Raw genomic sequence first — 107,462 nt, 5'->3', positions numbered from 1 at the left:
TTGCGGAAAAAGATTATGTTTCCGTAACCGCGGGATAATAGGAGATTATTGACCGCGATCGCGGTCGAGACTATGATATTGCCTACACGGCCACAGGAGATGTCCTTGATTTGGTTGCATTCACGGTGATGGATGATGATAATGCTTTCGTGACTGTTGGAAGTATATATTCACGTTTCTTTAGGGGTTTAAGCTAAGCGGTCACGGAATACACGGTGATACCATTTCCGTGACCTATGCAGATATTCAGGATTTTTGATCATGGAAGACGATGATGACACCTCGGTGCCTCGGAAGGTGCAAAGCCCAAGTGCAAGCTTATGTGGAAATGCCTGTGATAATGGTTTGGTTTTTACAGATTATTTGAGAGGGGGCCGGTGAACAAACTTGCGATGGATGGGTTCTTATCGCAAGCCATTGGAGCTCAGCTAGCGTATCACTTTCACCCCCCTCCTTGAATCCGAAACTTACATAGATGCAAATATTAAACACCCTATATCCCCACTACATGATTTCCTTGACCTAAAATAAAAAAAATCAATGCTCAAATCAACATCAACAGTTTAAAACCTGATTTACTGTTACTATCTTGTCATCTGTTTTACGGATTTATGGAATGGTACGGTCATATGATCACTTTTCTAAGACACATGACAGGATGATGATACACAACACAAACAACATTTTACAATTTCAACAACACAATATAATGCAAAACTATTATTCAAACCTTGATATCTGTATTATTATTTAACTTTTATTATTTATGTGTTACAGTAAGTGAGAAATAATTATGTGATTCACCTTACAAGTTCAGTTGCCTTTAGTGAAATACTTAGTCCTACATTTAACTTATCTTTATTCAGTAAGGCCTAGTAATAATTTAAATAGTGTTATTTTTAAAACCTACTAGGCCTAGGCCTATTAAATCAAAGTGTGAATGTTAAAAGGAAGTTTTTAGCTAGAAATTACGTTAGGCTATGTTAGCTTAAGAGATTGTGCTTTTTGCCTAGCCTAGGTCATATAACTTACATCGCTAACCTTTGCTTATTAATAATGAACAGGTTAATTCAAATTGAAAGTGTTAATCCAGAGGAAGATCATCCAATGACTGAAAATAATGTCAATTTTCTTCCTTTAGAGGTAGGTCTTATTCCAACTAAGCCTATTAACTTAAGTACCGGTACCTAACTTAATTTGAATAAGTTAAATCACCCGTACAATTTTTAAAATTATTAGCCTAAGTTAAGTTAGACTTGATCACACCATTAATTTAAATACTAGGCCCAACTGTAATTTATTTAGGCCCTATATACTTTATGCCTTTATACCATGTTATCCATCGTTGACCAGTACCTAGTAACTGGATTGATTTCGTCAAAAGAAAAAAAAAATAAATTTTAATACTTTAGATATTTAAGCGGTTAACATGGCTGTAGTTACGAGGTCCATTCACCATTTTCCTCTGTGAAATATTCCTTCGGCCTACAGGGCCTTGAGTAGCTCCTCTAAGTTAAAGTCCTTAAGAGGGAGCGACTTTATGTCCTGGTGCCGGTGGTTATAGAGTTTGACGCCAAGGACCGGATAACCACTATTTTTGTTTACTCAGCCTGCAGAAAGGAACGTTTTGATTTTCTCCTTTTCTCAAATTAACTTATAACTAAGTTATGTAGGTGGTGTCTGCAGTTGAGGTTATCTATATTTTCCTTGACCTGCACCAGACAGTTGTAGATGAATTGGCTGTTAATAGTCATTACTCCTAAGGCACGGAAAAGTGGCCTAGAGTGTTTGTCTCTTTCGCTGGAGGTTATGGCTCTTATGGCAGCCTTTTGAACTATCAGAATGTTTTGTTGGTCTCTGAAGCATGTCCCCAGACAATGATAGCTCAACGGGCTGTGGAAGAGGCCATAATAGGCCAGCTTTAGGTAGGTGTCTGTGACCAAGTTTTTTAATTTCCTTAACACGCTACACTGCAATAGCACAAAATTATAAAAAATACAAAAAAAACAAGAATAAATTATTTACAAACACGATTGTAGCGTATTACGATGTAAATGATCATTGTTTTATAAGGTTTTCGCCTGTGGTCTGTGTGTACTGTAAACCAAGTGACAGCCGGTCTATGTGTAAAATTCAAATGTATACCTCGGTCTGTGACAATGACCGCGGCGTCGCATATGCGACGCTCAGTAGCGAACGTGTTAAAAGGAAAACAGTTCTGGAAAGTCTGCTTTCCAACACGTTTATATGTTTGCCTTTATTTAATTATATTATACCTTATTTAATTATATGGGTAGACTTCCGTATCTGTTGGCACAAACATCCAAATGAAAATATTGATTGTCCGATGTTTCATTCGATACCTATATTGTTTGGTTAACCTTACCTACCTAACCAAACGATATATCGATCGATATTTTCATTCGGTTGTTTGTGCCAACAGATACAGAAGTCTACTCTAAATGGCTGCATTTTATTTTACGTCCTACATTTACTCACATTACTGCACTGCAGTTTGGTTAAGGTTACTGAGTGGTCTATGAGTTAAGTGCTGACTTGTAACCAGAAGGTCGCTGCTGGAAGTTATATCAATCTACCCATTGCATTAATCATAGGCTAGATGGCTGGATCCAATTTGAACCATTAAAAAAGCTAAGGTACCTAGTTAAATTTTTGGTACCGTACTATACTTATTTATGACCGAAACCTCAGCTAAATCGTTCTAAAATTAGTTTAGCCTATAAACTATTCTATGGCATCAATAATACATTTTTCCCACCTCTTCCATAAGTTAACTCCAGCTAAAGTAGGTAGTTTGTTTATTTTATCATGTACAGTAGACTCACTCTTCACCAGACTCCTCGGGACAGAGGCCCGTCCGGATAACGGTTTTTCCGGTTAAACCGACATTCCCAAAATTCGTTAGCCTAAAAGGACCATTTAAATACATACCGGTACTGTATACATATTTCCCACGAGAATAGTACCGCCCACTTCCTGCCGATGTAGTCCGGTTAAAGAAATGTCATTTCCGCCGAGTGTAGTCCGATTAAACCAATGTCCGGTTAAAAGTTAAACTCAAACTCAAATATCTTTATATTTTTACAGTCGTTATAAACTGCATAATAGCATTGTAATGAGAGTAAGAATGAATGAAAATAACTTGTATTACCTTTAGAAAGGTTTTTAATAACTTGAACAATACTACATTGAATTATAATGGACTTGTTTACAAACACAACAAAACAATAATAAAGAATTGAAGACACATGTTTTTTTACTACATTCTTCCTCCCTAATGTTAATGAACGTAGTCATTTAAATAATTAGGAGGTCTTCTGCTTCTAAAACTTCTTCTCGGATATGTGTTATGGTTCTCTCCTCTAGAAGCTTCTTGTCTAGGTTGTAAATTCTCGGCAGTAGTATTCATTTCATCTTCTTGGTTCTGTGTTGATGATGGACTAGGAAAGTATTCAGGTTCAGGTTGAGAAGTGGGTAATAGAATATTTTCATCACTCTCAAAATCGGTTTGCTCTATGTCAGTTTGGTACTCACCAACCGGAGCAAGATGACGTGTAGACACGGTAGTTTCTCTTCCGTCAGGCAACTTAACATGAGCATACTCGGCATTCCCGTGAAGAAGTTGGACCTCTTCAACAAGTGGCTCATACTTGGACGTACGATTGAATCTCTTTAAGTAGACAGGGCCGGAATTGAGAAGCCATGAAGGAGCTGAAACACCATTGTTCCCAGATCTACGTGGATGTAAGAAGTACGTGCTCGTGAGGAGTTTGATTTGTGGCTGTGCAAAGTAATGATCTCAAAAGTGACTACAAGAAATAAACCTTTGATTCTTGATCCGTTTCTCAATTTTTTTAAAGGCAATTTAAATTCTTCCCTAGATTGAAGGTTTTTTGTTTGTTTATCATTTGTTTATAAATGATTGCAGTTTTAGTTAACTTATTGTTTGTTTTTTAATGTTCATAATATATTTTACTTTTGGTAAAATAGCCTATTGTAGTTTAATCTAAATATCAATGAAAACGTAAAAGATAATAAATGCAAATCGATGTTTTCTTTAGTTTATTAAAAATCAATAAAAATGTAAACAGATCATAACTTAACTCTATGTTTATATTGGAATAATAATAGTTTCAAATCGATGATTTATCAAACCAAATCTAAATTGATTTAATATATATATCCTATAATATATCGCAGGTTCTCTGCAGAAAAATATTATGGAATAATCCAACAATTGTATAAAGCACAGATTGAACAATGGATCTTATTTAGGCAAGTGGAAAAGCAGGTTAGGGCTTAAGAAGGTAAAGTGTAGGTAATAGTTAGGTTAACCGTGTCATTTATGTTACACCCATATTGCTTTTTATCTTTTGTAATAGCTCATTAGACAACGAGGAAACAATTTCAATATTGAAACTGCCTTGTTGTTTAACTGATATTGTTGGCGTATCAATTAGTTTTTCAGGTTTTTTAACTGGAAGCAGTTCTCAGCTAGTGAAAGTTTGTGAAACTTTGGAATCTCGTAATGCGGGCTACCTACTTGGCATTATAGCCTATGTAGAATGTTTCAACAAAATGCTTTTGCCTTATTTTTTCATTTGTGGTTTTTTCAGGTTATAATTCACATAATGGGATTTCTTCAATACCCAGACCGAGTTGTAGCCAGTCAAGTTTGCAAGATTTGGTACGAGGCCTCTCTCCATCCAAAATTTATCAATCAAGAAAAGGTGGTTATCAAAAAATCACCAGAAGCATTTTCAATCTTCAAAAACTCATCAAAGTCATATTTTCACCTTATTTTGATAGAACTTGAAATAAACCATAAATTGAAAGGTTTTTGGGAAAAAATGTTACCGAGTTTGAAATCTCTTTGTTTTGTAAACTGTGATATGTACGACAAGACATTCATTGAAATCTTACTAGGCTGTGTGAATTTGGAATCATTAGTATTGGATAATTGCCGTGAACTATTCATGGCTGGGCGACTGCTAGAAAGCGCTGCAGATGTAAGGGCTGTTTGTACAGTTCTCTGTCAGTTGAAAGAATTAAATCTTAACGCTAACCGTTATTTATCCGATGCACTACTCAACCGACTTATGGCAGTCATACCCAAATTGGAATCAATCTCTCTTGAAGGATGTCAGATGTCATACCACGCAGGGCTATATAAGAAATATTATCCGGACAGATTGACTGTTGATAATAGCGAATACGCTTCAGAAACAGTGCTAACATTTTGGAACTTCTTCAACTTTATTAGTAAAAGAGTGAATGTAATTAAAAAGGTAAATTTAAGCAGAACGTTAATTGATAGTAACGCAATATCGTTACTATCAGAGCTTGACCAACTTGAGCTGGATGAACTGTACGTTACGTCGTGTGAACAGCTGACAAACGCAGCAATTCATGCAGTATCCCAACATCAAAAACACATTACAGTGTTGGACGTCAGTTACTGTTCAAGAATCACAGACCAATCGCTGTTGTACATCTGCAATGATTTGACAAATCTGAAAAAGCTCGCTGTAAGAAACTGTCGAGCGATCACAGACATCGGTATCACTCAGTTGAAAAAACTAAAACATCTCGAAGAACTTGACATTTCCCAGTGCGAGCAAGTAACAAACGAAGGTATCAAAGAAGGGTTGTGTTCTGAAATCAACTTGAAGGTCAGGAAACTATACATGGAGGGGTTGAATACTGTAACAAGCCCTGTTATAATCCTGATGGCTAAGAACTTACCAGAACTGACTCATTTGAATTTGAGCTACTGCTTCAACGCAGTCACCGACGACTCAGTACAAGCCATTTTCCAGCATCAGTTGAAGCTTCGGTCGTTGAGGTTGGCTAGTTGTGACTCTGTGACTGATGCTGGGTTGACGGGGATGGGTGTCAGTGCTTCTGCAGACGACGCTGATGTTGCTGCCGTACAAGAAACAATGAGTGACGTAGTGATATCTCAGCCCAGGCCGTACATATCCCTACGCAGCAAAGCCGAGGAAGAGATAATCAAAGACGCCAACAGGAAGAAAGCAGTTCAAAAGATGTGTGAAGCTCAACTCGTCCATAGCTCGAATATTGGATATTCCTTAGTTCGGCTAAAAGGTCAGTGGTACATTATTTTATGACAATTTTTATGGCAGTTCTTTCAAACAGCTCATTCATAATGAAGTCTGTTGTTTTGTAATGATGTTTGCAATTAATATTCTTATAGCAATAATCATACAACTACCATACAATTGTTCACTTACAGTACCTACTTATTATAGGGGTGTGCGATGCATCGAAAATGCATCGAAATTTCGATTCGATTCGATTCGATGCATCGAATCGCGATTCGATTCAGTGGTGGTCAAAAAACGATTCGATTCACGAGGGAGTCAGTATCCATATACGAAAAACGCCTGCAGAAAGTCAATGCAATACCCGCAATACAGGAGCGCGTTGCTGTTGCGTTTCCTTTACGAAGGCGTTCTTATTTAATACATTCTTTGCATTAAATATAGCTTTAATTGTTTTATATTTTTTTTTTTTGACATTGCAAATGATTAGAGGTTTTGTTTTTTGTCTTGATGTAAGCAGTGTGTGAAATATTTTACTACTGTGAACCTAGCCAAAACAAGGTAGGTTACTCCAAAATCATTTTAAAAATAAGTCTGAAAAATTGTTACTTAACACTTAACTAGTAAGATCAATGTTATAGACTGATACATTTGGTATTTTTGTTAGGTGTCTGTCGGTCCCCGTCCCCGAATTTTTGTTGGGGCAAAAGAAAAAAAAAGAATAATTTATTTCCAAAGAAACACTCTTATATTATTATATCTATTACAGAGGAATTAAAATGTTCAAATGAGAATTAAAAATTAAGTTGGCTCACGACCTTTAAGAATAAAGACACAACAGAGCAATTGCCGCACTGCCACTAGCCAGAGCCAGGTCTAGTCGTCTACTGATAAGAGTAACAAGACAAAAGCCGTGACGCAACACTAACAGTGCAAAGAAAACAAAGTCAAAAGAATAGAAAGACTATTTATCCAGACATACTAGTATAATCATTTATTGTTCATTCAATACCTAATTAAAAATATATTTTAGTATTTTACATAATAAATTATAAACAAAAGAAATATCTGATATAGTGAACAGATCTGTATCTTGGTTAAATAGGGTTAAAAAAATATATTTCTAAGATCCAATACAATATTTACAATTCACAAATTACATTGAATTAATTTCTTTGAAAATAATCTCTAACAGTTTTGTGTTTTTGAATAAAGAAATATATTTCTTTGTCTCTACTTCCTTGTTTCATCACTTGCATTTTGTCAGCAATTGAAGCAACTGGGTAGCAACCGGGTGGTGTAAGAGGGGAGGGGGAGGGTCTATGACCTTGAATGCACACATCGTTGCCCGGGCCTGGCTGGTGAGACTGATTCATTGTTTTTGTTGACATACTACTACCCTTCCTTAAGAGAAAAAGGCCCTGCTGTTCCAAAAACATTGAGGGTAGTTTAAAAACATTGACCTGTGTTGCCAAGGGCACTAGAAGATAGCATTTAACTTTCTTGTCTCTTGATTTAATGTTATTTTAATCTTCTATATATTATTTAAGAGTTACTTTTCGGGTACCTAATTAGTTGTGATATTGTTTAGCTTCATTTTATGGATTTTTAATTCTTTTCATTCATTAGCTATCAAAATCAGTTGTTTTAGGATTTTAATCTCTTGCAGTACCGGTAGGTCTATACTACTGTATGACATGATATGCATTTTTTAGTCCTTATTAATTATACCACAAACAATGTTTGTATGTTATTTACTGTTTTTGAGTTTTATAGGAAATTAGTTTATACAATATCTTTTCTTCAATGAGTTCTCCACTTGACATGTTGCTTCTAGCCTATTACTATTTTAGGCCCTATAAAAATAATGCCTATGTAAAGCTGTAGGCCTACTGATGCCAATAATAATTCTTTATTTATGATGATGTAACAAATAATGTAAGTGTGAGGTTATTATACTAAGGAGGTTAGGAGGCAGGGAATGAATGATACATGTTGCATGGTGGAAACATATTATTTTTATTTTCTTCTTGCTTGCAGTCCTGAAGCCGGTCCACAGGCCCTAAACTTGTGATATGTAAATTTATTTCTTAATGGTCTTTTTATATTAAGTTCCATTCAAATTTGTTGTAATTTAGCTACCGGTACCTATTTAGTTATTTAAACAGTTATTAAAATGAGAATGAATGTCTTGATAAAAAAAATATTTTCTTCTTTCTTGCAGTTGAGCCAATTCCAAGTAAAAATTATGAAATAGGCAAGTAAAGCAGCTCACTGGTATTTCCAGCAGTTATTCTAATACATATGATTGAAAATAAATATTTTTTCACCTAAAATTCATATGTAAGTATGAATAGGCCTAATACCACATCAACAAAAATTTGTATTACACAAATGTGATAAATTTTAATTATTGTTAATCCACTCAATTGACAATTATGAATAGAAAAATACCGTATTGCTTCGAATCGAGTTGCATCGAATCGAATCGAAAATCTTTTGAATCGAATCGTTGCTTCGAATTGAAAATTTTTTGCTGCTTCGCACACCCCTACTACTTAAATATCTGGATAGATTTCAACCTTGAAGTTTAAACCTTCAAGGTAATGGGTTAAAGGGTAGTATTAACCTTGATTTTAGAACTATTTTGTAGGTTAGAAAAAATTGACTTGGATGACCTTTCCTTTTCTAAGGATTTCTTTTTCTTTACTGAGAGAGTGTGCTGATTTAAATTACCGGACTTAATGCAGACCTTTAACATGACATAACCCTTAACCTAGGCCTTAATGTAGTCACTAATCTGTATAAAGCCCAGTCAGTTTTCACCTCATGCCTTTTCTTTTATAAAACCGATTTATAAAATCTTACAACAAGTTTTAAATCCCAAAATAAATTTTGCTGTCTCCTTATTTTTCATTTTGAATTCTTTCATAACTTTCTTGTCTTGACTTTAGGGTTTCTTTTGGATGTTTATGAAAGTTATCAAAAGCTAGCAAATCCTCCATGAAGACTGCTACGATTGATATTCATCCCATTTTAGCGAATTTCCCTATAGGGAAGTAGCTATTACCGTAGGTGGCACGGTAAGACCTAGACCCAGGGCCGATTTACTTTTTCATTTTGATGTCCCCAGAGGCCAAAAACACTATTCGTTCAAATTTTTATATATGTATATATATATAGACTTATATATATATACATACGTCCGTGAACGCGATAACTTGAGTAATTTTTGTCCGATTTTGATGAAATTTGGTTTAAAGGTGTAAAGCGGAATAAACTTGAATGAGTTCGCGAACCAGCACGATCGGACCATGGGAACGGGGCTTTACGGGGGGTTTTATGGGGTAAAAATTGGTTTTTCTCACTTTTGACCCTCAAAAAACAAAATTTCCCAATTTCTCTTTAGACCTTTTTAAAGAGCTTAAAAAAACAAATAATTTAGTATATAAAAGTATTTTTGTTCGATTATTAGTAACGGAGAAAATTAAAAAAATTGTAAATTTAAAATTCCCATGTTATTCTTATGGAGAATATTGTCAAATGTTGTAGTTTGCTTGTTTATGAATATATTTTGATCAAACTTGGCAAATTTATTTATTTTGTACTAAGCTATCAATATTTTACTCAAAAACACACTTTATTAGTTTCCTGTAGCAGCAAACCTAGGTACTCGTTAAACCTAATGTTATTAAAATATATTTAACTGAAAATCAATTCAGACAAATGGAAATTCGCTTAGTCGGCAGGTTTGCTGCGGCGGGGGTATTTCATCATGTGATAAACACATGAATCAAAGATTGACTGAGCTAGTCCTATTTTCGTCAAACATGAGTGAAGTTTCTGATTCCACTCATTACTTGCTTGTTTTAGACCATATTTACTTTTAGGCCCAGCCTAATCGACAAACTTTGTTTGGTTCATGATGAGATTCTTCAGGTTGATTCATGTATACTCCTTTGGTGGAGATCTCCTTGAGTAAATGCAGTGACAGAATCCATTTGGTCTATTTCAAAGTCGTTTTCAGCGGCTAATTCTATTAAATAGCGTACAGAGCTGTAACCCATAACAGGAGCAACTTCATCATAATCTATGCCTTTGTGTTGAACACAACCTTGTACGGGACTTGCTTTGGGGCAAATGAGGTTCCATACGCAGCTCTCTTGGTGTATTATAATTCAAAGCTTTCTTCTATTATTTTCTATTTGCGATGAAAGTTCCTCATTCATAACTTGTATCGACAATTCCCTATCAGGGTTTCCTATCGCTTCCTTCAGGGTTAATGGGTCATTGCTGATTTCATCATTCTCAGCATAAAATGTTAGGTAGGCTATATTATTCTTCAAGATATATGGGTGGTTTAAGTATCTCTGAGGCCGATCACTAAATTTCCCTGGTATATAAATGAGGATCAATTAAACATAACACAATTTAATTGCGAAGAAGATAGAACCAACAAGCTGAATGTAAACAGATCAAGTCAAACTCACAACAATTTAAAATTGTATCAACTATATAGTATAAGCAAATTAGGCAGGCAAGGTGAATATGTAAGTTAGACTAAAGTTAGTATATTTATATAAGTTCTACAATTTATATATTTCAGGTCTTCAGGATCTTGACTTGCGATGCTGTAATAAAATCACGGATGTCAGCCTCAAATACTCGTTCCGCTTTTTAGAGCTGCAACATTTAAATCTTAGTCAATGCCAGCAGGTAATTTATTAGCTAATCATTTTTTGTTAAATATTTTTTAATTTTTTGTGGTGACATTTGCACTAGAAAGTGGTATTGAGATTGTGACCTTAAAATGACAGCTAAAATTAAACTTGTGTAATATGCATATGGTGTCCCAATTTTAGGCTACTCGAGGTAGCTTGTCTAATATAAAAAGTCTGTAACTTACTAGATAATGTATGTGTTGTCATAATGTAGGACAAAACATTCACAAAGAAAAAAAAACTCTCACCAATTTGTATTTATTATTGAGAATAATTGTTTTTTTTCCAAAATTATCTTTTAAATTTATGAGTATCATTTTGACACAGTCAGTTTTTTGGACGCAAGTCTTATTTTGTACTGAAAATATTTTCCTAAAATTAAAGTTTTGATATTTCAAAGTTGTTTTAATAAGTTCACTTTTGGGAGTTACCAACCCAGCCAAAAATGTTTTAGGGATTAAAACAGTTCCACAAAAATCTTGAAAATTTATTAATTTATACTACTTTTAGATCACAGACATTGGGCTAGCTTCAGTTGGGGAAAACAACCCGAGCATTGACACTCTCAACCTGAGTCATTGCTACAACATAGCTGATGGAGGAGTGGTCGCTATCACGAGGGGATTGCGACGTTTGAAGTACCTCGATATCAAAGTGAGTGAGTCACTTGTCAAACCTATCTATAGCGAAACTCTATCTTATACTCTAACTAATGTAGGTTCTTCTAAAATTTTATCACTTTTTGTTATTTATGAAGTTTTTTTAGCTTTAATATATTTTTGAAACTTTTACCTAACAAACTTCCAGAATGGTTTTGGGCTGCTCTTTGAAATCAAGCTGTGCAAATAAAAAAATCTAGTAAAATCAAATTCATACGATACTATCAACTTTCCTAATAAAGGCATCTTTTTAACAAAACATAAGCAACAAAATTTAAATTTTACAAACAATTTCTTGGTTATTTGATGGCTTTTAGTCAACGATCAATTAAAACATACGCACTAACTATTGTTTTTGCACTAATGTCCTTATTAAGGTCGAATATATAGTTATTTGTGCAACTAGTGAGAAAAGTGAGCAATTGACTCACTCGAGAGAAATCCTTACTCACGAGCCGTAGGCGAGTGAGGAATGGTTTCTCGAGTGAGGCAATTGTACTTTGAACTCGAGTTGCACATTATACTTTTCCTACAGTTACCATAAAACAAATAAATTTGTGAAGAAACATAACCTATTTTTACACAGAAGTGAACTTTTAATATAACATTTAATGTGAAGTGATAAATACAACAGTACAACAGCTGACCAGCTGATTTTCAGCCAGTGCTGCCAACGTATTTCGCGTGCATGCGACGTTGCCTGCATGTTACGCGCTCACTATTTCGATTTCGTGCCTTCACGTTGCAAATCTGGAGTGAGACAATGTTAACATTGTCTCACTGATGAGCGAATTGGCTACTTTGCTTTCTCAAATCAGTGAGAGAACATGTACATTGTTAGGTAACTGTAGGAAAAAATATTTTAAGCTACTAAAAATTCTAATTTGTTATTTTTTTGCTACCACTGTTATATTATACTTAGTTTTGACATGTTTGTGTTTGTGTTTTTGAAATTTATTCCTCTACATTTCTACGTTCTTATCAGGGTTGCAATCAACTGACTGATGCCTCAGTTTCTGCCATTGTCGACCACTGTCGTCAACTGCGCTACTTGGACATATCACAGTGTACAAAGATGTCTGAGAAAGGAGTGGAGATGCTCAATAAATTTCATCTGCAGGTAGGCTATGTTTTTACTCCCCCCCCCCCCTATTGTGGAGAAGTTATTGTTTTTGTCAAGATTTACAGTTTGAGTTTCAGGTGGAAATATCTGATTTGGGTTTCTCTGAACCACAAAAAAGTCATTTTTGCAGTTATTAGCGGGTGTGTGTGTGTTAGGATGTGTGTTGCAAAAGAATTTTTATAATTTGAAATTTGGATTTTTAGTGATGGTTTTCACATAAAAAAAAAACTATAAATTAACAGACAATTTGATTTTAAAAACAGCTTGAACAATTTAGATTGAAATTTACTCAATAGACATGAATTGCCCCTGAGCTGAATTGATGAATATAATATGATATAAATACCTCGTCACAGCTCTGAGGTTTCCGTATATTACGGCCGTTTATTTATATTATGAAATTTAATACCTATGTTTATGGTTCTTTTAACCAACTCTCAACGCTGTACAAAATTACGGTTCAAAAGTTACTGCAATTTTCGGGACTTCCCCCAAGTCCCCCTCTGATCCACCCGGTATAATTATTTTAAAAGTTTTTGCTCATAATAGTAGTAGTATGTTCAATTTCAATGTCAAGCTAATGGGAGAAAGTATGTGCCAGTTTGCTGACTCTGTTTATCTTGGTTTTTGATTGTTCTTTGATTCACTGAGTCCTTGATTCTTAACCACAGAGAAGTAAGGTTCAGAGGAAACTTACTTATGGGACGACCGTGCACATTCAGCTCTGGTATGTTGTGCTGGATATTTGGGACGAGTAAGAAAGAGCCTGAATGGCAAGCACTGTGAGGAAATTTCTATCGCACAGAGCCTCCTTCACCGTGAGTGTTGTAGTAGATCAGGACGAGGGGGGCGATGTTCAACTTTGTCCTAGATACCACTTAAATGTACCATTATATTTTAAATTCATCGTTATGCCCCTGAACTGGAGATAATCATTGTAAGACCTACTACCTATGTTATTAGCTTAAAATATTTAATGGTCAATCTCAGTACATGGTTGGACACTTCTGTGTCATCTTCAGCCGAGCACTAATGAAGAGGTGAAAAGTTTTCCACCTAATGGCTCCGTCATAGTTAATTTAATACAAAAATACGTACACGAACACGTTGACATTTAAACAAAATTTGTATGTTATTAAACACACCTGGAATGAGCATGCAGTCACGCCACAGGTCGGGGACAGACCGCTACCGCACAGTCTGTCCTCGAAGGCCTGCATCGTTTGTCTATAAAATAAACTAAAAAAATAACATACCAATTTTGATTAAATTACTACAAGTTTGAGTCGTGAGCATGTTTTTGTGTTAAATTAACTAAGACAGAGCCATTTGATGGAAAACTCTTCACTAGTGTTCTGAGATTCACCATAAAATATTTTGAGCTATTGACGTAGTAAGTCTTACAATAACCATTACGTTTCCTCTATACCTTACTTCTCTGTGTTCTTAACTTATCTTGTTTCTTCAGACCCTGTACAGTGGGAGGGACATGAGCGGGGCGTCCGCACCCTCGGCTCCCCCCCTCCCTCGCTTCTGACACTGGAATTCTCGGATACCCGTCTACTTGTCCATCTATCTAGTCATCGTAACCATCAAGATAATCTTGTATCACGCCGACAGTCTGTCGTACCAAGACAAAAATGTTCACAGGCTTTAATATTCTTTGGGATTTTACGGTTGGAACTGAACATTCCATAACCAAGTTATAGTTGTGGACAGAATGGAATTGAACGCAGACAAATTGAGTAAAAAATATACAGACACTTTTTAAACAAGTCAACTTGGAGGGAAAACTTATCGTAAACTATACGCCAAGCTTCTGTGATGACACAACTACAGTAGGCTTGTATAAAAGATTAGAGAAAAATTGTATTTTGACTTTGGCACATTCTGAGAGTGGCTTATTTAACTATTTTCCACTTTTAAGAACAAAATGACTATAGTTTCTCCATATAGATGATGTCTACCTCATTGTCCAAAAGTTAATGGTTATATCAAGAAAAAAAAAATCTTGTGTTACTTGATTTGGATTCTGTCATTATTTTGAAATTTGGCACAATGTTTTATTTTTTAAGAGATTAATCGCATTTCAACCATAGTCTACATAACATCATGTAAATGTCAATTGAACATTTATATGAAAAAATTTATATTTTACTAACAAGCAAACAAATTAATGTACAAAACTCTATCAAAAAGATGGAGACCAGTAAAATAATATTTGTATCAATTTTGTGTAAGATCTTAATACTTTTTATACTCTTCATTTAAATGGTGACCATACAAAGTAGGTATTCATATTGCAAATATGACTAAAAGTGCTAAACTTACTTCAGTACGTTTTGATTGGCTTTTAGGTTTTCCTTGTAAACATTATATTATTATATAGTATGTATGTAATCATAAGGTACATAATTGATTTGTTATTTATTTAACATACCCTTATATTTAAACCAGTTTCAATCCCTTGTTACCAACTTATTTATTTTGGGTGATAACTATATTTTGTTAGACTCTTATTATATTGTATGTATATCAACATAAAGCACACATTTATTTGTTATTGTTTTATAAATATATCTAATGATAAGTTTAAATACATTCATAAAACATACCCTTATTTATAGCCTACCAGTTTCAATCACTTGTTACCAACTAACGCTTTATTTATTTTGGGTGATAACTATATTTTGATTTTGTTAGACTATTATTACATTGTATGTATATAAACATAATAAAGTACATAATTGATTTGTTATTGTTTTATAAATATATATCTACTGTTATGCTTAAATACTTTCATAAAACATATGTTTATTTACACCAGTATTTCGTAGTTTATTTTAAAATTGAGTTATAGCTTTTAATCACTTGTTACCAACTGAAGCCTTATTTATTTTGGGTGATAAATATATTTTGTTAGACAATGAATGTACAAATATGGTGGAGGCCATTGTGATATAACTGTTCTGTGAGAGTATGTTGAATAAATGTTCAAGCATTAAGAACAGTGTGCTTATTCAATTCCTTTGGGTTTTATTAATTTATAAAAGTAATCTTAGCGTGATTTAAAAATATAGTCAATATAATCATTTTTTAACGAATACATCACTGCAGTGGTCTTTGTGAAAGTAATTTAAAGAATCCTAAAGCTTAAAAGGTCATTCACAGGTGCTTGCACTATGGTTATTTTGTAATATTTTCAGGACTGTTACCAATAAACTCATTGACTCACACGTCCAAGCAAAAAATGTGTAAGACTTGCTTTTCTTCATTATGGCTAGTTTGGTTTTACTATGGTTAACTTCAATATAAACTTTTTGGAAATCTAAAGCTGTGCAGAGCTGCAAGAACGCCCTCAAGGCCTTGGGCGAACACAACATAGTCTAACTTGCATAGATCCCAGGTCACGCTGGGCACGAAGGCAACATAAGGGCTGACGTTCTGGCAGGTGAGGGAGCAAAGTGCAAACTTGTCAGGCCTGAACCATGCTGCGGAGTCCCAGTGAGCAAAGGCCGATCAAAAATCCTAGCCTGGGCAACAAGACAACAAGTAAAGGATAGGGAAAATACCCCAGGCCTAAGACAATCGAAGATGCTCATTAATCCACTTCGTAAGGAATGAGAAACATCTTCGACCTCCAAAAAGGGGAAATAAGCCTCTTGATAGGGGCTACTTACGGGGCTATGTGAGGAAGTACCTCAAGATAGGGGTTAGACAGACGGACAAGTGCAGATTCTGCCTTTACGAAACAGGATCCGCTGAGCAAATATAGCTGGAATGTCCGACGATAGCCCAGAAGATGGTGAAACACCTAGGCTACCTATAATCTTTAAAAGATAAACAGAAACTTTTACATATTGTTAACACAGATGCAACAACTTCCTGGCCACCCTTAGGTCTAAAGACAACTTTATCTCCAACTTATAACTTCCTTATTTGAAAATGCTGTCAGAGAACATTAAATATTCAAAAGTTTTGTGTAAAGTTGGTGTTTCTTGTGCCAGATTGGACTTTTTTCTATTCAGGTAAGTCTGCTGACTTCACAAAAGTCCTAAAAATTTATCAAAGGTAAGAGAGTTTTATGGGCAATAAAGAAAAGCAACTGAACTTTGATCAGGATTGATATAATTCTTTCAATATTTAGTTCTACCATAATATTGCTTGTGTCCAACCAATAAATCTACTTGTATCACTTCATCTTCAGCATCTTCTACATCTTCCAGCTACATCAAACTCTCTAGTAGCTGTAGTCTGGGTCAAACGACCTTTCAGCTTCATCAAAGTCTCTAGTCTCAAAGTCTGGGTCAAACGATCGATACATTCCTGTTGGGTCTGTATCAAACGCTCTTGTGCTGTAGTCTGGGTCAAACGATCGAAACAGTCCTGTTGGGTCTGTATCAAACCCTCTAGTGCTGTAGTCTGGGTCAAACGATCTTGCAGCTCCTCCGTGTCTACTGTCAATGCTTTTTTCAGGCGAAAGATTGAAAAGAACCACCGCACTGTTTTCTGGTAAAGTTCTAAGTTTTTCTGGTAACAGGTCTAAATCTCTTCTTGATCTTGTAGGTTGAGGAAAATCTCTTGGCTCTGGTGGCGGAGAAAACCCGAAATCTCTTGGCTCAATAGGGGGTGGAGTCGGTGGCGGAGAAAACCTTGGCGCATAATCTTGTGGAACAAAATATGGTGGATGTATTGGCGGAGAAAACCCAAAATCTCTTGGCTCAATTGGGGGTGTAGTCGGTGGCGGAGCAAACCTTGGCGCAAAAGGTGGTGGGTTTGGTATAGGTTTCCTTATATTTTTACGGTTCCATTTGGATGCAGAAGGAACTCCAGCTGGCGGTGAGACTTGAGGTGAAATAACACCAAAGAAGAATGAATGTGGTGATTGGCAGTTTGTTAGCTAAAACAAAGACAAAAAATCAACAACTTACTTCTAAGAACCTTTGCTGTTGATGCAATAATATAAATTCACTAACTAATATACCTCGGCTATGAGCTTGGAAACATCCAGGTTTTGCTTTGAAATATTTCAGAGGAATCGCATCAAGAAACAATTCAGGGTCTGATTAAGGGGTCTAAAGTGGCATTTAGATATAAAAATAATAATTGTTGGTTGTCAACTTGAATGTGTTTGTAATGGGTACGAAACCTATTGATCTCTCAGGATTACCTCTACAATAAAAATATATCAAGTTGTTATTTAAGGAAAATAAAATGTTTATTACTGTTGTCACAATACTCAATACTATATTTCATCACTAGGGCATAAAGTAACTCTTTTCGTCCCGAATTCAAGATTGACGACCACGACCGAGGTGAAGCCTAGGGCGAAAACTGAGTGGCGGTTAAAATTTCACTTTTTGCATGTGTGATTTTTGCAATATTTCATCATTCTGTGTGATTGTGGTAGTGGACGTTATTACTAAACCATTGTATTGACATGAATGCAACAATAAGCTACAAGTGATTTTAAAAACTGACACATTTTTTTATACACACAATTACTCACAATCAAAGTTTAAAACTTAGTTAACAACAGCTGACTTTTATTCCTAGGGACTAAATAAGCTTTATACTTCCTAGGGAGAAAAATAACTACTTTAGACACAGATAGCATGTAACTTATTAAAAACAGCTGTTTTTGCCACAGTCAAAATTTACAAAATTATATTGTTAAAAACATTATCAAATAAGTTTTGTAACACTCCTAGTTATCTCCAGTAGTTTACATAGTATGAATAAATATACATTAGGTATATTTATATGTATATCATTAGGTATCATTAAAATAGTTTTAGATCACTTATTTTATCATCTCCATAATAGTGGAACCAATCATGCAATTTAATTTAGTAATCATAAACATTTTGAGAATCCAACATAAACTGTTATTTAATTAAACAACAAGAGCCTCTTACCGCCGCAACACTCAAAACCACAGCAATTAGTAGCATATTCATCTGTAACATAACATAGGTAAATAAATTAAAAACTATAAATGAACCTTGGTTTTAAAACCTAAATTTTTTTAAGAATATTTTATTACTTTTCGAATCAGAATGCTCTAAAAATATGCTATTTATCATAAACTGAATGTGGCATTTGCCACTTAAGTTTTACAATTCTTCATTTTTTGTCTCTGGAAAAATAGTCTTCACTAACTGAATACTCTACAAATTACATTAAAAAAATAATAAACTTTGGTCTGTGAATAACGAAACTATATGTAATAACAAAAATATTTGTATCACCAAAAATAGCTTGAAAATTTGCGTAATTGATTATTTTTGACTTGAAAACAGTGAAATGTTTTTTGAGAGTAAAGAATTGAAAGTAGACAAAAAGAATTATTATTTTGATTTAATTTAATTTTGAGTGTCTTATATTTTGTTAAAGAGTTTTAAAAGTAAGTCTTGATATGGGTTCAAAAAGGTATATGGTACACATCTCAATTAATAAACTGTGAAAATTTAAAACTTTGCAAAATTATTTCCGAATGAATAAATAATTGTGTGGTATAAAAATGTATTTTTACAGCATCTATATAATTAATAGGCAGGTATGTTTCTTTAAAACCTTTTTTCTCAACTTGTGTGCACGTAGGAATAATCTACGCATACTGTTAGAAAGATATACCTGTAGGTCTGCAGAATCCATTTATAAATTAAAATAGGCTCAAAAATAAGCACAAAAAATTAATTTAAAATTAAAATACATTAGTTATTTTTGGTCGAGTTTAAAATTAAAATTACACTCACCTTTATTACTAGAGCACTTCCTCCTTGAATGTTAGATTACAATTCATGAAATCCTATTTAAATACACCTGTACCATCATTAAATTTTTATCTAAGTTAATTAAATATTGTTAAAAAAAGTTGTCATATTAAATAGAAATTTGATTACTGGACACTTAACAGTTGTTTTATGTTCCGTAATAAATCAATCTTTCTTTCGTGTATTGTACTCTTGCAAAATCCATTACACATTGAAATGATTTATTATCAGTATTAATTAATTAAGCAGCTGCTAATTTGTAAATGCAACCATGCAATAAATTATTACCATGCATCTAACAAAAATAGTTACTGTAAGACAACTTGTTTTTTTTTATAATTATAATTTCCTGAATTATAAAATAAAGTATCTCTTTTACACAAGCGTAAGTTAAGGTGAGGATAAACTATTCTTGGCTAATGATGAACTGTATCTTTTGCCTGACTGCACAATACGGATAGCCGATTCACAAAAGGAAAATTAAGTACTGTACAGTTTTAACTTAGTTTGTTAAATAGTGTTGCAATGGGACAAAAGATAGTTCATCTCATGGGCAAAAAGTGTCTTTTCAACCCTCACTTATTTTCCGACATTTTAAAAAGGCAATCGTGAATAGATGCATAGTCGATCAATAAGCTATAAAAAATTAAACTAAAAAATTACAACAAAATAATAACAAGAACAGTGCAATTGAGAGAAAGTTGCCAATTCAAAAAAAGTTAGCAAACAAATGTAAATGAAGATCTTGCCGCAATGTCCGAGACAAAATAATTAAAAACAATCTGACTCATATTTCATATAAACTAATCATCAATTAATGTCATAATCATTTAAGAAATCTGCCAGGGAGTAATATGATTTCTCCACCAGGAGTAATATGATTTCTCCACCAATAATGCTTTAGTCCAAATTTCAAATTGTTGTGCTTGTCAAGATAGTAAAAAAGTGTCACTTAATGCCCCTGTGATGAAATATACTATTTTGTTTCAGTATTGTTCAAAAATCAGAATCATAAATTCAAATAAATAACACTTCTTTTCTTTAATTATTGGTAACAGTAATAATGGTTTTGAATTTTGTGTTGCAAGTGAAGATACTATAGCATTATTTATGATTGAATATTGGCAATTCAAGGCAAGTTTTATTTTTACAATTTTTATTATAATCCCAAAATAGTTTTGAACCTAAAGCTAAGAAGATAAATTGCCCTTGTCGTAGTTCCTTTCTAAAAGGCAACTTTCTATTTTTATACCTAATGTAAAAAATACCTCAGCTGTACTTATTTGTATATGTCATATTCTTTCAATTTATTACAATACCTTATTAAAATCAGGTGTGATTATTTGTTTGTATTACTGTATTCTGTTTTGTATATTTCAGCTTAACCAATCAATAGTTTTATTAATACTTTTTTTTTACAGCATCATTTATTTCTGGTTCAATGTAGACATTATACACAGAAGTTTTAACAAAATTAATAAGAAATTAACTATAATAACATCGTGGGTTCGCCCAAACCTGAGTTACCCTGTAACATAATTAATGTAGAGAATAATTTAATCTTCTTTAGGCTTCATTCCTCCAATAGATCTTGAGGGAGCCTTCGACGTAGCCTCCTGTTCTCAGTTGCTTCACCAAGATGAAAAGTTAATGCACCAGGAACATCGTTTAAAGATTTTAGAAATTTTGAGGTGGTTTTTTCAATAAAGGCCGAGATAGACTCCACTCCTAGTTCTTCATGTATATGCCTGTTTCTAACAAACCAGGGAGCATTCACCGCTATTCTTAGAATTTTGTTTTGAATCACTTGAATTTTGAAGAGTTTGTTTTTTGATATAGCTAATCCCCAAATAGGAGATGCATATGTAATCAAGGGCCGAATTATTGATTTATAGATTAGAACTGTACAAGCTGGCTTCAGAGTAGATTTCCTATTGATTAAAGGGAAAAGCTTTGCAAGGCGTGCATAACCTTGGGACAGTTTTTAATTAACGTGGTAGTTCCAATTAAGTTTTTTGTCCAGCCATACTCCAAGATATTTTATGGCCTGGTCATCAGGGTTCCAAGGTAGAAAGTTACCATATATTTGAATTTCATGTGGCAATGTATGTTTTTTCAAGGAGAATATTTTGGTTTCACATTTTGTTGAATTTAGGCAAAATTTCCACTTGTAGAACCAATCAATAAGAAGATCCAACAGTGAAGCCCGTGGGTAACAGCTAGGTAAATGTAGTCATACAAGTGCTGCCTCAACCAAAAACCTTTTACATCAGCTTTTTTGTAATGTGTTTGTGTTGTTCAATTTATGCTTGCGTAACTTTTAATGCTGATGATGAGTACATTGTTGGAATCATAATAAGTTAACAAAAATGAGGTATGGGCGTTTAAGAAACTTAGATACAATAAAGTAAATAGTGTATTGTTTAATAGTTCTACAAAGACACCAGCACAACACCATACGTGTTCATACTTGCAGTGAATATCATTTAATGAAGAGTGTTCGATTATATATGTTAATTTAACTCTTTGTTCTTCTTATTCAGCTTGCTGGGAAATAGCATGCCACCTCTGACCTGATACCTGTAATATAAAATAAATATTTAAATCTAACAATTATACAATCGTGCATCCAAATTAATGCTACATAATAATTTCTTACTAACTCTTGATCAATCACCTCTGCCCTAACAAAAATAGAGATAGGACTATCAAGCTTAAATTTAAACTGATTTGTTTTAAGGCTACGGCCACACGGGCGTTTTTTCACGCAAGAACGCTGCGTGAAATAAACGCAAGAAATATGAGCAGCATTAAATTAAATGAGGTATGCCACACGCAGTGTGTTTTCCCGCAGTAGCGGGCGCCTATTTGTTTCAATGCTACTCTAATTTTTCGCGTGTTTTCACGCTGCGTTTGTGCGTGAAAAAAACGCCCGTGTGGCCGTAGCCTTAATGACCTTTCCTACAAATTTAGAGATCCTGGTCCTATTTTTATCAAAGTAATAAATCAAATTGTTTCCGCAAATCTAGTTTTGTTATGGCCCAAATCGTATTTAGCCTGTCAGTTGGTACAACCTTTGACTGTTAATAAAACTAGACATTCCATCCCTATGTTATAGTTGTCCCCAGTTTTAAAATCAAAAATCGTCGTAGTTGATTTGACCTACCCAATGGTTGTGCTGATCTAAATTAGGTACTGATATCTTTCAAATACAAAAACTTTTTTACCAAATCAAACTGTTCGTCAGCAACAATAAACAAGGTAGAAAATATAATTATAGACACTAGCACATTCTGTGAATGGCTCACACATCCATGTTCTTTTTTAAGAAAAATAATTTATAAATAAAAACTTTTTGAAACAAAACGTTTTTAAACGCACTAAAAAGTAGATAAATATGTGGAGAGTATAAATACTTGTAAGATTTAAAACGAAAAACGTGGGGCGCATGCAAAAGATAATTTACAATTACCTTCACCTATTGAACTAATGTACTATTATCAATTGCATGCACCCCACGTTTTTCGTTTTAAATCTTACAAGTATTTATACTCTCCACATATTTATCTACTTTTTAGTGCGTTTAAAAACGTTTTGTTTTAAAAAGTTTTTTATTTATAAATTATTTTCTACTTTTTAGTTTTTAGTGTGTGTTGATGTTAATTGTTAAATATATTTCAAGCATCTATATTAGATTAACACAGAGGCATGTGGGAAATCTAAGGTTTATTTGAGTTTCTTTTCATTTAATTATGTATTAGATTGAATGTATGGCCTGCCTACTAACTATAAATATATCAATCAATTTAATTTATTGTTTACTGTATAGAATACTAAATATAACAATTGACATTATTAACAAACACCTTTATATCTGCTAGCAGATTGTTTATCTTTATTTTGAAATGTTTGTTTGTATCAAGAACAAAATCTCTTTGGAGCATAACCTGTACCTCTTAACATCTGCTCTTTGAACTGTCAAATTTAATGTTTACAGCTGACTTAAATTAATTGATATATTTACATTCTTTCAAAATGTAAACATGGAAAATTTGTAAGCCCATGGGGCGTAGCCCAAGGGAGTTATGAAAATTAAATTATATAATATTGTATTGTCATCCATTTGTGAGCTATGTTTCAAATTTCAAGTCTCTAGCTCATCGGGAACTTCGTTTAAAATTTATATCAAAATTTGTAGGAACGTGAGCTAATTAAAACAAGCCCATGGGGCGTAGCCCAAGGGAAATATGAAAATTAAATGATATAATATTGCATGGTCATCCATTTGTGAGCTATGTTTCAAGTTTCAAGTCTCTAGCTCATCGGGAAGTATCAAAATTTGTAAGAAAGCGACTTAACAAAAACAAGCCAATGGGGTGTAGCCCAAGGGAAATATGAAAATTAAATTATAAAATATTGCATTGTCTTCCATTTGTGAGCTATGCTTCAAGTTTCAAGTCTCTAGCTCATCGGGAAGTTAGTATAAAATTGATTGCAAAATTTGTACCGGACAAGAAAGCGAGCTAATAAAAACGTTTTAAAAAACGTTTTAATAAAAAATGGTAACAGCTGGATTGATGGGATGTCTACTTCAGTATCCAACCTAGATCAAGACCCCACTAAAAAAACAGGCCATGCTGCAGCACGGGCAGCGCAACACTATGTCACAGTGGTAGAGTTGTAATAAAATGTTACCGTTAAAATCTGACAAACAACGAGCTTATTTACCTAAAACATATGGGAAATGACAGTGAATCTATCCACAACTGTGATGTCATAGATCCTGCGGCATGGCCTGTTTTTCTAGTTTGACCTTGTCTCGATGCTGTATGTTGTGGAGATGGGGTAATAATGGCATAGTGATATCATACAGCTAACAGCTGACAGAGAGAATAGTGTCTTTAAAAATGAGTCACCGGTTGTATGCAGTAGTGTGATTCATCTCATTATCAATCAACGTGGATTTTAGTTCTCAACGTTTGAGTAGTAAAAGTACTATAGCCTATGATTGTTTCTGTTTTTAGCCGATTGCTCATTAATGAATTGCACAGAAACTAGCAAGTGCATACCAGCTAATACATAAGTTTGCTCATTGCAAGGGTATCCATTTCTTGAGATTGACGCAACAGATAAGGGATACCAGAATGGACCATAAGGAACAATGACCATAACCATAGTTTAATTTCGTTATTCCCCTGTCTGTGGTGACGCTTACAACACTTGTTCGTGTTTTCGTCCCTTATGCAGACGTTTGATCTAACCATAATTATTGTGTTCTATGGTGCACACAACACATTATGTTTGTTTTGTAACTATTGTGAGTTAGCACGAATATAACTTGAAAATTAAAAACTAAAATGTATACTTTATACTCTAAAATTTTCAATAGGAATAATGTTTATGAATCAAGTACTGGGAACATTAAAATATTCTATTAGTTTGCTGTCGATAAAAGTTTTGGTAGTTAAACATACAAGGTGTCTTGTAAGTAGATACAAAAACTTTAGGAATAGATTTTATGGGTGAGAGGAAAAAACAAAAATTAAGAATAGGCCTACAATCCTTTTAACATCCCATTAGTGAAATACCCACATTTTTCGTAATTCAAATTATTATCTTAAAAACTATTAAAGATATCATTCCTGATTTTTGATAACTTTCTAGTGTGTGTAATTAGTCTGGTATATTATTTTAACAACTATAGACCTCTTTGTGGGACACCAAAATAAAATACCATTATAACAAATGACATTATGAACAATAATTATCTGTAAAGGAACAACAACGGAACTGAAGCAAACCAACATGATTTATCTCTCCGTTTTAAGGGAGATTTATTGTTAATCAAAGTTAAGCTAAGCAAGCTTATATAGGCCTAATATCATTACTTACATGGACAAACGGTTGGTCACCACAAAACATCACTCAGCAAGTCATAAAGCTGAAGATTATAGGGGCTAGGGAGAGGCTAAAGCAAACAATTCACAGAAAAAAAAACAATACTGACAGAACTGAGGGTTTCAGCATTATGTCAGCATACAAAATTTGCCTTCTTTTTATATATAGCCACCGTTGTCAAACTCCTTTCATAAAGATCGTAACTTAGATATATTCAAGATAAAATAGGATTGGATGAAATTTAAATTCAGATAAAACCGTTAAAAATTCATGCAGTTTATATTAAGGGAAAATTCATCGATGATAAAAGCTGTGGATCAGAATAACCCAGAGGCACGAGACCACTCGGCAGGCCGAGACCGCGGTGGAGTCAGGTGAAGGATATGGCTGTCTGCTGTCTTGTGCACTACACCTGAGGCAGCCGAGAATAGAGAAGAGTAAAGAGACAATGTTGGCGAGGCCAAAAACCTTCTAAGGTTTCAATGACCAAGGAGGTAAGGTAAACATGTCCATGTTCTGGATAGCTTGACAACCCCCAAACTCGACACCTCTGGGTCCACAAATGATCGAGTTAGTGAGGTTTTATTTGTTTTACAAATCGTCTGGTCTTTAAACGTGTAAGAATAAAGATATGAACAACTTTAGCAACCGCTAACTTTATGAAACTTTAGCGACAACAGCCTTTAGTTGAAGACACCCAAGTCCAAATATACTACTTTTACACTAATTATATCCTTAAGTTTGTTTATCTTTTAGTAATTATATTTGATTATCAAAATATGGGTTAAGGAAACAATGAGAAACCACGGTGTCGAGTAAAAAAGATAATATAAAATTTAATAAATCTAGTAAGTGGGCAAGAAATTTACAGATTATAACTGAAAAATAAACCACAACCAAACAAGGATAAAATAAACAAAAGTTAGTAGAGGTGATGACAAACACAAGAAACACCTTCTAATCTACAGGCTAACTTGTTAACTAAAATTTAGACAAAGCACAGAATATTAACTTACGCTATCAAGTACATTTGGAGAAACCCTGTTGGTTAACTACAATAATAGCCTAAGCAATAAGAACTTCTGAAAAATTCATAATTTTAAATAGTAAAAAAGGTGTTCCTCAATTAGATTTTTCTTGAGCATCAGTTAAAAATGCCCGAGTACAATACTTTTGATAAGTACAAGATTTAACAGAACCTTCTCAGCAAAACAATAAAATGGCAATATCCATATTACAAAAATATTTGATCTTCTATTTGATACAACTTGAATTGTTTTCTTCGAATAGAAAAAAAGCTGCCATTGTTTTGTTGAATTACCGAGTTATTGACCCGTAAGAAAATAGGAAACACCTTAATTTTAATAGTTGTCTAGGAAGATTGGATTCAATATCCTTAATTAAAACTATTATTGGTCTACTTATTATTATTATACCTAAAAATATGTGCAGATTTTATAGCTCTCTAAATATAGTTTCGTTATTAGTAGATGATGTTGGATAATATTAATACTAAATCAAGTACAAAATCTATACTGATAACATAACAAAAAGCATTAAATATCAATAAATAAAACAACATACCTCTAAAAATATTCAATATTCTGAGTAATAAAAATAAAACAAGAATTATAATAAATAAGAAACAAACTTTAAAAATACCACTACTAAGGGAAACTACTCTGTCTTAAAAATAAATTGAACATGTTTACAATATTTTTCTTAATTATAACCTACATTATACACATGGTAACAAACCATTCCATAAAGCATTTGAAAATAATAGGTTCTAATTTATTTTTGTTTGAAATTCAGAAACAAACGATTTGTTTAGGATTTTCATAAGTCCCAGTACCATTAAATGTCTATTTTGGTTTATGATAGAGCTAAAAAACTCAGTACTCTTTTTTATGAAAAATAAAACATTTTGAGCATAGTAGTAACTTGGCCAAAACAAAATGGGATAGTTTAAGATTGGCTCTAAAATTTGATATTCAAACCGTCAATAAGTGACACTCCTTTTTATGGTTATCCTCATAATAGGAAGAACACGAAGTTGATATCTTTACCTACAACTGTTTTTATAAAGTAGCCGTTTCAGTTCAGTTCTTAGAATTGAAAAGTTTCACATAACAGCTTGTTTACTTACATAACAGCATAGTTTTACTTAACAACACGGGTAACAAACCATAGAGGTTCTAGGATTGAGAGTAAAGAAGTAAAAATGTAATGCTTCAACTAATCAGCTGTTTAGACCACTTTAATTGTTGAGTGGTGCAATTATTGTTTGGTACAATGATTGTTGCATGACTGTCAGTGGCAATGAGAGGTTATGAACGAGAAGTTATGAGTAGTGATTTTTAGTAATTAAAACACTGTCCTAGGTAAAGTAGTGTACACAACTCGCGTTAATAGTCTTTACAAATTGTTGTGTAAACCAATAGAAAATGACAGTGATTCAAAACTTACATGCACCTTGCTTGCTTTACTGTTATCCTTTTTGTTAAAAAACGAGAGCCACTCAATGAGGGTACAAATTTGAAAATTCAGAACCAATCCCGCCATTTTTGGGGGTTTAGGCATGGTTGATATTGCATAGTTCAATATTATCATGAAAAAACTAACTGAGTTTGTGCTTTGCTCTAAAAAAGATAAAAATTTACCAAGACTTTTTGAACACCCTGTATACTATAGGAGAAACACCTACATAAACATTCTACAATTACTTTTAGAACATTTTGTTCTCATTTACATTATTTATAAAATCAGTACTCAAACAAATACACATTTATTTCTTAATTATTTTCAGTAATTAATTGAATTTAAAAGCTAGAGCGCTTTTATTTTGTTCATCTAATGAATTATGTTTTCAATATTTGGTACTCCTTTATATTCTAATCAATTTGATCTCAAAGAATTTATTCATATAGTTACGATGATTTAATAGGCTAATCTAAGCAGTGCTCCCTAGTCTAATAAAAAAGTAAGCACCACATACGTTATTACCTATTTAGTAAATTACTATTTCAAAGTTTTATCACTATATAGCAAGATATTTGAACACAACTATTAGTTAACTTCTTAAAGATTATTCCAGCTTGTTTCTTCAATTACAATAAGTGGTATTTTTACTGATCCGTTTAAGAGCGCAATCATCTCATCAACAAACAAATGTGATACTAAGCTTAAGTGTTTGACACCTTTTGAGCCACTGGTCTAAGTTAAACTCTTAACATTTTTGATTGTCATAAAAATGTAAATATCTGATAGATTCACACTATTAAGAAACACACCCCAAAACACTCTCTCAAATGGCATAAGTGATGTATTAGTTAGTGTGAAGATCACAGCCCAGAACGAATGATTACAAGGCCAGATAATAATGGTCGTTTAGTATTTCTGAGGCAAAACGTTGAAAACAAATGTACGGCAGACTCTTGATAATCCTACACTTCCAAACTAAAATATTTTATAAATAAAAATCATTTTAATATCAAAATTAAACTAGTTAACCTTAAAATTAAAATGGGAGATCCCTGAAAACATTACTAGTAGCGGCTAGTCCCTGCCCACCAAATCTGTTCGGGAGCGAAACTTCTACCCTCCCTCCAGTTGAATTTTTATTCCAATTAGTTTTGCCAACAGTGTCATTTGGAGGCTTCTGATTGACTATAATGAAGGTTTACTAATTGAAAAATTAGTTTTGTTAAAAAAATAAAATTATAAATGCCTCAAATTCAATTTTTTAATTATAAAATTAAACTGTAATAACCTAACCAAACTAACCAGACTTGCTGATAATGAAAAATCAAATTAAGGTTTAATTGAAAAAATGGTTCTGTTCATAAAATAAAACTATAAATGGTTGAAATTAAATTTTATAATGTTTTAATTATAAAATTAAACTGTCATAACCTAACCAAACCAACCAAACTTGCTGATAATGAAAAAATCCGAGACAAAAAAATTGTGCCGCGGGTGAGATTTGAACCCGGCTCTTTCAGTTCATCAGCCCGACACTCTATCCGAACAGATTAGATGGGCAGGGACTAGCCGCTAGTGAAAACATTGGGTATGTGAAAATAATACTAATAACCTATAAACTATGAAAGGTGGACTTAAGAAGACTGATTATGCACTCCTTGACTACTAAGCGCTTAAATCAACCATTATATCGATTCTACCACACAACTAAATCATTTAGGCCTGAATAACAAAGGTAGAACTACATTTTAAATTCAATTAGGTCTACCTGTATGAGCTTGGATGCCAAAAAAGTTAAGGTTTGTGTTAAATTGACAAATAACCTAACAAAGCACAGGCATGTAATAATTTCACCCATTATCACTTTAATTCACTGGAAATTCTACAAAATCAATAAAACTAACCTATCCAATCCAAATTAAATTATGGATGAAGTGAACTATAAAACGGTGAGTGATTTTTTTCTTTATTATAAAGTGTGATCAGTGCTTGCTGCAACTTTCCATTTTTGTTCATATACAATAACAAATGGATAATTTTCATGTAAATTAAATCCATTGTAAAAAAATGCGGTCTACTTTCACATATAAAAAAATCTGTCTACTTTTACATATAAAAAAAATGGTGTCTACTTTTACATATAACAAAAACTTATTCTCATTAATGACTATTAGAGCCTGTGATTCAAAAACAAAAACTTAATCAAGATTCCAAGACACTTTTAAATTTAAGTATCGTACAGATATTGGTCGATTCAAGGTATGTCGGATTATCAAGAATCAACTGTCTTAAAAATTTACACTTGTACGCTTCCTTCTTAAAATTAAGTCAGAATGTAAAAAAAAAAAACTGTTAACAGCCTTTAAAAAAATAAAATAAAAGTTCATGAGCTCTAATTATTTGAGTTGAAGAATATATAACGTCTCCACACAGTTTAACCTACACATTATTATCAGAAATACTATATTCAAATAGGTTTGTAAATAGTATTGAGGGGCTGGAATTGGAGTTAAAGATTTAAGAAAGCTCGTTTAAGATAAGGATTACGGTTTGGCCGTTACAGTAAGGTTGACGCCGTGGTTCTGTGCGTCGTCCGACGATGTAGCCGCTGGCTTGTAGATTTTGACGTCATCTAGACGAAGGTTCGAGACAAACTTTACCTGGAAAAACAATAAAATTAAAAACATATGAAATGTGGACCGGAAGGTGACTAAATTGGGAAATGCCAGGTTATCAGGAAAATGGGCAAAACAATCATATGATATTCGTTTTCTGTAAATAAAGGTCTCCAAGCTCCCCTCATAGCCAAACAAGCTAGTTAAAATATGAGACCAACAACATGTTTATACTTACTTAATCCACTATTATTCTATCCGATCCCAACCTCTGTGAGACAATTAGTCTCGTCATAATATTCCACAATGTTGTGTAAGAAAATTTACGCTCCCGACAAGTATCAATGTTTTGTAGGATGGAAACAATTCCTGTTGATTACGATTGCCATTTGACGAGTGTGTATGTAGAAAAGTGTTCGACGAAGAAAAATGGATTAGTGAGTTTGCAGTTCATTTGCACAATGCGACTGGCAGTGGACGTTTATCAGTTTATATTGAGATAGGGATGATTGAATTGAGGGGAACTTTGATTGTTTATCGGCATGTTTCTGACTTTCAGCACTGACCGCAGTTCTTGATAGTCGCAGAAACGTCACCTATAAGCTTGATAATCCCTCTCGAGTCACACCGCAGTCGGCATGCAAAGTTTTACTAATTTTGGTCCCTGAATCAAACGGGACTGATGAACAACTGCAGTCTACCTATACAATGAACAACATCGTGCTAAGGGTTAAGATCAACATCAAACTCCTTCAACCAAGGCACATTTTCTGTGCCGAATTACTTTACTTTATTCCGTCAACTGGCGAAGTACTTCAATAGCGGTTGACAACTAAGAATGAAGCGATCAAATCAGAGAACACAATTTATACTTGGGTGGAGCTTCTATTTTCCTTCACGTTTCATTACGATGAGACTTAATTGTGCTATAGGGAATTAGCTAGAATGGTAGTGGGGTAGTGGATGAAGAAAGGGCACGCCTTTGGTCTCTGGTTTGATCTAGCTGGAAATCAAGTATCTACTACTCACAAACGTTAATTACAAAGTTTGAGTAGCACACGGTGTTCCTTAAGGATCTAAAGTTGGACCTCTTATTTTTATCGTTGCAGCAACAGATATACAATCTGACTTATTTCATAAAATCAATAATCAATGAACCGTCAAATATAAGAATAAATAAACATGTCACATGATTTTAGACAATATTATATGCCTATTTATAAGTCAGCTGTGGAATTGTGAATTAATGTGGTTTGACAGTTCAGCTTGTTTACATTTGGGTGACATAGCAAATTGCAAACATCATTGTATTTGTTCTCATGACAGCCATGGAGACCAATCAATATTTACTTTTAAAATCCTCACCTCAGAACCTTTACTTTAAAGCCAAAGGGGCAAAGCCTACGGTCAGTGTCGAATTGTGAATAGTCCTATAATGGTCCTTGGTATGGTAGCTATATTTTTGTAAAATTTAAGCCCAGTTGCTTCAGTAGTTTTTGCGCCTATTAGTAATACACATACAGACAGACACCATTAGATTTTTATACAATAGTATATAGATAGATTAATTAATATTTTATATCTATATTTTAACTCTCTTTTCAGAACCTATTCAACTTCCAGATTAAACAACTGTGCTATAAGTAGACAGTATTAAAACAATCAAATGAGATCTTTGTAATGATGACAGATTGCAGTAAGCTGATAACTGTTTGTGCTTAAACATCGCACAAAAGCATTTACAATACTTCCCAACAACCTCAAATTTTGATTTAAAACATCCACCATACTTAATATATTATTTGCTTGGTTGACTACTGATTATTAACAAACAAAAATAAATCTTATCACAGATTATTATGCTCTTACATTTGGGCTGACTTTATAAATTTTGTGGAAACAACCTAACAAACCAATTATTAACAAATTACTTTTGGTTAGAATTCAGAATTTACATTTTATTTATACAAGTCAACCACATGTTACACTCCATCTAAAAACTAAATGTTGAATAATTAATGTACAAGAAATGGTCACAAAAAGTCCAAAGAAAAATCAAAAAGTTTGATCGAATTCAATTATTTTATTATTGGCATAAACCAGTTTACAAAATGATTACATAATTTTGTAAATGCATTTTTTTCAATTAATAAGATGACAATTAAATTGCAAGCTACAAACAGGTATAAAACTACAACAACTTGATTATTGACAGCTAATTACAGTATTTAACACTGAAAAACATGTATGATCGACAATTTAAAAGAAGTACTATAAAGGGCAACAAAAAGAGGAGAATAAAAACATTCAAAAGCCCGACAAAGAGCCTTATAGAGACAAAAAAATAACAATGAAACAAAAAAAGTGTTCACGTTTTTTTTAAACAAGCAATGTGAAAACCATTGGCAACAGTAAAAACAACAGTGATATCTAAAATCTGAAAGTTATAATTAACAAAAGAGAAAAAAATCTCTGAAGAACTATAACAGATACTTAAATAGTAAACGAAAACGACATTAGAGAGTGCAAAAAATTAACATACATAACAGGAGTAAATCTAAAACAACTTTTTGAAACTAAATATTTTGGTCCTAAAGGAAATAATCAAACCATAAGTCATAACCTAAAAAATAATATATTTCAAATAGCTTCAGGTAGACTTACAAATACAATGAACATTTACTTTATAAGATATTAACAAATAATGGACAGTGTGAGGTGTTTTTCTTTTCCTATTTTGCACATACATAGCCAATAGGCGATTCAATTTACTTATAAAAACAGTAAATACTGTAGCACATAAATCTGTCGGTGGCTCACATCAACTACGATCATTTCAATTTAAACCTGGTGACAACCTTAACATAGGGATGGAATGTCTAGTTGTATTAATTTTAAAAGCAAATACTAAAGCCCTACAATATATACACTACTACTTAAATAAACACAATTTGACTATCACAGCTTTCACGGTCTTCACTCAATCAGTCTATATATACTTGATTCGATGTTCCGTTGACAATGAAGGATCGAGAAGTCTTGTCAACGATTCGGTAGGCGATTGCGCGTAGTTCCGAGCAATGAACACCGTCTGTGGAAGACAACATCATTTGTAGTCGAGGAAAATCTATTGATTCAGGAATATTTAAAGTGATTTGTTTCTGATACTAGTAGGCAAGTAATGATTGAATTTGTAAAGAAAATGATTACTCGTATTAAGCTAGAATGCTACACTCTCAATGTGTATTACAAAAGCTCACATTAAATTTGCCTGTGTAAAAAAATTGGAAAACATTAAATGTTTGAAATACAAAACAGCATAGCCGGCAATTTTTAAAATTTTAGAGAAGGCCTGCATCACTTAATTTAATAGAATATCACAACCGATTCAAGCTATGCATAACAAATTTCAAGTACACTATTTTTTGTGGAATTTCTGTGTAGTTAAACTAATTCAGGAACAGAAAAAATTAACTTACTAAGTGTCTTTAAAATTGAAACACAAAAAATTTAGAGAACACATTAAAAACCCCAAACTATTTAATATTTTTTTTAAATTAGGCAATGCATGAATAAAAGATTGGTTGATTTTCAAGCCGTACAAAAATCCCGTTATGCTGGATGCACACCATGGAAGCAAATGGTACCAATCATAAGATCAATGTTCTTTATCAGCACACTATTCCCGCATGCATTCATATAGTAAAAAATCTACCCAATTTATCAGCTTATAAAATTTAGTCCTATTTCTTTCTATATGTAAATCAGTAAATGTACAATAGGGTGGTTAAATTATAAATAAGAAGTGTTTGGTAATGTTGGGCACGCTACACAACAAACCTACAGAAGACTGAGTCTTTAAATAGGCTAGAGTAATTGATTTGGGATCAGTTTATAAAATTAGTTAGTTGTTAATCTGCGATATCCACACAATTGGTATTTTATTTTATTTTTTTAGGGGAAAGGTTCTAAGCATGGTTTTAGTAATGACTACTTTTTGTTAGATAAAGTATTTAATTTATTTCCCTTAACATAACGCATCTGGGTCTAGAAATTATCTCCCTAGAAATAGATTGTTAAAACGTTTAAAAGACAGGTTCTCCTTTGGGGTTTTGGAGTCCAAATCCTGAGGCGTTGAGTTCAGGTACAGTAATGTTTAACTCTAAATTGGGGTTTAAAGTAATTTTCCAAATTAAGGTTTCAATTGGATAATTTAGTAACAGTTTACCTTTGGGATTCATCATTATTTTATGTTTTTTTCTGTATAAATGTTGGGTTAAGAATTAAGTTTGTGAGGGAGCCTTGAGTTGTTGGGTTATGCCTTCAAAGTAATCTCCGAGGTTTTGTGAAGCTCAAGGATATAAAATTTTTCTCACAATACGTTACACCAGCAACGTATTTTACTTTAAAACATGAATAGGTTTTTTTTGTTAAATTTGATCCTACCACACTTTTTAGACTAAAAGCACAATTTGGGAACACCATGTATTGTCAGTGTTAAGCAAAATAAAAACATGAGTTGGTATAGTCCCTCCCTTTTACTATTGTGAAACAGGTACACAACTTATGTGAACTACACTTTTACCAGTGTAAATTTTACAACATGCATAACACAAGTAGCATTTTGATTAACTTTGCTGTTTTGTTCTAGTTTAGACAATTCAAAACTAACCTTGCAGACATAAAAATGTGTATTAGCTTCAGGCAGAAGCTCAACCAAAGAGTTACAAAAGTGACGTTTCCTCGACTATCAATGATCACATCATAATGTTAAACTACAATCTAATAGTTAAGGTGTTAAAACATAAAATAAATTTAAAAGTATGTAACATTTAGAGCCTTATTTATAAACTAGTTTGTAAAAAGACAAGCTTAAACATTATCATTAACAACTAACATTTTACATTAATTAAAGCTTAATAACTTTTACAAATGATTAAACACTTTATATGAAAAACATGGTTTGGTTTTTGTGGAAGGACATCTATTGAAGACTTAGACACTTATTGCCTGAAAGACTTGTTTCTTACTTCCTGAAACTTCATTATGGATTCTGACAAATCGGAGCATAGTCACTTAACAAAAATAATGGTCATTGACGGGATTGGACCCATGACTCAAGGATAGAAGTCCTGCTTTGTAATCAAAGATCAGCTGTGTACCTACCACTATTGATTATTTATAGGCACTAAGAAAATAGTAATTTAAATTAATCGTCAAGTCATGTAAAACACACAAAAAACAATAATAAAAATTGAACCCAAAATCTAGTCAGAGCTAAAAAATAGCTAATCGATCCTCAAGCAGCTTGAGAAACTTTTCAAACAAAAATAATTTACTAAAACTATGATTGTGAGAAGAACTAAAATGAAAACACTGTCTGAAGCATTAACATTGTTTTAATATGCTTTTACAGTCAAATTTGGCTACCACCCATTGTCAGATCTTGATTTATAGCTCGTGTAATATCTATAATCAATGACACAGTAAACACAATAAGCAATTTTTTCTGGCATTCCCTTTAAACAGAACATGCAACACAAAGCTATATTTCCCACATTTCAATCAATATTTGGATCTATGGACACAACATTCCAGTTAAAACAAGATTCTAGTCGGATTTTATGGAATGTTTCTTAAAAATATTACTAGGAGCCATCAAACTACATACATGGTCTTATTAAAATGTGCACATACAGAGTGTTCCATAAGTAAACAGCCAAACTCCGGTAAATGTTTCTAAGGGTCAAAATTAAGAGAAAATTAAGAATGACATTTTTTCCCAAAAACACTTTGTTAACCCTTTCCACTTGTATTTTGCGGTGGTCACAGATAAGTTGGAAAAATTCAAAGATTTAAAAAAAGTTGTGGATATCTGGCTTGACGATGTGTTTTTGGGAAAAATTCCATGCTTGATTTTCTATTTTTACCCATATAACCATGTCCCGGAGTTTGGCTGTTTACTTACAGGGCACCCTGTATAGCCTGCTAAATATAGCTTCTCTTCTTCTAGCTTATCTAAATAATATTTATTTGAACTGATTTAGATTATTTTTGTTTGTATTGCAATACAGAATAACTCCCCATATTAAAACGTTTTTATTAGCTCGCTTTCTTTTACCTTAGGATTACTGAATTTTAGAAATATCCAAAAGCTCCTATCTTTTAATTATTGTTCTACTCTCCCCAACACAAGTAATTTGGGCTTTTGTGTTTCTATTAAAAAATCATACCTCCATTTATCTTGGGGGAGTTTTTAAAAGTAAATACTGTGTTAACCACATTCTATTAACATTTATTGCTTTTCTTACCCTTATTTTTGAACCTTAAGCAATTTGTTTGCCACTCTGACCATCTCAACTGATGAAGAGTTCTACTGATGGTGCAATAATGGTTTAAGCATACTTCAGTCTACGTTACCTTAACCACAGAGAAGTAAGGTACAGACAAAGAAAGCTTCTGGTACGACCTTGCACTTTCAGCTCTAAAAGTTAAGCGTTAGTTGTGCCGGAAATATACTCGTAAGGAGGAAGGAAGAGCCTGAGCGGCAACCACCGTGCGGAAATTCCTATCGCACAGGGCTCTTCCTTCACCGTGAGCGTTGTAGTACATGACGCCATGATCCGTTCCCTTAGACACCAACGACTAGTGCTAGACACAATTTAAGTGTTCCATTGAGTGTTTATTCTGTACTTTACTTCTCTTGGCTGAACTTTTCATACACTTACATTTCTATTTGAAATAAAAATCTATCAAAACCAATTTTTTTCCAATAACATTTCGAAAGGGCACTACACATTAGTCAGACTATGAATATTTAATGGCAAAGCCCGAGAGTTGATTTGATTAGCTTACATATGAATAAAAAGGAGCCCCATGCAGGAAATAAATTGACCAACATATGGGTTTTTCTTACTATGCACCACACAAAAACATGACATTTAGATGAATACAATGCTAAAACACTAAAATAATGTTGTGATGCTTTGTTATTCAGAACCAATACATAGTTTGATTCTGGGTTAGACTTAGAAAACCAGACTTTGATCGTTCTAAGAAACACATACCTAACCGAGGAGCTGAAATCGACAAGTTCTAGAGAAATTGTATTTCCAGAAATAAATTATTATAATGTTTAGCCCACTTTTACTGACAATTTACCTACATTTATTAATACAAATTTAAATTTGTTGTATTTCAAAAGTCATAAACAAATAAACACTCTGTAAAATAAATCAAAACAACTCAAACTAAATTATACTAATTTGCTTTTTTAGTCTTTTCTTTACAACACAAGATGGATAACAATCCGCGACCTATGCTCACAAAAAACCAACATTTGCGGTCGAATGGCGAGTGTAGGTTGTCACGGGCCATTTTCCCGAACGCTCAAATGGCAACCTATATTCGGCAAAAAACATCAACCTCAAAGAAAATAAATATACATACATTTTGACTTAAATTAATTGCAGTAATTTAATGGCTGTATTTTATAATCAACAATACAAACCTTCAAGAAGAATACACAAATAAAACAAAAACATAAAAATATACAAATCCAAACCAACTGTGTTTTTGGTCCGTGGGGACATTAAATCAAAAAGTAAATCGATCTAAGGCCAATATCTTACGCCACCTAAGGTAATAACTTATTCCATATAGGAGAAATTCACTAAAAGGTGGTTAAAATTGGTTCGTATGGATTGGATGGATATGTATACTTCAATATCTAAAAGTCAACGACACATTCATTTCAAGATTTCCCTGGAAGACAGCCTTGCCTAGTAGTACATAAACTACACTCGTACTCACCACAACTATCGCCACGGTGGTGCCCAGTAGGGAGCCAGCGAGCACGTCACTCCAATGGTGTTTGTAGTCCGACACTCGAGACAACGCTGTGAACCACGCCATCGAGATACAGATGAACTGAGCGAAGTGTCGAATCAGGTGAGACCCTCTCCAGTACACTCTGCATTGAAGGTAGAGCTGCGGAAAGCGACCCAGAACGTTAAAAACATATCATGTGAATAGAGCATTGTACAGTATTAAGGAATTTTCCATAGCATATCAATAGCATATCAATATTATCAATTTTTACCTTCCACAATTGTTGCAAATAGGAATGCCAGAAGGTAAAAATTACATTTCTTCTTCTTGTGAACAAAGCGTTATACAGTTTTGAGGAATTTTCCTTAGCGTGGAAATTTTGTTTTTAGCGAATTTCCCTATAGGGAAGTAGCTATTACCGTAGGTCTCATGGTAAGACTTAGGCCCGGGACCGATTTACTTTTTCATTTTGATGTCCCCAGAGGCCAAAAACACCATTCGTTCAAATTTTTATATACAGTATATATATATATATATATATATATGTCCGTGAACACGATAACTTGAGTAATTTTTATCTGATTTTGATGAAATTTGGTTTGAAGGTGTAAGGCGGGATAAACTTGAATGATTTCGCGATCCAGCATGATCGGACCATGGGAACAGGGTGTTATGGGGTAAAAATTGGGTTTTCTCACTTTTGACCCTCAAAACAGAAAATTTCCCAATTTTTCTCTAAACCTTCTTAAAGAGCTTAAAAAAAACAATTCAGTATATCAAAGTGTTTTGTACGGTTATTGGTTACGGAGAAAACTAAAAAAAATGGTAAATTTAAAATTCCCATGTTATTCTTATGGAGAATATTGTAAAATGTTGTAGTTTGCTTGTTTATGGATATCCTTTGACCACACTTGACAAATATATTCATTTTATACTAAGCAATAATTATTTTACTTAAAACACACACTTTATTAGTTTCCTTGTAGCAGCAAACCTAGGTAATCGTTAAACCTAATTTTATTTAAATAGCCTAGATCAATTGAAAATCAATTCAGCCAAATGGAAATTCGCTTAGACGGCAGGTTAGCTGCGGCGGGGGTATTTACCTTTCACATGTTTGGGTTTGAGGGTTGCGAAAAATAAATCCAAGGCGATGGGGGTCACCAGACCAAAATGTTTAGGAACCGCTGGCACAAACCATAAATTATTGTTTAAATTTATGTATCCAAATAAACCAATCTAAAGTATTTATCTTCTCTTTAACAACGCGTATTTGAACCACAGTCTACAAAGCTGAATAAAAAAGCTACAGTAAAACATCACTAACTTGACAATTTGTGGACCCAGAGGTTTTTCAGTTTGGGGATTGTCAAGCTATCCAGAACATTGGCATGTTTAATAGGTTATAATAAATAACAGACTAATTTTAATATAGAAGTTTATAACCATCCTGAGTTTTTTTTACATATTGAATAAACAATCTTCAAAGAAATGGCAAATATTTAGCATATAAAACTAAATGTTCTGAAAAATGCTTTTTTGCATTCACCCAGTCACCTGTTGACAATCGAGTTACACAGAATGTCGAGTTACCGGGTGTCAAGTTAGTGAGGTTTTGCTGTATTTAAAAAATAGTTAACACAGCACATCAAACTTCACTGCACATAAAAACAAGTTTTTGAATCAGAAGTCCACGTTTTCACTTGTATTTCCCAAATTTGCTAAACTAACCCAAAAATATTATTATTTTAATTAAAAAAATCCCAAACTTAAACAATTTAGCTACAAAAGCCATTCCAATCAATCTTTATAATCACCCTAAAACCATTAAACCATTAATTAAAAATTATACTTACAACAAGAAAGACCATGGTGTAGGCAGAGAAAGAGGAATGTCCTGATAAGAATGATAACCTGGAAAAAACATAAATATCACGTTAATGCAATTTTCTCTTCTATAATCTGTACTCATTCGGTTGTTGCTTTACCTTGTAAACTATCCAGAATGTAACTTCGATTAGCCCTGCTTCAGCAGAAAATGGACAAATGTTGTGGTTAATCTGAGAGCTATTATAGAGATTTGTATCCAAATAAACATAGCTTTTTCTACTGTAATGATGTATTTTTCTCATACATCATTGTATCATGTAACTTCAATGAAAAGTGTTAAGGTTTGCGCCAGAGGGTGTGGCGAGTGGAATGTGGGGTGAGATGGTGGGGGGATGTAGAGGCTGAGTGCTGTTTCACCCGTCGTGCAGATCTAGTTCACTACCTCAACCACGCATCAACAAGTTCATCTGTGGATTGTTGTGGTCACTCTTAGTGATAATTAGTGATAATTAAGTGAAATGTCATATTCTTTCAAGTCTACAAGTAGTTCTGCATAGACAGGCGTGAAAAATCGTGTACAACATGTACAAATATTTAAAAAAATCAAAAACAGCTAAAATGTGGCAGATTCAACATCCAACTATGGCCTATCTAGACTTTGGTTAGGCATGCACTGTGGATGTGATACTCCCTCGTGTGGATTAACGTCCACACTAGTGAGTACTACGACTATCCGCAGTACTATCTATCTATATATTAATAGGCAAGCATGTTTCTTTAAAACCTTTTTTCTCAGCTCGTGTGCATCGTAGGGAAAATCTACGCATACCGTTAGAAAGCTATTTTCCTGTAGGTGTGCAGAATCCCTTTATAAATTTAAATAGGCTCAAAGATAAGCGCAAAAAATGAGTTTAAAAATTTGAAAAAATTTACATGGATCTTATGCGTTGCCATGCTGGTGACGAAATAACAACGAAATATAAACAGAAAATCAAAACAAATGGAAGAAACTCCAATCACATGTTTTATTTACAGTGTGGGGTGAAACATTAACATAAGTGAGTGTAGGAACATATAGGTATAAGTGAGTACATTACATATTTTTGGTCGAGTTTCGACCACTGGACATTACTCGTCTTGATAATTAGACCAATTCATTATTAATACCAAGACAAAAATGTGGTTCGGATTCCACTATAAACTGTAGGTCCCTTAGTTGCCGTTAGCTGTATGGGCTATTAATAAACAGCTGTGTCTAAGGATTATGTCGGCCTAGTCACTAACACGACTACAAGATAGTGCCACTCATCTACATTCATACTTGGCTTAAAATACCTACTTTGTATGGTCACCATTTCAATGAAAAGTATTAAGTATTAACCATAGCTACCAAGAGGACGCAGTCCTTAGGAGAAACCTTTTTCCACGCCATCAGGAAGGACTTGTCTAACATTGCTGAATACATCTCACATACCTGCCCTCTCTTATCAGTCTAGCGTTGTCCCCTTTGCAGGTAAAGTCAATGATGTACGTGTTCTGGTACTGGGGCAGTGAGCAGTCAATGGAAGGCTGACAGACTGACCAGAAGTGCGGTCGCAGCCGACCGATGGTGTACTTGGCGATGTCCGTGAGCAGCTGACTGCACGCTGCACCGAAACCGAATACTCCGATTACGCAGTAACATCTACAAACAGATATATGATACACGGAGGAACTATTGGCAAAATAAACATTTGTACAGAGGGACTGTATTCACACACCAACACACCTTGGGAAAACAATTTTAAACAATCCAGGAATTTGAATATATTTGAATAAGGGTAGATAAGGCTAAATTTGTATTACATGACTTCCTCTAATTTTTTGTAGAAATTATTAAAACAGGCATACACATATGTATAGGGCCAGTACACACTTGCAACTGTACTTATACAATTCTGATAGAGAAATTAATCAAATAAAAACTATCTGAAAACATAAATAAATGTCAACGATGATAAGAAAAATCATTCTAAATAAGTAAGAAATATATTAAAAGTGCATTTTAACCTGTTGATGCTTTTTCATGGATGTAAATGGATGGAACAGCATTAAACTATCTTTTTTCAAAACAAGTTAACGGTAATTAACATAAAAAATCATAAGCAAAACTATAGACACAGTATTTAAAATGTGAAGGTGTTTATAGAAAAACTATCCAAGTAAAAATCCGTTGCCATTTCCAAAATTGCCAAAATCTATGCTAAGAGCCTTTTGGTGATAAGAAACTTGAAATTTTGACTTATTTTATCTGAAACCTTTGCTAATGAAGACTGACATTGACCTATCGAATGCAATTATATAATCATGAAATTATATAATTTGAGATAAAAGCTTTGTGTGACCATAGAAAACGGATGCTAGTGCCAATTTATTAGTTATGATTGTCCACCAGATTATTTCATAGGTCAAACTTTTAAGCTTTAACCATTCTATATAATATTGTAGCAATTCTTGGTCAATGGATTTACAACTGCCCTAGTTATCTTCTCTTTCTACTTCTGCACTAGTAAATCCTTGGTTAATTTATGGTAGAAACATTTAACAATGAGATATCTAGTTTTATTTCATCTGACTCAACAAGTATAATTGAGTTTAGAAGATAAAGAGATAGTAAAAGAGAATAGTTAGAACTGAGAGTTGGTGAGTTTTGTAGCTTTGGACAGCAGACCTCCAATTATTTAAATCAATAACCTGACCACATTCAAATAAAAAAAAAATAGTTGTATTTTTACTAAAGTTTGGAGTATTTAATAGAAAATAAACTGAGTTGAGCAGAGATTTTACTATCGGGATCGCAGAACAAGTTTCAAAAGCGTGGTTAAAAAAATTCGTGATTTTTGCGATTGCGATAACGATGATGTCTAAAAGACCACAGAAGATGTTCAAGATATTGCAGCTAATAGAAAAATGATGTTGTTTCCGTGAACACAGAAGACGATGGTGATGTCCGCACACCCGAGGAAGATATTCAAGATTTTTCCATGATCTCAGAAGACGATGATGATGTTTCCGTGTGTCATGAGGCAATGATGATGTCCATGGGAACCATGGGAAATGTTCAGGATTTTGCCTTGATCACGTTTTCTTCCTTTTTAGAATAAGAATATTTATTACTATAGTTTTAGGTTATTCTGTCTGTAAGCGATTCAGATAGTAAGAGTTCTTATGTACTGTGACCAGTTGATTCCTTAACCAGAATCATGAATTTCATGAATGAGGAAAAACAGCCATAAGTCTATAAATTAAAACATTACCTCCAGACCCACGGGTGTACATTCCGGCCGTTGAATGTTACTTTTCTGTTGGCATGACTCTCCCCACTCCGATAGTGTATCCATTCAACAACCAGAAACTGTGAACAAAACAAACTTCTCAACTATATGTCTTACAACTGAGAACTATAGAGATTGACATAGACATTGAGTAGGCCTACCTACATCAGGTTAGCAAACATGTTTGTCCAAGGCACTTGCTTAGAAAAAATTAAAAAATAAAAAAAGGATTGATTACAAGAAAATATTCACAACCATTACTTATACAATGTTCATAGTTTTAAACCTTTTTCACAGGATAAAAGTAGAATAATAATCAATTTGAATTTGGTGTATAATTGTGATTTTACTTAGACCTACCACTCTACTCAATGTTTTTTTTTTTTAACATTTCCCAAATTGTGACATATATAATATTATGAGTAATGTCACAAATCCATTATCTTCAAGTTACAACCCAAACACTATAGCGGAAACCTACTAAACTTGTATTTTTTAAGTTTGTTAAATAAGGCATGTTTTTGTTTATAATAAAGGTGTGGGGTTCAAGTAACGCCTGAGTTGTCTAACGGCGACTGGGTTCGACACCTCTGGCGTCGTTTTAAGCAGAAAAACATAAAACTCATAGTAAATCAACATGTCTTTCAAATTTGCTTAAATAAATTTAAATTCATCTGTTTAGTTTCACAATCTTTGTTTGAATATTGATTATTACATGTTGATCAAACAAAGCTAGAAAGTCATCAACTCACTTTTAAAATATACAAATTGTTAAAAAACTTTAATATTAGGTTGAGTTGAATTGAGGATTTAGATAAACCATTTTATAACCAAGCTCACATAACAAATTAAAAATACATTATTTAATTATTCAGAATCAGAATCAGAATCTCAATTATTGTCATTGATGAAATATAGATTGAAACAGCCATTGTCAGAATTCTCAAAACTAATTAACCGACAAACAAATACATCTGCATTTTAACTAGCATATTCAGTGAGGTGTAACTAATGGGATTTACTCGCAGGATCGCTCAGAGCCATAAACCGTTGGGGTAATGTTAAAAAAGTGTTATTCGGTTTAACATTTTTAAGTGGTTTTTTTGCAGGTTTTAGCCTTAAGATAAAAATAACCAATTTTCATTACAGTGTGGAGTCAAAATATACAATTAATTTTATACAATGAAGCGTTGTTGTACAATTTAAGATTTAAGGTTATAGAAAAATAAAAATAAAACTTTAATTTAATCTTTTTTCTTATAGTTTGGAATGAGGTGATAAAATAAACTGTTGTTGCTTGCTTATTTAGGCTTGCTTTGGACATATTTTAATTAAATTTATTTATTTCATACATACTATCAACTATAAATAAATCTGAAATGTATTAAGGGAAAATTTCTTTAGTTAAAATTCAAACAGACAAATGGAAATTCACTTGTCTGCAGGTTAGCTGCGGTGGCTATTTTATGTTTAGGCAACCATTTACAGACATAAAAAGCAATGATGAGGTTTTTGTGATTTAACCCTCAATTATCTTATCAGTAAATGAATGGGTCTTGTTTGTTAATTGAAGTGGGTTGTACAACTCAGCATGATAATTTGTAGATTGGAAATACTGAATGATTGGGGCTTTTGAAAAATAAGCTTATGTCATGAGCATTTTAATATCAATATTCTTGTCTTCAAGGTATTTAGATAATAAATGCCTAGGTTATACACTTTTTAATTATCTGGTTTTTAGCGAATTTCCCTATAGGGAAGTAGCTATTACCGTAGGTCTCATGGTAAGACTTAGGCCCGGGACCGATTTACTTTTTCATTTTAATGTCCCCAGAGGCCAAAAACACCATTCGTTCAAATTTTTATATAAGTATATATATATATATATATATATATATATATATATATATATATATATATATAGATATAGATTTATATATATATGTGTCCGTGAACACGATAACTTGAGTAATTTTTATCCGATTTTGATGAAATTTGGTTTGAAGGTGTAAGGCGGGATAAACTTGAATGAGTTCGCGATCCAGCATGATCGGACTATGGGAACAGGGTTTTATGGGGGGTTTTATGGGGTAAAAATTGGTTTTTCTCACTTCTTACCCTCAAAACACAAAATTTCCCAATTTTTCTCTAAACCTTCTTAAAGAGCTTAAAAAAACAAACAATTCAGTATATCAAAGTGTTTTTGTACGGTTATTGGTTACGGAGAAAACTAAAAAAATGGTAAATTTAAAATTCCCATGTTATTCTTATGGAGAATATTGTAAAATGTTGTAGTTTGCTTGTTTATGGATATATTTTGATCAAACTTGGCAAATTTATTTATTTTATAGTAAGCTATAAATATTTTACTAAAAACACACTACTTTATTAGTTTCCTTGTAGCAGCAAACCTAGGTACTCGTTAAACCTAATGTTATTTAAATAGATCAATTGAAAATCAATTCGGCCAAATGGAAATTCGCTTAGACGGCAGGTTTGCTGCGGCGGGGGTATTTTTAATTATTTATCACTCTATCTTATTTATTATTTTCATTCTCAATTGTGCAGGCATTGTATTGTCACTGCTCATTGTAGGCCTACCATGTTCATTTAAATAAACTTGATTTAATATTGTATATTGTCTAAGAATAGCCAAAATATGCAAAGGTACAATAAATTCAAAAAAAATTTTGAATAGACAATAAAATTAAAAAATAAAATAACAAGCAAGTGTTAAAATAGTAAAGGAAGTTATCTGAGCCTGTGTTAATTTGTTATGGCCACAATGTACTGAACATGAACATTCTTCATGACACATATTTTTTCTGTAATTTCAGCCAAATTGATCCAGAAATTGTTTGACGGTGAAAGCATAAATTCAGACACTTAATTTGTAAAATAGTTTTAGTAGTTTACTTTTAAACATTTTAAAAGAAATTGTTAACACAGAAAGATAAAATCAACTCAAATCAAACATTCCATGCTACACAAGAATATTTGTGTTATCTGGTGACAAAGTTCAAACCATCTATTGACATGGAAAACTGATGACAAAGCAAACAAAGAAACAAAACATTGCAATGACATTGAATCGCAAACAGCTTGGCAAACTATTTGAAAACGCACACAAGATTCAATAGGGGAAACCATTTGTTACCCAGTCTCAATGCAATATCTCATCAAAGCAGACCAAACGCTTTCTTGAGATATTTAATCTCAAGATATAGTTTGTTTTACTTTAGAGAGAATTTTCACTTCCCTTTCTGGTAAGGTGGACCTAAATCTCAAAGGTCCTCTAAATTTTTTAATAAGCAACACTAAAAGGCACAGGGAGTTCATAAAATGTGTACAAAAATAGAAGACTTATGGTTTTATACTTTCTTATTCAAGTGAGCCAATGGAAAATTATGAAATTGTTAAATCTAAATGCTGATTAGTCTATTTTATACAATAGAAATGTTATTATTGTTAGGTATTTTCAAATAAAAAATGTAAATACTGTATGGATACAAATATCAACAGTAAATACTGTTATTAAAAAACCGGCAGACAGCAACATTCCTGCTGCTTCAATTTATTGTAATTTTGCAAGACGAAAAAAACAATCAAACTATGATAAATGCAATATTTTATTCTCTGAGATAGTAAAAGCCTGAGTGAAGTTCAATGAAACTTGGTAACAAATTGTCATTTGGTTAAAAATAAGTTCCTTTGATTTTATGATATAAATCTCTTTTTCAACCCATTCAGCTTCTTGATCTATTTAGTTTACAACATTTTACACTGTGATCATGACATTTTTGAAATACGTATTAGTAAAATAAAATGACTATCTGAGTACCGTACTACAGTAGACTCCCTCTTATCCGGACTCCTCGGGACCGAGGCCATTCCCGATAACGGTTTTTCCGGTTAAGCCGACGTCCCCAAAACTTGTTAAAACGGACCGTTTACTGTGATATTTAACTTAAATTTAGAAGAGCATTGTATTTAGTCACATGATAACTGGCCTCAAATCTTTCCCATGAGAACAGTTGTTTCAGTGTCACCCACTTCCTGCCAATCTAGTCCGGCTAAACCAATGTGATGATAAAAGTTGTCCGGTTAAAGAGATGTCTTTTCGGATGTAGTCCGGTTAATCAGATGTCCGGTTAAAAGGTGTCCGGATAAGAGGGAGTCTACTGTATGGCATTTCTTATTTCATTTAGTTATTGAAAAAGTAGCCCCAGACAGTAAAAAGAACTTAAAAAAAAGTAAACTACATCATATACAAAACTAAAATGTGCTACATAAAAAAGTTTTTAATTAAAATGTACCATCATAAACAAAAATTTAATTTGAATTTATGATGATACCTGAAACTGATATTAGAAAAAGATATTAAATAACCTATTACAAAATACAAATGGCTGGACAAATTTTGGGTTGTTCCCTCTTAATTATTTGATCAATTTCTGATATGAATAATGAATTTGTTAATGAACATTACAAACTGTACATATCACAGCTAAGTATTGCAACCTATGTAAGTTACATATCAAAGCTATGTCCTGATGACACGGAATCCTGATTGAATAACAACCTTGACAACTAACATTTCCTGTTCATAACAAGATTTCAACCAAACATTCTAGAGAATATGCGTGGTATGCAACATTTTGACTACGCATATGTTTCAAGCCCAATAAACTATGTAAGCACAATATAGTACACATTTCCTTCCTCAATGATGCACTACAAAACAACATAAAAATTGGCTGCTATCAAGTCTTTTTCTATTCACAATACATTTCAAACCAATTTGGACTAGACTCATAATTAAACATCTAGACAAAAAGTAAAAATAATTGGGATGCAAACAGTTTTAAATGTTGCTTTCTCGAATGGACATACTAAGCTCAGGTTTTATTTTGCAAACAATGTATTATTACGAAGTAGTTAAAACTAATTTAGTATTTTAAAATTTCGAATAACTACCGTAAACCAGGGTGAAAATGAACACTTTTTCTGGTTTTTCTTGAATAACTTTCTTGTTAAATAAGATATCAATATATTGTATTTGTTGCTTTATAAAGAGACTTATGGTAATATAATAACTTAAGTTTAAAAAAATTAAATACAAAAATTCTAACTTAAAAAAAAAGTTATATCTATTCATGTTCACCCCGGGTTTGGGGTCAAGATGAACACCCTATGCATTTTTCATTACACAAATGTTTTTTCCAAAAAAACACGGTCGCTTAAAATAATTTTTTTTTAACACACCAATTGGGTTATGTTATATAGGTCGGCCGCTTAGAAAGCGACCTCCTCCAGCATTGGTTTAGCATTAGCGTGCAGGTCGTTTTCTAAGCGACCAAACTATAGTACCGTATGTGTTTTATGTAGACAAAAAGATGCTGATTCATAAAATATTTTTTATGTATTTCATTTTTTATGATTTCTTATAAAAAAAATTGAATAAACATTTTCCTAGTTTTGTTCATCTTCACCCCGGTTTACGGTACTGTATTTCAACCATATTTACAGAATATGGAAACTAATATCAAGATTTGATAATTGATAAGGAAAATTGTATTTTCAAAATGCATGTTTAATGCATTCTATTTCTGTTTACTAACTAAATCATTTAAAAACATTCTAACACAAATGGAAGTAAGTACAGTATATTCCAGAGCCTAGGTGAAAGTATATGAAGTCATTGATGACATCATCAGAAAAACTAGATGACCTTCCTTTATACAGTAGGTACTCAAAAGGTTACGGTGAAAAATGGTTTCCTTTGTTTTAGTATTTCAGGACATACCTGTTACGCTAAATGTAGCATAATATAAGTTTGACAATGGCAAAATAAACATTTTTTTAGCATATGTATTTTAAATTCTTTTACTTAAACATTTTCTTAAACATTTATTTTGCACAAATAATTTGTCAATCTTGTTACTAAAATATACTTGTGTTGTTCATTAATTTATTTAAATTTGATCATAAGATATTAGCATTGACTATTGGATACAGAAGTTGTTGTATTAATAGTCAAAGATATTAGCCAGAATCATTAAGCTTGGTCTTTTATATGAACCAAGTAGGCCCCTACTATGCTATTACATCAAATATAAAATTTTAGTAGTAATGTAGGTAATTTATAGTATAGTGGATTTAAAGTAATTATAGTAGTAGGTATTGGAATTTCTTTGAACACAAAAATAAAACGAGAAAGTAACTTGACCTGATGAAGACTCTACAATCAATAGTCTGAATGTCGAACTCAATTGACCTCAACCAAGGCTGCAATCACTGCTTGCCTTATAACCTTAAAATTCGATTTATTTGCTACAAGTACCATATTTAAAATAATAACCGCATTGATATTGTAATTCTCTCTTAATTTAAACTTTTAAAAGAACTACTAGAAAGGCAAAATAGAAATTGGAATTTTTTCATTCCGATGTTTTCTAATGGAGAAGATTTTGTTTACTAAAATCATTTGTGAGCACGGACCTAGCAAGTGGTATTCAATGATTTCATCATTATCTTATATATTTAAATGTGAAAGGTGGTTTTTACCCAAAGATTCTGAATCAATCATTAAGCCTAACAGATTTTCACAATTCTTTTGGAGGAAACATAATTTTGAGAGGAAGGGAATGTCAAAGCCAAAATTTAAACTTTGGGTTAATACTTTTTAGAAACTTAATTTTACATTTTTAAAAGTCTATGAGCCGACCATTATTTTGAGTTATTCCCGATCAATGTGATTTGATTTACCTAACAGCTGTTTTTTTGTTATTTAAAATATCATAGTTGATTGACCCACTCATCGAATCGTACAATAGGCCTACTGTCTGAAATCACTTTTTCCCTATTTCTTTATACTTTGAAGGAATAGCTGTTTAGAGAAAGATTCTTTCTGCGAACTGTCACTAGCAGTTTTACTTCGGAAGTGTTTAAAAAATATTGACTTTTGGTATTACATACCTTTTACGATGATACTAAATTTATAGTTTTTTTTTTTTAATAAACCTAAATGATTTTTATTTTTAGGGAATTTATTATTTTGAACTAATTCCAAAAATGTTTGTGTAAGTTAATTATGTTTTGTCGAAAATATAATCTTTGTAAATAAGTTTAAGTTAAGAAAAGTTAAACTCTCTTTTTTCAGCAAACAGTCGCTCAAGTTTAAGTGGCTTACATGAGAATGGTTCATTTTGATCTATGTTTAAATATGCCTGTATATTTGTTTACCATAGTAAATTGGTATGGTACGCAAGGAAGATGGCATGTAGCTACTTATAACCAGTTTGATCTACTTGTTCAAAGGTTTGCAATTTTAAAATTGGACTGAATGATAATTTTAATATGCTAAACTATTTTGCAGGGTTATAAATTCTAAATCTTATTCACTGATACAAAACTTAATACATATATTATTGTAAGAGAACATCTTCATTGAATAGCACTTCATTATGTTATGATTTTAGGGATTGCCCGTTTTAACCGACCTTATGAGTTATCCGACCAAGGTTCGGTCCCATAGAGTAAACTCTACACTGCCTCTCTCGTAAAAATCCCACTGTCGTCGACATAAAGAAAAAAAGGTTAACATTGGATAGCAACAAGACCAGGGTTGGATCATTCCCTTACCAAAAAAGTAAAAAATACACCACTGGCATATATACAACCAAAATTAAATTAAAGGAATAGGAGCAATACATCACAAACATATTATAAGGTCTTTTGGTATAAGTTATTAGTGAAATATTAAGCACTATCATCAAAGAGTTGATTAAGCACGGGTCACACTAGGCTGCTCGGCAGCCGCTGGTGATCAGCGGCTGGCACCAGCACTACCAAGCAGCGGATTTTCCACGGGTCACACTAGGCTGCTTGTTAGCCGCTGGTGATCGTGATATTAACGATGTGTGAGAAGGAACAGAACAGCTGTGAGGTTTTGTAACAAATCACTGTAAGCTGCTTATTTGACGTTTTTACTTCTTTTAAGAAACGTTCCACAAGTACTGTACGTTTAGTTTTGGAATAAAGAAATCAATAACCTGCTTCCCCGACCACCTAAGCTCAGTAATTTCTATGCTACAAATACTACTTTAATCGCCTAGTTTAAAACTCAGTTCTTGTCGCCATTTTGTCCTTTTTTGGGTCCTCATCCAGCACTAAGCCTACTTAATATTGAATTGAGGATGTATGAAAGAGAAATAATTTTATTAAAAGATGCTTAACCGCAAGAAGAGACGTTATAGTGGATCAGGCCATGGATACAAATAATTTATAAATAAAAATACTTTTTAAAAATGCCACGTTTTTAAACGCACTAAAAAAAAGAATCAGAAACATATGCAAAAATGTTTTACGAATGTCAACAGTCACCATCACATACATTCCAGGCATTACTAAAATTAGTTAAACCTCTAATAAAAAAATTTAAACAGTTGCTTTTGTCCTTTTGTGTTGTTAAACCAAGTTGGAAATTATCTTTGGTCGCCGCTGGCACGCTTCTAAAAGTGGTCAGACTACGCTGCTCGCTGGCGTCAGCGAGTGCGAGTGGTCACGTGACCTCTATTTGCGGCTGCCTCGCTACCAAAAGTTGAACATGTCCAGCTGACAAATACTCGCCGGCTAACGGTGCCAGCTGCGAATTTTATGGTCACATCAAGCTGACAGTAGCGGCTTCTTTCAATTCGCCGCTGATGCCAGCCTAGTGTGACCTGTGCTTTACACTAACAAGACAACCAGACAACTATGTATGAATAAGAAATCTATGAATCTAAAAGCTACGAATAACTTACAAAATTACTTACCAAACAAATCGGTAGAACAAGGCCAATAAAATAGAGCATAAAACTTGTCACTGTTGAGTCTTTAAATGGATATCGTATTGACTCATCATTACAAAATAGACCTCTTTGATAAGGTGAACCAAACAAGTAGAAAAACAGCAATGGGAATCCAACTGGAACAAAAAATCAATTCTATTAAACTTTCCAAATAATTTTCCAGATCAATAAAAGATAGCTGGCAACTAGAAATCTAACAATGTAACACGAGGAAAACTACTTGCAAGACAACTAACCTATAAAACTTAATGGAGCTTGGATAACAACCATCTGTTTACATTCTGGCACGTGTTCAACAGAAGTAGCACTTAGTGCTTCTCAAACAATAGCTTCAATACATTTGAACTCACCTTTGAGAGGTACGGTACAAAGCAGCTAATAGTAAAACATTGATGCTAGAAAAATTGTTAGTAGTAGCGGTATTTCAAATGTGTAATTAAAGAGTCCAAAAGATTTTACATTGAGGGCTTACTATGGGTTATAGTGCTCATTAATAGGCTAAAATATGGTACCGGTACGGGTACATTTAGCCTACAATGAATGTTACAGTTGGTATACTTGCAACTAACAACTGTTTGGTGACTTGCATTTAACTTATATGCCTAACGTCATTTGTATAAGATTTTTAAAAAGGTCTAAGTTTACGCTACAGTATAAAACGTAAAACTTAGCCTATTGTATTTCAAAGGACAGTTCAGTCATATTTAACACGTCTCTGTCAAAAATATTATCCTTCAATGGTTTTTTCTTTGCCCTCTACAATTTTCTGGCACAGTTCTTACACAGGTCCATCAGTCGCTCTGCCGGTGGTCCATCTCTCAATTCCAGCTATCTTTCAACTGATATTTTGGTAATTTGATCGAACGCCTGACTGACACTTGATATTTTAAGTATTTGACATTCAAAAAATAGTGTTTTATTATTTTATTAAAGTCTGAATTTATACTTGGTTTATAACATCATCAAGATGCATGATGAAAAGTTGATTAGTATACCGGTACCTAGGTAGGCTTAAAGTCTGAATTTATACTTGGTTTATAACATCATCAAGATGCATGATGAAAAGTTGATTAGTATACCGGTACCTAGGTACCTAAGTTAAGTTATTGTGTTTTAAGTGTTTGTGTTTTTTCATAGGTACCTAACTTAGTTAAAAAAATGCTTGACTGTAACTTAACAACACTGTAGGCCTAGGTCCTAAATAAAGTGATGGAAGACTGACTGAGAAAACCAACTGACAGACAGTTGACTGAGGAATTGTGGATGCAGCTGAGACTGAACTGTCCCTGTGACGGAACTTTGACGGGACTGATTAATGTGAATCGACCTTAACGGTGTTGGTCAAATGTTTTTACCGATAAGTTATAGTACACTACTTAAACACTCTTTTGGAGGTCCTAATAAAAACAAAATTATTGAATCTTAAAACAATATAAAGACGATATCCTACGCTACAGAAGGGCTTGTTGTTATCCAGTTGTATCAATAACTTGTACACAAGATGTTCGATGAATTTTCAATCTGAAACTGGCTTATGAAGTGTCTAATAAAAGTACCATAATATAGCCTACAAGTAAAATAAACCCTCACAAATAGGCTACATTAGTTAACATCAAGGTTGAAAATAAACAGAAATTTGAAAGGTAGCATTGATACCAAATTAGGCCTAGGCCTACTGTTTTTCATTAACTAAGAACATGTTCAGTTGCCTAAAGCCTAAACAAAAATTTAAAAAAACATTTCGTTGTAAATCTAAGTATGGTCCTTTGAGTAAAAAAAAGGTAGGCCTAAATGTAAATAGATAATGAATTAGTTCTTACCACAGGCTAAGCATATAACATCAATTATAACTTTTCTCGTGGTTGATCTTGATTCCACTTCCATGTTGATTCAATAGAGATGACAAATCTAATTGCAAAACAAGAAATCCCGATATGTGATTTTTAGGTAGGTATTCAATTCAATTTAGTTATTGAGTACACCTAAATTCCAAACACACCTACTCTGTCGAACCTGAACGTCGGTTTGGTTTGGTTGTTTGGTTGAAGGCATTTGACATTTGACACTTTCTCCCGACGAATAGAGTGTTTTTTTCACACAGTCCGGCGCATACATGGATTGGATTGGATGGCGTTTACCCCTACCAAGTCAGCTGACTGACATATGAAATTTATCACTCAGGGTCCTCAGGGTGACAGCATGAAAAATCTCCTTTAGAAACAGCTGTGTTGTTAATAGTATCATTGATTATAGATTTCCCCTAATCAATTGTAGTATGAGTCAATGATAGGTCTCATAGTTCCTATTAACTTCAAATAACACTTGGTTGGAATAGTTCCGAATAATTTCAAGCTGCAAAAGCTCCAGACCATTTCGGACCTATTCGAAAAGTTACACAATTCTCCCAGAGTTCTGAGACATTTCAAAAGAAGCTTTCGGGGCTACATAATTTTAAAGCTCCGAATTCATTAACACCCCTTCTCCACCAACGGCACCTCTACTGCTACCACGGCCGCCTTTAACTACAGACCGTGGCCTTCGAAGTGGCAACGTCGCAAGTAGGATTGTATGTAACAGCTGTTTTGTTTTGAAGCAGCTAATAAATTGTATTTACGAAAGCTTGGATACTGGACTATGGAAATGACTTCGTTTTAAATGTACAGATATAGATTTTCAATTTATATTATTGTTTTGGTGTTCAATTTTGTATGTTTTATTTTCAATATTTTAATAAATTTATGTTCATAAATTTTAATTTTAATCAAAAAAGTGCTAATTGATGAGCTGATGTCACCTGTCATCTTTGTGGGACGTCTGACACTAAACAACCCTTCTTGCGATTGCCAATTATTCTACTATTCTACCAAGGTGTGGCCTGGAATTAAAGGTGGCCGTGGCTGCTGCTCTGGAAAAAGAAGAGGAGGGGTCAACAATAAACAATTAATGTTGCTTTTTGGAGCTATATAAATTAAAATTGATCTAGTCTTTTAGCGATTTTATGTGTGTGTAGCTATAGGGACATTCCTCATATTTTTTTTATCTTAGTATGCACAGATATAAAATACCCCCGTTGCAGACTAAGCAAATTTTTATTTGCCTTACAAACCCATTTCCTAGTCGGATTCATTCTAAAATAACATTGTAAAAAAAAATAAAGTTTGCTGCAATGGGTAGTACATGACAGCAAGGGTGTCTGCAGGATTTTGCTCTTCTGGGCACCAGTACTAGTGCTAGACCATGGTCACCTTTAACTCCAGGCAGGCGTTCTAAGTGGCAACTCTGTCAGTAGTGCTGTTCAACAATATGAATCACACTGATTAAACAAGAAAGTGTCACCTATCTGACATGTTAGCTTATGGGAAGTCTGATGTAGCAAAGGTTGCTATAAGAATAAAGGAGGAATAAAATAAGGAAAACAACTTTCAAATGTATATATATATATATTTACAAACAAATGTTCGTGTAAGTGATATAACAGTGGACAAGGAAAAAATAAAATATATTGTACACACTAAATAAATTGAAGGCATAATATTAACACAATTAAAAAAGGTAACAATCTATACTGCTACAGGCAAAATATAAAATATAATTCATAACATTATAGGTACATAAATTATTCATGTGTCGAGCATAATGTACCATACTAAAAAGTGCCAATTTCAAAATTTTGTTTACAGTTATAATATAATACTGATGAATATAAATACAAGTAGTACATTTTGACAGATATTAAATACAGATTAAAATTTTTTTTATCCTAAATAATTTCCAAATGCAAGGTTTTATATCAATAATAAATCAAATATAGTCCAGATTTTATGAGAAAAATTTCTACATTTTAAGAAAAAAAGGGTGAATGAGACCAAATTAATACATCCTATAACCGTTATACATTTTTTGTTTGAATAATATGAGGATGTAAAATATTTTTGGAACATTTTAAATGTATTGAGCATAACTTTTTGCTAGATAAGCAAAATCATTGAATTATAGGAATAAGCTATTCTATAATAAGCTAACAATACACAATAAACTAAATAATATCATGAACATTTAGCACTTACGAACTAATAAAATGCAAATTACACTGTTTTATAAACATGATATCAAATTCAATGGCTAATACATTGTATGGTTAAACTAATGTAAACGCATTAAAAAATATCAAGAAGCAATCCAAAATTAGATTAACAAAATTTATGTAAACATAAGTCTATCTATACAAAATTAACTTAAAAAAAACCATTCATCCAATAATTGATAAAAATTGAGTTAAACTTAAACTTTATATAATCATCACATTTTGGATGCAATAAAATCTCAGTTTGAATACTTGCTTTAACATATAATCGTTGTAACAAGAACATTTTAAATTTGGCACAGTATAAAAAAAGTTTTAAAACTATAAACGGTATCAACAAACTGACTTATACTTTTGAAAACCAGTAACCACTTTAGTGTGTTCAGGGAAACCATACAGATATTTCCTTTTAAAACTCAACAATATAGACAAAAATCATATTTTCTCTATATACGTAAAGGAGAAGTAAGTAATACATATTAAGTAATAACATATTAAGTAAAGTATACATATTAAGTAATAATATGTATTACTTACTTCTCCTTTACGTATATAGAGAAAATATGATTTTTGTCTATATTGTTGAGTTTTCATACACAGTACCTTTTAAAACATGAATTGACATAGAAGTTTATGTAATTCAACACAAATACAACTAAAATACAAGGGTATATAAATATCACGTTTATAAGTACATAACTGTGTGTAAAACTAATGGCTAAGCTATTGTTTGTGCTATAAAAATATTGCTTTCAGCTTTCAAGACATCATTAACTTTCAATAATCAGAAGCAATTCAATAGTAAATGCTATAATGCAATAATAATATTTTGTTATGCATTAGGGTATGAATACAAATAATTTTTCTATGGCAGAAAAAATATCTCTAGATATAAATGTAAAATAAGAATGTAGGCTATATTTAAGGATCTGTTGTATTTACAATTTTCAAGTAGTAAATATCGATTACAAATATTTCAATTAGTTTTAAGAACTGAGAAACATTTTCTAAAAAAAAAACTTACTGGTCAACCCAGATCAATTGCAAAATTACTGTTAAACTCCACAAAGAATTGGACAACTTATATGCAAAATGAAAAGTATATAAATAATTGTATATTGATAAACTAAACTTAAGTTTTAATTGATTATAAGTGGTAACTAATGAAAAGGTTGGTTCAAGACGCATTAAAGATATAAAATATCCCTTCAAAAATATCTTTTGGATTTTAAAAATATATTTCGTCGGTTTTGCTTGTGAAAAAATAAGCACATCCATGTAAAAATTCATTAACAACGCTGCATCATGCAAATACTTAAAGGATATAAACAATATTTATCTACGGCCGTTTTTTTAAACTAGTTTTTTCAATTCAGTTCTTAGAGTTGAAAGGATTCAGTTTACAGTATTGTTTATTTACTTTACAGTATTGTTTTGTTACTTTACAGTCCAAGTTTGGAACAATGAGGTTCAAGAATTGAGAAAAGAAGTAAAATTGTAATACTTTGAACATCAGATTTCAACCGTTCTGTAAAGCAGTGATATGGTGGTGTAATATTTGTTTTTGGAATATTGTTAAATGAAAGGTCTAATGTTTGACAAATGACACAGATTTAACAGTAGATAAAGTTTTTAACTGTTATTAAAAAAATAAAATTAAAACAGTTCTGAACTAGACTTCTGAGCCAATTCATACACAACAAAAGACAGACAAAAGGTTATGACTCAGTCAAGGGAAAAATATCACTAGTTGATAATAGGTTAGTTTAATAAACATTAAATCGTTCATGTGAAAGTATATCCAGATGTTTTTAACTTTTTTATCGAAACTAAAGCACATTTTGTATGAAAGTTTAAACGTGTTTACGGGAAAGTGGTCTAACCCCATCAAATTATTGATATACTAGGATCGAACCTGACTCTTGCCACTAGGCAAGCTACACGGCATTTGTAATTTTAGTAGCTTTTAATTCGGAACATATTTTAAAATCAAACTACAACGCTCAGTACTCAAAAAGGTAGTTTTAAAAGTTTTCCCTCAACTTTCCCTAGTGTAGCTTACAGCGCAGTTCTAGGCACAGGGTTCCGCAGCACTAGTGCACTCTCCGCAGAGATGATCGGAAGTTTGTTCTGGCAGTGGTAGTTGATCAGATGACTGACACTTTCAAACATTCGGTCCTTTGTGCGAACCTAAACAAGAAATACAGTAGAGTGTGGTGGAATTGACTATGTGGCGTCAGGCCCACAGAGAGAAATCTCTTACCCCTGGGCAATCGTTGCCGCGGGACCACTCCACTCCCTCCCCAACGCAACAACGCTGGCGCGGTGGTTGATGGTCTTAAACTTATTAATAGCACTTATCACACCATCTCAGATTTTAAATACATTTTTAAGGCCATAAAATACTTTAGTTTTGTTTTGTTTTTCAAAAGAGATCTGATATTTAAAGATCTCTCGCATTTGTAATAAAAAGCTAGTTAAAGATATCTATATTTTCATATTTTTTACTGCTATTAACACATTCACTGCGGGTTACCGGGTGCCCGGTAGTCCAAGCCAATGCCAAGCTTTAGGTTTTATTTTTATGTTTATTATGGTTATATGGGCCCATAGTTATAGCATAGATAAAACATACTCCCTTAGTAGATTTCTCATCCTTATGGAACAGCTGAAGACAATTTTATTGTTAGTTCATGTACGGTTTATGTAGAGGTCGTGTTTTGTTTACAATTTGTTTCCTGTTATTACAGCCATTTAAAACCTCGTTTAACCAAATAATACGATCTAATTATAAACAATAACTTGTCCCCTAGTTATATAACCAAACAGTAAAGCACAAATCAAGAAATTAACCCTAAAATAATGGAAACAAAGTTTCATCGACACTAGCGCCTTTGTGTCACGTACATGAACTAGACACGAAAAACCTGCTTCAAAATTTACAATGGGATGAGAAGTCTACTTGTGTTGGTTAGTCTATAGTTATAGTTACAAAACTCTCAGTAAACGCACAGTTCTTCAATTAATAAACTAGACACCGAACGATCGTCATTTCACAACAAAACAATAGCTACATACCAACGCCGGCAACGCCACTACACACACGGTAAACAGCAGAACAAAACAGTAACCTTACTGCACAATCGAAGAAATGAACTGACACTAAACCAGTGCTTCCACATTACTTCAACAGTTTTTCCCTCGCCAAAGCCTGAAATTTCCCTTTTTTACCTCAAGACATTTTAGACCAGGCCAGGCCTGGACCCTGGGCAATGCCCCTGCTGCCCCCCCTCCCTCTCGGCGGGCCTGTGTGGCTTCATTAAAGAAAAGTCGTAACCAATAAACTATGAGATAATGACCTTTAAAAATTGACAATGACTATGGTACTGCAGGAAAATACACCTAAAAGCAGCAAACATTATGAAAACATAATAATCAATGTTTAGAAATCTAAAAACCTTCAACCACCATTACACATTTGTTCTGTGTCCATTTCCGTTAACAAGTGGAAGACTGTAGACTTTGATAGGGATTGACACCTAAGATTACATAAAACGCTATTCATATTTTATTTTGTCCATAGGCCTACTCAAATTTTTCCTCACATTGTTATCCAAAGCAGGACTAGTCGTTGCTTATGGAAGTTGACCAGCAAGAATAGTAAAGCGAGAACTAAAGAATACGACGCTGGGGTTAGATTTGACATAGGTCACAACCAGAGTTGCCACCGGTCACAGTTCTGTCGAGACATATCCAATTTCAGTCTGTTTTACCTGTGTTAATCCTGGGGGGAGGGCTGTCCCAATTTTTACCTAACCAAAGGTGGCTTTTATGGAAAGTCCTGGCATCATTATGCTAAGTTTGAGAAAAGTCCAGATTAATCGACCCAGTATTTCTTTTTTAGTAACGGCTGAGTCATATATTCATTTGATGTAGTTTATTATTAACACTCACCACTCCCTCAGGGTCTATGAGTAGGAGGTGTTTCTTGACTCCACCCTGTAGGCCTGTCAACACATACTGACCAGCCGAACCCTGCGACTCTCTCACTAGGAAATCTCCATCCTACAACATCAATGGATTTGCTACAAGTACAATGTTTGTCCTTTACATAAAATGTGTCTAAAAGGTTGGCAGTTCCTTTGAACCATCTATTTGCCCAGCTAGGTATTGGAACTAGGTTTCATAGAGGGGGGGGGGGGGGGGGTTTAGGTAAAAATTGGGCTTTCTTATTTTTGACCCTAAAAACACAAACCATGCAATTTCTTTTTACACCATTTTGTAGAGCTTAATTAATTAACAATGTTGAAACGTTGCTGTACGCTAATTATTGCAAAGTCTGCAGTTTTGCTGTGAAGTTAATGTTTACGATGTGTTTATATGCTCAATGCTATACAATCATTCCACTAACCTTAACTTGCCAAAACTGGTTTAAGTTAAATAGTCGAAACTTGTCATATAATTCCTTTCTATCTGTACATTGTAACATCTGTTCAAATGTTTAGAAGTTGTTTTTGTTTACTATGATGTTAGTTTGTTTCATATTGTTAGTTCTATATCATGGTAGATTCTATGTTCAATAAAGCCTAACTAAAGGTAATTTCGTTTATAATGGTTTTATTCATTCAATCTACAACAATTTATTGAACATAGAAGATTTTATTAAAATATACATCAATCTTTTTTTTATGGAACGGATACTCAGACCTGAAAGATTTAATGCCAATCCTAATGAAGTCAATGCAAGTCAAGATTGGAAACACTGGTTTCACACTTTTGAAAACTTTATTGAAACTAGTAAAATCAGTGAAGAATTGAGGCTTAAAGTATTAACCAATTTCATTTCACCATCCGTTTATGAATATGTAAATGACTGTGAAACATACAAACAAGCAATTGATGTGTTAAAAAGGTTGTACTTGAAACCTGTCAATGAAATTTATGCACGTCATAAACTAAGAATCAGAAGACAAGAGTCTGGTGAGTGCATTGATACATACGTAGAATCTCTGAAGCGACTTTCCAAAGATTGTAACTTTAAAGCTGTCAATGCTGTATCAAGTAGAGATGAATATATCAGAGACACATTCATTGATGGCTTGCTAGTACCTCACATTCGTCAACGGTTGTTGGAAAGCTCTACTTTGTCTTTAGATGAAGCAGTTTCTCAAGCCAGATCACTCGAACTTGCTAAATATCACTCTGAACAGTACAACTTAGACAAGTGCTTACCAACAATCAACGCTGCAGTCTCAAAACCTATCACTGAAAGAATCCATACTTGTCCAGTCCTGATCCAACACCTTCTGCTGCCAAGCCAGAATCGTATCCATCTCAAGAAAATATAGCGTGTTCACTCAATCAGACATGTTACTTCTGCGGCTTTAAGAAACACAATAAAGCTGTTTGTCCAGCTAAAGAAGCTATATGCAGAGGATGCGGCATTAAAGGTCATTACCAAAAGGTATGTAGAAAATCCAAAACACCAACTTCTACAGTAAAGGCATCAGTCCATCAGTCAAATTTTATTGCCTCAGTACCATCGTGTTTGAGTAAAGCTGTAGTCCCAGTACAATTAAATGGAGTCGATGCATACGCTCTTATAGATACTGGTAGTTCTGGTAGTTTTATCAATCAAAGCTCAGCACTTAGATTCAACATCCCTGTCATTCCATGTAATGGGGGAGAGGTATCAATGGCTTCCACAACTCTGCGTTCTTCAATAAAAGGGTACTGTAAAATCAATCTTAAATTACAAGATCATACTTACAAGAATGTGGTCTTCAGCGTACTTACAAACTTATGTTCTGACATTATTATAGGACATGACATTCTAAAAAGACACTCAAGTTTACAAGTACAATTTGGAGGAAAAGAGTCGCCTCTCAACATATGTAGTGTGGCTTTAGCTAATGTTGAGCCAGTAGAACTATTTCGTAATCTATCTCCAGATTGTAAGCCTATTGCAACAAAATCTCGAAGGCACTCAGCAATTGACGAACAGTTTATTGAAAGTGAAATTCAATTACTGTTAAAAGAGGGTATTATTGAAGAAAGCAGGTCTCCATGGAGAGCACAAGTCCTTGTTGTTTCATCAGATAACCACAAACGGAGAATGGTTGTCGATTATTCACAGACAATTAATCGTTTTACAGAACTTGATGCATTTCCACTCCCTAGGATTGATGACATAGTCAACAAAGTAGCTTCATACAAAGTTTATAGTTCTATTGATCTTAAGAGTGCCTATCATCAAATCCCAATAACAGAAAATGACAAACCTTACACGGCATTTGAAGCTTGCGGGAATTTGTACCAATTCACACGAGTGCCTTTTGGAGTTCGTAATGGTGTCCCTGCTTTTCAACGTACGTTAACCAACATAATCACTTATGAAAAACTTGAAGGTGTTCAGGTCTATCTGGATGATATAACAATCTGTGGCAATGATCAGGCTGAACATGACAGGAACTTGAGCAATTTTATGAAAGCTGTTTCCAAATATAATCTTACCTTGAACAAACATAAATGCAAGTTTTCTACAGCCATGATCCATCTATTAGGTTATGTAATCAGTCATAAATCAATAAGACCAGATCCAGATCGTCTGCAACCACTTCGAGATCTTCCCATTCCAACCAACTCAAACTCTCTTCACAGAGCTCTTGGTATGTTCTCCCACTATTCACAATTCATTCCTAAATTTTCTGAGAAGGTGAGCTGTTTAAACAGAAGTTCATTTCCACTGAATGAAGAAGCTAAATGTGTATTCCAAAGACTTAAACAAGACATTGTTAATGCAGTAACTTCTTCGATTGACTGTGATGGGTTGTTAACAGTTGAAACTGATGCATCAAATCATGCAATAGGAGCAGCTTTGACTATTGATGGTAGACCCGTAGCGTTTTTCTCTAGAACACTTACTAACTCGGAACAGAAACATTCATCTATTGAGAAAGAAGCATATGCAATAGTTGAAGCGTTAAGAAAATGGAGGCACTATCTCATAGGCAGACACTTTCGCCTTATAACAGACCAACGATCTGTAGCATTCATGTTCAGTGATCGGAATGCAAGCAAAATCAAGAATGATAAAATAATGAGATGGAGAATTGAGTTATCCTGTTATAAGTATGAGATCATTTACAGAGCTGGAAAAGAGAACAAAACAGCAGATGCTTTATCCAGGGTGTGTTCATCGATGGAAGGAAGTTTATCAAACCTTGTATCACTACATGACGCTTTATGTCATCCAGGAGTGTCTCGAATGTATCATTGGACTCGGAGTAAAAACTTGCCTTATTCACTGGATGAGATCAGAAAAGTAACTTCCTCCTGTCGAACCTGCTTAGAGGTAAAACCTCGATTCCACAAACATGAAGGACAACTTATTAAAGCTACTCAACCATTCGAAAGACTGAATATAGATTTTAAAGGGCCACTTCCTTCCAAGAGTAGAAATCGTTATCTTTTAATAGTCGTAGATGAATACTCTCGATTTCCATTCGCGTTCCCTACTCAAGACACAGCTGCTAGGACTGTTATTCTGAGACTTAAGGAACTTTTCTCAATGTTTGGAGTACCGGCTTATATTCATTCTGACAGAGGTTCATGTTTTATGTCTCAAGAACTAAAATAATTTTTATGTTCACTAGGAGTTGCTACCAGTCGTACAACAGCTTACAATCCTCAGGGCAACGGACAAGCTGAGAGGTATGTTGGTATTATATGGAAGACAATCGAACTATCACTTAAAAGTAAAAATCTGGACATATCTGATTGGGAAAAAGTACATTTAGAAGCTTTGCACTCTATCCGGTCGTTATTGTGTACTTCAACAAATACATCACCGCATGAAAGACTATTTCTCTTTTCTAGAAGATCTAGTAATGGTAAGACAACTCCATCTTGGCTCATGAATCCAGGTCCAGTGCTCATGAAACGGCCTGTCAGGAGCTCGAAATACGAACCACTCGTTGAAGAAGTACTGCTCCTTGAGGGGAATCCTGAGTATTCTCACATAAGATATGCAGATGGCCGTGAAACTACAGTGAGTTCCAGGCAATTAGCACCTGTAGGAGAAGTGTCACATCATGAAGAAGACTCAAACTCCAATCTACGACATGAAGAAGACTCAAATCCCAATCTACGACATGAAGAAGACTCAAACACCAATTTACGACATGAAGACTCAAACACCAATCTACAAATAAATGAAAGAAGTTCTCAAGTTGATGCTGGACCTGAGCCTATCTTCCAAGACGAGGAAATACTGAATCAGGACCAGATTGCTCTAAGGAGAAGCTCCAGAAGTAAACACCCGCCTTTGTATCTAAAAGACTATGTCAGCTAGGAGGGGAAGAATGTCATATAATTCCTTTCTATCTGTACATTGTAACATCTGTTCAAATGTTTAGAAGTTGTTTTTGTTTACTATGATGTTAGTTTGTTTCATATTGTTAGTTCTATATCATGGTAGATTCTATGTTCAATAAAGCCTAACTAAAGGTAATTTCGTTTATAATGGTTTTATTCATTCAATCTACAACAAAACTATACTTGAAAAAAACATAGGTACAATTTTTACACCCCTACTATTTATTGTACTTGTAAGAAGATCAATCCTAAACAAGTTTTGTGAGAGCATTTCCTCTCAACCGACTTAACTTGTTTTACCTGTCTGAGCAATTGTTCTGCCTGTTGTCTGCTGATAGACCCGTGGAACCATGCTTCACTTTGCAGTCTGTTGCGTTCCGTTTGTTCTGCAGACTCTGTCGGCGCTGCTGCTGCGTTGCTCACAAACGGTTCTGAAGCAATCACAAGAGTGTTTTTTTTGTTATTGACTGAATTCACCTTAATTTAGAATAAAAAATTACTGTTTATTATGTTGATTTTTAAGGTGTTTGGTTATTCTTACGTTTTAAAGCTTAACCCTCCGAGTGTTATTTGTCGCTGCAGCAACTCACAAACACTGTTTATGGCGAAGGCTCTATGACTGACAAAATCGGATTGAACTGGATCGAGTTAGGTATCGTTTTATTTGACAGATTCAGAGCTTTCTCCGGAGGTCTGTCTCTAAGCGCTATTCATTTTAGTTTTGAAAATATTGTAGCAGACAGCTGACGTGCGTATTTGTAAACAGCTTGGTTAACCTCGGACCGATGACTGATGTGTTTTATTACGTTTATCATTGTTTTAGTGTTAAAAATAAAAAGTAGTGATATACGTGGTGCATTATAAGAAGATTTAAGTGATTTTGAAGGGCTGGTTGATGATCCTGAAGAAGTAGGTAGTGATATTGATGTAAATTATCAGCCAGATTCCTAGCTAAGGTTAGGCTATGCATTCTTAGCTAAACGCTATGTACTGAAATCTGTTTTTTGCCCATAACTTATTTATTTGCAAATCTACTTCCTTATATTATTATATATTTGTAATCCTCATAAAATTTAGAACAAAGTGGCTATTTTCAAATATTTATAGGCCTATAATTTATACAATTTCATTAAGCGCGAACTTATTTTTTTTTTGAAAATTTTCCAAAATATTTTTTTTACCTAAAATTTTTTTTGAAACAAATGTTCCTTATGTTCTATGTATAATATTGAAGCCCATGATTTTCCAAACAAAATGGTATATAGAACAGTATAATTAACATTGTTTTCAAGCTTCTCAGATCCGTTTTAATAAAACCTTGCAAATGAGCCAAAAATAGGCAGACATTAAGGCAAAAATAAGGGACACTCGGAGGGGTTAAGAAAGCAGAAATTTATCTTTTCTCACTGCTGATTAATGCTCCTTAAGCTATGGTTCCCCAGAATGCAGAATTTTTGGCGTGCGGTGAGAAAATTTTCCGTTGCAGAAATTACGCTGCGAAAAATCCGAAGGGGTGGTTCCTGAAACTGGGTGAATAACGTTGCTGAAATTCAGTTGTGTTTAACTAACCGAGCGGTCACAATAATTGTTGGCTCCTCCGCTGGCGGATTTCGACCTGCCACTGCTCTCAGACCAGTATTTGTCCACTGTGCGGAACCGTAAATTCCGGTCTTGTAAACACACGTCAGTGGAACCGGACACAGGGAACTCCATTGAACCAGTGTCGTTGTAATTACTCAGCGGAAATTTTGCACATCATGCCAAAAATTCCATAGTTTGTGGAACCAATGGAACCATAGCTTTATTCCGGTGAAACTAGAGCAACGATTAAGGTCCTATAATACCTAATTTCTATAGATCCTATATTCACTCATTTCTTAACTTTAAATTAGGCTATTTAAGTCTGGTCTATTTTAGTTAAAAGATAAAAAAATTATCATTCCAAAACTGAATTTGCCACAAAATTAGACAGTTTCTTCCAAGTCAATCTCCATACATCAGAGAACAATTCTTTCTACAAACTGTCACTGAAATTTACAAGTTATTTAAACCATGCCCTGTTTCTGAAAAGAGAAAAAGTTTTATGTAAAATTAATAAGTAGGGCCTATGCAATTTTTCAACTTTTCATCATGTATAAGATTAAAAAATGTTTCTTACACTATACAAACCAATTTTTGCAAAATTGGGATTAATACTGTTCAATTTTGAGTTTAATTCCCGCAAAACTCAATACAATGACAATGACATAAAAAAGCATCACTCAAAGATAGACTTACGCATATCAAATACGTCTCTGGGTGATCTATTGTTGATCACAATGTCGTTAACGTAGTCGTGAGTGCGAGTGGGAGGACCGATGATATCACAGTTCAGATCTATGAGGTTGGTCGATACGAGCCGCTCTACAAACAACACAACAGATTGAGTGACTAATCAAGTTGAAGACAAATCATCCAAGAATATCCAAGACAACTAAGACGGCCAACAATATCTAATCACCAAGATAAAAGGTCAATAAGGTCGACCTTGCATTTCGGACGAATGCAGTGCAGTAACTAATAGAGAATGGAACTGAATTATTATCTTTCTTGGAATTACGGTATCATACATATCAAAAAACCATAAAAGGTTCAGTATTTGCGAATGTATTTAAACTGTTGGATTATTACTTTATTTTAAAAAATACATAAAATTAAAATTTATTTTCCTAGTCTACAGTAATATTTGAATTAGACTATGGTAAAAATAAATTAGTCTTAAATACTACTAGCTGTTGGCCCGTCCTACGTACAAGAATAAAGTAGTTGATTATATCTTAAAGTAATCCAGAACAGATATTTTACACGCATAAAGAAAAATTGTGGCAGTTTTAGTAGGGAAAATCATCTTGTAAACTAATACCACGTGGCCATCTATTTCTTTCATCTGATTAAAGGCCTATACGATATGCATTTTAAATCAGATTTACAATAAAACAAGCAAGAACGTCTCGGCCAACCAAAGCAGTGTCTCTATATGATGAAGAAGGCTCATTAAACCTCCTTGAACAGTCCACTAATCTTTAATAAGCTTTTTTGTGCATTGGTCCAAGCATTCATTTAGTAACAAACCTCTAGGTTGAGGGGCCATGGAGGTAGCGTTAGGTAGAGGTGGCACAGGCGGAGGGCCTACATCAGGTGGTACCTTGCCAGGCAGATCGTTGTAGTACTCTCTGTCGTCTGTTCTTACTGTAGACCTACAACAAAAATTGATTAGTTTTAAGGAGACAAATGACAGGATAAGCAGGCTTACTTAAATAAAAGTATAAATTGTAGGCATACCACTTCACTGAAGTTTAACACAAAAGAAAACACACACTGGTAAAGGAAGCAGTGTTGCCAACACATTATGAGTTTGCAAATGCATATTTAAAAATATATACTGTCATTGATTATTATTTACAGCAGAGTCTACTTTAGGTATGCAGAGGGTAAGGGAATTCGCTATCTGAGATGGTTTTGGGGCTCCCTGGATTTGGTATAGCCTACCAATGATACGAATGTTCCCATCTCCTTAATTAATTATGATGGGTTACAGGTTAGAGGGAAAGATCTTATTATTTTTTGAATAATTGAAACCTCTGTTTAAGTCTTGTATATTGTGACAGGCAGCATGAATAGACACTGGTATGTCTGAGTTCTTTATGTCTGTCCTATGATTATTAATTCTCGTTCTGATGGTGGTAAGTCCAATCTATATAATAATAGGCAAGCATGTTTCTTTAAAACCTTTTGTCTCAGCTTGTTTGCATCGCAGCGGAAATCCATGCATACTGTTAGAAAGATATTTGCTTGTAGATGTGCAGAATACCTTTATAAATTGTCATAGGCTCAAAAAAAGCACAACAAATAAGTTAAAAATTTTTTTAAATTAACACAGACTCTATGGGTTGCCATGCTGGTGACGAAATAACAACAAAACATAAACAGAAAATCAAAACAAATGGAAAAAATTTGAATCACATGTTTTATTTAGAGTGCGGGGTGAAAATCGTCAGTACCTTACATATTTATTTTTGGTTGAATTTTCGACCACTGGACGACCTCTATAGTTCGGCCGCTTAGAAAGCGACCTCCTCCAGCATTTGCTTAGCATTAGCGCGCAGGTCGTTATGCAGGCCGCTTAGAAAACGACCTGCGCGCTAATGCTAAGCCAATGCTGGAGGAGGTCGCTTTCTAAGCGGCCGAACTATAGTATATTGAGATCGGCAATGGTTGCACTGATAGGCAACATTTTTCGTGGAGCAGGTATTGTTTCCTCTTATTTTGAAAGTTTCTCCTGTTGATGTGCTGGTGAATGTTGTGCTAGGCTTATTTATGTTGATTTCACATGGAAATGAACCTTCCTACAGGTTTTTCTTTGTCCTTGTCAGGATTTGGTAGTTTAGGGTGAACTTTAATTTTGCTTTAAATTGGGTGGTTGGTAGATGTCGTTGTCTGAGGTTTTTCTAAGAAGCCTTTAGTTTAGGGGTTGCTCTGAGGATTTTGAAGCTATCTATTAGGATTGTTTTCAAGGATTGGAGGCCCTGGTGATAGGTAGTGGCTAACTATCACTGTATCTATTAGGACTGGCAGTCTGCTTCCAGTCCTGCCTACAGCAATGTACACACGTGTAATTGATAGGCCTATCTTTAATCGTTTTTGTGTTTTTCGTAAAATGTGTGTAGCTTATTCTAACGACACCTCAAGAGGATCCTTTTGTTAGCCTGATGATGGCGGAGGTTTAAACAACCGCCGAAACATAGTAACAAGTTTTAAACAACACTACAGTTCATGTTAAGGTTGGCCGACAAGGTACTGGTATGTTTAACCATTATTTTTGTGCTCTCTGACTATGTTTTGACTTACTGTGGTAGGTTGGGCAGGGTGAGGAACTGTTTGAACCTAAGCTCAAAAGCCTGTCCGATAGTAGTGATGACGTCTTGTGCCAGTCCTCCGCCGCACTCCAGCACGTAACACGCTCTCCACTCACGAGGGTCCTTGGCTACGTAAGCGACAAAGTCCAGCGTATCCTGTAACAACAGGTTGAGTGGTTATGGTGTTTGTTAAACGCTACCCCAAACAAGAATTGTTTTTGGACTATCAAGAAATGTAGGACAAAAGGTAATAAATGTAGTAACTTAAAAGGTATTGTAATTTGGACTGTTTCCTTACAAAATATAAAACTATAACATATAAAAATTGACTTCCCGAAGAATTCCCGCTCTTGAGCGGAAATGAGCTATTTTGCGTACTATTTACAGATGATACAATGTGATCATTTTCACGCAGTGGAAGGAAACTGTTTCTCATGTCTCTAAAGTAATTAATAGAAACACTGCAACTTAAATGTATATTTTTTTATTTTTGTTAAAATTATAACTTACTTATTTACAAGATACTCTGTATAAATTTATCTATCATATCTAAGATTGATTAATCACTTTTGTACCTGTAAGAAATGTGGAAACCGTGGGAAATAAATCAATTGAATTTGAAACGTATATAAAATACCAATTCTCACATGAAAAGATTTTTTTAAACAGTGCTACATTAAATATTTTGCTATATGCCGCTAATTCAGTACTATGTATTTACGCTTACATTATTTTACACGGTTACATGGTTAGCCGTTTTTTTTACCGATCTAGACCTCAAGAGAGGGTACAGTCAAGAGAGAGGGCCTCTCCAGTTTTTAACGTCATATTTTAAAAGGTCGCTCTCCATTTTTTGATTCAGGAGGTGTCCATCCCGGGTGATTAGAGGTGAAAACAGTGGTACCCAAAGGCTTCCGCTCTTGGTTCTCTACTTTTTTTCCAAATAATGATTTGCCACTTTAGTATCAATAGTTCCTTGACCATAATTAATTTGGATGATTTTTACAATGTTAAAGAGAATTTTAAATGTCAAGTCATTCAAATCTAACGAGTGTAGAGCCTAACTCTGTCCAGTAACTTTAGCTAAATATTTGTCAACTTGTCTGAGATAGATTTGTTTTGACTATAGTTACCGTCGTACTGTGTTTATCTAATAATTACTAGCCAAGTGAACTTCTACGAGTGTCGTTAACACTATTTACGCGAGTTGCGTTCACTACTTTACCTACAACAGTGTTTTAATTACTATCACTACTCATAGCTTCTAAGAGAAGTTATATTTTCGTTTATAACCTCTCATTTCCACTGACAGTGATGCATGAAACATTGTACCAAACACTGCACCACTCAACAATTAAATTGGCCTGAACAGCTGATTAGTTGAAGTTGGAATCATTATATTACTTTTTCTCTCTCAATCATTGAACCTCATTCGTCTGTTACCCGTGTTGTTATGTAAAACTATACTAGGCTATTGTGAAACTTTTCAATTTTAAGAACTGAACTGGTACGGCTATTTAAAAAAACGGTCTTAGGTAAAAGTATTTTTGAATTGAATTGTCTGCTGTACTAACCACGTCACCCCCGGATGCAAAGGATATCCTGGGCATCTCATGGGACGCTACCACCTGTCCACCGTCCAGTGTACGCAGGGACAGACTAGTGCTGGAGATGGTGAGGTTGACGTTGGTTCCAGCATGCTCCATGTGCGGCTGCTCACCTATACTGCGGACGACGCGCTTGTCCACCTGAGCAAACATGGCATTTTAGACAGGGTATATATATTCTTTGACTGTGGATATAACACTTTCCATGTATAAGTTTTTAACCTGTTTTAGAATAAATTGAAGTTAACTTGTACCATCAAGTGCACCAATGTTAATTATTGGTTTCTATTTCTCATTCTATCGCTAATTTTTAATCAAGCCAAACTTAGACAACTTAGGGTAAACGAAAGCCATTTATGTCACGTAAACTATAATACCCCCGCCGCAGCAAACCTGCAGACTAAGCGAATTTCCATTTGCCTGATTGGATTTACACTAAAATGTCTCCTTAAAAATATCACATTTATTCCCTATTTAAATAGAATGAGTTAAAACACAAACTTAGGTTTGCTGCAACAGGGAGGGTAAAAGTGTTTTTTATGTAAAATGTTAATAGGTAGTAAGAAATAAAAACATTTTCCAAATTTGGGCAAAATATGTTAATAAACAAGCAAACTACAACAGTTTACTTATTCTCCATAAGAATAACATAGGAATTTTAAATTTACAATTTTTTGGAATTTTCTCTGTAACCGATAGGCGCATTATAACGCTTCAATATACTAAATTATTTGTTTTTTTAAGCTCTACAAAATAGTTTAGAAAGAAATTGCAAAATTTTATTTTTTTTGGGTCAAAAATGGGAAAAACCTATTTTTACCCCATAAAAGCCCCCATAAACCCCCGTTCCCATGGTCCGATCATGCTGGTTCGCGAACTCGTTCGAATAAACGTAGGTTTACACGTTTGTACCAAATTTCATCAAAATCGGATCATTTTTGTTCGAGTTATCGCGCTAACGGACACATATATAAATATATATATATAAATATATATATATGAATTTGAACGAATGGTGTTTTTGGCCTCTAGGGACCTCAAAACGAAAAAAAAATCGGTCCCGGGTCCAGGTCTTACCATGAGTACTACGGTAATAGCTTATTCCCTATATGGGAAATTCGCTAAAAGTAGATAATGGTAGTCCTAGAGTGAAGTATGTCAGCCAGGATTTAGAACAAGTGGTTTCATGATAAAAAACCTAACAATTATTGTTAGGTTGGGCCAGGTTAGGTTAAGTAAACAATTCAATCTCATCTGATAAAACCTATCCAAAATACAAAAAAAAAATAATAGAGTTAACAGAAATAGGCTATTATCAAAATGGTATTTCAGTGATTAAAAATAATTACACAACGTAAGAACACTCATCACCAAACTGACTTTACACAAGTTTTATATGATGAAGAATGTATATTTTGATGGTGAGAAAAGTGAAATCAGCCTAGGCCTACAGGAAAATGGAATTTGTTCATGCTAATACGAGAACGTTTAACCAATTCACTGAAAAAAAAATAAATAAAAATAGGTAGATAAATCTTAAAAGTAAAATGTACAAATTTCAATAGCCTAAGAATATATGATCACTGTTGAAATTCCTACCTTTCGCTTCTTATCAACAGTCTTCAGTCCAGCTGCTTCACACACTCTGTTTATACATTCCCTAAAAAAGTCGTTGAATTTATTACAAAAAGTTTCATATACCCTAACTCTTATACACTGATTAAGATGGGTAATTTCTGCGATTGACTCCTTGGCTCCAAGGTCACCAGATTTGAGCATATGATTTTTTTTTGGGTGTTCTCTAATTCCGAATTTACACTGAGGAACCTGAGCCATGTACCTAGCATGTAGAACTTATGCAATAGAAATACAATTTAATGTTTACTGAACCGCTTTAATTTGATTGAGTAATGCATGGTAGATTGATAAAAATAAGTAACCAGAGAAATTGGTTCCAGTGTCAGTCCCAGGGGGGGGGGGATGGGAGGGATATATCCCCCCCCAGACATATTTTATATTTTCTTAACTAACATAAGTAAATACTATTAGCTTGAGCATATTTTAGAGCTCAAATACGTTTTTAGGCTTTAAATTCTACATTTTTTCTGGGGGTTGGGGGCGTACCACCCTTTTGGGGGGGGGGGGGAATTCCATTTCCCCCAGTGGTCATCCCCCCCCCCCCCACCACCGGAAATGAAATTGGGATGATTGGTTCTGAGGAAAAAGACGTCTCCTTTTTACAGTAAAATAGATTTGACAATATATTTTATTAGCCTATATAAAACAATAATCATAAATAACGCTGCATTGCAACGCTGAATTGAATTACACAATGGAAACTTACTTGGCTACTTGAAACCGTGTGTCAAAATCAAGACTTTTCATTGAAGTCTTAACTTCAAGGCAGCCAATGTACTGAAAAAAAAGATCCGTGTTATTGTTATTTTTCTGTCGTACTATACACACAGAGAAGTAAGGTACAGGGGAAACTTGTTTATGGGACAACCATGCGCTTTCAGCTCTAGTATGCTGTGCTGGAAATATACTTGTGACGTGCAAGGAAGAGCCTGGAGCACTCTGTGGGAACTCCTATCAAACAGGGCACTGAGTCTTTCTCCACCGTAAGCGTTGTAGTTCATGAGGGCGAGGGGGCGGTGTACGGCTTTGTTATAGATACTAGCGACTAGTGCTATACACAACATTTAAGCAAGTGTACCATTGAATGTTTCCTCAGCACCTTACTCCGCTGTGACTAACAGTATTTAAGAACATCCATTATCCTTTTATACCTCATCACTTGGTAATTATGTCGACCTTCAGTCGACGCTCTAAAAATTTTTTAACTGCTCGGTTTTTAGCGTTGATTACAAACCCAGAAAAGCGGAAAAAACACTTTTTGCAAAAAAAGTCATGTTGTAGGTACCAAAATTGTGCAGAATCCATGATGAATTCAACGGTGTACTTTCCATTACGATCCAACAATCAATAACCTCACAAGCCGGCAAAATGTTAGGTTAGGTTAGTTTAGTTTAGGTTAGGTTTTAGTTAGGCCTAACCAAATTAAGTTAACCTAAACCAATCTAACCTACCTAACCAAACCTTACCTAACCTAACATTTTGTGGTTATGTTCAACATTTTGTGATGGTCCATTGAATTCATAATGAAATTCTGCACAATTTGAATACTCACAACATGACTTTTGGGCAAAAAAGGGTTTTTTTGTTTTTCCGCTTTTCCTGGGAAAACGGTGCTTTTCCACAAAAAATTACCATCATTTTTGGAATCTGCGCTAATAAAACGAACAGATAAAAAAAATCATATTTTAGAGCGTTGACTAGAGGTCGACATAATTACCCATAACTTTTCATATCAACATTCATACTTCAAATAAAAACACAAGGATAAAAAAAAAAAACTTCAAAGTCATTCAAGAACATCATGTACCAATGAGACGTAAAAGAAGTTATAGGAATATAGATTAAATTTGTAAACATGCTTCAGTGGATAGTTGATTTAGTTAGTGATTTTACGATTTTAATTTTAAATACAGTAAGTTATAAAATAAGTCTCATTAGCACATAATAATATAGCAGTGTTTAAGATGCTTTCGGAAATAATTACCATCAGGGAACATTATTTTTAGCTTTTAAAATGTTAAGATTAAATAGAGTACTATAGCTCTACAACCTCAAGGATTTATCATGCCTCGACCACAGAAATCAATGGCTTCTTCAAGGGAAAACTTAAAATCCTTCGGTCAATTGATTTGTTGACATCAAGTTTTTTAAAAGTTATTATGTGTGTGTACCTTTACATCTTTTGCATGTTTATGTTTTTAGGAAAGGAGTGGTCTAGGGAACCCTGGATCACAAAGGTTGTAAGGGAACTCTGGATTTGTTCCTATCTGAGACCGAGATCAATATTTTAACCTTAAAGTATTTTATTTTTAAGATGACTGTGATACTTTTTGCATGTACACTGCACTTGTTTATATTTTATTGTCTATATTTATTTAGCCTTATTGCCTGTAAACTTTAGGCTACTATTATGACGTTCATCCATTGCATGTGTTGTACATAGCGTTAACGATGAATAAAAATTCTTGATTCTTTTCTTAGATAGAATCAACATAAAAGTTGGTACCTACAATCTCAGTTTTTGAAATTAGAACCCACAAATTGAATGGTTTTAGTTTATTTAGCCATTTAATACAGAAAATTTAGCCTACCAACAATCGGCTAAGTCATAGCTAAGTGAATTGAATTTACGCGTGTAAAATAAACCATGCACTCAGGGCCGGTTCTAGGAATTTTTCAGAGTTAAGCGAACACCCGAATCAGCGCCACTTAGAACCCCCCCCCCCCAAACCCATGAACATAACTTAACCGTATTTGTGAATTTTTTCCTAATAATTTTCGGAAGAATTTTTTTATAAGTTTAGGTAGAAGAATACTAACTTGCAATAAAAGGCTGTTTATTATTCGCAGAAATGTGACATTTATACACTTTTACTGGTTTTACTCATCATATAAATTATAGCAAAACCAAGGACACGCTAAAAAAACAGGCCGTAATGTTATGCTCGTCAAGCATGACGTCACGATAGAAGACGGCAATGACGTAATGTTTGCCGTTTGTGATCAGCTGCTTGTTTTAATCTTTCCTTGGAAAATAAATAAATAAATACCTACGTCATTGCCGTCTTCTATCGTGACATCTTTGAGCTGACTGGACTCGCCACCAGATGATTTCTACAAAAGTCTACTCATTGATTTGGTTTTTTTTCTTCCTCTTCCAAATTCGCCTTACGCTTTCTATGATAAGTGCCAGACGGTTTCTTTTTTTCTGCCATTGTTTTCATAGTTTCGGCTCGCAATATGTTTTACTCATCCATTCAGTTTATACTTTCTTTTTATTTAATGCGCTAATTATAAATTAAACTTAAAACACTCGTAATAATTCGCTTATCAACAATCATGAATCATCAAAACAATGCCAATACAATACCGATACGGTACAGGCCTACGCACGATTACTAGAAAAATACCGGTATGGATCATAAACATAAACAAATGACGTTTTTGGCCCGAAAATAAACATTATTTAACATTGCTTAAATGGAACTGCCAAACATATGTTCAATGCTATTAATATAGGATTCGGGCCAACAACGTCATTTGTTTATGTTTATGATCCATACCGGGGCCTACGTATACAACTAAAAGAGTGCAATACAACGTAGTGCTCTAGGATCAGAGGCAGAATGGAGTGAAAGAAAGGGGAAGTTTCTTGTTGTGACAAGTGGCGCTGCGCGCTTGCTTATCTCAAGCATGAGTGATTCGTGAAATGAAACCCATAGGTGCCGCGCTGGCGCTGACGACTGCCGAGCGTCAGCTCAGTTCAAATCGAAACTGCAAATGGCATTGAGTCGTTGAGTTGTAGTGCTGTACAAATATACAAAATTTTCAAGGGCTGTTGGTACAAACAGAATAAATGCCTTTATTGTGGTGCTTTGAATACTTGAACTCTGAGCAAAAATAAACAAAATTACGTTGTTCACGAAAAAAAATGTTCCGTTGGCACCGGCGCCACTTTTTTGTGGCGCCATATGCGGCCGCGTAGTTCGCGTATGGGTTAAACCGGCCCTGCATGCACTAATCAAATTTAGTAAATACAAAAACACTTACCCGGACAGCATAAGTTACGCCTTTCTTTGTAATTGTATGATCCAGATGTAACCATCCCCTAGCAGGTTTGCTCATAAAATTTCCAATGTTACCCGAAGCTTCAGGCAATGGGCGTGGCATTTTACCTGTAAATGGAATGTAGATTAAAACTAGGCATAAGTTTAGTATATAATTAACAAATACTCCGGTTATTCTCAGCAAAATCTAGCTTTTGATAAGTTAAGCAAACTAAATTAAGTACCGTAATCATGTGATTGGCAATAATATTTATAGTCCGTTCATAAAATTTAGGCGGATTAGAGGAAGGTTTCCTGGGTGCTCCAACACCTTTTTTAGCTTTTAAAATCCATAGGCCTACCTATAGTAGCTGATAAGCGGTTGTTTCAAAGTTGAAGTGAGGATGAGGAGATGCAATTGCTTCATCTTGTCATAGACAAATTAGAATAAATATAGGTAGACCAACAGCAGTGCTGCGGTCAGCATAATATGTTCCGGTGTCCAACGCTAGGGGTGCCTTGTAGTTAAGGCGCACACCGCTGCAGCATCTGCTGGTAGCATAAGGCTCCTTGCCTGCAGCGGTGTGCGAAGTAACTACACAGCACTCCTAGCGGCACATCATGGAACCTTCCTTTGTCAGTCTATATTTAAGTATTTTATTTGTCTATGAATTTGTAAACGACGTAAGTTATAAATTAGTTGATTTAGGCCTATTTAAATTTTCAGCTAGGCCTAGCTTATTAACTTCAGTTAACTTAAATCACTTCAAAAGAAACTTACTCTAAAATACTAGATTTAGGCTAGGGAATATATTAGTAAAAAGTTATAGGCCTCAGTTAGTTTAATTGAGCTGCACGCTCTGTAGACAGTAGCTAGGCCTACACACAATTGAATAGCCTAGTAGGCCTATTCTGTAATATACACATAACATAATAGGCCTACCGGTATTTAGTTTTATAATTAGGCGTTGATTAGTATGTTATATAAGCCTAAGTTATATGAGGCCTAAATTCACATTATTCATAAATAGACCTAGGATAGGCTTTGTTGGTGGTTTGAGAGACATTTTAGATAAGCTTAATTGGACTTCTACTGACATCCAGCGTTAACTTAAGTTTAGTAACATGGGCAAAATAAAAGAAGTGGAGTTAGAAGCTTTGATCTACATTTTTCATCATCCATTGACTTTTCTAAATAAAAATATATTTATTAACTTAATCCAACACACATAACTTGTTAAATACTTGCCAAGAACAATTTGAGGGGCTTCCTAGAGTCTAGGCCTAAAACAAAAGCTAACTTATAACTTACTTGATTTGAAATAAAAGCCACAACAAAATTCTAAAGAGAATTGCTAACTTATTTTTCTATAATTCAATAAATTTAAGTCAAGGGAAAAGATGGTTGAGCCACATGTCTCAAGGTATGAATCATAACAAAACAATGTAATTTTGACAGCAAAATTTGACACTTCACTTATATTGTATTCAATAATAGCACTTCCTCAATGTCAGCAGTCACCTGCTTAGTGCTTGCTAGTTGCTAGTGGTGCTTGGGCTTGCTACCACTCTTGCTAGCTAGCCCTATTTTGATATTTTTATGTGCCATGCTGCCACATAAATTTATACACCTTTTTCTGTGGGTACACATACAATGTTTCATTATGCTTTGTTGTTAATTATAAAAAATCGGATGAATGAGTTTGCTAGCAATGCTAGCTAAAATAGTAAAAAATTTTAACACTGAGCTTAAGACAGTTTTATTTATAACGTGATTTTTTGGGTCCAAATAGGGGGCAAATTTGCACTCGATATAAATTAAATATTTCAGATAAGAAAAAAGTTAAAACGTCTGCATGACTCGTGGCCACCTTTAACTCCAGGCCGCGGCCTGTTGTCAAAGGTGGCTGTGTCGTGCTGCATGAAGTTAAGGTGAAATAACATTGAGCGACAAGAGGTACCTTTTCTCAGACCGTGTGCAGAAACTCACAAAATGATTTATTTCGACCTTATGCATCTTCAATTCGATATTTTACCGCGATACTGTCATGTTCTATGTTAAATGAGGTGTAACAGTCGATAAAACCTCGAAATTTGATATTTTCTACCTTAATTACTTATATCGGCCGTACTGAAAATTTTGCATCTCCGACAAGAGGTCCCTTTTCACCGTACACAGCACATTTCTTGTGTCATGATCATATTGATAACTAACTAAAAATTGTTGATTAAAAATGTAATGCTTGCTGCTTGAGGGGCTCCTGCATAATTTTTTAGCATGGATTAAATGGGTGGAGACCATTGAAATTTGATCGAAACTGTATTATTCCCATCTGATCGACACAGAGATTAAACCTCCTAGGATTAAACAATATACTCCCTTGGATTATATTTTGGTAGCCGTTGCCTGAATCAGCCTTTTTGATTATAGTTTTTGTGTTTGTAGGTCTCTGGATATCTTAAGCATAGCGGTCTGTGTGCATGACTTTCAGTATTTTTGTGTAAATCAACTTTATTTATTAACTCAAGGTAAATATCTTGTAAAATATTTATTGTATCTAACATTTTAAAATTATTTATTGAGGTTTATGTATTGTCATCTTTTATATTAAATTATTAACAACAGTATTTAGCCAAAACCATTAACTTAGGTTAGGTTTAGAAGTTTCCTTAGGGGAAAGAATTTTATAATTCCAGCCTCTTTCTGTCCAAATATTATACTGTTATTGTTCTATCCATCCAAGTAAGAGGTACTATTATTGTTTTTATTTTACCAAAATAAACATGATCATCTACACTATTGAAAAATTAAGGTTTAAACTAAGCAGAGAAGGCATGAACATAATCAGCTTTCAAAATTGAAATGGTATTTAAAGTTAGTTACCATTGCACTTAAAAATGTAAGATGACCAACAAGGCCCCCTTTTTATAAGACAGAAGAATTTTTTGTTGCTATGAAGCATGGCCCATTTATTGTACCTTAGAATAGGAATCTGAAAGGTATATGTAGGCTACTATATTTATTTATTTTGCTTGCTTGTGCAACCTGCATGGTTTTTGCTGATTTTATAGTTTTTAGTTTATTGTAGCTTTCTGTATTGTTTATTTTTGGCTGTTTTTTGACAATGCCTATTGTATATTTGTAAATACTGAATGGCTGAATAAATCATTTATCATTTATCATTTAAGGCTAACACGCCGTTGTGTTGGTCCATGCAAACTGATTCAGAAAATCAGATGTGATTTCACTTGGCCTTTAAAGAATGTTCAAGATGGCTTATGCTACTGTCTTAGGCTTAAGCTTACTTAAGTTAATGCCCTTTAAAAATGTGGTCAGGTGTAAATAAGTCTCAGCATCAGTTATGGAATATGGTCTTTAGGTAGGTCCATGGAATAAATTAGGCCTATTTGATCAAAATCACCCATGAAAGTAAAACGTCAAGGTACGCCTAATGCCAGGCCTAGGTTTCATAATTTTATTTTATAGGCTATCTAATGAATTAAGGCCTATCCACGACATTTTAATATTTTTTTTTTTTTAAGGGAACAATACAAACCTAGGTTTTGTTACTGTTTTGACAACCTTTAGTCAGATAGCATTAAGTTAACTTAGGCCTAATTGATAGTCCTTTTACCTTAGTTCTCTTCACCTTAGTCGTAGAGACTTGGGAATTGTCTTATTATTATTTTTTTTTATGTGTCATTGTAGTGACACCTAGTAACGAACATCTGAATCCACTATCAATTTGAAGTTGAACCAGAGACCTCAGGCTGGTTCATTGACATTTCCAATGAAATATGCTATCAAGCTCTAGTAGTTACTGTGTAAAATTATAGTCTTCAATCATGTGTTTTAATGTTTTCAGATGTTTCTGACACGCTCAGAGTACGACCGTGGAGTCAACACTTTTTCGCCTGAAGGAAGGTTATTTCAGGTAAGGCAGTACCGGTAATGATGAATGGTATATTTTTAAGTTGGCCCCTTGATGGTGGATGTAACTTTTTAAAAGAACCTGTTTGTTTTGAGTCCCCTCTTAATTATCAGACCTTTATTGCATAGGCCAATTTCATTCGAATAGGTATTATAGGCCTTTGCTACTCATTAGGCCTACGTCTTACAGTTAGACTAGTTGTGGTGTGTACGGAGACCAGTTAGTATGTAGGCTAAATCACTCCATACCTTTTGTCAGTAATTTTTCATTATAATTGTGATAATGGCTTGAAAGTTGAAAAATTGTTTTTGGATAGGTAACTTATTTTAATCAAACTTATATTTATTTTATGTATATATTTTATACTAATTTTGCTAAAAGCACATTTTTGACATTCCCTGTAGCAGCAAACCTAGGTACTCCTTAAACCTAATAATATCATTCAAATAAATTTAACTGAAAATCAAATCTGGCAAATGGAGATTCGCTTAGTCAGCAGGTTTGCTGCGGCAGGGGTATTTTTTCTCAGGATCGATCCGGCTACCTTTTGATTGTTAGGCGAGTACCTACTATAATCATTCAGCTACCTAAGTTTATGCTACTGTTATTGTTATGCCGGACTATGGCTCCTTTTCCCTTACGTTACCTTAAACCTTTTAGTTCAATCTCACTAGACCTATATTCAGGCAGTTCCTTCCATTTCCAAAGAATTGCAGAAGACACTGTCTTTAACAGATACTTATTTCAATCAAAAACTTAATGAAAAAACTCAGCAAATAATCACATCAATCATGTATTCAAATGCAAGTTTTAAATCATGTTTTTTGTGCATGAATAATCTGGTAAAACTTCAATCACAGCAGATCCTTCTAAAAACCAATTTTCTAATATCTAGGTTGAATATGCTATTGAAGCTATAAAATTGGGGTCGACAGCTCTTGGCATTTGTACTTCAGAAGGAGTTGTTCTAGCCGTGGAGAAGAGAATAACATCGCCACTCTTAGAACTAACTACGATAGAAAAAATTGTTGAAGTCGACAAGCATATTGGTAAGATCATATCTCTCTTTAGTAGTATTCCAAGAATCACTTTGGCCTATAGAAATCCATAAGTAGGCCTACAGTAAAACGTCAATAATCCGGATTGATTGAGACCTAACCCGATCCAGTTTATAAAATTGTCTGGATTATTGAAATTACCTTATAAAGGGCCAGCACACACTATTTGAGTAAACAACCTTTTTAAAATTGACAAAGGTCTAAAAGAGAGATGAATTAACATTTTGGTTCAAACACTGTTTTCTAATTAATTTAGCAACATGTGTACCTACAGTGTATAGTAAAAACATCAGATGACTTAACACTACCCCAGGGTTGGATTGCATAGTCTACTCACATCCTTGATTACTCTCTTAAAAAATAGCTTTTCTACTTTTAACTTTTACATGCTCTAGATTTTGCCCATATTCTTTGCAAACCAAATCTTTAGATACTGGTAGTATCCTACTTCCTTAAAAATATAGTTAATATTGTAAAAGAATCTGGATTTTCAATGTATTACCAAACCATCTGAAAATTTAGTCAAACCCTGTTATTATATACAGGGTGTTTCCAAATTTTCTAGATATATTTTGTGGACTGGTTCCTTGGACAGGTTATTAAAAGCAGCAACATAGGAATTAGGAAGGAATGGTGGGATAGTGTCTCATCAGAGAAGTGGAGGCAGCAGTGGAAGAGGCAGAAGATAGAGAGAGATTGAGATCAGTGGTTGGTGCGGCCAAATCGCGCCTTGGGCATAAATGGCCATGGGAGTGAGTGAGTGTGAGTGTTCCTTGGACTAAGACAAACATAATATGCCATAAGCATGGGTCTAAAATGTCTAGATTTCTGTCTGTCGGTCTGTTTGCGATTTTAGTTTCGTTCCAATATCTAAAGCCATTTCAATTTGGCGGCCATTTCAAATCTTTAATGCCAAATTTCATGAAAACTGTAAATATTAAGAAATCTTTTTTGATCATCAAAAAGATAGGGAATTTAAATCCAAATCAAATGTGACGTTGTTTATTTGTCATCCGATTTAAACAAACAAGGTCTCATTTGATTTGGATTTACCTTTAGATTTATCTTTTTGATGATAAAAACCTAATGAAATTTGGCATTAAAGAGTTTAAATGGCCGCCATAATGAAAGGGCTTGAGATATTGGGACAACATTTTTTAAGCTCTATTTAACTTCTAAACTACACCTTTGTACCAATTTAAAAATTGATATCTTGAAAAATGCCAAGATATCAAATATATTTTTTTTTATCACAAACAGACATTTCAGACCTAGATACTTGTATGGCATTTTATCTTTTCTGAGCCGAAGGAACAAGTCCACAAAACATGTCCCGACAATTAGGAAACACCCTTTATGAGAAACATTGAAAACTGCTAGTGTTAAAAATGCTATTACTTTATCCGTGAGTTTGTTGCTGACGGATAGTGCATTGTTCATGGGTGGGCTCATGGGTATCACTTATTGACTTCACTATCCAGTTAATAGCACCTTGATGCTATTTATGTGTCCTGCCCTTATCTAAATGTTTTTGTCCAGCTTGTGCTGTTAGTGGCCTTATCGCTGACTCCAGGACACTGGTGGACAGAGCCAGAGTCGAGTGTCAGAACCACTGGTTCGTCTATGATGAGAGGATGGGTGTGGAGTCGGTCGCACAGGCCGTTTCCAACCTGGCCATACAGTTTGGTGATTCCGACGAAGACGGTGCTGCCATGGTGAGCGTTGGTCTTTTTAGCTAATTTTCCTAAGTAAAGTAACTCTTATTGTAATCTACATGGTAATATATAGGTCTCAAATCAGTGATAAGGACAGTAGACCAATACTGTCAAATTTATGTATTGTTAGAAGTACTATGTTAGGTCTAATATCTACTATCTGCATATATATATTTAAAGTTATGTCCTTTTTTGACTTATCATAAATGTATTTTTTGTATGTTTATTTTTAACTAAAACAAAAGCGTTGGTTAGTAGTGCGACTGTCTCGTTGCGAAATGCGGTGATAGGCTACACTTGTGAGTCGTTATCAATGGGTTGAAAACATATATATTAATGAATTCTGAGTTTTTTTGGATTGAAAGACTTTCAAACTTATTGCTGTGTTATGTGCACTATTATCAACTATCAGAGTACCCGTCCTTCATACGGGGTTGGCATATAAGTTTAAAATGCTTATTGCAGTTATACTCAAGCTTTGCGTTTGCAATGGGGAAGGACAAAGTTTGATAAAATTTGCTTCTTTAAATTGACGGTATACTAATGGTATTACACATCTACCATAGCCATATTGTTCTACCACTTCACCTAAACAATAAATAAAAATAAGTTATTACGAATTCACAAAAAATCACAAATTATTCATGACATTAAAAACATAAACAATCCTACTTTGGCAGTTCTCATTGCGTATCACAGTTTTTTTTGTTGCTGCATAGTTCAAATTAGCTGTTTACATAAATGCAAAAAAATTATAGTGCTGCACCCTGTTGGTAAATCTTAAAACTTTTAATGGTTTTGTATATCATAGAACCAACTTTTTTAGTTAAAACAGCTGACTATGAATACTCATAAGGTTTACATGGAGAACTACAGAGCCACTGGGGCAGAGCCCGAAAGGATTTTTGAGATAAGAATATGCCTATATGTTAATCGGGAATGTGAGCTATCATCATGCCAAATTTCAGCCCAATACGTCCAGTGGTTTATGTGTGATTGAACTTCAAACAAACAAACAAACAAACAAACAAACAAACAAACAAACACACAAACTGTCACATTTATAATATTAGTAAGATAAGATTATCAAACCTGACATTTCAGAGTCGGCCGTTTGGTGTGGCTATGCTGTTTGCTGGTATAGACGAGAAAGGACCTCAGCTGTTTCACATGGACCCCTCCGGTACGTTTGTTCAGTTTGACGCCAAAGCCATCGGCTCAGGCAGTGAGGGCGCCCAACAGAGTCTACAAGAGGTCTATCACAAGGTAACACGGAAATGTCAATATCCCCGGAAACATTGGTGTATTTGTTCCTCAAGTCAATGAAAATACCCCAAGCAGCAAACTTGCAGACTAAGAGAATTTCCATTTGCCTGATTATATTTTTATTAAAATATCTCTTTATGTCAGATTTATTGCCTGTTTAAAAACATTAGATTAACAAGTATTTAGGTTTGCTACTGGAAGGTAATACAGATAATAGATTGTTTCTATAGAACTTTGAAAAGTCTGAATAAAATAAATGAACTTTTAAAATTGATCAAAATATGTTCATAAACAAGCAAACAAAAACTTGTTAGCTTATTTTGCATAAGATTAATATAAGAATTTTAAACTTACAGTTTTTTGGAATTTTCTCTTTAACCATGAAGTGCATGACATCGCTTCAATGAACTTAAACTTTGGCCTATCTTTTTCAAGCTCTGTAAAATGATTTTGATAGAAATTGCAAAACTTTATGAATTTAAGGGAAAAAATTGGAAAACTCAATTTTTATTCCATAAACCCCTGTTCCCATGGTCCAATAGTTTATGGGAAATCTGCTAATAAGGATATTTTAATTCGTTCTCATTGCTGCGCGGTGAGGTAGGCCTATCAAATATCAATAATTGAGATGGGGACGCCACCTAGGTGCGTTAATTCAAATAACCCAGTTATGGTAGTCTGGGAGATTCACAACCTTATAAATATTGAAAGCTGTTTATGAACCAATATTTACAATTCAAGTATTGTTATATTAGTTGGTAGTAAAATGAACTACAGTAGAACCCCTCATGTCCGGCCACCACGGGACCAAGCCCCTGACTGGATAACGATTTGGCCGGTTAAACCAACCTACTATGAAAATGATAATTCATACCTAATAATAATAGGTAATCAATATATGCAATCAAAAGTATAATTTAATTCAGTTCTGGGATCATTTTTAGAAAAATAAACATATTTATAAAAAGAAAAAAATTTGTAGGTTATAGTTATTTGTGTAACTAGTGGTGAAAGTGGCACTTTACTGCACACGAGAGCAATGCGGCTCGTGCGGAATGATCTCGAGTGCAGCAAAGGCCTTTTTCACTCGTGTTACACATTATATTTTTCCTACAGTCACTATAAAGCATATAAATAATTAGTCTTTCAAACACTATACGACACGTTTTTAGGTTCAGCTGGCAACACAATTGGTGCCTTAGAGAAAGTAGTACCCGCGGTCCGTATCACTCCGCTATTTTTCCTCGGCAAGAAATGTGCTCCGCGTTTTGAGAATATAGTTCCGTATGTTTTTGTAATTTGAAGTGGTTTCCGCGCCTAAAAAAATGCTTTAAAGGTATTTTCTTGTTTATTAAGATCGTAGGAATGTTTTAAAAACGTTTAAAAGAAAAGTCCAGAAAGTTCAGAAATATCGAAACTATAAACACGAAATGACAGGTTAAATCGTAGTTATAATAGTCAATCAGCTGCTCATAGTATTATTATCTTTAAGTGTTGCCAACCTATTTCCAAGCGTACACGGATTACGTGCATAATAGAACCACGCTGTTTTGTGTTGTTTCGTTGGAATCCTGATGTGCGGCAAAGTATAAACCGTACGGCAAAGTATAAATATGCAGCAATTAGCAGCTTTCTGTACTATAAACAGTACAAGGAAGCCAATTTTGTCGGGTGACTGTAGGAAAAAGTCATTAAGTAATGAATGTACAAATATTATGATTCCAGGTAACAAAACCTATTAAATGGAGGTAAAAATGACAATAAATTGTACTTAAAGATCATTAGGACTTAAATGGTACATGCATTTCTACTCAACATTCTTAACCATTTTGTGAAATACAAAAATTAATGTACTCGTACTGTACTGTACTAACCCCACTTTGGAAATAATCAACCAACTGATCAGAGGTTAGGCCTACTAGCTCAACTGAGTATAGTGACTCAGCAAATAAATGTATAAACAAACAGATAAATAATGAGAATAATTTATTGTATGACTTGAGCAGTCACAAAGACTGCATCTAAACGTCTGTAAGCTGTGGGAAACAAAATTTTGATATTGGCTTCCTGGAAAGGGCCGGATAAACAGAGGACCAGTAAAACCAAGGCCGAATATGAGGGGTTCTACTGTATTAGGATACACTGATACACTCTTAAGGTTTCAAACTGAAAAAAACTGATTTATGATAGGCCTACACAATTTCAAATCACTACAATTTTGAATAGGTACAACCAGAAATGTGATCCTTTGTTAATTTTCCAAGTTAGAAACATTAAAATGCGTTATATTTTTTTTAAAGATACTCGTTAATACCACTATAATGCCGATCTCTGATTACGGTAATAGAATAACACTTAACGCATAACTATGAAAAAGACATGCAGATTAACACCTTTAGTTATAGATAGTCACCTGCAATATGGACACCCTCTTTCAATTTTGTATCAAAAATCATCATAGAGCCGCGCCGACTTAAATACGTGAGCTTGCCTAATACAAAAGTTTACTTTATTGAAATTATTTCATTCTTTTTAGAGCGTTTGAAGTCGGTTGTACTTTTTTACAAAAATAAATTATTGGTAATTGAAGAAAAAATTTCAATTGAGATTTATCTTGTATGTCCCAGTCTTGGTTTTTGCTTGTGGAAATAAATTTTTTAGGCATAGCCTACATTTAAATTAAAAGTTTTGTTTATCATTTTGCAGTCCATGACTCTGAAGGAGGCGATCAACTCGGTGCTGACTATTCTCAAACAAGTGATGGAGGAGAAACTCAACTCAACCAATGTAGAAGTTGTGACCGTTACGCCCGACAAATTGTTCCACATGTTTACGAAGGAGGAAGTTGAACAGGTCAGAATCGTAGTAAACTTGTAAACTACTGGCTGGTTGTTTCTTTAGCCCTACAGTAGAACTAAGGATGGATGGGTTCGCGAATTTTCTAGAAATTTGCGAGGTTAAAAAAATCTCGTTTGAATGGGATTCAACTTTGCTCCAAGATTTTTCGAGACGAGAAAAGAAAAACGCTTCAGAAAGTCTATTCAATACCCGTAATACAGGAGCGCGTTGTTGGGTTTCCTTTGTGAAGACGTTCTTATGTAATTTATCCTTTGGGCATGTAAATTTTAGCTTTAAGTATAGTTTTTATTTAGATTAAAGCAGAACCTTTGTGGGTACACCAGAATTGCAGATAAATGAATACCAGATAAAAGATGTTTTAATGCTGTACTACAATTCTTTCATCTCTTATAGACGGTTTTTGTTGTGTGAAAGTTAGTTGTGTTGTACTTTTTCTTTTACATTAAAGATGTCTTATTTCCATTTTATTTTTTTATTATTTAAGTTTTTTATAACTATTTAAGTTCCTGTAAGGCTTTGTTCACTCTTTTTGTATCGACCTAATTAGTTATTGCACTTTAGCTGTTGCTTTAATAGTACATTATTGTTATCTATTAACTATTTTAAAACTGGGCAAACAAATTATTTCCGATAGTAATGAGATCCGTAATCTCGTCTCGACTTATGATGAGAAAGTAGAATCTCGTCTCAAACTTGAAATTTAGTCTTGTCCATCCCTAAGTAGAACCCCGTTCCATACTACAGTAGAACCCCGTTCCGGACTACATTAGAAAACAGTTCCGTACTACAGTAGAATCCCTAATATAAGCCCATTTCTAGTGAGCCAATTTCAGAACGTTTTTCTCACAGCTTACAGATGCCTAGTTAAAAGCCCTAGTCTTTGTGACTTGAGCGTTCTCAAGATTTATCTTTGTTTACATTTTAACGTATAACTATAGTAGATTTCTGACAAACCACTAGTGGATAAACCACGTTGGGATCAATCAATGTTAAGAAAGAATCAAAATAAAAAATATATTATATATGATAGTCTATATGTAATTCATACAACACCGTCCAAGATGTTAAGTGTGAGGAGGCCGATCATCTCTCGGACGGACTCTAGAGTTTCCGTTGTTAACTGCACCGATTAAATTTCAAGCCTTTTACTTCCCTTTAGTAAAATTAGTAACTGCATGACATATAGGGCTAGTCTTTTTCAATTTGATATGTACAGAAATAATTGCTTAAATATCCTCTTAAGCTATTTGATTTTGTTTGCAGGCTCTAGAATCCGTCGCACCTCTCATCAAAGATGAACCTGGCGCTAGTGGTGTTGCGACTTCACAGGCTAAACTTTAAAGTGCTGTTTTAAGATTTGTTTACTATCTTTTCTATTTATAAGGCTTAAAAAATTAAATGAATATTCGTACAGCTACGTGCTTTTAATAACCTTGTAATTTCTCAAGTTTTTATTCACATTAAGATGTTCTTGCCTTGTGCTCCGAGTTTTGCTTTATTATTCTCAATGAAGACATCATGAAGCAAACTATGTATAACAACTAAAAGACAACTGTAACTGTTTGTCAGTTTTTGTCCGTACATTTTTAAGAGATGAACAATTTTCTGTAATGTGTTTTCAAATTAAAATTAACTTTATTAATGTTTTGGTGTTTATCTCATTTTCAGCATCATCAGGTAGTAAGGGAATACTTGTGATGGTATATTTTGCACCTAGAGCAAAACCTTTTTGTTGTTTATCTTTGAAATTTGTTTTTTTTTAATTTTTTGTTAACGATAAGGGAAGGCCTTGGTCTTGTTACCATATAATAAGATAGAATAATTATTTGATATAAACAAAATGCCATATTAACCATAATTTATTCAGCTCAGGATCAAACCATCGACCTATGGTTCTATTTTAAAGTGTGAGTACTTTTACCGCTTGGATTTTTGATTAAGACAACACACAAGCTTAATTGTATTTTTTAAGGTTGAAGACACAAAGATGGAAGGTTCCAAAAGCCATTCTCAAGGCACAAACTTTTACCATAGCCAACTACTTAGCCACCTGCCACCTGACATACCACCACCTGTAATTATTTATTTATTTTAAAACATATGTTTTTTTTTTCTTTATTCATTTTTTTTGTATTTACATGAATACATTGAATAGAGTCACAATTCTTATAACTAATGTCCTTAATTAAAATATGATGGTTACAAATAAAACTTTTTTATGTTGTTGTATGACAATGACACTAATAATTCTTTTTTTTATTTTACATTCCTTGAATTAAAAAAATCTTTACTTGAAAAGATAGGATGAGTCAATAGGTATTCTTTAAGGCGGGTTTTGAAACTGATATATTTTTCTTCACAAAGAATATTCTTCGGTAGATTATAAAGAAAATTAGTACCAATAAAAGTTGTTTTATTTTCAAAAATCTGTAATTTATGCGGTTCTACATATCTGTTATTTCTCAAGTTGTATGTATGTGATTTTTTACTGTATTTTTGTGTGTTTAATTTTTTTACATGTAAAATGGTTTCAAATATATATAGGTCATAAACCGTCATGATTCCTAATTTGGAAAAATATGGTTTTGTGGATTTTCTATTTTTTATATTAAAGATAATTCGTAATGCTTTCTTTTGCTGTTTCAGAATTTTTTTAAAGGTTTTTATTGCTAGTCCCGCCATATATAGCAATACCATAAGCCATATGCGAGTTGATCAGAGCAAAATAGATTGATTTGAGAGTGTTAATATTGCATACATGAGACATTTGTCTCAAAGCATGTATGCCAGTTGACATTTTATTTACTACATGATCAACATGCTTATCCCAACTCAAATTCTCGTCTAGAATCAATCCAAGGAATTTTGTATGGTTTACTTGAATAATTTTTGATCCATCTAGCTGAACGTTTGGTTGTAATTTTAATCTAGCCTGTTTTGTATTGAATGATAAAAAATTTGATTTATTTGAATTAATTAAAAGATTTTTACTGTTTGAAAATTCACTGAATGATTTAAGATTTAAAAATGTTTTAAGCTCTATTTCTTCCTGGGATTCCCCTGTAACTATGATACTGGTATCATCAGCATACAGGCATACAGAACCTCCTGCATTTATAGCTTTTGGCAATCCTCTGATGTAACAAAGGAATAATAGAGGGCCTAGGATGGATCCCTGAGGAACCCCGTGTTTTATTGTTTTAAAATCGGAATAATAGTTTTGAGTATAAGTGTATTTACTATTGGGATAATTGAATTTATGTTGAATTTGGACACATTGTTGCCGATTTTTTAAATAAGAAGAAAACCACTTGTGCTCCTTATTATCAATATTCAAACTAGAAAGAACATCAAGCAGCTTATAATGAGTCACACTGTCGAATGCCTTTGAAAAATCAAGGAAGATCCCAATTACTTTTTCATTTTTGTTGATTGAGTTTATAATCGATTCAATAAAGTTTATTCCCGCAGTAATCGTAGATTTACCAGGGCGAAAACCATGTTGTTCATTGTCAAACAACAGATTACTTTCTAAAAAGTTGGATCCTTTAGATTTTAGTCCAAATCTAAAATGTTTACAATTGTTATCATCTTTTGTTGTTTACAGTAGACCCCTTCTTAACGACCCTAATGGGACCGGACCTAGGTCGGATAGTTCAAAAGGTCGGATGAAACGGACAATCCCTAAAATGATAACATAATGAAGTGCTATTCATTTGGAATTATATGATCATTATTTTGAAATCATACTTGCATTATTTATAAAATAAACTACTCTTATCTCCTTTTTCGTATTGATAGAAAAGTCACAAATAAACACAAAACACGGTTAAGACATATAGGCCTACTTTCAGTGGAAAATATTATAATACTAGGCAAGAGTCAATAAAATTCCTATTTTAATAACTTTAGTACTGTAATTTATTGATTGATGCTTTCCAAATCCATCGTAATACAGTACAGAACCTTTTGTCGACATTAAAGATACAATCAACAATTTTGTTACAAGACATGACGTTTGTTTATAGCCTCTCACTGGAGGCTCAAGGCACAAAAACTATCTTGACCTTGGAGTTGTTAACCCCCTTTCTCAGCCCTCCCTACAAGTTGTGTTGTTTGTTTACTCCAGCTATAAGATAATCAGTTCTCAAAATCGTAACGCACTTTATGATGTTATAAATTTGCCGCACAGATAACAAACAGATCAGATGAGCTCGAGCTACAAACGATGATGACAAACTGACAATAGGCTATGCTATATTTTTGTGATCAACACAAAATAACTTATTCTTAGTCATATCCTGTGGAGATAAGCGTATGGTTCAGTTCTCATCGCTCAGCGTGGGAGCGGAAATGCCGAGATTCCTAGAAAGCGGCGGTTAAACCGAGCTGCTCTCAAAGCAAGGTCGGTTAAAACAAACTGTATTATTTTACGATCGAAGGCGGATAATCCGATTATCGGTTAATACGAGGTCGGTTAAGAGGGGGTCTACTGTACTTTTCTTTTTTCTGATGTTGTAATTTTTATCCCTGCAATAAACCTTTTAAAATGTGCATTTATATAATGTTCTTTTTAATCACTGTATGACACCAATAACCATACTGGTTACCAACGAGATTCTTGAAGTAACATTGAATCAAATTCTTCAAGACAAGTCAACACCTTTCATCAAGCCTCAACTCAAAAATCAACAACAAAACCCAGGTTAGTTTCTTGGTTTCAAATTGTAACCCAGGTTAGGCCTATTATTGTCAGACACTGAAGAAAATGTCACTGATCTCAATTTATCAACCAATTCAAATCATCTTTTGAAATTAACTTTCAAAATACCACCCTCTTAGAGAAAAAATGTCAAGGTCTGGTTAGATCAAGTTGGCGCACAGTTCTTTGTTAAAAATATCACTCAATAACAAATTAAACAATCACATTCTTGGAAACCTTTATATCGATGTTGCCAAATTACTTTCTGACTTATTTTCTATAGTCTAGATAAAGAAGTTACAAAATGTTAATAAAGAACTAACGACTGAAGCTGCTATCGAAGAAGACACTTTGAGAAAAATGTCTACTGAAGCTATTTGTAACAGATGTGAAGTACTCAAGCAAGAAACCAAAAATATGATTGACTCCATAAAATCTTTAGAGGCTGTAATTAGTGTGCTACAATGTGACAATGCTGAATTAAGGAAATCAAAATTAGAATCACAGGAAAGTAATCAGTATAACTCAAAATGTCTAAATTGTTTTCCAAATTTGAATAAAAGAAATTCTCAACCTTATTGTGATCAGTGGCAAATGCCTAAAAATTCTCTAAAAATACCAGAGAACAATGAGGTCCCTACTATTGAATGTAACAACAAGTTTTTGGTTCTTTCTGAAGCAGGTGCCACAGGTGAAAAAGTAACCCACAATAACCCATCGGGTGAAACTGTGACCCATACAAACAAAAAGATCATGCCTGTAAAAAGAAAAAGAAATCCATGTTTGACAAAATTACAAAAATCTAATAAACTACTAATTTTGGCTGACAGTCATGGCCGAGGACTTAGTAACCTCTTATCGCAGAATACCAATCTTAATGTAACGGCCGTTGTAAAACCTGGGGCATTGTTGACTGATGTTATTCGAGATATCTCTGAAATTTCAAAAGACTTTGACCAGAATGATTTCATTTTGATCATGGGTGGAACCAACAATGTTGACCACAAAGGCGCAAAGAATGTCATGAAAGACTTTCACACTTTACTGAATAGTTCTATAAAGGCTAATTTAATTGTTGCTTCTCTTCCTATGCGCCATGACTTACCTAGACTAGACAGTAAAATCACTCAAATTAATTATGAGCTTACGGAAAAAGTGAAGAACTCAACAGCAAACACCAGACTTCTAGAATTACATCTTTTGCCCCGTGACCTATATACAAACCACGGACTTCACTTTAACAAGAAAGGAAAAAGGAAGATTGCTGAGGAAATTAAAAGACTACTCCAGGATTGCTGTTTAAGTTCGTCGTCTTACAGTAAACTTAACATCAAAATGCCTACTGAAGATGCACCGATCACTGTGATGGAGGCGGACATGAACACCGTAATTCACAAGTTAAGGGGTCTAAAACATACAGCTTTTGCCCACTGCATATCTGCCGACATTGACAGTGACAGGCACATGAGCGCAGGTGTGGCAACTGCATTCAGGAAACATTTCAACAAACCTTTGACGACAGATTTTGTTAATAAAACTCTGACTTACCAAAAATTCCACAATGCAGTTGTTTATGGGTTAGTAACTAAGCCTAAGTTTAACACAAAACCCAACATTGAAGACTACAATGAATCTTTCGAAAGCTTCATACAGAACACATCACTAGAAGGGCATCAACTAATTGTTTGTTCCCCAATGGGTTGTGTCAGAGACAATATCCCCATAGAACATTTCGTTACAAAAATATGTGAGCTCCACCAAAAAACAAAAGCTAAAGTCATGATTGTAGTAAGCAACAAATCTTCTACCAGAATTCTAAGATGTGGTCTTTCTTATGTCAAGTTTGTTGAAAGGATTAGACAACACCTAGGGAACCTGATGAAGACCTTTTATGTCGCTGATAGAAGACCGGCAACAGCATCAACTTTGGAGAAAATCACAAGTGACAGTGGGGATGCACCTGTTTCTGACACAAGATCACTCAATGTAAATAGTAATGTAAATAGTAGTTGTAGTGAAAATGTATCCCAACTTGACTCCAATCCCATCCTGTCCCCTCTCACTTTAAACTGTCAACACCCACTTATCGACCTAACAACCTAGATAAGTTAGAAAATAAGAATTTTCAGAGTATTATGCTCTTAAACATTCAAGGCGGGATTCCAAACAAGCTCAATAATCTTAATGTTATTTTACAGAACACTAATATAAATGTTATATGTCTCGTAGAACATTGGCTAAGACCTGATCAAATAGCTGTTCTTAATGCTTTAAATTCTTTTAGCTTAGCTGCTTTTTACTGTAGAAAAGAAGGTATACATGGTGGATCCTGTATTTTAGTTAGGTCTGATGTAGTAGTCAAGGAGAGAAATGATTTAAATGTATATTTTGTAGATAATGTATTTGAGGGATGTTGTATTGAGATACCAAGTTCAAAATCAGTCATCATTTCAATATACCGTGTACCAGATGCTAGTAATTTTAAATTATTTTTAAAAAAGTTAGAACAGTTTTTTGTTTTATTAAAAAAGGAAACCAAAAGCAAATTTGTTTATATAGCAGGTGATTTCAACGTTGATGTTCTGAATGATTGTAAAAACAAGCAAGATAAAAACTCTTTTTTAAATGTTATAATAAGTCATGGCTATATGTACTACTCAGATGAACCAACCAGAATTAATCAAAAATCTCAAACGTGTATAGACAACATACTTTTTAATAGAGGAAGAGACCTTTCAAAGTATTGCAATATAGAATTAGGATTATCAGACCATAGAGCCTTGTTTATCTTAACTGATTGTGGGTTAAAAACTGAGCTAAACACTAGCAATAGTTTAAAAAAATGTATATTTAATCAAAGAAACACGCTAAGGTTTTTAGAAGTGCTTAATGAATCCTCATGGAATGTCACTGTACTTAATGATGCCCAAAAAAATTTTGATAATTTCTTGCAAAAATTTAAGTTAGATTTTCAACATTGCTTCCCTTTAAAAAGCATTAAAGCAAATTGTAAAAATAATGTAAAAACAAAAAAGTGGATCACCCAAGGTATTATGGTGTCAAGTGCTAGAAAAAGAGAATTATGCAGGCTAGCTAAACATTCGAATGACCAGCATTTTATTCAATATGTTAAGAGGTATAAAAAGGTGTTCAAATCTGTTTGTAACTCAGCCAAGAAACTATCTCACAGTAATTACATTAAGAACTCTGTAGATAAAAGTAAAGCTGTATGGGCAGTTGTTAACTCAGAGCTAGGTGTCCTTAAAAATAAATCTAGTTTCAGTAATATTGAAGACAATAATTGCATAATTGGTAATGGCACAGAAATAGCTGAACACTTTAATAATAAATTTGCCAACATTGCGAAATTTAACTCTGCTCTCTTCAATGAATTAGATGCCCACAAATTTTTTAGCGATACTAATCTCAATAATCATTACATACCTCATTTCAACTTTCAGCCTGTTTCCAGAGAGAATGTTGCAAAAGTAATTTTTACTCTTAAAAACAAAATGTCAGCTGGTTGGGACGAAATTCCTGTTAAACTGATAAAGCAAACTGCCAACATTGTTTCTGGACCTTTAAGTCAGATAATAAACCAGTCTTTTGAAAGTGGAATTTTTCCTTATCAGTTAAAATATGCTGATGTGAAACCGCTTCATAAAAATGGCAGTAAAACAAACTCAGATAACTATCGCCCAATTTCCATCTTACCAGCCTTTTCTAAAGTTTTTGAAAAAATTATTACTGAGCAAATTTCTTTTTTCCTTGAAAGTAATAACATTTTTGTAAAAGAACAATATGGCTTTAGATCAGGACGTAATACAACTCAGGCTCTGTCTGACTTCTTGTGGGAGGTCGGCAGCAGCATTGATAAGTCTCAGAATGTTGCTGGAATGTTTTGTGACTTGTCAAAAGCCTTTGACTGTGTTGTACATAATATTTTATTTTCTAAGCTTAAATTTTACAATTTTTCTCCAATTGCTTTGAAGTTTTTGAAATCCTATCTTACAAACCGCTTTCAAAGAACTATTATTTTTAAAGATAACATCTATAACTTTTCAAAATGGAAAATGATCTATTGTGGTGTACCTCAGGGCTCTATATTGGGACCCTTGTTGTTTTTAATCTATATTAACGACCTGCCTTTTAACATAAACTCAAAGCTTGTTCTATACGCAGATGACACAACAGCTATATTAAAATCAAACAGCCCTAACAATTTACAAAATTTGATAAACCAAACTTTTGAAGATTTAAACAAATGGTTCAGAGCAAATGGTCTGAGTCTAAATTGTTCTAAAACTCAAATTGTCAGGTTCAAAACTACTCATGACAGAGAAACCATCAAATTAAATATTAATTTTCAGGGGGAAATTATTAATGAAACGTCATCTACAAAATTTTTAGGTATTCAGGTACAAAACACTTTAAATTGGGATAAATACACATCAGTTTTAGCTAATAAACTAAATACAGTCTGTTTCCAGATGTCTGTCCTGCAGCATGTTACTGACCTCAGAACAAGGATGATTGTTTATTATGCTTTGTTTGTGTCAAACATGTTGTATGGAATAGAGTTCTGGGGCAGCTGCTCAAATGCCGAAACCATTTTCAAAATTCAAAAAAAGATCCTTAGAATTATGACATTTTCAAAGCCTAGGCAATCCTGTAAATTATTATTTAGAGAATTGAAAATATTAACACTTCCGTCTGTTTATATCCTGCAAACATTAATATTTATTAAAAAAAATCTTGAATATTTTATGAATGAAAACCATAACCATAATTATTTAACACGACATCGAAATGATTTACAACTGCCCATTCATAGACTTACCTCACTAGAAACCTTTCCACAATACCTAGGGAAAAAACTGTATAATAAACTGCCTGATAATATTAAATCATTAGAATCTTTTGAAAAATACAAAAAAGAAGTTACCAAATTGCTGCTTAATAAAGGGTATTACAAAGTTGATGATTTTTTAAATGATGTATATATTTGATTTCTTAGCATATTGTATAGTTATTATAGTGTTATGTATTTTAATTGTCCATGACCATTTCACCTGTTTCCCAGCTATGCTGGATCTGTAAAACGTTATGTGAAAATTAATGATTGACTTGACTTGACTTGACTTGACTTTCTTAGAGAAACCACTTAGTCAAATACCTTACGGTATCAAGACCTTTGTAATCACCTGATCTCTGAATTCAACAAAGCAGAGAGCAGAAAATTCAACAAACTGGTTGACTAACTAAATTGGTTCAGTTTCTTAGGGAAATATTTACTCTTGCAAGTACTCAAGTTCAAGATGATTTCCTAAAAACATTTTTGAAACGTCTCCCCCTCAAGTCAGTTAAATATTAGCATCTAGCTCCAATTCTCTGGACAATCAAGCAGAATTCGAACCACAGTTTATAGTGGAATTCTAACCACATTTTTTGCCTTGTAATTTACTAATTGGTCTAATTATCAGGGTAGTACTGCAGATTGTCGTAGTACCCACTAGTGCAGACACTAATCCACACCAACTTAACCAATAAACAAAACATCCATGTTTCAACAATTTCATAAGTAGCGTTAATAGTGTTCACCAAGGATGAACTGTTGCCTTTAATCTGCCTTTAAAACTAGTTGTATAATACATATGCGTAACTAGGATGACCCTAAGTGGGAGGGGGGGGGGGCTTACCCGGGGTCTTGGGGTAAAAATTAGACCTGTAAATTTGCGTTTTTAGCTATTTAGAGATATATAAAAGAGATATCTTAATTGTAGGCATGAAATTAATTGTAGAAAAATCTTGTAAGGGGGTCAAACCTCTAGGCCCCCCCTAGGTTACGCCACTGGAATTATATGTGGCTGTATGGTTTAGAGTTATGTGAATTTACTATGCAAATTGGTAGAGAGAGAAGTAAAAAAAAAAAACTGAAAATCCTATATTCTAAAACGAGCAATGTTTGCTTGTATGTATGTATGTATGTATGCTTGCTTGCTTGCACCAAGATCTCGAAAACGGCTCCGACGATTTTCTTCAAATGTTGTAAATAGTTTATTTCTGGCCTAAAAACGAGTTTACTGCAGTTAGAACTGCCAACAAAAATCTAATTACGTAGAAAAATGAAACTGAAAATCACATTTTTTTAACATTAGTCTTATGGGTTGCTAGGTAACCGTGTTGGTTGAATTTAATAACAAGGAAAAAGTAAACAAAAGACTTGAAGTTGTAGCATGTGTTCATAATAAGCCAACTACCCACAGTATACTAGCAAATTACAAATACAGTACAAAAGGAAAAACATCATTTAGCAAAGATTATACTGAAGATTACTCGATACATTATAGTCAAGGGTAGCAGTGAGAAGTCTGGGATGTTTATGACGATTAGATTAAGGTATCTGCAATCCTAAAACGCTATGGGAAGAGAAGGAAACAGGTCCGCGACGTAGGAAGTGGTGAAGGAAGTAGTAAAGGCAATCATAAAATGCTATGGGAATAGAAGGAAACAGGTCCGTGACGTAGGAAGTGATCAAGGAAGTAGTAAAGGCAAGCAGTCCGGAGTGTGGGGACTGTTTATTACGATAATATTAGGGTGTCTGCAATCCTAAAAGGCTATGGGAAGGGAGGGAAACAGGTCCGCGACGTAGGAAGTGGCGAAAGAAGTAGTCAAGGCGAGTAGTCCGGAGTGTGGGAACTGTTTATGACGATTAGATTAAGGTATCTGCAATCCTAAAATGCTATGGGAAGGAAGGAAAACAGGTCCGCGACGTAGGAAGTGGTGAAGGAAGTAGTCAAGGCGAGCTGTCCGGAGTGTGGGAACTGTTTATGACAATTAGATAAGGGTATGGGCAATCCTAAAATGCTATGGGAAGGGAGGGAAACAGGTCCGTGACGTAGGAAGTGGTGAAGGAAGTAGTCAAGGTGAGCTGTCCGAAGTGTGGTAACTATTTATGACGATAGATAGGGGTATGGAAACAGTTCCGCAACATAAGGAAGTGGTGAAGGAAGTAGTAAAGGTTAGCGGTCCGGAGTGTTGGAACTGTTTATGACGATAAGTTTAAGGTATCTACAATCCTAAAATGCTATGGGAAGGGAGGGAAACAGGTCTGCGACGTACTAAGTGGTGAAGGAAGTAGTAAAGGCGAGCAGTATGTAGTGAGGGAATTGTTAATGACGATTAAATTAAGGTATCTACAATCTTAAAGTGCTATGTGAAGGGAGGAAAACCGGTCCGAGACGTAGGAAATGGTGAAGGAAGTAGTCAAGGCGAGCAGTCCGGCGTGTGGGAACTGTTTATGAGGATTAGATTAAGGTATCTGCAATCTTAAAATGCAATGGGAAGGGTGGGAAACAGGTCCGCGACGTAGGAAGAGGTGAAGGAAGTAGTAAAGGTGAGTAGTGTGAAGTTGGGAACTGGAAACCAATTAACTGTAACAGTTAGATTTATGTATCTGGAATTGAAATACTGAAATGCTATGAGAAGGGATGGAAACATGTCCAAGACATAGGAAATGGTGAAAGAAGTAGTAAATGCTAGCAGTGCGGAGTGTGGGATATGTTTGTGGCAATTAGATTAATGTATTTAAAATAGTAAAATGCAATGGAAAGAGATGAAAACAGGTACACAACGTAGGAAGTAGTGAAGTTTAGCATCGCAGAGGGTGGGAACCGTTTGTGGCAGTTAGATTAATGTATCTATAATACTTAAATGCTATGAGAAGGGAAGGAGACAGAGCCATGACGTAGGAAACGGTGAAGGAAGTAGTAAAGGCTGGCATCACAGAGTGGGGGAATGATTTTCCACGAGCAAAGCTCGGTCCCCAGGTACTGTTAATTAATTTACGGAATGATAAAACTATTTCTACCAATGCTCAAAAGACAAAAGGGTTCAGTAATGTGTATTTGGTAACCTTTTAACTAATGCTGATGGGGGTATAAAGATGGACTCCAGGAAAACATCATACAATTTTCAATTAGCTCAATATCTGTTCATAATAATATTTTCTGTTTGTATAGTTAGTTAATGTTAATTTAACATTGACAGTTGACACACAACTTACTAGACTGAATAGTAATAGCTATAAGCACAAGGAATATCAATATTCAAATCAGATAATTTCTAATTCATGCATATTTACCAACAGTAATTTTATTTGGTAGATAGAGTGTAGTGGGTTTTGGTTTATTACTTCCTTTTACTAATAGCTACTGTTCATCAAACTTATTGCTTAATCATTTAAATTCGGAATCTGATTGATTTTGATTTATTTTCCGAAGGATGTTAATAAAGACAAGGTATTCTACTTGTTTGGCCTTGAACTGGATGATGTTGTTGGTGTACATCTCTTAGGAGAACAGATCCAAATTCAACCAATGAATTAAATTTGAATTGGTTAATTATTCCAGTTTTTTTCACATTTACTATTGTGTAGGTGAAAATAATAAAGATTCAAATAATATTAATTGATATATGTTTTTACAATACCTTTTTAAAGCTCTGCCATGTAATTTATTGTATTAAATTACCATGTGGTATATGAAATAGTATAACAAAACAAGAGTAGACATATAAGTCATTACATATTTGACATGATACCTTTGAAGTGTGAGATTTATCAAACACTTTAAAATGGTCGAGAATGCAATGACCCACTTCCACTCGTTTGTTTAAAACTACTTTTCGCTACACTACAAAGACTCATCTAAAAAATGATGAAAATCTCATCTCAAAACTTTGGACATCCAAGGGACGTAGCCCGAGAGGAACTCGGGGTTCAAGTGAATAGGCCTATGACATTCCTAGATGTGGACCATCTTTGTGCTTAATTTTGTCTGTAACTTATTTGTTTGGTATTTTAGTCAGGCAGCCGCATAGACAAACAGACACCACCTCAATTGTATAATAGTATATATATAGATAAATCTATTCTTATTTTTTATCTATTCTCATTTTTATTTTTTATCTATTCTTAGTTTTATTTTGATATATAATTTATATACAATCAAATATCAAATTGAAATGATAAAAACTCGGTTTGCATAAAACCTCGGATATCCATAATCGTTTAGACATTGAAATGCCAAGGTTGAAGACCGGGGTACCTTTGACATGCTACATGCATTGACAAAGTAAAGGTGTAACTCAAACCACACATGACATGTTAAAATATATGTATATTTCATCAAACACATGGATATATAAACTACTTATATATAAATGATATATACATACAAATTTGAACCAATAGTGTTTTGGCCTCTATGGGGCATCAAAATGAAAAAGTATATGGCCCCGGCTCCAGGTCTTGCTGTGCCACCTACGGTAATAGCTACATCCCAATAGGGAAATTCGCTAAAAAAACAGGTCATTTCACAGATGTGTAAGGAAAAAATAAATATATTAGGTACATAATCATATATTTTATCTTTGGGTCATTCAAATCGGAACTAGGTAAGTATGTTACAAAAAGTTAGAAGATATCTTAGTAGAACAAAAAATTAGCTTGGTCCAATTAACAAATTTAAAAATTGCAGATAATTGAAATTATATATATATATATTTATTAGTGAAAAAATCCAAGATCACTTTTTAAGCATTTGAAGTTTCCTATCAAACGACACCTACGTCTGGAATGTCAAATAAAAAATACCTGAAATATCACGATTTCTAGTATTAAAATGAGTTTTATTATGATTACCTAATATTAACTACAGTCAGGATTATATTGATTTTGATTGAACACATTAGGCTATTTAAAATACGCGAGATTGTGTTTATGTGGTATTTCCCACATCCACAGTGGCAATAGCATTTACTATATTGGGTAGGACTATACATATTAATAATAAACAATATTTTGCACAAACGAGAGCTAGTACGGTATTCCACTCACAACGTACTGCTTTTGTATAGCTTCCTTTCTCTGCTACCTATCGGATCCTTGTAGAACTAACTCACGTCGGTAATGTAGATTACAAAGTAGGTTTTCACCAGAAAAACGGTACAAAATTGGCTTCTTAATAATAAAAGTTTATAGTTTATAACTACAACATGTGTAAAAAGTACTATAACCAAAGATTATTAAAAAATTAACATAATTGTCATCTCATAGGTCAGGTGAAAAAACTTGATACTCGCAAGAAACATGTTGAATCCACAAAGCATATAAAGGGTGGATAATTACGTAACATGTGGGTGGACCGATGCTTCTAAGTGTTACTAGTCGGTAGTAGGCTACCTGCTATCGGCCTGATGTTACCGGCCTACCGGTAAGTCAGTCCAGTCTAGTACCCCTCTAAACTACCAACAGTCTGAAGACAGAGTGTTGGGCTTGGTGTAGACAATTCTCATCAAGTTCGAGATGGGCCCATCTCTCCCTTTCACTTCAGAAGCGGAATTTGTTCACCTTTTGTATCATATTTTTTACATAATATGCCATATCACATTATTCTATCCTATATTCTAATACGAGCTTCTGTAATAGATATCTGGAAATCCAGCGGATTCGTATTTCTCTACACAAATAATTTGAAAATTTAAAGATTTAACATGACCTTTTTTGCCAAGTAACTATGTTGGTTGAACAAAATGACAAGGAAAAAGTAAACAAAATAATTTGTCACGTGTGTTTATAACAATTAAGCCATTCATAGTGCACTGGAAAATTACAAAATGCAGTACAAAAGAAGAAAAATATCAGTTGTAGGTAACTATTGAGCAAAGATTACACTAAAGATTATTCGATATAGGGGAATATAGTGTCGAACCACTACTACTGCTTTTTTTGTACTCAGCCGAATCTAACCAAAACTTAATCCCTGAATAAGTACTGAGGCATTCCAAGTAAACTAATTACATCTGGGGGTTTTAATTGGCATTAAACTTACCATAACCTGAATCAAAATAAAAAACTATATTTATTATAGGGTATATTCTACGAAAATTCACGTAAAAAATAAACTTACGTAGAAGTATGCAATCTGAGTTTACCAATACCTGCAATATTTTAGAGACATATTGATTGCCAAATTTATCATTTTAGTTAAGTAAAAGGGAAAAAATATATAAGAACTGGGAATTTAAAAACACGTCAGGAAAGTAAAATTACTAATAGAAGGCAAGAAAGTTTAGACATGTAAAAAGTGCATAAAGAAAGTAAATGAATTTGGAAAGTTAAATGTTTGTGGAAAAGTAAAATAACCTTTTAAGGTTAAAGGGCCGCGTTGAGTTAAGGACACTTAAATTAATGACTTAAGGAGCCTTAAACCCCGTAGAAATATAAAATAAACTTAAAGAAATTAAAATGACCTTAGAAAAAGAACAGATACTCGAGAAATTAAAGAGACTGGAAAAAATTTGGAAAAGTAATACAACCCTTAGAACATAGGCCTAACCTTAAGGATATTAAGAAACCTTCAAGAAAGTAAAAGGACTGAAGGAATTTCACTCAGAGCTCAGAGACTATAGTTTGTTATTCATGTAAATGACAACCTTTTCTTCGATGATGAGTGGAGGACAGTCAGCATAGGCCTTCTGCAGTGGTGGGATGTAGTTTGTAGTTTACTGTACCCATAGGAAGCAGTGTTGTTGGAAGTAATATAATATCTTAGTGTTGTGAGTTAAAGGCCTAAAGTCTCGTCTAGACTTAGACAATAGTTTTAACCTGGGGAGGGGGACCAAGCCGCTTGCACAAAATAATTAGGAGTAGAGCATAAAAAAAGATAGTTCTTTAATTGTACAATTACATAATATTAGAAGGCTTCTTTCCTATGTAGCCAATATAATTTGTACTGCATGAACCAATGAACATGTCATAATAGTAAACGGTATCAGCAATCTGCCACATATTCACCACGTTTTACTTCATAAGTATTAATAAAACTATTGATTAGTTAAGTAAAAAAAGTTAAGCTGAAATAAGCAAAACAGAATACAGTAATACAAACAAATAATCACAAAAGGAAATAAATTGAAAGAATAACATACAAACAAGTACAACTGAGGTACAGTAGACTCTTGATAATTCGAAATTGGTGGGCCAAGCATATAAATTTGAATTATCAAGAGTTTTGAATTATCAAGAGTTCGATTTATCGGGAGAAAAATAAACCATTCGAATTACAAAGAGTTCATTTGTTTAATACATACAAAGGTACAGCACGTTAGAATAAAACATCATACCGTATTTTAGTACTCTTTTAAACAATCAACGGCTTATTTTTCAGTTACTGTAGTTGCAAAGAAATCTGTTATTTAGCGCTATATATTTCGCCAATAGCTGAACTATCAGCTGTCGACAACTACGTTTGTGCTCAAGGAGATGTCGCGCAATCTAGAGATCGGATTGCCAACTTAGAAAAACAAGCCAGTGAACTAACTCAGACTACTGCTCTAACTAAAAAAACATCAAATGTCCAACACTAGCCTACCATGGGAACAGGATGTACTGTACTTTATAGTTTCCTGTTATAACAGGAAGAGATCACTTCGAATTATAGAGTGTTTTGCCACAGAAAACGTACTACTATACCCAGAATGCCAACCGCATGGTAAAAAGCATTAAGCGTTTTGAGAGAGCTTTGCCTGTCAATCCGGGCAGCGCCACCAGCGTTGCCATGCAATAGCATAGCAACGCTGGTGGCGCTGCCTACGGATTGACAGGCAAAGCTCTCTCAAAACGCTTAATGCTTTTTACCATGCGGTTGGCATTCTGAGTTATAGTAGTACGTTTTCTGTGGTTTTGCCGACTAAACTTCGAATGACAGCGTGACTTTGATTTATAGAGTGTTTTTTCAACGAAACTTCGAATTACAGCATGACTTCGAATTATAGAGTGTTACCGACAAAACTTCGAATTACTGAGTTACTTCGAATTATAGAGTGTTTTTCCGACGAAACTTGGAATTACTGCGTGTTTCAAATTGACCTCCCTCTATTTGGACTTTGAAATACCGAGTGTATCAAAATGCATGGTAAAAATTTGAAATATTGAGAGATTCTCTAGGGACTGAGCCCTCATTTTGAATTATCGAAAGTTTTGAATTATCAAGTGTTTGAATTACCAAGAGTGGACTGTATTTTAACATTAGGTATATGGAAAGTTCCCTTTGGAAAGAAATTACGACCTAATAGAGCAATATAAGCTAGCGACTCACCACTGGATTTAATGCTATTTTCATCGTGACAAATCATAAATAACTTACATAATACCCGACATTTTCCTCTTCACAATCAATTTCTAGTCCCACATCTAACTCGGGTGGTCCAGTCTAATTCGGTTAATGAAGATTTGGTGGAAAATAATATAATGACGGACAGCGCTGCAGTGGACGCACCGAGTACTAATTTGATCACCGTTAACTATACGCTTCCGCACTACTTATATGTAATCTTTACCTCCCGGGCTGCTCAACGCCGATGTTTTAAACAGAAACGCTCGGGGGCATATCAATTTTCAAGAGTTGTTTTGCAACCCCGATTTTGAGCAGAACCGGTGTTTAAATATGAGCCGGGCCGCGTTAATGGACTGGCTTCTTGTTGGTAATTAATTGTACGACCGCGGTTGTTTGGGCGGGGTGACAGTACAGTTTATGTCCTGGATATCACTACACCACGTTCTTATTGGCAAATTGTTTATTTAGGTTTACCAGTAAGTCGACCTGTGTTAGCTGAGTTCTGCCGAAAGGTAATAGTATATTTCGTAGTGCCGAAAACCCTTTTGGGCCCGTGGTACGAACGCCATTTTTCACCACACTATACAAAATTGAGGAAATATCTTCTATATAAATAAAATTAGAGTTTTGTCTGTACTTTGCTCAGAATTATATACTTTTATGTTATTTTTACGTTTTATACATTAAAGAAGCAGAAACGAGTATTATCTCTATTTCTGTCTGTTTGTCTGTCTGTCTGTCTGTCTGTCTGTCTGTCTGTCTGTCTTTCCCTTTGTCTGTAACACTCAAGATGGCATTTTACGCAATCTTCTCCGTGAAAACCAGAGTACCTATCAAGATCCAAGTCATTTTAATGTATTCACTGGATTGGCGAGAGTGTCTTTAGTGATTTAAATATAGCCTCACTACTTTGTAAATAAAATTACGGACGTTCAAAAATGCAGTTTTGTGCGATTTTTGTTAAATTTTCGTTCAATTTTTATCACATAATCGTCTATGAAATAACGAACAGCTGTTCGGATCAAGATTATTTTTTCTAGCTGTCAATGATATGTTTACAAATGTTGTTTACAAATACCGCAACCATTTCGAATCACGTTTTGAAAGCAAATCCCAACCAAGTGAGATTAAAAACGTTTTTCTTACATAACGGATTTAATTAATCGCAAGTGCAATAATATAGTCTAATAGTGTAACCGTAAATGAAATTAAATAACTAGACATCGTCCAAATCGGAACCAGAAATTCTTTGAGTATAAAATGTTTCTTGAGTTTTGACAACCAGAAAGAAGACCTTGAATCAGTGTTGGATAGGGCTGGGACACTGAAATGATCGTTACAAAAAAGGTTTCCACTCATTGACGGCGCTTCAATGGCGGTTGTGTAAAGTGTAAAGTAAAAAATTACAACTGCAGTGGGTGATTGTAACAGAGGTTTAACAGAGGAAGTGCTAAACTCGCTTTTCCAATGTGTCACTTTCTTCACCGTGTGATGCAATCGCTGGACCATACAGCCAATAGGCCCATAGCTCATATCTTGGGTACGTAAGCCTACATATTTATTCATAACAACCTTTTTGACGACGATCCTTGATACCGGTACTTTTCCATAGAATACATGGCCTACCTACTTAAGAAATATAATTACAAATGACCAAAACCCCAACATTGTGTGATTTTCGTCACATTTCCTTCTAATGTTAATAGATATACTAATCATTGTTTAGAGAATGCGTAATCTATTAAATAACAAAAAGTTGTTTGGGTAAGGTTGTTTTTTTTTCAAACTGACACCGATAAGTTTACGCTACAACTTTTTACGAGAAAATCCAAAAGCAAGAGATCAATAACCTCGGGACTAGATATTAATGTATTTAATTGGTCGGATGTACTATAGTTCTTAGGTAGGTTCTTACGTA

The 107,462-nt window shown here is 33.9% G+C and overlaps 5 protein-coding genes across 10 annotated transcripts; 2 read left to right on the top strand and 3 right to left on the bottom strand.

Moving 5' to 3' along the window:
- The first annotated feature begins 689 nt into the window (after window positions 1–689).
- LOC128996914 (F-box/LRR-repeat protein 14-like) lies at window positions 690–15,093 on the top strand. 3 transcript variants are annotated; one of them, XM_054422446.1, is made up of 7 exons: window positions 690–776; window positions 1,065–1,143; window positions 4,638–6,129; window positions 10,693–10,802; window positions 11,318–11,461; window positions 12,452–12,586; window positions 14,058–15,093. In XM_054422446.1, exons 2-7 carry the CDS (start codon window positions 1,108–1,110, stop codon window positions 14,124–14,126), a joined length of 1,986 nt encoding a protein of 661 aa, XP_054278421.1. In that variant the 5' UTR covers window positions 690–776; window positions 1,065–1,107; the 3' UTR covers window positions 14,127–15,093. The 3 variants fall into 3 exon arrangements, with proteins under 3 accessions (XP_054278421.1, XP_054278422.1, XP_054278420.1); XM_054422447.1 differs by having other exon boundaries at window positions 703–865; XM_054422445.1 differs by having other exon boundaries at window positions 703–1,143.
- Window positions 15,094–16,700: 1,607 nt separating this feature from the next.
- Window positions 16,701–19,413, bottom strand: LOC128997021 (uncharacterized). The gene is made up of 3 exons (XM_054422599.1): window positions 19,348–19,413; window positions 18,508–18,549; window positions 16,701–17,489 (listed from the first exon to the last, which is right to left on the bottom strand). The coding sequence occupies exons 2-3, from the start codon at window positions 18,547–18,549 to the stop codon at window positions 16,830–16,832; spliced, it is 702 nt and encodes a 233-aa protein (XP_054278574.1). The 5' UTR covers window positions 19,348–19,413; the 3' UTR covers window positions 16,701–16,829.
- A 2,377-nt stretch (window positions 19,414–21,790) lies between these two features.
- LOC128996496 (putative phosphatidate phosphatase) lies at window positions 21,791–54,256 on the bottom strand. Of its 2 annotated transcripts, XM_054421867.1 has the most exons (8): window positions 54,009–54,256; window positions 52,153–52,304; window positions 43,319–43,416; window positions 41,497–41,706; window positions 40,049–40,106; window positions 38,175–38,351; window positions 30,309–30,407; window positions 21,791–21,945 (listed from the first exon to the last, which is right to left on the bottom strand). In XM_054421867.1, exons 1-8 carry the CDS (start codon window positions 54,070–54,072, stop codon window positions 21,901–21,903), a joined length of 903 nt encoding a protein of 300 aa, XP_054277842.1. In that variant the 5' UTR covers window positions 54,073–54,256; the 3' UTR covers window positions 21,791–21,900. The 2 variants fall into 2 exon arrangements, with proteins under 2 accessions (XP_054277842.1, XP_054277843.1); XM_054421868.1 differs by lacking the exons at window positions 21,791–21,945; window positions 30,309–30,407 and adding an exon at window positions 32,969–33,453.
- Window positions 54,257–57,282: 3,026 nt separating this feature from the next.
- LOC128997003 (SHC-transforming protein 1-like) lies at window positions 57,283–78,306 on the bottom strand. Of its 3 annotated transcripts, none has more exons than XM_054422576.1 (11): window positions 78,084–78,306; window positions 76,839–76,963; window positions 73,495–73,565; window positions 72,750–72,810; window positions 71,118–71,291; window positions 69,536–69,699; window positions 67,760–67,884; window positions 66,926–67,051; window positions 64,949–65,079; window positions 60,227–60,337; window positions 57,283–58,462 (listed from the first exon to the last, which is right to left on the bottom strand). In XM_054422576.1, exons 2-11 carry the CDS (start codon window positions 76,956–76,958, stop codon window positions 58,331–58,333), a joined length of 1,215 nt encoding a protein of 404 aa, XP_054278551.1. In that variant the 5' UTR covers window positions 76,959–76,963; window positions 78,084–78,306; the 3' UTR covers window positions 57,283–58,330. The 3 variants fall into 3 exon arrangements, with proteins under 3 accessions (XP_054278551.1, XP_054278550.1, XP_054278552.1); XM_054422575.1 differs by having other exon boundaries at window positions 78,147–78,306; XM_054422577.1 differs by lacking the exon at window positions 78,084–78,306 and adding an exon at window positions 77,197–77,211.
- A 967-nt stretch (window positions 78,307–79,273) lies between these two features.
- LOC128996411 (proteasome subunit alpha type-5-like) lies at window positions 79,274–89,077 on the top strand. The gene is made up of 7 exons (XM_054421730.1): window positions 79,274–79,363; window positions 80,701–80,769; window positions 81,662–81,815; window positions 83,364–83,539; window positions 84,644–84,805; window positions 87,512–87,658; window positions 88,928–89,077. Exons 2-7 carry the CDS (start codon window positions 80,701–80,703, stop codon window positions 89,003–89,005), a joined length of 786 nt encoding a protein of 261 aa, XP_054277705.1. The 5' UTR covers window positions 79,274–79,363; the 3' UTR covers window positions 89,006–89,077.
- Window positions 89,078–107,462: the final 18,385 nt, after the last annotated feature.

The sequence above is a fragment of the Macrosteles quadrilineatus genome, unplaced genomic scaffold, assembly GCF_028750875.1.
Source record: "Macrosteles quadrilineatus isolate MER2022 unplaced genomic scaffold, UCM_ALF_1.0 Scaffold_6__1_contigs__length_79288215, whole genome shotgun sequence".
Taxonomy (NCBI): Eukaryota; Metazoa; Arthropoda; class Insecta; order Hemiptera; family Cicadellidae; genus Macrosteles; species Macrosteles quadrilineatus.
Note: the sequence above shows the minus strand (reverse complement) of the source record. Positions and strands in the feature narration are given on the sequence as shown.

Bases quoted from the DNA above. Each gene is read 5' to 3' on its own strand.
- LOC128997021 (XM_054422599.1), bottom strand. From the start codon at position 18,549: ATGAATATGCTACTAATTGCTGTGGTTTTGAGTGTTGCGGCG. The intron at 17,490-18,507 runs GTAAGAGGCTCT...TCTTTGTTTTAG, and splicing joins TGGTTTTGAGTGTTGCGGCG to CTAACAAACTGCCAATCACC.
- LOC128996496 (XM_054421867.1), bottom strand. From the start codon at position 54,072: ATGGAAGTGGAATCAAGATCAACCACGAGAAAAGTTATAATTGATGTT. The intron at 40,107-41,496 runs GTATGTGAGATG...TGTTTTTTCCAG, and splicing joins AGACTGATAAGAGAGGGCAG to GTTATCATTCTTATCAGGAC. The intron at 21,946-30,308 runs GTAACGGCCAAA...TTTATATTACAG, and splicing joins ACCACGGCGTCAACCTTACT to GTATCAGGTCAGAGGTGGCA.
- LOC128997003 (XM_054422576.1), bottom strand. From the start codon at position 76,958: ATGCCACGCCCATTGCCTGAAGCTTCGGGTAACATTGGAAATTTTATG. The intron at 69,700-71,117 runs GTTAGTACAGCA...CTGTTGTTACAG, and splicing joins TTGCATCCGGGGGTGACGTG to GATACGCTGGACTTTGTCGC. The intron at 67,885-69,535 runs GTAAGTCAAAAC...TTTTTGTTGTAG, and splicing joins ACCCTGCCCAACCTACCACA to GTCTACAGTAAGAACAGACG.
- LOC128996411 (XM_054421730.1), top strand. From the start codon at position 80,701: ATGTTTCTGACACGCTCAGAGTACGACCGTGGAGTCAACACTTTTTCG. The intron at 80,770-81,661 runs GTAAGGCAGTAC...TCTAATATCTAG, and splicing joins CTGAAGGAAGGTTATTTCAG to GTTGAATATGCTATTGAAGC. The intron at 83,540-84,643 runs GTGAGCGTTGGT...CTGACATTTCAG, and splicing joins ACGAAGACGGTGCTGCCATG to AGTCGGCCGTTTGGTGTGGC.
- LOC128996914 (XM_054422445.1), top strand. From the start codon at position 1,057: ATGAACAGGTTAATTCAAATTGAAAGTGTTAATCCAGAGGAAGATCAT. The intron at 1,144-4,637 runs GTAGGTCTTATT...TGGTTTTTTCAG, and splicing joins TCAATTTTCTTCCTTTAGAG to GTTATAATTCACATAATGGG. The intron at 12,587-14,057 runs GTAGGCTATGTT...TTGTTTCTTCAG, and splicing joins TCAATAAATTTCATCTGCAG to ACCCTGTACAGTGGGAGGGA.